Below are 121,896 nucleotides of genomic sequence, written 5' to 3' on the forward strand. Positions count from 1 at the left end.
TGTTGAGAGGTCAGCATGGAATTCTTTTAAAGATGTAGTTACGAAGTTTCTAGGTAATCATAATGATCCGGAATTGGAAAATATCGTAGAAAATATGTTGTTCAATTTTAAAAATCTGGGATGCTCAATGAGTTTAAAACTCCATTTTTTGAACTCCCATTTGGATTACTTCCCGGAAAATGTTGGTGCAGTTAGTGAAGAGCAAGGTGAGAGGTTTCACCAATATAGCAAGGAAATGGAGAGAAGGTATCGAGGTCGATGAGATACAAATATGATGGGGGACTACTGCTGGATGCTGCATAGGGAAAATATAACGTCCCACAAACGAAAAAGCACAAAACGAAGCTTCCAAACTAAAAAAAGCAGATTTTATAAAGATTTATAATTGTATATAATCTAAATAAAATATATTAAGACTTAAAATTAATTAAATTTGTATAATTTTACGATTTTTTTTCTTTTGAACATTCCCTACAGAAGTTGTGTAAGGCGGGTTTTCCCTATATTTTAGTTTCCACTTTGCGGAAAATCCTTACGTGATGGGTCGAAATGGATGGCATTCTCGAATTCAGCATACCGAAATACATATAATTCAACCATTACCATTTAGAAAAAAAATTAAAAAGGTCAATTTGCAGACCTGTGTAATTTACATTTTTCAAGTTGCTCCCTGGTAGAAGCCCTGGCAATTGAGTGATACCATTACAAAAAATACTGATTGAAATACTGAACATGGGGCCATGACGCTGTAATATTAAATGTTAGATAGCAGTTTCTTTGTTTTTACGTTGGCAACATTTGTCCCGCGCAAATTTTTTGTGGTTTATAATCCGTAGTCGTAGCATTTTTTGATTTACCATCATGTAATATGTCTGTTCTACATTGATGTCCATTATTAAATGACAAAACTGTTTAAAAATTCTATAATTATTTTAATTGTTTGACTTTAGAAACCATTTTGCATTTTCAATGCATTTTGAAAATAGGTATTTTGCATTTGAAATGCTTTTCTAAAAACCATTTTGCATTTTGCATTTTCAAATGGAAAAGTTTTGACCCATTTCCATTTTGCATTTCAAATGGTTTTGTGTACCCATTTTGCACATCTCTGCTGACGAAGTACTACGCTGCATTTGGACCAAAGAAAGTTACGACTCCGTCTCTCAGCCTTCCACATCAGCTGCTGTTCATGAAGAAGAAGAAGATGAAGATGAAGATATTCATATTTTATTTCACTGATTTTACTTCTAAATTAAATTTATGTTTGCTATTTTTTGGCATTTTTTAATAATAATAATAATAATACTTGGATGACTTGTATAGCGCCGTTTTTGTGCAAAAACACCTCAAGGGCGCTGTGATTTAATTAAGTAATTTAGCATTTTTCTTGCATATTTTTCCCATCACTCTATTTCTCAACAAATACTAAGTTAAATTTATGTTGGCTTTTTTTTGGCATTTTTTAAAGGAATTTAGCATATTTCTGGCATATTTTTCCCATCACTCCAGCATATTTTGAAGTAGTTGAGTTGGCAACACTGTCAAAAGAATCGAATGATCCATTCGAATAGTGCGGGAGCAATAGCTACGGACAGGGGCAAAAAAATTTCCGTCGGGGGGGGGGGGGGAGGTAGGATTCGAAAATAGAAACTCGAATATCAAGACTATTCCTATCGTAAAAAAAATTGTTTGCATATTCCGGTTGTAATTTATTTTCATTAGTATGGCAATATTTTTGGTAAGCAGGTACTAGCGAAATTTCAATCACTAATTTTCATTCCTGGCAATGATTCCCTTGTTGTCTGCTAGCAACATTAGTATTATTCCTGTTAGCCACGAATTGCAAATATTTATGCATATGCAATTAACATTTTTATAAATAATTAATAAGATTCGAATATCTACATACGTACAATTAAAATAAATTATTATACTAGTTTTTTAAGTACAAAGAAAAATATTTTTATGTACATTATTATTGTGCTGTAATTTTCATTTGCTGTACTTTGATATCTGTTTTATATAATATTGTAAGCTCCTGCTGAATAGCTACTTAGTGTAGCCAGTAGGTACAAATTCCCATTAATAATATTTATAATGTACCTCTTAATAATGAGATAATAATTATATGCCGTTTTGTTAAAAATAACCTCTAAATCTCATGTACGTTGTAGGCGCCTACTAGAACCCAAAACAAACCATTCATTCATTTGTAATTTGTATGCAATTCACAAATTATTATTAAGTAAATAAAGTTATTTTACTACAGAAAGCGTTTCATTTTAATTACTAACTAAGAGACACCGATGTTAATTTCATTCATGTTAATTTCAAATAAATTAAATATATTTGTTCGTAGCATAAGTAGCAGATATATTATGTTTATATAAACGAACACATGTCACTTGATGAGTTTAATAGGTATATACTGAATATTGTATACTGCCCGAAGAAGCTACGGTTGTAGTGAAACCCGATCAGCATTAAATATAAAAATGGTGTTTGCTAAGTTATTGGTTTATTTTATTTTAAATATACGCTACCCGAATGTCCCGAATAGATGATACATAACCTAAAAATAACATAGGTAGGTATTAAACCTTCAATTGTGAAAAACTATCACCATGAAAATCTTTTACACATAAAATATACCTACTGGAAACGTAAATCGTCACCTAAAAGTATTGGTAATTATTTACCTACGACTACCGTTTGAGAAAATATTCCGTACATGTTAAGTTAGGTTGGATTAGGTAGAATTAAATCACAAACCAGTCTATACAAACCTAGCGTAGCCCACAAACTACTTGAAAACTGGGATATAACTCTAAAGGGGACGCGAGCAGGCGTTATTAAAGGGGCAATTTTTTGTAGTAGTAAAAACGGTAGTCGTAGGTAAATATTTACCAAAGTATTAATTCATAATTTACAATTCACACACGAGGTTGATTATAACATCAACATGCTTCAGTAGGCAGCCAACAATGTACTTCGTTTGTCAAGCAATCTGAGATATTTTGACATCTCGAAATATAACCTCTCGAATGTGAGAATCGATTTGCGTTTTCGAACGAATTCTGACAGTTTGAAAACGATTATCTCGGACTGAACATTCGAATGATTTTTGACATTTCAGAGCGATTGTCTCAATTCCACTTTCGATGACATTTGAATACGATTATTTCGGACCGTGCATTCGAATTAATTCTGACCAATCACAACGCTTGGCTGGCATCGATTATTTCTGACCAATCACAGCGACGACTTTCGATGACGTTTCAAAACGATTGTCTCGGAGTTGCATTCGAATTAATTCTGACAATGAATCGAGATATTTCAAATGGTAAAAAAGATCGAGTAAACCATCGATGATTCATCGATTCCGCCCATCGCTAGCAGGATCTATATATTTTAATCGAAACATCAAAAGAATCGGATGATTAATCGACTAAATTATTCGGAGTTCAGCGATAGCAGTGGACATAGGCAGATTTTTGCTGGGGGGAAGTGTAAGTATTGCATTTGTAAAAAATGGACAAAACCTGTGTTTTTATAATGTAATATGTAATGATCGTACCATTATTATAATTATTTGAATGACTACGAATTTGAATGCGTCTAATATGACGTTAAATTTATAATATCTACATCAAACTGAAAACATAATACAAATAAGTTTCGTACCTACTTCCAATTATAAGGAAATACAATATAATTGAATATTCCTACTGGAGGTTTGAAATCTCCTCACATTTCTCATTATTCTGTGAAGCAATTCTTCAATAAAAATAATAATTAAAAAATTTCATCCCCACGGACATAAAAACCTGTATAACAAAACAATACCGAATGTAATATTTATATAACGGGCCGATTGAATCTTTCAGAACAAATATATACAGGGTGTATCGGCAAGTACCCGACAAACTTTAACCAGCTATTCCTCAGCACATTTTGAGTAAAAAATGTTATGGGCGCTTTGCTGTCCGGTAACATTTTTTTTCCATTAAAAACAAAAAATGAATAAAAAATCCACACTCCGTCACTGTCATTTAGATTGTTTCTCGTGTTCAACAGCTGTTATTAGCAAGTGTGTCGAAAAGTGTCCTCGCTCTTTCGTACACACTAAATAATAATAGTTAAAAATGAGACGAGTGGTGCCGTGCCATTTCGTTGTGATTGTAAAAGCGCGCCAACGTAGGTACGTACGTACATTATTCAACGAAACTCGAACGAAATATTGCCAGACGGGTTTTCAAACTTTGACAAAGGATAAAACATTGGTGACATGTGGTGAAAATATAAATAGTAATTTTTTTATTTAAAAAAATGTTACCGGACAGCAAAGTGCCCATAACGATTGGTTTATTTATGGCCCATAACATTTTTTACTCCAAATGTGCTAAGGAATAGCTGGTTAAAGTTTGTTGGGTACGTGCCGATACACCCTGTATATAGCCTTAAAATGCATTAAATCTTTAAAAAATATATGGAGCGCCCTCGAGGTGATTTTTTACAAAAACATCACTGTAAAAATGATAAATTTATGTTTATCAATAACCTTCCCAACTTATTATAAGTCAGAATTTTCACACACACTACATGCATGGGCGTCGTAATTATTATTCACATAATCATAGATTCTTTGGTTGATAGATAATATCCTAATTAAACAGCTAATTGCGTAATTCCAGTGGACATCAAATCATATTATTAGGTAGTACGTAAAACAATGTACCATGGGAATAAAATCTCGTTTGTCAAGCAATCAGAGATATTTTGGACGTTTCTCGGAGTTGGAAATCGATATTCGTTTTCGCGTGAATTCTGACCAATGACGCTACTGCTTTGATAACGATGAATTCTGACCAATGACGTGACTGCTTTGATATCAATTAATTCTCACCGTGACGTGACGGCTGTGGTTTAGAATGATTTTTGACAAAATCGATTCCTTTTTAGATGACCTTTGAAAATGATTGTCTCGGACTGTGTGATGATTTTTGATAGAATCGATTTGTCCATGGTAATGAAACGAAATATTTCGAATATAAATATCTCGAAAAGATCAAGTAAATCATCGATGATTCATCGATTTTGAACAGGCTTTCAACAGAGTTTATCAAGTTTTTAGTTGAATTGAATGAATGAAGCTGATTTTATTTATTTATTTAAACGCCATAAAATGGCTTTTACAATAGAGTGATTACAGAACAAGTAATGTGTACACAAAAATATAGTTGCAAGTGATACAGTTGTTAATAGAAGTGCAGTTAAACAATACATAATTAAAAGAAATATCTACTAGTGTAGAAATAGTTGAATGAATACTAGGTTTGTATAAGACCTGACATAAATCAAGGTATGAGGTGTTTATAATAGTAATTAATATAAAGTAAATTCTATCAAGGCCTAGAACGTTATAATAACAGAGAATATTTTATTTGAACAGAAAATTAATATGTATAAAAAAGTGACTTTTTCATATGTATAATCTAAAAATATTATAATAGAGTAGTTAGTAGTGAGTTTATTGTTGCCTTCAAAATTAATTCTACTTGGAATAGCTGGGCAAGTATCGCAATTTGGCTTTAGTAAAACAGGGCTGTCAACGATTTTATGATACTTTGGGATAGTAAATAATATATTGTCATGTTTCTTGACTATGCACCGGTGCCGAAGGGATTAATTATGCTAATTCCTTACCAGTAGAACAAGTATGGTATTTCCACATGACGCCTGTAATCTAAAATGTAGTATCCCATACAAAAAACAAATTTTGTACGAATGGCATTGAAGCCCAATCTAGGGTGAGGGGAAATTGCCTGGCAGCCATCTCGTATAACTACTGTTGAACTGATTTGTATGCAAAGTGGTGCATAATTAACTCATATTATTTTATTTTCGTGTTGTTTATGCATTTATATCGGCTTATAATTTTTTTGGAGTATTTGATAATACAATGAATGGAATACGTCAATAAAAAATTAAGTAGATTTTGATGTTTCCATACGTCTTCTCTCTCACCCTGCAGCTTCAAATTGTTGTTCAATTGCTCCCTCCAGGGCTTTTTAGGTCCATGGGGAAATTGCCTGTCAGTCATCTTGTATGACTAACTTTTGAACTGATTTGTATGCAAAATGGTGCACATCAAACTCATATTATTTGATTTTTTGGTTTATTTGATGATACAAGGAATGGGATGTCAATAAAAAATTAAATAGTTTTGACATTTTTCATACATCTTCCCTTCCACCACGAGACTTCAAATTGTTCTCGAATTGCTCCGTCCAGGGCTTTTTAGGTCCACGGCCCAATCCAAGGTTCGTAGAAAATATTTTTAACAATTTCTACTAACCTTGGGCCCAGTACCAGTGCTGATATGTCTAATTTTTTCACTGGATCATAGATTTCGGATCAAAATTTTCCTTGCAGTGTATTTATACGTATTGTGTGGTTATAATGCTTTTGCGTTTGGAATGTTAAGTGATAAGCCTTTAGTTATTCAGTTACTCCTTCCACTTTTTAGACGTTTTATTATAGTTTTGAAGCAGGGTCGGTCTTATTTTTATTTTTTGTTTTAGTTTATTAGGAAATTTACAGTTTAAAAAAATAAAAAAATAATTGAACATAAAATATAGAACATGATTTAAACCAGTTAAGTTCCATTTATAATATTTATTAAAGCTATAAATTAATTAAAAGTAATAAAAAACATAGTGTGTGTGAAAAAAGATTGAAAAGAGAATACTAAACAATACAGAAGTAATATTATTAACGTAGGTATATAGTGAGGTTAATTTGATTTTAAACGATTTAAGGATACAGTGGAAAATGTCAATATCGCTTAAGGCATTATATATGCACGCGTAATTGGAACAGTCCTCTCGGGGCGCCGAATTGCTAAGCCGGAAAAGAGGCAAGGCGTTGATAATAACATAACATCTAGCACAGCGTCCTTTAAGTTTTTACTAGTAGCTCTCAGGGACTTGCTTGCAGTTTTTATTACATTAGTCACCATCTTTCAGTGCGGTCGATGAGTTTTCTTTATTTCACTACTTTCAAAACCTTTAGATCAAGATTTAAGATTTCAGTAGCTTTATTCCTCATGATCAATTTGAATGCCAGAAATCCAGGCATTTATTGACAAATAATATATAACACATATTATTTTTTTTTTAAACTTCCGATTTAGTTGTCCGGGTTAAGTCTTCCCCAAAGGAAAAACTTAACCCTTCCACTCACTTTTCCACAAATGATCATCTAGTCAATCAACATTATGTAAGTGCATTATATAAGCAAAATAAATACAAAACAATACAAGAACAACACGTCAAATCACCAGAGATCAAATGGAAAATAATTCACCGTCTCCAGATATTTTCATATCAGAGGGTTCGGCTCGGTAGAACTTCTAACAGGGCCTATAAATCCTACTGATCCCTCAACATAAATATTTAAAAAATCTTTTGTTATCCTACATGTATTCAAAATGACCGACTTTTGCATCGTTATATATAATTTTTTTGATAGATCTAATACGCCTAAATTTTTAATTAGAGAGCTAGGTATAATGCCAGTAGCCGAAATAACGAATGGTAATATTTTTATAGTCTGAGAATGCCAAATTCTTTTTATTTCATTTCCTAAATCTGTGTATTTTCTTATTTTTTCACTAACAGATTTTTGAATATTACAGGAATTTGGAATAGCGACATCAATGATATAAGTTATTTTTTTAATTTTGTCATGTAAAACTATATCGGGTCTATTATGACTAATCGCTCGGTCTGTTAGTATAGTTTTATCATAATATATTTTATAAAATTCGTTTTCTAAAAATGAATTTGGTTCGTATTCATAATATGGTACTACATTACGGCAGTCAATCAAGTTATGTTTAATTACCAAATTTTGGTGAATTAATATAGAACATCCCGATATAATATGTTCTATAGTTTCCGGAAAAGCCAAACATTTTCTACACAAATCATCAATTTGATTTGTATCTTTGATTATATGCTTTCTATAATTTTTAGTATTAATGACTCTATCCTGAATGGCAAGCATAAATCCTTCTATTTCTGCGCTCAACTCTCCAATACTCAACCATTTGTTTGACGAAATTTTGTCAACATACGTTTGGTTGAGATAATTGAAGTGTTTTGCGTGTAAAATTTTATTTGACCAGGAATCTAATAATTCCTGGTTGGGATTTATAAAAATGTTGGCATTCTTATCGTATAAATTTAAAGGTGTAATATTTCTATCTGCCTTGCAAATTATTTTGTGCATTTCTGAGCTATGAGCTTTCCTATGGAAAAAAGTTCTTAGCATTTCTACCTGATTATGTTTCAAAGAAGTTATTTTGACTATACCTCTACCTCCTAAATTTCTAGGTAAATTAACTCGTTCTATAGCTGAATTTGGATGATGGCAATTAAACTTTGTTAGCGTAGTTCTAATTAATCTTTCTAAGTTATCTAAATCTGTATTAGACCATTTAATTATGCCAAATGAGTACGTTAATAGAGGTATTGCCCAAGTATTTATTGCTTTTACTAAATTTTTAGCAGATAGATTGCATTTTAAAATTTTCCTGATCCTAGTTTGAAATTTAATCCTAATATCATTTTTAATACTACTATGGTCTAATCTATTTGATTGTGGGTATCCTAAATACTTATAAACCTCATCCCTTTTCATACTAGTAATTTGGAAATTTCTAAATATACTCTCGTCCCCATCTACAATTTTGCCTTTCTCTATATGGATCGTTCTACATTTATCTAAACCAAAAGTCATTTTGATATCATCTGAAAAGTTTTTAACTACCTCGATCATTTTCTCTAAATTTTGTTCAGAATTCGAAAATAATTTTATGTCATCCATATATAATAAATGCGAAATTGTACTACTCTCCCTTGTATTACCCTTAACTTTTATTCCAAACTTGCTTTTAATTAACATTTTAGATAGAGGATTCAATGCTAAACAAAACCAAAGAGGACTCAATGAGTCTCCTTGAAAAATTCCTCTTTTAATTGAAATGCCCGGTATTACTATTTTCTTACCTTTTAAATTGATAAGTAAATTGGTATTCCAAAAGGACATAATATTTTCCAGAAAGCTAATAATAATGGGGTTAATTTTATATATATTTAATACTTTGATCAGCCACGAGTGCGGGACACTATCGAAAGCCTTTTGGTAGTCTATATAGCAAGTATGTAAATTACGTTTTCGAGTTTGAATCTGTTTTAGAATTACAGAATCAATAACTAATTGTTCTTTACATCCCATATGTTTTCTGCGACAACCTTTTTGTTGTTCAGATAAAATATTTTTTTCATCTAAATGTGTATATATTAAATCTGTCAAGCAAGAGGTTAATATTTTGTATATTGTCGGTAAACATGTAATGGGTCTGTACTGAGAGGGATTATTAATATTTTCGCTTTTGGGCAACATATAAGTAATGCCCTTAGTTAGAAAATTTGGAAAATTTTGTGGTTGACTGACAAATTTTGAAAGATTTTTTGCCAATTTTTTTTATTTTTTACATACAAATTTAAATGCAAATCATTTTCATCAGAAGGCAAGTTTTAATGTATTTGTGCACACCGAGAGCATGTTTCTTAAAAGGTAAGAACTAATGTTGATATTTTTATTTTTGTTTACTGGTAGCCCCACATGTCAAATATTGTGCATAGAAATATTTTAATTTCGTGTTTAATCTGTGGAAAAGTCTTCTAGAAAATAATGGCACCCAGGAATGTTATCGGTATATTCGGGAATTCTGCCCTTGGGTTTCTTAAATCAAAAAGTATCCCGAAACTACCGTCACAATTCCTGCACACTTGCCATGGGTGCGACAGCACAATAAAAGTGACGGGCCTTGCCGTCGTCGCGTGTAGTAATACCAATGTATTCAAACGTGAGTGAAGTTTACATGCTAATACATTATTACATCATATTAGTTTACTGCATTAACCGTGACCCCTAAAATCGCTAAACTACAATTTTCTAATGTATTTAAACACGCCCCTTTGATTGCGAACCAATTGAATTTGATGGATAACTGCCAATGTGTATTTTTTTGCGAATATTGTGTTCTTAACCTCAATAACTGCGTATTTAATTTTCAGAAGCAACCGGCTCTCGACGATGTTTTCACACTACAAGGATGCTCGATCAGGCAAAAAAAAACTATTATCAGATACTGGAGGTATCGAAAAATGCCTCAACCAAAGATATAAAAAAGGCCTATTATCAATTGGCGAAAAAGTATCACCCCGATACAAATACAAAAGATCCCAACTCTCAAAAGAAATTCCAGGAAGTCTCTGAGGCTTACGAGGTAAGCATTTTACATTTCATTGATATCACATACTTAATTTCAATGTTTACCAATTTTTTTTTCATTTCTGTATTTTTATTTGTCTGGTAAATATTTAAGTAACTGCCGCACTTTTAATAGTAACATTTTATTGGGTAAATATTCGGGATCGCTGGCCACGGATAATACGAAATATTTTTTAATAAAACCTTTTGATTCACCATAATTACGATAAAAGGAAACTGACTGCTTTTGTGAAATTTTTAAATTTAGCATTTTAATTTTTAATTACGCAATATTAAAATTAGCTTTCGCTGTATGTGAAGACAGCCATTTCGAATAATTTCTGTCAATTGGTATTTCTGATTCTATGTAAGTGGCCGACTTCTTGCGGATAAGAAAAACAATGACGCATAATTTTTTTTACAATATTAGCGACATGATTTTGAATGATTTTTTACTCTACCAGCCAGTATAAAGAACACAATTGAAACGAAAAATGTGAAATAATTAATAATATAATGTAAGCAAACAAAAATCAAAATTACTTGAGAGTCCTGATCTTACGATCCTGATTTTACGTCTGTGACCGGCACTCACCATTTCAGTTTTTCGACATTTATTTAAAAGGTGGGCAAAACTACAAACATTTCCACATTTTTTTCCCTCTGGATTCCGACAAAATAGTGCCTAACTTAAAAAGCGTAAATTATTTATTTAGGTATTATTATTTTATTTGACCTTACCCATTAAAAACCCAACCTAACCAAACCTATAATAACCTAACCTAACCTATCCTAATTTAACCTTTAATAACCTATAATAACCCAACCTGACCTATCCTAATATAACCTATAATAACCAGAGATGTGCTTTATTCCAAATAAATCCATTTCAAATGGAAATGCAAAATAGGTATTTTCCATTTTGCATTTTAAATGCTTTTCTCTATGCATTTTCCATTTTAAATGCTTTTTTGCAACATTCTTCCTACTATATCCACTCATCTTTTTTTCATAAGCCCCAAATATCAGTCGGTCCTCAACCTCGCTATGAGAGAAAATTTACATTTGTCAAGTTGCTCCCTGGTAGGAGCCCTGACAATTGAGTGATACCATTACAAAAAATACTGATTCAAATACTGAACATGGGGCCGTGACGCTGTAATATTAAATGTTAGATAGCAGTTTCTATGTTTTTACGTTTGCAACATTAGTCCCGCGCAAAATTTTTGTGGTTTCATAATCTGTAGTCGTGGTGTTTTTGGAATTACCATCATATGTTTGTTCTACATTGATGTCCATTATTATGACAAAATTGTTTAAAAATTCTATAATTATTTTAATTGTTTGATCTGAGAAACCATTTTGCATTTTCAATGCATTTTGAAAATAGGTATTTTGCATTTGAAATGCTTTTCTAAAAACCATTTTGCATTTTCAAATGGAAAAGTTTTGACCCATTTCCATTTTGCATTTCAAATGGTTTTGGGTACCCATTTTGCACATCTCTGATAATAACCCAACCCAACCTAACCTATCCTAACTTAACCTATCATAACCCAACCTAACCTAACCTAACCTAACTTAACCGATCCTATCCTAACCTAACATATAATAACCTAACCTAACCTATAATAACCCAACCTAACCTATAATAACCTCTCCTAACCTAACTTAAAATAACCTAACCTTTTTTTAAATATTTCTTTATTTACATATAAACATGTCTAAATACCTTTATTTTATTTTTCGATTTCGGCCAAAATAGTACCTACCTAGTATATGCATAGAGTAAATGGTAAAAATTTTGATCACTGGTATCAGGAATTACCAACAAAAGAAAATGTCATCAATAGAAATTATTCCGGCTGTCATCCCATACAACGAAAGCGAATTTTCATTTTAAGTAAAAATTTCCCAAATGCAGTCAATTTCATATTATAGTAATTAAGGTAAATTGGAAGGTTTTATTTAAAAATATTTCGTATTATCCGTGGCCAACGATTCCGAATAATTACCAGCCCACATAAGGTTTGTTTTTTCGGTCCCATGAAGATTTTATTTGAAAAAAAATGCCTAACTTATCCCACTGCACGGATAATTAAATAATTTAAATAACAATTACTATAAGAAACAACTATTTACGTCAGGGGAGTTGGAAAAATGTGCATTTAAATTAATATTTTTGCAAAAACTTATACGAGCGGATTTAAAAAATATTTGTTGTTAGAATGACTCCATGTTTAATCTTGTTAGTTTGTATTTGGCAGAAGTACCAACCATATTAGGGCCCATTTACACTTTTGTTTAAAAAATTGATGATAAAACACCAGATGTCAAATTCCCACTTCCGTTTTAAAATCTTGTCTCTAGTCGCAAGGAAGCGGTTGTGTCGGTCAGTGTGAACAGCACCATATAACCTCTACAGAGACTAGGCCTAGGGCAACCGATTATTAAGTGGCACGATATCCAATTTTTAAACAGAATTGAGAACAGGGCCTAAAAGGTAGTAAAAAGAATCCAACCAAAAACATTTTATATTTAATAGTTACAAAATAGGTTCTTAGGTTGAGTTATTTTTTAAATATTGTATTAAAAGTAAGAAAGTGATTAATACTGCCTCATTAATCACTTTGACTTAAACATTAATTTAAAATGGTTTCAACTGAAAATGGCAAATTAACTAAAGTTGTAAAACTACACACAACCTACCTTTTGTCACAGATCAATACTCACCACTGTTCAATTCCTCCATCATTGCATAAGCAACACTTTGTACTTATTATGATGGTAGTAGGAGTTTTTCAAATGTTGCCAGGTGATTTGTAATTTGTGAATGTTTATCTTTCTTTGTAAAAAAATCTGATTTTTATTTATTTTTTATTGTTTTATTTTAATTTCCAGGTTCTGTCCGACGAGACAAAGCGCAAAGAGTATGACACGTACGGCGCCACCTCGGAGCAGATGAACATGCGAGGTGGCCCGCGACGCGGCACAGCCGAGGACTTTGCGCATGCCTGGAACTTTAAGAGCACCGTGGACCCCGAGGAGCTGTTCCGCAAGATCTTCGGAGACGCCGGCTTCGGCAATCACCGCCACCAGTTCGACGATTTTGCAGAGAGCCAATTTGGATACGGTAGCGCTCAAGAGGTAAGAACTTTTTTTTTTACCTGATTTCTGCACTACTGCTAGACCACAGGTTCTCACACTGAAGACCAACATAGCCATACATTTCTCTTAAACGTGCATAATATACATGGTGTCCGGAAACTAGTGGTGAATCAAAAAAATAGTAAAACTTTTTTTTTTAAATTTTTATATTTTATTTATTTCGGCAACTAACAGGTTAAAAAAATATTTTGAGCTGGGTATACGTTTCGATGCATTTTAAAAGGTAGTAAATGGCTGACTGATTTTTCTATTTGAGTTACGAAATTCCAAATTCAGGTTCGATTTACTCGAAAATGAAAGCTGAAGTGGTATAGATTCACCAGGGTCCCCTTTATACCACTAGTTTCCGGTCACCATGTATAACTGAAATTTTAAATATTTCTTTTAATACACTCACTACTTTCAGAAATAACTTATACATGTTTTCCTCACTGAATTAATTAACTAACTAACCCTTACGCTGTTTCACACAGGGATAGGCAGATAGGACGGACCGCCCAACAACTCGGTCTTGGCACACACTCCTTGCCTCATTCACACATACTCTTCTATTATTCTGACTCTTGATATGGCCCGTCTCAAGTATCTGGTTCATTTGATCGTGCCATGTCTTCCTCGGGCGTCCCCAACTTATTCTGCCGTTCGCTCCCTTCTTGGTTCATTCGCTCCACATGCCCAAACCATCTGGGCTTACTCATTTACCCCAACCTTGCATTCTTTGCGGATCTCCACATTTCTCATACGATCATACATGGTATATAACCACACGTTACATTTATACGGCATTCAGTCTATGCTAAATTTCACGTTATAATTATGTCATGTATGAACCAATATACTCAAAATTTGTATTTTTAAACATTTAATTTTTTCCTTTCTATAGCGCTCGTGAGAAAATCACCCCAAGGGCTCTATACAACTTAATTTATATAACCTATCCCCTATCAGTTAGATTTATAACTAATAACTTCTTACAGTTAATATTTATTACTGGAGGCTTACAACTAAGATTAATAACTTGTGACTTGCAACTAAGACTAATAAATAGTGACTTTAAACTATACATTTTTCGTTCTTAGTTTTTCATTCTTAACATTTCCATGTTATTTTTATAAGCAATAATTATTAGCCTGAAACACTCATCCACATTGAAAAATCTCCTGATAAAAGATACATGACGCCAACGGGACTTGAACCCGTGTCCTTTCGATTTCCGGTCGACAGCTCTAACCACTGAGCTATGGCGGCTTATCTCTTATCCGCGAAATAATTCAATATATACTAGTGATTCATTCAACAATTACTGCTTATTACATTTTTTCACCTGAAAACAACCAACTTTATTTTTATATTGTATCATGTATCTTTTATCAGGAGATTTTTCAATGTGGATGAGTGTTTCAGGCTAATAATTATTGCTTATAAAAATAATTGTTACCCTTTGTGCTATGCATAAAAAATCTTGTCTTAAACATTAGTTTACCAAAAAAATAATAATTTCCATGTTGTTGGTTTCATAACTTAGTTTTAGATACTGTAATTAGAATTGCCACTATTATAACCACGTTTAAAGTTTATATTAAATAGAATTGCCACTATTATAACCACGATTAAAGTTTATATTAATTAGAATTGCCACTATTATAACCACATTTAAAGTTTATATTAATTAGAATTGCCACTATTATAACCACGTTTAAAGTTTATATTATTTAGAATTGCCACTATTTTAACCATGTTTACAGTTTATATTAATTGCTGCAATTGTGTGACATACTCTGTTAAAGAGCAAAATAAATAAAGAGAAGAAACTACAACGGAGCTCTAGGCGGCAGGACATTACATGGCAGTAATCTGGATAAGTAACATAGTGTAGTGTATGTTCAGTTTTCATAGTATATTGCTTTAATCATCATCAACTCTGTTTCCAGCTCATCATGAACCTGAAGTTCACGGAGGCGGCTCGCGGAGTGAACAAAGAAGTGAAGGCCAACGTAGTGGACACATGCTACCGATGCAGTGGGACCCGCTGCGAACCTGGCACTAAGGCCATTGTTTGCTCCCATTGCAACGGAACTGGCATGGAGACCATCTCCACAGGTAAACAATCCAGGCATCCCTTTCTTGTGCTATTTCTGTGGCCTCTCTGTCTCTCTAGTCTCTCTTCGCACAGCCTCTGCATCTGTTTTCTCCAACTTTTTCCGGGGAGAAGAAGTGGGGTGGTTTAGTATTGAACCACCTCGTCAGTTTCCCACCCAGATGTTGCGAATTCAATCATCTGCTAGATAAGTCCTCCATCATTACACAAAACAATTTTTGTGCTCATAATGATGAAATTGGGAGGAATTAAATACTGAAGCTAAAGCCATTTCAAGAGACGTTTCGATCCTGAACGGTGGGTGGTCTTTCACCAGGGCCATTCTAAAAGTATCTAACACTCTGATGAATAATAATATGTGGTTTTTTTTAACACTTTCAGGCCCATTTGTGATGCGCTCCACCTGTCGGTATTGCCATGGCAGTCGGATGCTGATCAAGTTCCCCTGCGAGGAGTGTGAGGGAAAGGGGTCAATGGTAAGTTTCTGGTGGCGTGCTTAAAACTGGTAACACCTCCATTTTCCGTCCATTGAGAGTGTATTAACATAATAATAAGAGAGTTACTGATTAGTTGAGATTTTCATTGCTAATAGTATTATGGCGATAAATTTTTGGTTTATTGTGGCCTCCTCTCCTTTAGCCATCGATTTAGACAGCGTCATAGTGTGCATTATCAGGGCAGATGTGTAGAGCGTAGTGAAGTCTTTAAGTATGTAGAAGTAATACACCAAAACTAAATGCACTAATTATTATACTGAAATACCGACCCCAAGAGGAAAAACGCTTGCAACACATTATCATTTCTACATAAACAAACACATACTTCACTACGATCTACACTTCTGCCCTGATGAACACTGTATGAAACCATGGCTAAAGAAGGAAAAACATGTTAGTAAATATTAAGTTAAATTAAGCATAAACATATTTGTAATATAAACTATCAACCAGTTTCGGGAGAACCCTGTTTAGGACATATTACTTTGGTCACAAAATTAAGAATGTATCGAATCTTCTTGTAATGAATAATAATACTACCAGGGTTATATATTTATATTTAGGGTCATTTTTGTGAATCAGCACCATCACCTCAACCATAAATAAACCATTCGCTAGAGGCTTTTTGTATGCAACAAATTTGACCTACAAAACCATGGATACACCAACAGTAAAATTCTCATTCGGAGCCTACTTATTGTACTATAAACCAATGAAAAACTCTGAAAGTTTATTCCATAGACATTCAGAGTTTTTCATTGGTGGATACAGTTAGGCAATCATATGACGTCACAATATTACGGTTCACATTTTTGATTGGAGTTATACCCCCTGGCTTCAACCTAGTGGGGGCAATTACGCTGTTTGAGTAGTCATTAAAATACAAGATGTTAACCGTGCGGTTGATAGTGATTTGATAATTAATAAATTTGCTACATACCCAATTATTGTTACAAAAAAAATGTTAAAAAAAATAAAACTGAAAAAAAAATTCTAATATTTTTAGAAAATAGGAAATTAAAAAATCCCTTTTCCCCTCCCACTTTCTCCAGCCTTCCAACTTTATACTCTATACCTTCAACCATAGCCCTATTGGACATAAAAAAGACAAATAAATTAGAAAAAACACTGAAGAATATTAATAATACTTCCCTTGTAAGTTTTGACCTCTGTTCAATTTTTTTTTATATAAATAAAAGAATCATTAGCATTAACCATGTTTTCTTCCCATATATAAGGTTTTCTTATTGTTTGTTAACCACCATATGCACTCAATTAATATAAAGTTATGTTGAAGAAAAAAATGGCACTTAGGTTGACCCACACTGCAAGTTTTTGTAGAACTCAAGAATGTATCCATTCTCATCTCAACCGTTTACAAATGTGTGTTTCCTGAATATGCACCGTTGCCAAAGGGATCAATAACGCAAGTTCCTCAGAGCATCTTCCATTGAAATACCGGTAGAACAAAGGACAATATTCCCACATGAGCCCATGCTCTAAAGATTGCAATCCGTTTGTAATTAATCTATCTTAGGTGAAATCTATAAAAAAGGGGGAATCTATCGAATTAATTGCCCGTTTCTGAACAGAGTAAAGGGTTGTTTTTTTAAAGTATTTCGGAGCTTCAGACCAGAGGTGGCTGCCAAATTCAACAGTGTAGCGCTCTTGCAATTTGTAGAGGGTCAACAATTGTGTACCATTAAAGAATGGATCATGTTAATCTAATACTTTGGTCAGAGTAACAAAAGAGTATGTATGAGACATCCATATGGATGTCAATAAAGTATGGAGTATGCGTGATAAGACAGAGTTGAATGGCTTTCTATCTTCTCTACCTACCTCCTGATTATTAAATAAGTAGTAACACTTGTATAGCGGCACATCCTCTTTGCCTACTCCAGTTAACTGTATGATGAGAAGAAATCAAAGTCTATAAAGAAAATTGAAACCACGTAAGCAAGTAAAGTGGAAATGGTAGAACATTGATGAAAGAAGTTAAGTATGAAGTTTGAAAAAGAATTGTAACTTTAGGAAAGTGACAAAAGGCAATTCTTCAATATAAACACCCTCTAAACTGCCAAAGCAGTTTGGCTAAGATACTTAACCTCTCAGAAAAAGACTTTTATTTACTTTGTGTTCCTTTGCGAACTGTCAAAACGTGAAAATTTTTGTGTTATTCACGAGTTTTGTTAAAAGCTTCATAACTCACGTTTTGGGAAACGTAGCCTCACTCTAAAAAATGTTTTGGAAAGATTATTAAATTCACTATCGTATTGTTTTGTTATACGTAAATATTTGCGTTTCTAAATATACATTTTCTGAAAACGTCAAAAATATGTAAAAATCGCTGACCATTATTTCAAAGCTGTGAAAAATGTACTTTTTTCTGAGTATCATAAAGAAATAACACTTTATATATTGAAGAAATATAATTAAAAACTATTAGTCACCTCAAAATATCAACCGTCCAAACTAAAATATTTTTAATAAATTATTTAGAAACGCAATAAATTATGAACGAACAAGATGACAGATCCAATCGACTTAGATAATGCACCTCTACATTCCATAGATATTCTTGAATACAGACGCGTAGCGTTATTCATTATCGATACTCTGTTTTTTAAATCATGGTAATCCGTATACTAGTGATGGAAATAAATCGATTTTTGTAAAATCTCGCGTGTTTACGTGAAAAGACGTACTAATGTCTTGACCGCTATTATCATATTTACGTCTTTTGATGTTCTAATGTTCCGAGTGGTTAAATTACTAGCAGATAATAAAATAAAAAGATAATGATCGTCACAACTAAACGAGATTTATATATATATTCACAACATTCAGAATAGATAAGATTTAGGGGAAATTTCACCACCTGTGAGTAAACTGCAGAGTATATCTACTACCTGTTAACTAACTTTAATCATAGGGATAACACGGAGGTAAAAACAGGCACTTACATGACAGGTTATGTCTGAAATAGAAAGATTGCCTTATAATGTGTAGTACACAGCCAAAAATTTTGCGAAAATTGTGAGCTATGTACCTATAAAACAATTCATCATATTTCAACGTTCCTTTTCGGTTTCGGTGAAAGTCCTATTCAAGTTCTGTTATTATATCATTATAGCCTAGTTGCTTGGCAGAACTGAAATAAAAACAGAACTTGAAAAAATCTTTCATAGAACTTGAAAATTAACATTTAAATTCGTAGTTTTTTAAATTTTTATAGTTGAATAGTCAAAGTAAAAAAAAAAGTAAGTTAAAAAAAAAAATTAAAGTTTTTATTCCAGATAAAAGAAAATTACATTGCATATAAATACATAACATGAGTGAGTATGTATGGTGTTTAAATGTATGTTATTGTGTTGCTGTGTAAAGTGTGTGTGAACTTGGGACGTTTTGATGAGTTCTGTATTTGTATGTGTGAGTTTATTATTTATTTTGTATACAATGAGACATGTATTATATTCATATAATTTTCTTAATGTTAACAGTTTTGTTTCCATATATATTTTTTTTGTGGATCTTCTAGGTTTGAAGTGAAATAGCTTTTTTATTACTTTGTTTTGTGTTACCTGTAGTTCATTTATATATGTTTCTTATGCTTTTCCCCAGATTTCAATCAAGCAGTTTAAATGTGAATGTACAAGTTTATAATATAATATAGCAATCATCAACTTTGTCCTCAGGTTCAAAAGAAGACTATCACTGTGCCAGTTCCAGCCGGAGTGGAGGATGGTCAGACCGTCCGGATGGCAGTCGGCACCAAGGAGATCTTCATCACCTTCAAGGTGGAGAAATCCAACTACTTCCGGAGGGACGGATCCGATGTTCATACCGATTGCTCGGTACGTATTATTTATACTTACATCTTCTTCTCCTTGACCTATTCGCATCGACGCAGAGCCTACAGGATTCCCTGTTCTGCGCTACTTCAGCGGCTTCCGTCCATATCAAGCTCAGCCTCTGGAGTTGTTTCTCCCAACTACATCTGGGTCAGCCCGCTGGACGTCGTCCAGTGAAGTCTCTTACTATCGTGTTTTTTAGGGTTATATTGAAATAAACAATGAATGTGGGAGTATAGAAAAATGCTACATTCATACTTAAATATTTAATATTCTAAAAAAAGATGCATATAACTGAATGCGTATAAAATTGCTGCAAAAATGAATGTGTATAAAATTCCTAAATGCTTGGTTACAACAACACATTTTTCAGTGGGATTTTTTTCCACAATTTTTAATCTTTTTTGAAGAGCACTTCTTTCACCGGACGGTTCATTTTTAAGGTTGAAACATGCAAAAACTAGAAAGTTTGAAAGTCTAACGACAACTAATGTTAGAAGCGGCTGCCGGCCTAAAATGATGCATAGAGGAACGATGGGAACAATCTATTTGTATGAAATTAATTCTGGACTGGAAGTAATAAACATGCTGGAAATTATTCGAAGAACGGATCGATCGAGATTTCACTGTATTTATATTCTAATAATTAAAAAGCCAGGTTAATGTTTTATAGTACACAACTCATCACCAAGCTTTGTTCTCGTTGAAATGGGTCAGACCGGGATTCAAACTTGACTTGTCTAACACTCAGTTGAATATTCCAAATATGAGAGAATTTAATCTAATCGCCAAACTCGGACTTGAACTTGTTGAAACACACGGTCACAGGCGAAGTGAAGGCAGTAAAAGTAAAGAAAGACCAATCACAGGCGTCTGGAACATCGGTGTCGAAGCAGAAGAGCCTTGTTCGCCACCAATATTAACATACCAATATAACACGAAACATTATACCAAGCTTGAAGGATAGTTAGGAAGATTGCTTCCATTGAACGAGACTTGATTGTCATTTCTATCCCTCTTAATCTTAATCAGGCACGATTGGTTCTCCGAAACGTTAAACTCATCGAGGTTAGGTTACGTTTAGATTCCTAAGAGCTGTATTGCAGATTATGATGCGATGTCATTACACAAATGGTGTGATACATTACTTTATGTACTTATTGTAATTTGTGTTTGTTCTTTAGGTTTCAGTTTCACAAGCAATGCTGGGCGGTGCTGTGAGAATACAGGGTCTCTATGAAGATCACACTGTTCAAGTAAGTAGTGACATTAAATAACATTCTTACAATTAATTATGTAATTATCAATAAATTTTATTTTAGGTTGAAATAAATAATTTTACCAAAGATTTCAAGAAACTCCAATATTGGCTGTGATTCTAAACTGTAACTTTGTGGCAGTAATGTGTGTGTGTGTATTTGTAATTTACGGTGGCTGCCGGAACCGTAAATCGTGTTCAGGAGATGGGAGATTTTTTTTTATTTTTTTATTTTATTTTTTTATAGTGAATACCTCACAAGAGTCCCAACTGCTCCCGTCTGGAGCCAGTGAGACTATGGCATCCCCAATTGGGGGATGTTGTGAGGCTGAAGGTAAGTGGAGAAGGGAAAGAGGAAGGTGGGGAAGTACCTGGCTATTCAGATCTAGTCACTAAACACGGCTAAAGCCATTTGGAGCAACGTTTCAATTCTGAATGGTGGTCTTACACCAGGGCGATACTGGTAGTATCTTCCACTCTGGAACGTGCCGCAAATATACTATATATTATTTTAATTAATTAATTGTGAAACACAAATTAATCAAATAAAATTTATTTGCGCACGCCGGGTTCGAACCCGCGACCTTCGGAATGGCAGTCCAATGCGTTACCACTGGACTATGCCGGCCGTCAAAAAATGAGTGCCTGCGATATTAATTAAATTTATTCGTGAGGATGAATTTACAATTTTACAGAACGCGGAGACTGTGGTAGACAAAGTAAAGATAGTGGCGGTAGAATCGAAGGTTGAAACCGGAATGAAGATTTCTCTTCTGGTGCCCGCTTGCGTCTAGCGGCGGATTAATTTAAGTTAGTGTTGCCACATGTGGGATGAAATAAAGTAGTCTCACAACTTTATTTGACAGCTCTATCCGTAGCAGTGCTGATTCAGTTATTTATAATACAGATAGGAAAGTATTTAATTTGTGGGTGGCATACAGCATGTCACACTTTCGTCACTAATCTCTCCTTTCCAAGGGATTGGAAAACTTCTTTTTTGTGAAAAATTAAATTTCAGTTTCAATCCAGTGACGAGAAAAATGAAACTTGAAACCTTTAAACTTATGTGAGTTTTACTGTGACATGAAAAATAGCCCCAAATCATTGTTGTTTATTTGTCATTGCAGATACAGCCAGGCACATCGTCCCACACCCTGATTCGTCTCTCGGGCAAAGGGATGAAGAAGGTATCGGCGCACGGAAACGGGGACCATTACGTACACATAAAAATTGTCATTCCCAAGTCCCTGTCCAAAAAACAGAAAGCTGTGTTGCAAGCGTACGCGGAGATAGAAGACGACACTCCTGGACAGATCTACGGCGTCGCGAATAACAAAGACGGTAAGCCAAACGAAAAGAAAACCCAAGAAATCTTTAAAAGCAACCGAGAATTCGATGAAAAAGACCCGACAGACGGTAAATACAATCTGTTTGACCGGTGGTTCGCCGATGTTACAAACGATCGATTCTGGTTTTCTTTAGGCTTTGCCTCATCAATTGTTCTAGCTTGTTTTTTCTTGACAAAGGGAAATAGTACGATTGATAAAGAACCTATGTGCGAAGGTCCGGGGGTAAATCCCGCCATGAGGAGTTATTTGGATAGGATAGAAAAAGAATATGAAAAGGAACAACAGGGAAAATTGCACGATGTTTGAATTGCTTATCAATGCTTATATTAGATCAATTATTAGTCTTCAGCATGTTTCAATACTTTAACTTGACTTAAAAAATCAACCCAGAAAAAACAATGTCTATCTGCCACGTTTCAGCTCAATCAGATGTCGGGAAGTGGGTTAATTTCCACTTCCAAGATTCATTCTTCATTATCATTCATTCATTATCGACGACAAAAGTGGAATACAAATAGATGTTTAATTATTGAAGACAATATTAGCGATTCTTAAACAAATATTCGAAACAGAAAAATCATAAAGATACAGTCACATCTAGGACTCGAACCAAGGACCCTCGTCTTGCCGGGACGCCGCTCTACCAACTGACCTAATGGGACCCTATCTTATTTGGTCATATTTAACTGTATCACACTTCGAATAAGAACTACCAACATTTTCTCCATTTCTCATCGCAGATTTTTATTGGCTGCTTGCTATTTTTATGTATGATTGCAAGATTCAACATGAACTAAATGCAATCTAGACAGTGTCTTGGATAAATATATCCAATTTTTTTTTTAATGTTAACATCTATTGACTTTTCTGCAAGTCTAGGATCAATATTCATAAGTCGTAGATGTGACCGTATCTTTTTCTGTTTCAAATATTCGTTTAAGAATCGCTAATATTGTCTTCAATAATTAAATATTACAATTTTATTTACTCATTAAGTTATTCCAAAAAATAAACAAATAGATGTATATATTTAAAAATTACAAAAAATAACATTTTTAATATAAAAAAATTTAATACATACTGTAAAACTTGCTGAATAAGGCCCCTTTTTCGATATGCAAGGATCCGATACTCGTGTTGCAAACAACTCGTCGCGTAAAGTCCGTACACTTTGCTACTAAATTAACCCGCGTCGTCAATCATTGATGGATTCTCAAAATGTCAAAACTAGAATGCTTTCTTACTCTCACTCACAACCATATGTTATTTTTATCCTGTCATTCTTTGTTGACTCTTCTGTGTCTAGCACAACAACAATCACATCCATTGTTGCAGACTGTCTGACACAAGTGATGCCATGACATAAGTCTCGACTTAAATACCTGCGGAAGAAAGGTCTGCATCTAAAAACTTTAAAAAAAATTCAATTTAAAAAAACGTGTTATGACTTGTTGTCCCTTTCTCTCTAAAAACGAGTAGGCAGCAAGACAAAAGGCTGTTTTTCAAAGACATCACTGCATAAATAAACCACTCACAGATTGATATCTTCAGGCTTTTTGTATGAAACAAATTGGTCTTAAAAAACCATAGATTTGTCAATATAAAGACAGTACAATTCTCATTCGGAGCCTACTTATTATACTTTACACCAATAAAACACTCTGAAAGTTTATTCCATAGATTTTCAGAGTTTTTCATTGGTGGATATAGTTAGGCAATCATATGACTACACAATATTTCGACACAATATTTCGGTTCCAATTTCCCCCTGAGGTAAAATGGGAGATAACACATTGGGCCTATGGCCTAAGTGCTCACGGGAACCTTACGTCAACCGTTTCCCCCCTGCATCACTGTTAAAAGTGTAGGACACAGGTGCATCAAATGTTGGTAGTTTAGGTCATTTCTAACTATGCGAAATAATAATGAAATTTGTATTGAATTGCTGTCCATAACAATATCAATATTTTATAGTATAACATTATCGCTAAATTTGTCAAATATTTTTGACTCCGAAAGTCATTTCTCTCATGAGCTATGGATCTTTGATAACATGTACATAGTGTATTCTGTTTTGTTATAAGACTAGACACCATGTTGTTGATATTTTGTAAATTATTTAATTAAAAAGTGTTTGGACGAAGGTGGGCAGTAACTTCTAGTTAATTAGTCTAGCTATCCAAAGCATCAGGTTCCTACCCAGGCGTTGCTTAATTAGTAGGTAATTGTCAATAATTTCTCTTTTGTAATTTTAATTTAACTATCGGAAAGTATTTATTAGTTACATGTAAGTGAATAGATTGAATTAATGTAAAATGAGTAGAATATTATTTAAGATTTTCATAGCCAATTTCGTAAAGTTGGTTGATTTTAAAAATATTGAACTTCCCATTTGCTGGCTAAAGGCGAAGAAGTGTAGCTATTTCTTTGAATTTGTGCCTAAATTATTGGGAAAGTTCCAAACCAACCAATATGCAATAGAAAATTACCTGTATTATAAAATATTTTTTATTTATTTTAATTGACAGTTGTTGTTGCAGTTTCACAAATTATTGTTAAAATATATTTGTAAAAAAATTGTTTGTAAATATTTTTTAATACACATTGATTTAAAAGAAATTTCGTTTTATTTAAATGCTTTCCAATCCAAACCAATTCTCAGAGACATAAAGTCTGTGTAGTTATTTTAACAATATTTGTGAAAACTGTAAACTATAAAAATGGATCGAAACATTTTCATCAACAGGCAAGGTACTAATTTCACATATAAAGTAGAGATTGAATTTCGTAAGTCATTATCGTAATATTCAACTATATTTCCTGTACGTATGCATACATATTTATTATAAATACTGCAATGTTCATAATAAAGTTTCAATATATTTATTGTTTCATAGGTAAGAAACGTGACGAATCTTAGCAGAAAGAAATAAGATTATAATTCCCCTGTGATCATAAGAACAATCGAAAATGTGATTCTATTAACTTTTATCGGTAGGTGTACCCGATTCTCTATTTATTTTCTTTGTACTATTTGCATGATCTTAAAACAAAGTTTTGTGATCAAAAATATCCATTCATTACCAATGCCTGAAATGTGATCTTTTGTATACTTACGCCAATATGTAGTGAATTTTACAGAAACACAATATTTTCTATAACATTATTGATGATGCCCATCATACCGATCCCCATCCACAAACTACATTGGGACCCATATGAAATACCTTCGCTTTACAGATAGTTGCCATTAGAAAAGAAATAATATTTTAGAACAGTACTTTAATCGTCGAAAAATGGCAACACCTTGAACATAACCATAGATCACATGAAAGCATCTGTCATTTGCCTTGACTGTTACAAATCATAAAAAATACACGCGAAATTCACAATACCGAACAGTAAAAATGGTTCGCAATCAGTAATTATCACACACAATACAATATTTTAAATATAACACTAAAAAAATATGCAAAATTTCCACATAATAGTTTTTAGTTTTCGGACACAAAAATATTCCATATATTTGAATTCTGTTGCATTGCGGAAATATTCCGACCTTCTGACAGAATATGCCAGAGGCCTGAGAGGTTAAGCTGCACGAAAATCGATATCCAAATAGAACACTTTTTTTTCATCCCAAATCCATATGAAAAGATGTCCCATATGGAAACTGAACTAAAAAGCATAGGATAAAGTGTATATAATTAAATCTGGTTAGGAGCTGAGTGGAAAAATGAATTGGGTCCCACCCGGTCGTCGGGGGTTCAATTCCTCTGTAAGTCCTCCATCGATGCACAAGTCACATTTTTAATTTATTATGATGGCAGTAGGAGGAATTCTAATATTCCCAGGTTATCGTAATCAGATAATGTTTAATTTCTTCTTTTAAAAAAAAATTCACAAAGGGGTTTTCAAAATAAAGGTTCCCTGCTCTAATTATTCTTTCAATTTATGTCGCTTTACAGGTAATCTACAATTGTTAGGAGTAAGTGTTTATTTATTTCACACTGTTACAAATATTTTATTATTTGTCTAGTGGGGTTATGTAGTATATGTATTTTTAAAGTTCGTAAATTTCGGTTTTTTTATAACATTATTAATAATTTTTTTTTTTTTTTTTTTGAATTTTATTAATTCGCTCTTATGTGTAATGTAGTACTATTTAAAATGCTCAGACTATGGCTAGATACACATATATTAGGTGAAAATATGTATTGATTTATTTTTATATTGTTATAACCACTTGAGTGATACTGTATTTAATTAAAATCCTTTAGCAATAGAGATTGATAGTTTTAGATACTGCCGCGCTCATTCCATAAATTATACATACATATCATACTGATGTGGAAACATAGATACGGCTTACCGTGGTTTTAAGCCAATTCGTCTTACTTTAAGCCTCGTTTAAGGCCGTTTTGACCCTTTTAGACCTGAATTAGAACTGGCAGTGGTAGAACATATTTGATACTTTAAGACAATTTGATTTTTTTTTTTTTCAAAAGTTATTGCTACTTTAATTTGAAAGAATTTTTGGTCTCAGAGGGCGTGTTTCACATGGCAATTTTTACTCTGTATACCAAAAATAACACATTTTATTCAATTCAAAAAAATTAAACATTGAAAAAAATACCTTCAAAACGTAAATCACAAAAAAAAGAGTAGAAAAAATTTGGTTTAAATTAAGGTGAAGCGCCAAATCACTATTTTGGTAATAAATAATAATAATCAAATTGGTGTACATTATGATTGCCAAAAAATATGCTTTAGATAAATTTAAGGTTTTCCTATCGTTTCGCTTAAGTAGAATACAAATAAAAAAATAAAGTACTCAATAAAAAATATAAATACTACTAAAAAAAAATTTTTCAATAGAAAAATGTATAAACGCATAAAGGAAACAAATTTAAAAAAATACAATATTTTAGCTAAGATTTTCTGTGACGGTTTCACTTGAATTACTTTTTAGCTTTCTTATCAAATTATTTACAAAATAAATAAAAATCAGTTTTGAGCCTTAAATCGAACGTTTCTAGACTCCGTTTGTCAAGCGATTTTAATACTTATTACCTACAATATAAGGTATACCAAGAATATACACATTTTTGGCTTGTAGCTTCTTCTTAAATATAAAAATCATCTTTTAAAATATAAAAATGGCTAACTCCTGAACTAGTGCAAAAATTTTATAAAAAAATAGCATGCAAAGCCAGGAATACCAGCAATCGGAAACCGGAAATAGCCAATTTTTATTCACTCTACAGAGTGAGGAAAAAATTCATAAATTTGTGTATTTTCAAATATACACAAGGGTTAACCGCAGTTGCCTTGGTAATAATCAAAAATTAGGTAGATATCTTTCGAGTGAATGAGAAGTGAATCTAGGTTAATTTTGAAGTTCCTCATTTCTTTCAATAATCTTTAATTTTCCATCTTCAGGTCCTAAACCTGGCACATCATCAGATGATGAAGATTCTAAGAAAGCCAAACTCCAAGCGGAGGAAGCACAGAAGAAAGAGGAACTTGAAAGAAATGAAGGACTTCTTGGCAAAATTAAACGAAAGATTTTCGGATAGACAAATTTAGTACATTTTAAGGTAATTAAAGTTGATAATATAAATTCTTCAGAATAAATCCTTGTGAATTATCTTTTGTACCCATTGAGCTGGGTACAAAAGCCAAATTGAAGTAATTATTTCCTGTTAATAAATGGTGTTCCTCATCAGAGAGATTATGCAGGTAAATGTTTTACTTAATTGTTCCAATAAAACTTACTTAATTATAGTATCAGTTGAAGGCTAAATAATGCATACTAGGCATGTCTATGATAATAATAACATATGGAATAAATCAAATAAACTAACAAATTAAATCCAAACATAGTTTTTACTACACACCACCAAATTGTATCATTTTACACCCCATGGATAAGTGAACAATTAACAACCCTGTTTGTAAAAGGAAGACGGCAATATGTCAAAATAAGCTTCAACAAAATGAGTACACCCAATCTTTTATCCTTGCTGTATTTTTAAAATACAAAGTTGCATATTTTTCTCGCCAAAACAAGGAGCTTCAAACCCCCTATTATTACCCTCGTAAACCACATTACCCTATCTGACATTTTTTTAATCCTCAAAGATAGATACCGCAATGCTTGGGCAGGGTATTGGCACATTGCTAGTCAATCTAAGGGAGCCTAAGCCTCAATACAAAGGACTATAATATAAAACTGTGGTTTCATCGATTCCCCATTTTTCCAAAAAAAGGAATTTCCTTACTTATTTTAATGAGAATTGGATATCGTTCCGTTCCTTCTCACCTTTTTAAAATTCATGTGCTTGACTCTCCACATTGTACTTTCAGAGATCTAGAAGTTGGAACTTTAGATCAATTTTTTTTTCTTTTGGTTGACCCTCTCTAAACAAATATCCTCTCTTCTGTCAAGCCTTATCTAAAATTGCCTTCCATCCTTTCAACATCTCAACTCTTATTAAGTAGAAAAGGTTGCATCTGAGACCTTTGCTACTTGACCTTCTACCATTTGAATGCATCCATTATTTTAGCAAGGTTTCGTTTCACAAGAGTAATCTATAAGCCATTATAATAATCTACATACATTCTTCATGTTTTTCTCCAATATTTAATTAAGTGTGATGTGATATTTTTTATAATAATGATTTATCTTTTTTCAGGTGGAAAGGTCTCGATAGGAGAACCGATTGATCTAGTAGATGCTATAAGGGATGCTTTAAAGGATAAAATTTGTCTGCCGAAAGAAACAAAGGTAAAAGATGAAAAAATAGATAAAAAAGAAGAAATCAACATCAAAGAAGATGCTACCATCAAAGAACCCACCCAAAAAGAAAAAAACGTCAAAACAGAAGGGAGCAAAGACAAAGTAAAAGAAGAAGATACTAAGAAAGAAAGCCATCAGAATGTTGAGGAAGTGGAAGTTCGTAAAAAATCTAAGCGCGGTAAAGTTTAAATTAATTTTCTAATTTAAAATAATGAAAATTTCTTTAATGATACTGCGTAAATGAGTTGTCAATGAATTACGACTTGATTATTGTGAATGATGTTTTGATAATTTCTTAGAAATTTTAAAATGTAATTTTTCGACATTTTAATGAAAATTCTCGAACATCGTGATTAATTTTTGGGTTACTATGCCGTGTTACACTTCCTCTTTCTTTAACCAACGCTTCGGATAGCGTTACAGTGTCCGATGGCTAAAGAGAGGAAGCGCAACACGTCATAATAACCCAAAAATTAACCACGATAATATTTTTGAGCATGGAAATATCAAATTATATCTGAAAATTTCAAAGCAATTTATTTGGTATCACCTGATTAAATCTTAATTGCAATTATTATCAAAACGTCATCATAATTAACCTATTGACATAATCATTATATAAATTGAAAATGTAGCTAATTCTTTCAACATTCTCCTATAAAAACATACAATGAAGTACGTATGTAGTTATCTTTGTTTTGTATCGCTAGAGTTAACCATAATTTTTATATTCTATAGTTAATCTTCTGATATTATCATAAATATTTACAGATAAATCATTTTAAAGAGAACCCTGCGGGCGGGTGTTCCAAACTATGTATGTAGTTCGAAAAACTTTTTTGAAACTTTCAATACAATCGATGTGCACAAATGAATTCAAACATGTCATCTTTAAAATGATCTGTCTGTATATTTAAACAACAGAAAAAAGTTATGACTAATAAAATTTACCAATAAAATTTGGTTATTCCAATAGATAATGTATACCAATATTGTTGTATAATATTTAGTAAAAGTTAACACTGCAATGTATTGCTGCCTGTAAAAGCTATCAATCAAAATTTTACAAACAACTGCCATGATTGATTGTTGTTTTTTCTTCAATAAAGAGTATTGAATCACTAATCTTTGAAATTTATTATATCAAGTTATACCTCCTTCAGTTTTATTAGCATATGAGGGATTCACACATAAATAATAGAAACAAGGGAGATGGGCGATGATCCGTTATTTGTATGAAACCGTGCATGTCGCCAACATCGTTCCCTCATAATACTGCAAATCACATCTGCGCACAACGGCACCCCGCCTCTGTTTCTACTTGCACACCAAACGCATTACATTTCATTGGCTCCGCCGCTTTGACAGTCCTTGCAGTTTGGTTGTAGCTTGATGACAGTTGACACATCTCCTATTGTTCCTATTATCTACGATTGAGACAGTCTCGTTTAATTGGTCGAAGGTTCATGAACCAATTTTTGGAGTTAAAACAGGGCGTTCTAGTCCTGTAATAATTCTCTCTGTTCCTCCTGGTTTGGTTCCAATTTTTTAGTGATTTGGGAAAGTAAGATAAATCCTCCACTGAAGCTATGGGCCTATAAGCTATAAGCTCTATCAAACACATACTCCCGTGTAGAAAAAAAAAATAAAGAACATGTTGCCTCTAAGATACAGGGTTTTCCAATAAGAGGTGTTATTTTGATATTCAAAGAAACTTTTCCCGTAAAAGATCAATGGTTTCGTTGCTTGTGTGGCACGTAGCGCCGTCTTGTTGAAAGTAAACATTGTCCAGATCAATTCCAGCCATAAAAAATTCATCTCTCGTTAGCGCAATCCATTCACCGTAACTGTTGCTCCAGCCTCATTTTCGAAAAAGTAAGGTTAAAAGACACCGCCGGACCATAAACCGCACCAAACAGTCACATGTTGAAGATTGAGAGGCTTTTCAACAATAACTCTTGGGTTTTCCGAGCCCCAGATGTGACGATTTTGCTTGTTGATGAAGCCACCGAGGTGGAAATGGGCCTCATCACTCAAGATGATTTTTCGATGGAATTCTAATAATTAATAATAATTTCTTTAATTGTTGAAGCGTGTATCGTTCCATTTTTATTAATGGCGTAGTTTCTACTTGTCAAATGTCAAAAAAATAACAGCTTCAAAAGTAACATCTACCGAAATAGCGGGCTCTTCAAAATAACACCTCTTATTGGAAAACCCTATATTTTCACATCAAAAAATCTAACTTGAATAAAGTTTTGTAGAAACTAATACTAATTATACTCAAGAAAGGATAAAATACAGGTTGACAACCCTAGTTAAAATTTTACGTGTGATATGTTTGCATTGTGAGTCTTTTTTATTTACCTTGATTTTAATTTTGTCAACGAACAAACCAAAGTTAACCAGTTTTGCATCGCTTGCGATAATAAACAAATTATTAATGTGTAAAATATCATACCTATATAGTAATATAAACAAGGCTATAATATTATCATGTATTAAATAAAATGTTTTAAACAGCACAACTTGATGATAGTGAATGGAATTCTTCTGTTCCTGCAAAACTAAGTAAAAGAAAAATACCTTTTTATACGGTGACCAGAAACTAGTGGTACCACCGGGAAACTGGTGAATCTACATTACATAGAGAATCCAAAAAAACTTACATATTTTTATTTAATTTAAAAAAAAAAAAAAAATTGGAGCCAGGTCTAAGCTTTGACGCATTTTAAAAGGTAGTAAACAGCTGATAGTAATGCCGTAGCGACCGATTTTGTTCAAAATTCCAATTTCGAATTTGATTTACTCGAAAATGGAAGCTCAAATCAAAAAAAGCTATACCACAAAATAGACTCCAAATGTGATGTAGATTCGCCAGTTTTTCGCTTGTACCATTAGTTTCCGGACACCATGTATATATTATACTATGCAGTGACACGTTTGGCCACTTTCACCAATCAAAACTGAGTGAACATTAAATTAAATAAAAATTTACCTTTGGCGAAAAGATTAATCGATTCAATCTTACCTTTAACATTTGACAAGTCAATATTGTTTACCTGATTTGTGAAATCTATCTATATAAATAAAAATGTAAATGTTCATTTGTTCAAAATCTTAAATCTCCAAAAGTTCTTCAATGTTCTTCAACTCTTCAGCTTTGAAATTTTGACTATGCGTGTTTTTATATACAGGGTGTATCGGCACGTACCCGACAAACTTTAACCAGCTATTCCTTAGCATATTTGGAGTAAAAAATCTTATGTGCACTTTGCTGTCCGGTAACGTTTTTTTTTAATAAAAATTTTACTATTCATATTTTCACCACATGTCACCACTGTTTTACCCTTTGACAAAGTTTGAAAACCCATCTGGCAATTATTTTATTCGAATTCCGTTGAATAATGCACGTGTGTACCTATATTGGCGCACGTTTACAGTCACAACGAAATAGCACGGCACCATTCGTCTCATTTTTAACTATTATTATTTAGTGTGTGCGAAAGAGCGAAGACGCTTTTTGACATACTTGCTTATAACAGCTGTTTAACACGAAACGCAATGCCAATGACAGTGATGTAGTGTGGAAATTTTAAATTTTTTTGTTTTTAATTGAAAAAAAAATGCTACCGGACAGCAAAGTGCCCATAACATTTTTTTCTCCAAATGTGCTAAGGAATAGCTGGTTAAAGTTTGTCGGGTTAGTGCCGATACACCCTGTATATGTCACCTGTGACGGGTAAAAACATGTTTTTTTTAAAACAGCTTGGACAAACCTACTTATTTTGAAAAAACTGCGTCATCTGTTGGACGTAAAAGCAACACGCGCTATTGTTTTTCTATCTGCACAGACAGACTGAGCCATAACTACGCGTAGCGGGATACAGCTAGTAAATAATAACATTATGATTGTGATACGCAAAAGAATGTAATGAGACAATAGTGGTGCATAGTTAATCCATACAATAGTTGTAATAATCTATTGAGATTGTGCTTTGAGCTACATTCTTAGCTTGATTGACAAAAACAGTAGTTGTTTGTGGTGACGTTATATTCCAGTCACTATTACCAAGTTTATAGTACGATGTTAGATACGCACATCAATTCTCAATGCGTTGCAATCAAACTTTGAATGTTGCCCACATTATTGTAGATAGGTTTATTTTAACAGTTTTAGTTTTTCTGTAGTGAACCTAAATTGGTTTGTTAATTAATATAAATGAAATATACAAATGTTTTGTTTTTACATAAAGGTGCTCTGATTGCTAATTATTATTCCCCATTTTATTAATTGTTCTTCCTAATCCCAATTTACATAATTTTTTTAAGTAATCTTCTCATTAAAAATATGTATTATTTGATTCAAACAAAAACGTGATTTTGTTTGGGTTGATTTTTATTTATTATTATTAATAATACCCCAAACTAGGCAAATGCCCGTATTATGGTGGTAGCATAAATAAGAACATATTAAAACAAAAATTATAAATATATATACGATAATAGGGATAAAGTCGATATGATTTCACTTAAGAGTATTTCTTCAATCATACAATAATTTCATCCAGGAAGCATTCCGATTTCGTTTTGCCCTTTTCTAAAACTTTTTAACTCAAATAAACTATGTATTAAGAAAATCTCCTTGTGCGCACAAAAACTGCAAAAACTCTTCAATGGTGAGCTTTTCTGTTTGGAATTTCTAGCACAATGCATTCTACTTTCAATATAATCTCTATCATGGAGTTTTAAAATATCCATTCAAATGCACAAAAAGATTAATATTGTTTGTTCTATATTTTTAATTAATGAAAATAGTGTTAAAACTCAGGCAACGCCACGTTATAGTAGTCCCAAAGAAAGGTCGCGTGTAAGACATTGTAACTAGATAGAAGATCAAATTATTATAAGCATTAATTACTCGTATGAAATATCCATACGAATTGAAAATATCTCTATACATGGTGTCCGGAAACTCGTAGTACAAGCGGGAAACTGGAGAATCTACACCACACGGGGAACCCAAATAAACATAAAGTTTTTTGATTTGAGCATTTTCATCAAAAAACAAAAAAAAAATATTTTCGGCTATTTCAGGGTTAAAATGCTAATAATAATTTCAATCCATAGCATCGCGTCGGCGTCTCAGATCGAATGACGAAAAAATTTTAACCCTGAAATAGCCGAAAATATATTTTTTTTGTTTTTTGATGAAAATGCTCAAATCAAAAAACTTTATGTTTATTTGGGTTCCCCATGTGGTGTAGATTCTCCAGTTTCCCGCTTGTACTACGAGTTTCCGGACACCATGTATAATAGAAAAGAGTAAAAATAAATGCCACCGACGGGAATTGAACCTTCTACATTCTGATTGCCGGTCAGGTGCTCCAAACCACTAAGCTAAATCGGCTTATTCCCAAACCGCTAAATAATTCCTATGTGCTAGTATTTCAATTATCGCTTATTATATGTTTTCACCTGTAAACAACCAACTTGCATAAAAAACCTTGTCTTATAGACATTAGTTTATCATTAAAAAATAATAGAAGATTCTAGAATGATGATGTAACATACTACCTCTCTATGCGACTACTTTAGTACATACCTAAAGCTAGTAGTATCATTTATTTATTGGACAATTTGTAGAGCCGCTTTTGTGAGATATCACCTCAGGGGCGCTTTACAGTTGATGCAGATATTACAATAATAAAGTGAAATAAAATGAAGTACAGGAACAGGTGACACGAAGATAGAAGATGGGGACTCTGCAGCAAGAATCCTAGGTGGTGAAGAAACTGGACCAGCTGCTGCAGCGAGAGAGTTCACCGCGTCCACCAACAGTGCCAGCACGAGGTTCTTCATCAGTCCAAGTATGTGTCTGCTGCTAATAGAGCGCTGACACAATGTCCTCTCATGGATTCCAGACCTTGGCAGCACCGCTGTGACGTCCGGCAATTCCATCATTCATCTCCATGTAATCTTGTTCCTGGTGATTGTGTTAGTGTTTTCTAAATTCGATTCGTAATCACATTCTTCGAGAATGTTGTTTTCCACAGAATGTTGAATATTTATTAAAATTTTTGTTTTTCTCTCTCCTGTTATTAGAAAAACACTTCAGTATAACAAAATAAAACAATTTTTTATCAAAAATAATATATTTGAAATAATAAATAAACAGATTAAACTGTAGTGCTGTTTCCGGCTGCCACGTGACAGAGCTTGGCCAGAAGTCCGGACATTTGCAAGATGGTGCCGAGGCCCTCTATGATCCGCATGTGGGTGAAGCCAATCTCCTTGATGAAGGACAGCTTCAGGGTCTCGTCGATGTTGAGGGTCTTGCAGACCTTGAAGATGTTGCCGATGATGTCCTCGGCCGCGTAGCCTAGCTTCCATAGCTTGGCCATTATCTGAAAAGATAGATATGTAATATTTATGGTAATGTACCAAATACCTGGAAAAATAAATATTGATTATTAAACTTTACAATATGACTAAAATTAATAATAACCAATGAAAACAGTATGAAGGCTAGTAAAATAACCAAATTGAACCAAAATAAAATTAACACTTAATTTTTATTAACGCACACATGTGCGTGACAATTTTTATGACCATTCTCAAATATGTGCACTCTAATACCATCCACGCTGGATTTTTTCTGGTGCAATTTTATCCTTTATCCTTTGAAACCTGTATAGAGAACAAAATGAAAATCGCTCGCGCTATTGTCACTGTAGACTTTTTATTTCATGAATGTAGGCTCTATGACGTAGGCATGAATGTAGGCTCTATGACGGCTTACGAAATAAATTGTCTATGAATTTTAAAATTAATTTTTGTTCAACGGCGTCAAAAAAATGAAAATATTTTGGTAATTATTTAAAACACTTTCGTTTTTCGTGTAGGGGGTGTATTCAGGTTTATGTAAAAACAATAAAACCAGTTTATATATTTTTTTTAACAGTTTTTGGAGATTTTTTGATAATTATTCGGGATTGCAGGCCACTCTTAGTAAGATTTATTTTTAAAATAAAAATACCTTTTGATTCAACATAATTACTGTAAAAGGAAATTATCTGCATTTGAGAAATTTTTAATTTTAGCATTCTAATTTTTAATTACATAAAATGAACATTCGCTTTCTTCATATGGGACAACAGACATTTAAAATAATTTCTGTTGATGACATTTTCTTACGTTGGTATTCCTGATACTATAAAAGTGGCTAAAACAATGCAAATTAGGTAGGTACTATTTTGGTCGAACTCTGGAAATAAAATAAAATTAAATATAGGTATTTAGGCATGTTTTTTTAACTAATATATATATTTCTAAAGGTTATATATTATAGGTTAGGTTGGGTTAGGTTTTTTTACCTACAAAATTATTTTAAAATTTGTTAAAAAAAAACTTACCTAAATACCCTAATAAAAAATATAAGAATATGAAATTACGTCCTCCGGGGGTGACGTACTGACCCGTCCTTCTAAAAGAGTTCGCGCCCATTATATGCTGCGTAATTTATAACGGAATTCCCCGGTCAACAGGTTAAGGGGCCTGCGATCCTGAATATTTACTGATTTTTTTTTACATTAAGTTAAAGCTATTCTGGGGAAACGTCTTACGATATAATTTAACATGAAATAAATATGAATAATAAGATACATTATCTGATAAACCGAAAACAATTGCAAAAAAAACATAAATCAAAGTTTTTATTCATTATATGCTGCGTAATTTTAAACGGAATTCCCCGGTTAACAGGTTAAGGGGTGCCTGCGATCCTGAATATTTACTGATTTTTTTTAACATTAAGTTAAAGCTATTCTGGGGAAACGTCTTACGATATAATTTGACATGAAATAAATATGAATAATAAGATTCATTATCTGATAAACCGAAAACAATTGCAAAAAAACATAATTTTATTCCAATATTTGAGCTAAACTCATCAAGGTAATTTTCACGCAATTATGGAAATACTCGTCCGATCATTGGGTGTATTTTAACAATTTTGCTACTCTGACATTCAAGAGGTTAGAAGAATTCAGGTTTTGTTTACTAATTAAAATCTTGCTTGTAATCGGCCTATAATCTAGTTGCATTCACATGAATATGAACTTTCCCCCCAACGTGTGTACATCTGGGGTATACCCAAAGAAACATAATGTGGTCAGGTGAATCAAATACATGAGTCTGGAATAATAAATATGAATAAAGAAAGAAGAGTGTCCAAGATGGAGTTTTTTATGGCAGTTCATCCTCGTTGCTTAATACAATAATAAGGAAACAACAGTTAATTACTTAGTTGTTTTTTTTTTAATTATTATAAACTAGCTGATGTGTACCTTTTGATGTATTTCATAAGGTTTAGCCAGGATTAGCAATGAAAGTGCCTGAAAGTATTTTTTTTACGACTTAATTACAAAACATCGACTTTTATCTACTTTCTATAAACATAATATGCATGTATTATATACATATTCATATATAAACCTTCTAGAAGAAATTCTCTAAATGATAGTGAAAACTCTATCAAATTCCTTTGCGAAGTTTAAAAGAACTAAGAGCACTAACAGAGAGATGCGGAAAGAGACTTTATTTTATACTATTTAGAGATGACTGTGCACAATAAATTATACTAACATTGGTCACCGCGACTGAAACGTCCAAGTATGCACTAATAATTCCAAAATATATTCCTAATTAAATGATAAAAACAGAAATGTCTTTTAGAACCTAGTTAGGTATTTGGAAACTTTTTGATTTCACGGGTTAGTGAAATTCCAAAAATAACCGTTTCCTTAGAAAATACAAAAATATGGACCATTTATAATTTGATCAGCTAATGGCTGAGATATGCGCATTTGCAAATGCATACAATCCAATATATAGTTATGGTAACCGGGCATCTCAATACAGTGACAAATCAACACACTTTTGAAAAGTGATTTAAAGTCATGAAAAGTGATTAAAAAGACTAGGTTAAACAGTTTACATTAGATTAGGTATATAGGTTAGTTTTTTTCATCACTTTTAATGCTTTAATTAACTTTTCAAAAGTATGTAGATTTGCCACTATATTTAGTTGTCACGAAATCTCTAGTTATATATTCATATATTTTTTAATTACCTTATAAGCGCTGTGTATATCTCCCTTGGCGCAGTAGTCCAGCATATCCTTGACCAGCAACGGATGAGGCTCATCGCAAACCTTGAACACATTCTCCCCGTTGACGTGACCGAAGCCGTTGGCTGTAGACTGCAGGTTGTTCAGGGCCTGCCGCATGTCTCCTTGCGAAGTGAACACCACGGCTTCCAGACCGTCCTCAGAGTATGATAGGCTCTCTTTTCCGCAGACTTCCAGTACCTGATTGATAGAAGATACAGATTAAAGAAACAACAGAAATGCCATTGAGGGTGAGGGGAACAAACTAACATGGCATAATATGAATAAATTGTAATGTCTGTATAAAAACACAATCCTTTCAAAAAAAGTATTAGCGTAAACGTAAAGTTAGCCATTTTTAAAATGTTTAAGTTTGATTCAAAAATTTTAACATTTAACAAATTATTATGTTTATTTCTAATATGAAAATTAGAAGGCGTATTTTATCACCTTTCAAAAATACTTGTTAGTTTTCGGATACATTCAGTATCCCTTGTACATATTTGGATTTGGAAGCAGAAATACACACAAATTCATCGTTAACCCTTCTGTACTCTCAACACTTTTGTTCAGTTTGCAATGTTTTTTGTGTATTTCAAATGCGCTATATACATCTTATTTTTTTAATTTTCCTTGAAAACAAATACGGTTTTAAAAACTAGATAAAATTATCTTTCAGGTGTATGCATTTAAAATAAACATTAATATTTCTAAATAATAAAATTTTAATATCAAACGTGAAAAATGTTGTAAAAAACGCCAACCACGTTTTTACTTAATTTTTTTGTCGAATCCTAGAAAAATTAAGAGAACTCGATATTTCGAAAACACATTCGTTTTGTTTGGGAAATTTGTAGAGATGTTCCGACTAGTCGGCGACTAGTCGGTAAAGCCGACTATCCGGCCACTATTGTAGTCGGCGATTAGTCGGCGACTAATCGGCAAAGAGCGCCGACTATCCGGCTTCTTACGTTGTATGTATTTCTCAATAATATGAATGCGGGGGAACTACATGAAATAAAAACCTTGATTATATATATTTTCTTTTTATAATCAGTCTTATACATTAAAAAATGTAAAGCAATCTTTCCTTTGGTAATCACTTTTTAAAATTACTTGCTTGTAAAGAAAACATAATTTATGACATTTATTTAACAAAATTAGTATCTATCCTAATTAACATAAAAAACAACATAATATCTTCTTATTATTAAAATAAAAAGTAGATTTTTTCAATTAACAAACTCAGTTATATGTATTAAATCAAGATTGTATGTACAAGATGCACAGTAATATATGTATATATTATATATATATATATATATATATATATCCAAAAATTCTGAACATGAACTGTTTGATAAAAACAAAAAAAAATGAAAAAAACATATTTCTTATAACCATACCTACATAATCTAATCAAATCAAAGTCACAATTGTGACAGCCAAAAATATCATAATCTCCTTATATTTTTTATAACTTATATTTTTTAATTAAGGGTAAATTATGATGTAAGGAGACTAAAGCTTCTGCCTTTCTGGTAGCAATCGATTTCTTTTTGTTTCATATATGTTTCCGGCCTCTGAGAACAGCTTCTCACTGTAAACAGAACTTGCGGGACAGCAGAGGTACACTTTGGCCATGCGCGACATTTCAGGGTACCTAGAACTATCCCCGAAACCGTAATCGGCTTAGCCGACTAGTCGGTCTTATTACAAACGACTAATCGGCTAGTCGGCTAGTCGGCGAAAGTCATAATCGGCACATCTCTAGAAATTTGTAAGAAAACTGTAACTTCCATTTTTTTTCACGTTCATATAATAAAAAATAAGTCAAACCGATTGTTACGATCGTGGCGCAAAATATGAATTATTCATTTTGGATTGTCAAAAAAAGACACATTTCCACATGATATTTACATGATAAAATATAGACGCCCGGTCTTATGACCCTAAAACGCTGGAGGGGTTAAGAAATGTAATGGACAATATGCCAGAGGCCTGAAGGGATAATGATGGTCGATAAGCAAACACTTTGTGAAACATTTAAAAAAAATTACAAATGTTTCATTTAGTTTGTGTATTTAGGAAGCATGTTTACGAGAGATAGGAAGGCTGACAGAGATATTGAAAGAAGAGTAAATGCAGGTAACTCCATTAATGGAGGACTGAACGCAGTTGGCGCTAACAAAAAATTGTCCAAAGAAGCGAAGTTAGCAGTCCACAATGGAGTGCTGGTACCTACCCTGATGTATGGAAGTGAGGCATGGAACTGGCAAAGAAAGGATGAAAGTAGATTGAATGCTGTTTAAATGAGATCCCTGAGGCGTATGTGTGGTAAAACCATGTATGATCGTGTGAGGAATGTGGAGATCCGCAAAGAGTGCAAGGCTGATGTAAGCGTAATGAGTAAGATCAAGAAAGGGACGCTTAGATGGTTTGGGCATGTAGAGCGAATGAGCGAAGAAAGGAGTGTAAGGAGAATATACGATGCAAATGTGAATGGTAGCAGAAGTCGGAGACGCCCGAGGAAGACATGGCACGACCAAGTGAATCAGATACTTGAGTCGGGCCATGTCAAGAGTCAGAACAATAGAAGAGTATGTATGAGACGATGTATGAATGTGAATGAGGCAAGGAGTGTGTGGCAAGACCGAGTGGTTTGGCGGTCTGTCCTCTCTGCCTACCCCTGCGGGAAAACGGCGTGGTGGTTAGTTAGTTAGTTCATTTAGTTGTCATGATTTAGATGCCATCCTGAAAATCTAAAACTAAAAACTGAAATTTTGGAAAAAAAATGTTTTCAGCTACTATAATCAAAAATGGCGCATTTTTCAATCTTACCACTCTAGATCACTGAAAAGTCACGGACCGCCACTGGAGTCTATATATATGCGTAATGTCAATGTTTACCTTAGCTAATATCTGTGCATCAGTCAGTTTGGAATATCTGAGCATGGCACACCGAGACTGGATGGGTTCAATGATCTTCTCGCTGGTGTTGCAAGCGAGCGCGAACCTTGTGGTGTTGCTATATATCTCCATGGTCCGCCTCAAAGCCTGCTGCGCTCCCTCCGTCATGCTGTCCGCCTCGTCCAGGATCACTATCTTGTGACGGCCGCGTGGCAATGTTACCTGGAAATTAAAAATAATTCTAGTCAATTACTTTGCGGACCCAGCAATGTTTTGATAGTGATCAAAGAAATTTATACCATCAATTCATTAGGTCAACCCGTCATCCAATTTGTTAGCTATTGGGAACAGCTCATGTAGGTCTCATAAAAATCATTGTCTCCCTTGTTGTCATGGTGAGAAATATGATATAAACGGTGTTAGAAAGAGAAAACACCATGCTTCTTATACAACTCTAGTATTTAACCACAGAAGAATTAAAATGAGCACCTCTATGAATCCAAAGTTTACGATAGCAATTTTGAAAAAAATTTATGAAATTTTTTTATATGAAAGACAAAAAGTGAGCGTTATGTTTATAATACATTTGTCTAAGAAAAGTTATGTTTTTTTGTTGTCAGTAATTTTTGTTACAAAAAACGTAAGATGAACCATTTTTAAAACTCTTTTATGATTGCATTCAAAATTTTAATATTTCTAAAATTATATGTTTATCTCTAAATAGTATGAAATAAAGTCACTATCCGCATCTGTCTGTTTGTGCGCTTAGTTCTTCTAAACTACGTAACGGATTTTGATAGATTTTTATCATTTGGAGAATTTCTTCCCGAAGGTTTACATATATGATACATGGAGAGACGGCTCTGAGAGTCCAAAAGTAGAAGGTCAATGGTAAAAAAAGAATATGAAATATGATCATTAGAAAAAAAATTATAAAAAAGTCCGCAGTATATGTCTATCTCCCACGGACGTATATATAGCTTTGATAAGGGGGGGGTCCGCAAATTAAAAAAAAATATATAAGGTCATGTTTTCGTGAAAAAAATAGTCAGTCTTAATCAATCAGCCTTTATTTTTAAATATTATATATATAAATCATTCAGTCTCTGATATTTGAACTAAAAATAAATATAACATAATTATCGCTCCTTATTTAAATAAAATCGCTTCGTTTATAACATAAAAAAAGAAATAACATAAAATAAAAGGTGGAAAACAAAATAACTTTTTTTTATACCTAATTTGTTAAGGTACACTAAACAAAAATACTCTTTCATCTTAAGAACAAATAATTTGTTTTAAAATTGAAACACCTTTTATTTAATCACATAACCAAATAATTTATTCTAAACTTTGGTCATATTGTAAGGCACTCTTTTTAATGAACTACAATTATAAAATTAAAATCAAAAAGTATCATCCTACCTACAATAACAAAATATTTTTAATGCAAATAATACTTAATGTATGAAAAAAATAAGCGTTTTCTCTCAAGCTAAATGAAGAGCTTTCATCTTAAGAACAAAATAATTTCTTTTAAACTTTGGTCGTATTATTATGACACTCTTTTTAATGAACTACAATATAATTAAAATTAAAAATTACCTACCTACCTACAGTAACACTAACAAAATATTGTAAATTCAAGTTATACATGAAAATAAATGTAGTTTTCTCTCAAACAAAAAAAACTGACACGAGATTCATTGTTTTACAACTACTATTAATTAAAAATTATCATTCCTTATTTCAAATAAATGGTTGTGCTTTTTTAAATAAGTTATAACTTCTTCGTAAATAATATAAAAAAAATAAACAGTATCTAGGTATTACCTGTGTGAACATTATTAACGAATAACATAAAATAAAAGGTAGAAAACAAAATTACTTTTTTAGGTGCACTAATTTCTTTAGGTACCTACCTACACTAAACAAAAAATACTCTTTCATTTTAAGAACAAAATAATTTCCTCTAAACTCTGGTCATTTTGTATGGCACTCTTTTTTATGAACTACAATATAATTAAAATTAAAAAGTACCATCCTACCTACAATGACAAAATATTTTTAATGCAATAATACTTATTTGAATATAATGAAAATAAAAAGTGTTTTCGTGGCTCGCAGTTCAGTGCACCGAACATGTCCGACCGCAGGACGAAATCTCCCGAATTCAGTTTCGGTTTCGGCTGGATGGCGGCCGAAACCGAAACTAAGCCGAAACTCGTTTTTTGGCCGAAACTAGGCCGAAACCGAAACCGAAAGTTCGGTCGGACACTACTTTAAAGTAATACATTTAGTCTTTTACGTTTAATTGCTAACTGATTAATAATTTCTTCGGAATCAAGTTGCACCGCCAGATCTCGGTGTACGCTCATTAAAGCCAGACCAGTAAGTCTTTCGTCGCCCATTTTATTTCTTAGGTAAGTTTTTAACCTCTTTAATGTAGAGAAAGATCTTTCAGGGGTTGCAGTGGACACTGGGAGTGTGGCTAAAATAATTAGAAGCTTTTTTATTAAAGGGAAAAACTGATCATCGCAGTTATCGATGGTGTCGATCACAGTTGCAGGTTTTTGTGCTACAGATTTCCAGTGATTGTGCCATATCTCATATTCACTCAGAAATATTGTGCCTTTATTTTCCCCACCCAGAAATGTTTGTGTAATCTTGTTAAGATTTTCTTTTATCCTGGAGTCATTACTGGTTTTTTCAGGTAGAAGCATTTGAATTCCTTCGATCGTCGATTCATGTGGTTTAAAACGAGCGTCGAGTTCTGTAATAACATGATCAATGAAAGGGTAAAACACATTTCGTCGGTAGTATATTTCGGCAGATTCTGCTGCAATATTATTGCGCAGGGTTTGCCTTCCAGTTATTCTTGGCATTACTATATCGCTTGAATTCATCTGCTGTGCTTGCTCAAAAAGAATTGCGAACTGACTTTCGTTCCGAACATTTAGTAAAGTCGTTTTTACATTTTTTGTATATTCGGAAATGTTGGTCAAATCGACATTGACTTTCTGCATTGCTTTGTTAAGGTTTGCTGTATATGAAAAAACTTTTCTCAGTATAACTAAAGAAACAATAAACTGGCTGTTATCCATAGCGATTTGAAGATGGTATGCTTGAGTAGCGACGTCGCTACTAGCAGCATCTTGAAGTGCCCCAAGTGTTTCGCATATAACGGGAACCATTTCTGCAAATCTTTCGACAGCCACGTGTTTCTCGGTCCATCGTGTCTCACAAAGAGAGATAAGCGTTGAATGAGATGAATTAATTTGATCCGCAATTTTCTTCAAAAGTCCGTCGCGAAGCGGTGATAGGCGAAAAAAGTTTATTACGCTCTTAATGGTTCCGATACAGTTACGTATTATTGGTATCTCACATGAATGCGCTAAAACTAAGTTGAGAACATGAGCAACACAGTGTACGAATTGCGCTCTCGGGTATTGCTCTGCGATTATTGTTCTTACGCCCCGTAACCGGCCGCTCATCACTGCAGCGCCATCATAGCCTTGACCAATCCATTTATCCATATCCAAATTATATGATAAGAGATGTGATATAATAGTCGTTGCCAAAGCTTGAGCTGAAACATCTTCTACGTGGATGAATTCTAAAAAATCTTCCCGTATAACCGATTTCCCAGATGAGCAGTGTACGTATCGTAAACATAACGCTAATTGTTCTCGCCGTGATATGTCTTGTGTTTCATCAGCAAGTACAGTAAAAAAACCAGCCTCTTTGACCCTATTAAGTACTTGCGCTTGAATAGCACTACCACATAGTTCAATCACTTGATTTTGAATTCCTGGTGACGTATACATGGCTCTACTGTGAATGTTTTGTGTTAGTAAATGATTTTTAAGTGCTTCATCGCCAGATCGCGCACGAAAACGAAGAAGTGCTCTAAAACTACCATCATTATGTTCGGGTTCATTTATCCCAATTTCTCCAAAATCACGACTTCCTCTTAGTGCTATTTCTTGCCTTCCACAAAGAATAATTGTTTCAACAATGGCTTTCAATCTTTTTCTGTTCTCTTCGGCAATTTTACTGTTTTCTGCATTCATGCACTCTATAACATCAAACGTTTTTCCTTCCATGATCCTTGCAAAATTTGCTGCCTGCTCAACAGCAAATTTATGATACTTAGTATCTGCATGGTGATCAAAGCTCTCTAAAGCTTTCTTCCAGTAAGTAAATGGCTTACTAACCAAGGCTCCAAGTTCTTGCTGACCACGACCGCCATGCTTTTTTCCAAATAAAACACATACTTTGCAAAGTGCTCCCTGCATGACGTTTGAATATACAAGCCATGAGTACCTGGTAGTCCAATGGCGTTGAAAAGAAAGTTTCTTTTTACCAGTGATAGTGACTGGAAATTTAAATGTATCCGGAGGGGTCCAAAGCTCTTTTAATGCTCTCAGCTTTTCCTCGTCATTGCTTGGAGGATGACATACGTAGAGCGCAATATCATAACCCGTCCTGGCTGCGGCTGCGGACGTAGCCGAACACAAATCCATCCTGGCTGTAACAAAGACATATTTGACTAAAACAAAACAACAGCACATACCCATCTTCAAACAGCTTTTTGGTCATATTTAATTGTAAGAATAATAATAATAATTTGTGACTCTAATACTCTAATCCATACTATAATTAAATCGTAAGCGTTCCGTTTCTGTAAGTACATAAATATTTACAAAAAAAAACAATTCATACGCACTATAATTATGTTACTGAGGTCAATAAAATAGTTATTAAAATTTTTGTCTGTTTGTCTGTGCGTTTGACCACGCTAATCTCAGAAACGGCTTAATCGATTTGTATGCGGTTTTGTTTAACATTTTAGTCTATGTTTCATTCCAATCGGTTCATAAACTAAAAAGTTATGTTAAGAATAAGAATTTTCAACTAAAAATTAAGTCTACGCGAACAATGTCGCGGGCACCAGTTAGTTGTTAGTTAAATATAATTGTATTTCTTTCTGTTAAAAGGCGAAATGATTTTATAACACTTAGGTACACGTCGCATATACACTGAAATTACCATTTGTCAAATATTTTATGCTCACGGCAAAACATTTGTTTACAGAAATTCTCTGGGAATAAAAATAAGAGCAGGATAAAAGTTTTTAAAATTCTAGTAACTGGGTTCCTTCCTAATAAAATAAACAAGAGACTTACCTTTCTTCACTTCATCGTCATCAGTATCTGTGGATGGCCCCGCTCTATTTATTCCTACTTCTTCAATATGACAGGATTCCACATTGTCTTTTGATAAAAGTTCATTGGGATTTGGTCTCTCTTTCTTAGAAAAAAAACTCAAAAGAGATACCTGATTTGATCGTTTCATACTTTTTAAATGCGACACTTCTTTCTGTATTAAAACAACTGACAACTGCGCAACGCGAAGAGACAAAATAGACTAAACTAGATTCTAGCTTGGTATGGTGCGCGCGGCCGAAACGCGGGCGGCGGCGGCGCGCCGCGGCGGGGGCACTGCCCATTCCCCCGCTCCCCGCACTGTGGCGGACTTAAGAAACTATCGTATTCTACAATCGGCGCGGTGCAAAGGGGGGGGTCCGGACCCCCAAGACCCCCCCCTTATATACGTCCGTGCTATCTCCTAAGGATAACCCCAAGCAACGCCGGGTAAACGTCAGCTAGTTTCTAATAATAAATTGTGAAAGTGTGTTAAACCTTACAAAAATAGATTTTAATTTTCAGGTATGTTAAAAAATTATGGATTTTAGCGGAGCAGAAATTATTCTAACTGTCAGCCAGAGTATGCCAGAGCCCTGGGGGGTTAAAAGAAATCCCCCTTTATTACAATTACAGATATCAATATATTTCAGGATACATTAGTGCTTTTGAAAGGCAGTACAAAGTTTTTTTTTATATATTCAACAGTGTAATTCTGTTTACGGAAATGTTAAAAAACACATTAAATAAAAAGTTGTTGTAAATTTTTGATATTACTTATAATTATCCAGCACGCTTTCTATAAAAGTCTTCGCTTGGAGCTTACGTAAAAGGTCCAAGAATCACAAAGTAATATAGCATGTTTATTGGTTTTGTTAAATGAAATGTAATGTATTTGTTTACCTTTTGTTGAGCAAACATCTTGATTTTGTTTCTGACAACATCAATACCACGGTCATTAGATGCGTTTAATTCCAGCACAGCTTCTTTGAAAGAAGTCCCAAGTAAAATTCTAGCCAGACAAAGGATGGTGGTAGTTTTTCCTACACCAGGAGGTCCAGCTATGATAATATTTGGCGCATTACCGTTTTGTGCGAATACAGATAGCCTACTAATGGTGTCTTCGTTTCCAACAATGTCCTCGAACTTGTGCGGACGATATTTCTCTATCCAGGGAAGATGATTGAGGGTTCTAGCTGCCGGTTTAGGGTCAGGCTTTGCATTTTTTGCAACAGTAGTTTCTTCTGGTTGCGGCTCGTCCACATCCATGATACAAACATCATCGTCTGCCATATCGATAAATTATATAATTTGATATTGTATTAGAAATATATTATTATTTGAAAGACAAATTATTTAAGACGATAAAACCTAAAAATGTGCACAACTGTCAAAACTCAAAACTGCTCATAAATAAACACAAACACACACCATAGACCATAGAGTTTTTTTGGATTTGGCGCGAAAAACAGAATGTCGGAAACCACCGACAAAAAAACACGGAAAGATGTAGCTACCTAGAAAATGTTTTTAAAAAACGGAAAAACTTATTCCATACATTTTTAGAAAAGGCTACCGATAGTAACAAAATTCAAAGCGCCCTCGAGGTGAGTCACTAAACGGTGCTACAAAAAGTTTTCCAATTATGCATGTAAGATTCAATCGAACGTAATGTTTTGCGATAGCAAGCTTTGGAGAATGTTAGTTTAGAGCTTATTATCGCATAACATCAAGGATTTGGTGGAACTTGTTAATGCAGTGATCACACGAGGACAATACTATACTGTCTTGTCCCAGCTCTAAACACATTGTCCTGCATGTGAACCTAGACATTGTCCGAAGATAGACGGGCAAGCTATCTCCGCAGGATAGTGTCTTACCCCCACCATCGCGCCCGGCCGCGTTGTCCGCGTGTAAACGCGATCGGACAAGACAGTAGGACAATCAGAATGGTATGAAATGGTACTATGAGCCAGTCGCTCGACTCGTACGTATCTCGGCTCTCATATTTCGGCATAAAAATGTCACGCAAATAAGACTTCAGTACATCTTGGTAAAAAAGATTTAATATTTTTCGCAAATTCGCTGGTCGTCGTTACGCGTTTGAACTACGGTAGAATTGTTGTATTGTCCCGTTGTCCCATTCACGTAGCAGGGACAGGACAATATTGTATTGTCTTCTGTAAATCCTCGTGTGATCCCGGCATTACTAACGGGGTAACGGGTCAATATTTTGAATTAAATTATTTTCATTGTATTTTACGTCGTCAATTAAGTTAACCACAAAAAATTGAATCCACTTAATATCATTTTTACATTGTATTATTAAATCAAATCTTATTGGAATCTTGCTGTATACTTGGTTGTTTTGTAATACCTAGTTACAAAATAAGGAAAGTACTAAATTATTAAGTTTTATTGATATTTCATTTTGTGAACTGCTAACCAATTAGTAATCCAAATTAGAAATCCACTATATAAAAAAATAAAGTACAACAATATTATATTACCTACATACTGTACAATTTTTGTTCATAAAAATAATCTTGCGAATACTAATAAGTATATAATTAATCTGTGATACTCATTTGCTGTTTTTTTAATAATCTTTGTTCTCCCAATAGGTTAGGCACGCTTGCCTCTAACGACTAGGGTTGTTGACATTGCCACTATTCCACTGGAGTTGACCTTTTATTAATATTAGGTATAGCGTATTTACTTTAACTGTCAGTTATTGTTTTTGTACAGAACGGCCTCTATTAATAAAGATGGCGGTAGATACAGGCCCAAATTCTCGTGGCTTCGCCTATTTCAGCATATCGCTCGCCATACACTACCAACAGGAATGCATAGCGAGCGATATGCTGAAATAGGCCAAGCCACGAAAATGTAGCCAGCTTATATTTCATTTATGGCATGATCTGTCACAGGCTTAAAGCGTGATCTGTCAGGCATAATGTTACAACTTAAACTTGTATAAACATATTTAATTTAATATTATTTATGTAGAATGTGGGTAGGTATCTACTGTACAAACTTTGACCTAAATGATTTGTTTTCATATCAAACAGTTCTCATAAACTTTATTCCAGTATCGAAATATTAGAGTGGAAAAATCATGAAATGATTTATCAAGGCTTCAAAATAACTCTGTATTTGTCCATGTTTACATACTTATCTGTGAAAACAAACTTGGGTACAATTTACACACACCTTAACTCTTTTAGCTGCCCATTCAGAAGGTATAAAACTCTCATTACTTTCATTGCGACAGTGAATAGAGCCCACAAAATGATGGTCGATGTCTGTAATGTATAAATAACTATTGATATTAAACAAACATTGGAGATTTTTATGTTAATAATTTATTTTTACCAGTACGTAGATAAGGATCACTTTATAAAACAGGAATTAAGTGGAAATAAATGTATTTGTAACCAACAGTAATTATCCTTTTATTCCAACACATATTCAAATGTGAAAAAATAAATTATACATTTAATAATAGAGAAAATGTTAATATTTTATACGTTATTCAAAATCTTTTTCACAGCAAAATTATAAAGGTCTGAATTAATTTGTTTTAACTTGTGTATTTCTGTGTTGAGTTTTCCCACTTTGGCTTCTTCCACTTCGTTTGTGCCCATTTCAGACACTGCAAAATTATCATTTTTATCTTCAGCATCGTCCCAGAATTCACTGCGTTCTTTAGAGACTATTTCCAAATCAATATCAGTGTCCACGGTTCGTTGAAAACTATGCAGTACGAACGAAGGAGCGAAGTCTTTAGCAAACATGTTTCTTGGGACTATCGTGAAATAAGCATTGGTTATCGCACCTTTATGAGGTATTCCATGAGTTTTCTGTCTGCTGGGAATGTGCCAAACAATCAACTGCTCGTCATTTGAACCTGATATCATCGTTTCCCCGTCCATCGAAATAGACAGGCAAGTCACCGCATTTGTATGACCAGCAAATACAAGAGCTTTGTCTGTTTCTGTTAAATAGTATTCCCTCATTCTGGGAGGGTTAACGATTGAGAATTGATGAATGATACCGTCTATCGTGCCGACGAATACATTCATTTCGATCAAGTCCATTGTGACGGCTGTTAAGCTCTTATCGAAGACCAGATTAAGGACAAGCTCTCCACATGAAAGATCGTAGACTTTACATGTTCGGTCTACTGATACTGTGGCAAGGCGTGCACGGATGCCCCCTTTTCCTATGTAGATATCAGAGACAGGCAAGGAGTGGTCTGAAAAAATGTATAAAGGATCATGTTGTCCAGCAACAGATTGTGAGGTTAAGTCTCCAACTGCATTTGAAATCAATGGGGCGAGGCTCCAAACCATCACAATACCGTCATCCGCTGCCGAAACAAAGTGTGAACCGTCATCGCAGAACTTTACAGATGTAATCGTCTGGTAGTGACGACTCGCAATTGCTAGTAAATTTCCCGATGAAGTCTGCCACACATAGATCTTTTCTTCTATTCCGGCAACGCAGTAGCAGCCATCTGGTGAGAAGGCTAGAGCAGTTGCCCTTCCGGGAAGCACAAAACGTATTCCATGAGTTTGTTCGTGAGAGTTTAACGGCCAGAAATGAAGGATTGGCTTAGTTCTTTCCGATGATACGAGGTAATCTTCTCCCAGGAGACACAAGGTCCTGGGTGCCGCTACTCCGCCTCCTCGGTAGCTGAACAGCGAGGTTCCCGAGTGGACATCCCAAACTGAAGAATTCCATAGTTGACCAGTCGTGTCACTGGTTATTGCCACTTCCAAGGGTTCCATTTAATTTAACCTAAAAACAAAAAGGTGTGAAAAGGCAGCAGAACAAAACGTTTACTTACCATAATACATTGATAACAAATAATCTTAAAAGCAGAATCTTTGCGATTTATTATCCCACTATTTGGAAACTATTTTGCACAAAAACGTAGAGCAAATAATTTGAAAACAAGCATTGTTATTATTCATTTTCTAATAAACAAATTTGTACACGGGAGAAATTGGATAGACATAATGATTGACTTATAAATTTACCTCAGTATAACAGAATATTCGCCGTGTATTTACAACACACGAAATTATTTCTATTAGTTTCAATTTTCGGTGAAAGAAACAGAACTTTGGCTTCAACAAGCACGGCTCTCATCTCACGCATAAAAAACCTTCGCACGGCTGTTCGAGATTTTGAAGCTTCAAGTTTACCCACACACGTGTTTATTTTCTCAGGGGGGGATTTGTCCAATCGAAACGGCATGAATCTAGACGACGGCGAATTTCATTGGACGGAGAAATAAAGATGAACAACTGGTTCATGGTGGCCAACCTATTTTCTCCCGTTCGTGTTGACAGGTCCGCAGCTCTGCGGGATTTTTCCAGATTGTTGGCGAGGAGGATCCTCGTCTAATTCAACAACATGTTCAAAAAGTGAGTAGATTTATAATTAATTGTGCTGATTTTATTACAAAATTCGAAATACGGTTAATTTGTTCGCGATGTAAAATGTTTATTCCTGAAATATTTTAGGTTATGACTTTGAACGTACTTCATGTCAATCTATTTCGTGTGCGGACTGTCATTGGTCAGTTTGTGTTGAGTACTGAAATACTTTAGATGACAGTACAGGCAATATCTCGATTAAAATACACTAGTGATCCTTGGGGCACGGACTAGAACTTAAATAAAAATCAATACAAATTTTTAAAGGAATAACGAATATTCAGGTTTATTTCATAGTTCTAGTGAACTCCGGTAGGTGGTAATTCTAAAATACAGTTTCATTCATAGTCTATAGTATTTAGTTGTGAACATTCGTGGCTCGTGGCCAATATCAGTTTCGATTGAGAACACTGCGAACGTGAAAAACAGTTTTCCATTTGGTGGGGAAAGGTGTTTTCCTCTCGGTATTCCTTTCTGTCCGTTGCGAAATTCCACTCGGTGATCGTGAGAAACGAAACTCGCATTTTCCGTTCGGACAGAAAACGGGATCGCGGTAAATTTTTTGTGTTTTGTCATAATTTCATTCAGTAATGGATGTACCGAGATGCAGCAGTGTTTTGTGACGTAATTGAAGTGCGACGCAAATAATAAAAGCGTGTTGCGACATTTATTCACGTTCGGAACATTACGGTTACTTGTCGTATTGTGATACTAGAGCGTTCGGCGGTGTAATTGAGATATAAATCGCGATTAGGAACGGTAACGGCGTTCGATCGAAGCAGGCCGAGGCCGCCATTGTTACATTGCGATCGCCAGCTGACGGAAAGAGATGTGGGTCGACGCGACGGACGAGCCGACTCTCGAGGTGGAGGGACTGAGAAGAAGACAAACCTGGGAGCCGGACACCGCTAGTCTAACCTCTCGCCTGGATGATCTGCTGGATGAAGAACTCGCCGATGAGGAGGGCGCGGGTTGTCCGCTGCCCTCCACTCCGGAAGATCAGCATCTCCTGGACCAGGAAATGAGAGAAGTTCTGAAGGCTGGCGTTCTATCCGACGAGATCGATCTCGGGGCACTGGCCCACAATGCCGCGGAGCAGGCCGAGGAATTCGTCAGGAAAGTATGGGAGGCTTCGTGGAAAGTCTGCCACTTCAGGAATCTGCCCCAGTGGCTGCAAGACAACGATTTCCTTCACAAGGGACACCGCCCTCCGCTTCCTTCCTTCGGAGCTTGCTTCAGAAGCGTCTTCAGAATCCACACAGAAACCGGAAATATCTGGACACATCTACTGGGATGTGTCGCTTTCATAGGAGTCGCAATTTACTTCATGTCTAGGCCATCCATCGAGGTACAGATTCAAGAGAAAATGATCTTCGGGGCTTTCTTCATTGGGGCCATCATCTGTCTGGGATTCTCGTTCGCTTACCACACGCTGTGCTGCCACTCTGAGATGATGGGGAAATTGTTTTCTAAACTAGATTACTGCGGTATCGCCTTGCTCATCATGGGATCTTTTGTTCCTTGGCTATACTACAGTTTTTACTGCCACTACCAGCCCAAGTTGATTTACCTCTCCGTGGTGGTGATCCTCGGACTGTCATCTATCGTAGTGTCTCTGTGGGACAAGTTCTCGGAGCCCCGGTTGCGACCACTGCGGGCGGGAGTATTTATGGGCTTTGGTCTGTCAGGGGTGATTCCCGCAGTGCACTATGGAGTCATGGAAGGCTGGTTCAGTCAAGTGAGCAAGAGCTCCCTGGGCTGGCTGGTATTGATGGGGGTGCTCTACATCCTGGGAGCCCTGGTGTACGCGCTGAGAATCCCTGAGAGATACTTCCCGGGAAAGTGCGACATCTGGTTCCAGTCTCATCAGATCTTCCATGTGCTGGTGCTGGCAGCGGCCTTTGTGCACTACCACGGCATCAGCGAGATGGCCTCGTACCGCGTGACCGTCGGAGAGTGCGCTCGACCATCATCTGTGATAGTTTTCTAGCCGTTTTTCTCCGCGTTCTTCAACAGTCAAAATGACGCGACACTCGGAAATGACATACCCGCAAACTAGATGCATTCCTAATTTAAAGTCAGTGAAGCTATGCAGTTCTGAATTGATTTCGAAATAGGCTGTTAACATTAAACTACTGCAAGTTGACATTTGGGTATTTCAATAATATCGTACTAAATTATTAGTAGCGCAACCCTCGGTAATTACACCACATCTGTAGCAAGCATCATCCAACAGTTCATATAAATATTAGACAGAATGCCCTCCAAGAATGTCTAGATTTCAATCAGAGGATGGTAACAGATCAGGGAAGTGAACAGTTTGCTTAAAGCTGTACGGTTGAGGTAAAGTGTGGGATCCGCTCCTTGTGTCATCGAGTTTGTGATTGGAAATTCAGGTGCAAATAAAAAGTAATAAGATAATATTCAAAGAGAGTGTTCTTAGATTTAAATAATAAAAGATGTGTATTTTTATATAAATGTTATCCAAGGGTCTTTGAAAGGTTTGAATAATAATAATTGTTTCGAACCGATTGAGATCGCGGGTACAGAGGCTTTACGAAATGATTTTTCTATTTTTATTCTAAAATCGTGAGCCTTTTGATTTGGCCTCAAGTGAAACCTAATTCTTGTATTTAATGATGCTTCCAGGGCACTTTTCCATACAACTTTCTGGCTTTGTTTCTATGTATCCCGGATTTTTAATGAACAAGGATATCTCAGTAAATAGGTTAATTTGTCCAATTACCCACCATTCTTGTATTTTATGATGCTTCCAGGGCACTTTTCCATACAACTTTCAACTTTCTGGCTTTGTTTCTATGTATTCCGGATTCTGAATGAACATAGATATCTCAGTAAATAGATTAATTTGTGCAATTACCCACCATTCTTGTATTTTATAATTCTTCGGTTGTTCCATCGAATGTATGTATTTGTGGCGTTTGGGATTGAATTGACCCTCGGTCTGACAGGTGGTCATTTCTATTGTTTTTTGGTTTCAATTGGATTACAAAATTCATAAGTAGGTACATGGTTTAAATCGTGTCTTTCTCCCCCGGTATAAATGAGCCACAATACTTCTTTTCTTAGCCTCTATATTATAACTGGAAGATGGCGTACAAATTGGCCAGTCCATAATTGAGTATTGAACAATTTGGAAAAAGTAAACAAATAAAACAAAGTACGATGTTATGTTTCAACTAACCTTTTAATTCTATGTACATAATAATTGAATGATTTGTATAATGCTGTTTTTGTGACAAAATCATCTCGAGAGAACTTTTTTAATATTTTCCCCCTTCCGACCCCCTCTGTGTCCCTGGTTGTTGTATTATAAATTATTCTTTTTTACTGAGATATAATTAGTGTCAGTCAATTCAATACTATGATTTTGAACTTAATAATAAAATTGTTAAATTTTGAAAAGATTTCCTTCAAATGTTTAACGTACACATCTGCTTTGTAAGCTTAGACCTATTCAAAATCTTACTAATAAAATAGACGTATCGGCAACTTATTTATAACGCCATAGGTATAAATAGTTGTGCAAAAAGGAATTTCTAGCATTCAAATAATGTCCTTTTGTCTAACACAATGATGTGGCGGTATTACAAGATTATGATGTTTTTGCCGATACTAGATAAATAGATTTGTAATTTTTTGAATAGGAACCTAGATAACTTGGCTGATAATCGAATTAAATTTCTAAAAGTAAGAAAATTTGCCAAAGTAAGTCGGTCAACTTTTCATCCTGTAAGATTCTTGCTTCTTCACAAAATCGAATCGTAGACTCCATCCAAAATGTAAATCGTCTAATAGAAAGTCATTGCATTCTTCTGTTCTTGTTAATACTTTGTTGAACTTCATCGTTATTTTAAAACGTGATGCTTCGTACATGATTTTAGTTTTAAACAAGGTCAATTAACGATTGAGTGTATCGCAGAGCATCTATTTGCTCCATAAAGATGCTGTAACACAAATACACGCTGTTGTAACATTCATAAAATAGTGGCCCATCCTAAATTGTACATTCTCACCTTAGCTTTTAAGAAATAAACACTAAAAATATCCCAATTGAGAAAATACAAGGAGTTCTTAAATTAAAAATATCTTTTAAACTTATTGAAATTGATTTTCGCAGGATTTTGTTTGGACAATAAAATAGTTCTAAAATTTAAGCATTCTTCATGACATTTTCATCCAGCAATTATATATTCTAAGAAATGATCACTAATATTCAAATTTGTCCTTGATTTGTTATTCAAAATACCTGAATATTGTAGACGTAAGATGGATATTTCAGCTAAAGTATTATATTGCAACCAAATAATGTAAGTGCAGTTCATTGTAAGCAATTTCTCTCTCTGCAATGTTATTCCGTTGCATTATACATCCAAATTCTTTTAAAATGAAGTGTCTTAAATAAAAATGCCTCTCAAAAAAATCTGACAAATTATTTGGAATGCATTTATTAAGCAGAGCAATCTCAATATTACATTTTAAAGTTATTTATTTTTTATTGATTAGTTCCTGATTATTAATTTTATCTAATATTCACCAAAATCCTACGGTATTTTGAATCTTCACTATTTTTCTCAAATTGAACATAAAAAAACGGTAAAAACAAAATAAATAAATTTCAAATTCTCTAGTGCGAAGCTGTGCATAAAATAAATTATTATCCTGTTATAACCAAAGTTTTGTTAAATGGAATTATGTATCAATAAAGTGGCGAGTTACAAAATAATGTTTTCATTGAGTATTTATATTACAACCATCGTATTATGTAACAATACTTTCTAAAGGGCTTTACCTAAAGAGAGAGTTAGATATTTATGATGCTCTATGTATTTAGATCTTCAAAATTGTACATAATCTATATTTTACTTAGTATTTATATTGTTTAATAAGTTATTTCACTTTATTAAAAGTATTTGCACTTTAAAAACATTACCTTCTATGAGAAATAATTTTTAATATTTTCTAATATCCTTTTTTTAATTTATTCTCACATTCTCTACAATCCTTTGCTTTATTATTGAAAACACTTGAACACATACCTGATTAAGTTAAGTAGAAAATTATTAGGATCTTTTCAATTATTGTACTTACAGGAATTTTTATTGCAAAATGCACACTTGTGAAAACAGATTGATTTCTTCTTTCATTGAATTAAAACCTTATTTTACTTACTTTTAATATAATTACTTAGCCTAAATTTATTTGTTATTAGTTATTATCTATATTTATTGTTTTTTTTTTTTATATTTGGCGAAGCACAGAATCTGGCAAAATATCCAAAAGTATTTTTGGAAAAGAAAGATTCTGTATTTCGGGGTCTTCAACTCCGTTGGCATAAAATTGGTTAAATATTTTAGAAGCTGTTTTTTTTTATAAAAAAGAAAAGTTATAGATTTATTGATGTTTAATTAAAATATTTCAAAAATGTAACAAAAAAAATATAAATTGTGATATTGCAAAATAAAGAGGTGATTAAAATGAAGTCAAATTCTTTTTATTTTCTTTACTTTTACACGTGTGAGAATAGGTAATAATTTTGTTACTACATCTAATCAATTTTGGAGGCGGGTTTGGGTACCGCCGCCCCGGGAACCATTGTTGGATAACAAATACCTCTGCCATAGGTCACCCCAAGTTGTTCGCTGCGTTTGGTGATTTAGTAGGGGTGCACGGGTTCATCGGGGGAGGTGTGTTCAGGATTCGCCTGCCCACCACCTGCGTGGCGTGCCAGATTCGGAGGGGCTGGTTTGGGGAGATCCTTTGACCTCTCTCAACTGGTCTCTCGACCCATCGCCTTTCCTCTCCTTAAAAATACCCTTCCACTCAGCATCCCCAAAGATGACATAGGCCCTGAAGCAGTGGCGGATCCAGGGGGGGGGGTCACGGTGGTCATGACCCCCCCCCCTGGGCCCCAGCCCAGGGGGGGGCATGACTACCTAGGTCCTGGGCCCATCCAGGACCTAGGTGGACCACTAATTAAAATTGTTAAACATAATGTTTTTATATATATTTTGTCACAATATAAATTTTATTTAAGTACTTTCAATATTTAATTAATTTAATATAATACTTTGTTTGACGGCAGACGCATTATTCGGGAACGAACGCATCGAAAATTCGAATGTTACCGCGTCACCGCGCACCGCCACCGGCGCGCGCTTCGGCCGCCACCTTTCATATTATTATGACACATTTCGTGTAACCACGTGTGACGCTTGCGCGCGCTTTGTTTCGACTAACGTCTAGCGTCTAGCAAAACCTAACCTCAATCGGAACGACTAAACTTTATTAATAAAGTGTTTACTTTTATTTTGTTTACTAAGTTTAAAAAAATAAGTTCCAATATAAGTAATAGTGTTCTTAAAAATTGTTGCTGCAAATTCAATTCATTACAAGAAATGGTAAGTAATCTAATCAGTTTCTTCATTATGCCAGTGTATGTGTGTTTAAACTCAAATGTTATTTGTTAATGTTCTAAGGCTGGGGTTAGACTCGTAAGTTTTTTTCCTGTAAATCGCTCTTGAAGGCGAGTTTGGCCAAATTCCCAATGTAAATGACACCAAAAGTCACTTAACGTAATTTTAGTAAGTTACAGAACTTATTCTTTCGGAAGTTTTTTGACAGGTCTGGACAGGTCTAACGCGCCCGCGCGAATTACCAGCCTTCCTATACTTCCTAAAGCAATTCTTAAGGCGAGACACAACCTCGTTCATCGAGGTTTTGCCCAAGGCTAACATTTTAATTTATTTCGGCGAAATTATAATTGAATTTAAAAAAAATAAAATTATGCCGCACGAGGGATGCAAGTTATTTATATTTTAGATTAATGAAACAATACCTTACAATTAATATATTTTACGTTCAACGATTTTAAAACTTTATAACCCGTGTATAACTATAAAGTTAGCGGACTTAGCGGTAAGTACCAGATTTTATTTTTCTAGATGATGAATTAATAACTTCGGAAGTGGACACATTTTTAATATTTGTAACAAATTCTTCAGAATCAATTAAAATGAAGGCTAAAAGTGTGGATAGATTTTTTTACTAAGATTACGAAAACGTTAGTAATTTTTTTTAGAAATGCATAGTATTATTTTTAATGATGGATTTTGAATGATTTACATAAAAATGTTCCGTCTCCGATTATGTTCCCTTAATTTTGTAAAATTCCACACTGATTATTTTTTTTATACGGCAACACTTTGATATCCGGCGAATTTTTGAATTTGACGTTTAACGTTCACTAGATTTATTGTTTACTTTTTGGAATAAATTCAGCATAGGTAGATGCAAGTTATTTATTTTCACCGTTTTTTTTTAAGTCTATGTATCCATAAATTGATGTATCTAATGTAGAATATTTTCATTTGAGAAATTTTAGGTTGACGAATATAATGCTTAAATTCAGTATTGGTAGATCAGAGTTAATATTTTATAAGAATAATTTTTAAATATATGTAGCTGTGAGCTGTTCCTTGAAAATGTCTAATACTGAGATTTGTTTGCCGGGGTTCGAACCCGCGATATCTATTGTATTTGTTTTAATTATGCTCTTTTAGGATAAATTCAGAATAGCTAGATGCAAGTTATTTATTTTAACCTTTTTTTTAAGTGTATGTATCCATAAATTGATGCATCTATTGTAGAATATATTTAAACCTAGCTGTGAGTTGTTCCATCATCATTTCTAATATTGAGATTGGTTTGTTGATTTGTTTCCAAAAAATTTATTTGTAAATAAATTTTACAAAAATTTTAGATGTGGAAATTTGATAAAGTGTATGTAAATTTGATAAAAGTACATATACCTAGTTTTGTAAAAGAACGTATTAGTTACATTTTGTTAATATATATACATATTATATTTAACTTAATCAAGTTTCTTTTTATTAATATTTATATGTACCTATTAATAATTCACTTTCAGAATATTTTTGTTTGGATTGTAAATAAATAAAATCAATTCAAATTTTATAAATATTTACTTTTATTAGCGTTCCTCATAGTTTGAGGATTGTCGATAATATTGACTACGCTGCCGGCTCGGCCGCTGCTGGCAAAATAGAATGGACGGTGTTCATCCACCAGGTAACAAGGTATTAACAAGCGTATGGAAGCATCGGCGAACGGAGATCTCGCTGGGCGCTTCTTACGTATTGCAAGCACCGCGTCATGGCAACAATATTTATTTCAAATTACTTGCCTCGTGCAAATCAGGCCAAAATATGACGGTGCAAGGCGCTCGGTTTTAAAATTTATAAAGCACAAGAATCGAAATATTTCCAGCGTTTATATTCCTCTTAAATATGGAAGTACAGTACTTACATTTATTAATAACATTTGCTGCACACGATTGGTCCTAAAGGAGTTCAAATTTTTAATTCATTCGGCCTCACTATTGAGAAGAGCACGCTGGAAGGCATTATTCTACTCTTCGATAGACTGGATAGACACTTCATACCTACAGTGAATATTACAGTGGAACGATTCAAATTCTTTACCAGGAAGCAAAGAAATAACGGTCAACAAGCTGTTATTATTTGTCTATTTTGTCGTGACAAGCAAAGTGTTACAATAATAATGTCGAGTCAAATTCTGCAAATGCAGAATGCTACGGATATGGTTGGCGAGTGGAAACGTTTTAAGCAATCATTTCTTTTATATATGATGGCGAATAACTACAACGAGGAAAAGGAAATTCAAAAAGTTGCAAGATTCCTACACACAATACTATGTTGAAGACACACCTGACACCATGTTATATTGTGGTGAAATAAGAACACGATTAATAATTGTAATCTGTACTGAATTGGTTGACAATTGACATTACACGAGCCTACGCCGCCCGGGCTTGCGGAGCAAAAGACAATCTTAATGATATACCTAGTGTTACCATATCCAACAATACCTACTTTTTACTTGTATATATTATTATCAAAATTAAATTATAACTTCTTGTAACTGTAACTGACCGGACCTAAGTCCTCCATCACAACACAAGCAAGCATTTTCGGCTTTCTGTGGTGGTGGTAGGAGTTATTGTTGGGTTATTCGTAACCCGGGAATGTTTGTCTTTCTTTAAAAAAAAAAAAAAAAAACTTGACCACGACTACGTGACCCCCCCCTGGCGCCAAAGCTGGATCCGCCCTTGCCCTGAAGGAAATTATTTTCCTCAGGGCCTCCTGTGGGTTAATATAAAATAAAATTTTAGGAAATAAATTAGACCCTATTTTTAGGGTAGTTTGCTCAAATAAAAAATAACCAGTGATATTGGGTTATTATAAATTCATAAAAAAAAATTGTAGATTATTAGAAAACCACTTAAAAGTCAATGATTTATATTTTACATAGGTACCCAGATAACAAAACTAATTTCATAGATAACCTAATTTAAAAATAAAACTAATTTTGTTTTTTAATCTCATCCCTATATCAAAATTATATATTTTTATCTCAATTAAAGGCAATAATTTTAGAACTGCCATAAAAAATTTAATAGAAAAAAAACAAAATGGTTTCGTACCTACTTCGGTAAACGAAAGCACAGGAATTGAGTTGATTATTTACTATCCGCTAAAACATTAGGGCAGACCCGTAAAAATCATGGGATATTATAATTATATTTATTTATTTATCGACTAGCTTTCAATATTCATAATATCCATGTATTATATTACGAATTTACTAAAAGTTAATAATATAAGAAAAGAGAAAAAATAATTAAACCAGTTTTCAAAGTGCAGATGGCATAAAAATAATGTTGACCGGATAAATCATCAAAATGATAATTCATCACATTTAAAAAAAGTTATATTAAGTCATGGAAAGTGATGAAACAAAAACTTTATTAACTGGGTTAGGTTAGGTTTAAAATTTTTTTTTCATTGTTTCTAATGACTTTATATCACTTTAAAGGCGTGTTGAATTGTCACTGTGTTGAGTTATCATGGAAGCAAAAATAATATAAATCAATAGAACAGGTTGATAATACCTATGTAATTTACAACAAGAATAAATGAAAAAAAATGTAATCGCTCCTACGCAATACTCCTAAATAATAATTTTGTAGGATTAATGATGCATCACGTTAGCTAAAAAGCGCACACCCTTGAAAAATCATGACATCAAATCCTTTATTGTCAAGAAGATAGCCTACTAAATTTAAACAAAATAAATACACATTTCAAATACAGACTTACAAAACATGATTTTCTGATAATATTATACTGTAAATAGGTTTATGTGTGAATTCTTGACATAATCAGTTCCAATTTTGAAAATGACGCTTAAATCACCAAATCCAAGTTCATTGAACCAAAGTTACAATCATTCACATTCATACCCACAACGGAATTGAGTATATTTGACAATTTGTTAAATTGATAACCCAACATTCTCGAAAGAGAAATTTATTGGCTTCCATGGCACCTGCCATAGACTAGACATCAATGGCACCTGCCCTAGGTATCTACTGGGCTTCTAGAAATTTCGTTTGCTTGATTTATCGTCATTTTGCGGACATATTTAATTTGAATTTAGAAACACTTATTTTTATCCATTACGTTGGAAGGCGGCAAGGTAGGTACCGACCTTATTTGCTTAGTTAAATGCTTTATTATGTACCTACCTACCCATTATTCACATTTAATCTATAGAATATCCTTATTTACTGAAGTAAGTACCCACGTTAATAGTTCTATGTGAAACTAATCTTTTATAACGTAGAACACAGTACCTGTGCATACAAATAAGTCGATTTCGTAATCATATCATGGTCCAGATACACAGTTCATATATCTGGCTTGCTTCTAAAAGCGCCAGTGTTATTTTTTCATATATAAGTTGCTCTTTTCAGCAAATTTTCTGGTGACCGGATAACTCTTCAAAATGACAATTCAACACACCTTTAAAAAGTGATAAAAAAGTCGTGAAAAGTGATTACAAAAGCTAGGTCAAATAGGTTACGTAGGTAACTATTATATCTAGTTTTTCTTTTGTTACTTTTAATGACTTTATATCACTTTTTAAATGTGTGTGGAATTGTCATTTTGACGAGTTATTAAAAGTTTAATAAAGTCCGTACTTTTAAAAATGTTTTTCATGATTTCAAAATATCATTTTTAATCGCTAAGGTACATAAAGAACTTGATCCACACACTTAAAAACCACACCGTAAATGCACGTACATCTCTGTTCTGCAATCTATTACAGAGTAATTAGATACCGGGAGTAATTTTTAGAGTCAGCCATAGACATATGATATTCATATGTCTATGGAATCAGCGGTTAATTGAGAAATCAGCAACAGCACTCAAACTTCAGCCGATGTGCTCCGGTCCGAAAAACTCTTTTTTCTTCTACTTACATGGCAACCCTTTGGGAGGAAAACAGTGTTCTGCTTTCAACCATTTTATTACGAACGATTGTTACTCGTTGGTACCCAAGTGGGACAATTTTGACAAATTCTTTGTCTAGTTGTTAATATACTAGGAAACTTAGAAACTCGTGGTGAAAAATTCAACATAAGATGAAGCACGAGGAACAATCGTCTCTTCTAAAATACTTCATTCCATTCGCAACATACCAAAATTATCGTCGTTTCCTCGATTTTTGCGGTCGTTTGAGCGTTTTGTCATTATTTAATTTACCCAAATTGTTTGCTCTGGTAATTGACGTTAACGATGTTTTTCCCGGTTCAAGTGTGCTCACTTGACTAACGGCCTTTTTTGATATCATTTTTTTGTGTTGTTTCTACAAGGGCGATTTTAATCAATCAATCAAACACAGTTATGGAAATAAACCACAGTGGGCAGTGCATATAAGACGGATGTTTATCAGTAGGCGATTTTTGGGAAGAATTATATATCTACCACTGAAGAGAAACATCGATAGAAGTAGGCAAAATTTTGTTGTTAATGGTTTCTTGATAAACAATATCGCCTTCTTCACAACAAAACTTTTTGTCTTTATGTAGAATTTAGTCCATTAACTTTTCTAATTGAGATCGATTGTGTAGGACGGCCCACAGTGGGCTGAAAATCGCCTTTCATAGACATAGAGACTTGAACTTTCAAGGGTCTTTTTTTTGGCTAGAAATGGATTCTGCTGATCATTACTATGCTATAAAATTTCGTATGAAGCAATTTCGTGTACAAATGAAGGAGGTATCATTTTTTTAAGAAAAATTTGTATGGCACTGACATTAAAAATCATCTCTGGAATCAAAAGGTTGGCCATTCTATCCTTACACACAGATATACTACTATTTATTTGTATTTTTTGACATACTTCGTATTGTGGCGCAACTTGCGTTATTTTTTTAAATCCTCTAAGTTGAAAAACAACTTTTTTATATTGATGATTCTTTTAATGCTTAAATGCTTTACAAAACATTTGGGAAAATTGAAAAACAAAAAAATTAATGATATTTAAAAAGTAATTAAATATATCTATTAATATATAATAATATCTTTATTTAGGAAAGTTTACGGGAGGAATGCAGATCACGCCAAACTCTGGGAATTGAATAAAAATGCACTTTCTAGATGAGAAAAGTGTGTAGAAATTCATTAAAAAAAGAATTAAGGCGCGGAAGAATAAATTGAGGGAGATACAGCCGATCAAAGTTTAATAAATTGCACTTCGCGATCTGATATTATTACCACATTATGACAGTCCGCCGCCATATTTTGTCACGAAAATCAAATTAGAAACTTTTAATACTTTTGAAATTTCAGCAGTGCCATCCAAAAAATAAAAAGTGTTGCCATATAATAATATCAATGCATGGAAAATTCTGAAAATTAAATATCATTTGCCAGATTGGTAGTTTATTATTTAAAATCTTGTAAATACTTAATTTATGTATATATATAACCTAACCTAACTGTGATTTTCTATAACAAAAAAATGACCCTTTAATAACGCCCACTCGCGTCCCCTTTAGAGTTTTATCCCAGTTTTCAAGTAGTTTGTGGGCTACGCTAGGTTTGTATAGACGGTTTGTGATTTAATACTAATACCTTTTTTCCATGTTATTTCCTGTTACACAAAATTGCCCCTTTAATAACGCCCACTCGCGTCCCCTTTAGAGTTATATCCCAGTTTTCAAGTAGTTTGTGGGCTACGCTAGGTTTGTATAGACTGGTTTGTGATTTAATTCTAATACCTTTTTCCCATGTTCTTCTGCCTACTCTAACCCAAACTAAAAACCTAACCTATTTTGTAAAAAAATATTATTATTATATGGCAACACTTTTCTTTTTTTGGTTGGCACTACTGAAATTTCAAAAGTAAATACATAGTTGTTAATTTGATTTTCAAGTCATAATTGATAAATAAAACATGGTTTCTATGTATCGCGTACGAAGTTTCAAAACCCTATAACTCAGTTAATAGTGCCGACCCCCACCTAATTCTTTCAGATTCGGATTCCCCAGCCCTAAATTAGTCTAAATCAAGTTCAATTTCGGTTATACTCCCATAAACCGAATTTTACCCTCAGATCGCGAAGTGCAATTTTATTAAACTTTGATCGGCTGTATCTCCCTCAATTTATTCTTCCGCGCCTTAATTCTTTTTTTAATGAATTTCTACACACTTTTCTCATCTAGAAAGTGCATTTTTATTCAATTCCCAGAGTTTGGCGTGATCTGCATTTCACCCAAGTTTACACATTACAACTATACATACATATTATGGTGTACATTGATTTGTAACTTTTATATTTAAGGTTATAAAATGAACAAAAATGAAGAACTATTAATACAAACATAATATTGTGAAGGTAAAAAGAAAATAAAAGTACATTTGAGGTTTCTCAAATACCTTGTTTTAGAAATTTGATTCATTAGCACCCTCTTGTCATTCTGTGCCAGAACATTTGTTCTCCCGCGCGGTATCTTGAAAAAATAGTTGCGCCGACTACGGCTGAAGTTTTCAGGCATATATAAGCCCTAGCATTCCAAAAAATTGGGCTATCAATATAGTTATGCACTATACGAAAAGTAAGTATCTATTGCAAGATTTGCATAACGTCTGTTATGGTTGAAACCATTACTTGTGACGCGATTTGTTCAATTATAAGGATATAGTGACATGCGTACGCCGGTCGCTGTGGATAACATGTAGATGAATTAATGAAGAGCTGTGGTGCTAAGCGCTTCGTACGAAGACCATCGGTCCAGCTCGTCAATGCTACGTCGTCGGTCAACCGACCATGCGCGTGGCTCTATTTCCAGCCTAAGGCCACATTCACACGTTTATAAAATTAAAATATATTAAGGAGTACCTACCGCACCGTGTAGTGACTGCAGTAGTATGTAGTCTTAGTATTATATATAGTTCATGGGCGTAAGAAGCTTGTTGCTTCCATGGTATTATAGTTGATGTCGGCTTGAGTAATGATCGGTCGTTTAAATGTAAATACTTGAAACACGAGACCTAACATACCACACGTATTTGTTTTAGTTGAAGCGATACTGTAGTACGTACTCTATATATATATAATAATTTCAATGCATTGTTGAAGCGTGTATCGTTCCATTTTTATTAATGGCGTAGTTTCTACTTGTCAAATGTCAAAAAATATGACAGCTTAAAAAGTAACATCTACCGAAATAGCGGTCTATTAAAAATAACACCTCTTATTGGAAAACCCTGTAGAAATGTTGCTTAAATTTTAAATTACAAGCCGTACTACCTGATCTGAATGCTGAATATCCAGGTGCTTTTCTACCCTTTTCTTCCATATCTCCTACCCCTCATACTTCAACGTACCCTAAGTGGGGAAGCCAGGATCCCACTAGCTCCCAGCAATTTGGACTCTTTTGTAAAAACTGTCCATTTCTTTCTTCAACTAAGGAAAACACAATTTTATGATTTTTATTATTTTTTACAGACACATTTTTATTTCAAAGCTCCGTAGCTCATTATCGAAATAATATTACGATTTAAAAATGATTGCGTTCATCTAGATTACTAGAATACAGATTGAGAAAACTGCTTATATTTCTTGACACCGGATCTCACAGTTTTTTTGTCATGATTATTGTCGAGGCTTCTGACAAGATAATGTCATTCTGTGGGTTTAAATTATAGTATTAATATAACCATTGTCATCATAATCACTTGGCCAGTCTAACCCCACGCATCCGCAAGCTTTCTTATGCTTTTCGAAATCTAAGAAATATCTTTACCAACTCAATTCTTAAAACTGTATACTACGCTCTCTGCCAATCCCTACTAGCTTACGGCATTATAATCTGGTGTGGCTGTGCACAATCTACTATCGAACCTCTTCTAAAAGCCCAAAAAATGGCAATATGTGTCATTAACAAGCGACCGACAAGATACCCCTCCACTCGACTCCTCGTAGAGTAGGTCTTAAATATACGACAACTCCACCTCTAAAATTATCTCTAATACATTTCCTGTTCAAATATAAAAACAAAACTCTCTTACAACACAACTACACTACCAGAACAATAACCAACGGTCACTACAAAGTACCTTCACTACAAACCACGTCAGCTCAAAGACAATTTTTCTTCCTAGCTCCTAAAATCTTTAACCTTATCCCTGAAAACCTAAAAACCGTGAGTCAACCCCATTCCTTTAAAAAACAAATTACGAAATGGATCCTTACACACGGAATACATTACAACTACAATACCCATTCATTCTACACTCTATCAATTTAATCACCTTTCAGACAAAACATAACAAATCCTTATTCCCTAACTTAGCGGTATAGTATGTACATAATTAATTAGTGTGATCTATTTACTAATAATTTCTCAAATTTTTCATCTTCTTATATTTCTCTAACTTCTCCATTCTCTTCTTGCAACCTAAACGAGCCATACATATTTTTTCTTTTTTATATTATAGTAATGTATAGATTCTATGTCCGCAAACTGTAAAATTAACCCGCCATAACACAGGGTTATCCCTAGCATGGAGGGTGAAATATCACAAAAAACCACACGTACTCTCTAAATCACGTATCAATAAAATAAATAAATAATGTCTTCTTTAAATAAATTTAAAAGGTAGTTACCTAGTCCTTTATGTAAGAATTCATTTTGAAATATTTTCCAATCTAACAAATTTTGTGGTTTTACACGTGGCACAGAACTCATTTGGAGCTATTTAATTCTGAATTTCCGATGGGTTTGAGCACAGTTCACGTTGACTAAGTCGTCCCATATCCATATCCCAGATGATACTCTCCAAAGGCACTAGAAGAAGAAATATCGCATCACCTACCGGTCACCCAGTATATTCAACTCCAATTGTAATAGACAACTAATAACTATGCTGTTCGTCTATCAGCTCGCATTATTTGAATTACTTAGGTACCTACTCTATCTTGCCACTCGGCAAAATATTGTTTTCTAACACGGCCTACAGCTAATAAAAGCAGTACGCACCAATGCTAGCAGTTTGATAAAAGCTTATCCCATTTCTTACTAAGTAAGTACTCTTGATATAATATTTCCTTTGCATGACTTTGCTATAAAACAAAGATGAAATTCGAATAATGTATAAATAACAAAAGTATCATCATATTTATACCATTCCTATGTAAAACCCAGTAAAAATGGCGTAAATAATTAAATATAATATAAATTCGCCTTGACTCTCTCCATAATTTGGAATAATGGTCTAGAGCAGAGGTTCCCAAACTTTTTTGCCCCGTAGACCACTTGCCATTTTTTTTTCCGTAGACCCCCTGCCTGCCGAATATTGAATTTTCCTAAAACTATTAACGTCCCATGTGATAATCATGTATTTTTTTTTGTAAAAAGATTCCCTTCCCTTGCCTGCCTTACAACCGGGTGGCGATATAGTTTCTCTTTTTTTGCATTGCACAGGGGCGCCCTTGTGAGGTATTACACCAAATGAAAATGTAGCAGGATAAGCAACGGGAATTTCTTTCTGTATGCTGGCCCTACAGAACTGCTCCTTAAGTTCTTTGTTAGCGCTTATTCCGGTCAGTTCTTCTTGTCATATGATATCCGATTCTTCAACATTCCATTTCCACAGTCAAAATGTCCTCAAACTTAGTTTTGAAGTCTGTGTGAAGTACATCTAAATGTTGAACGTCATTATTACCCTGGACGTTTTTCAAAAACAAGTTGGGGAACTAGGAAAATTCGCGCCTTCCAATATGCAATGTTTTGGTTCAATATATCAATTCTGACGAGAAAAGGAACGTAGACTCTATTTATATACCTCAATAAACAACTTTACGATGTATAAACATACAAATAAGTCATTTCTCAGTCTATTATTAGTATTACGTAAACTGTGTTATTTGTGTTAGTTGTAGTGTGTCATTTACGGAACTCATAAATATTGAGTTGAGGTAAATGGGGGCCCGCTCGTATATACCCCCATTTGAATCTTGCAGACCACCAAATTTTTTTCTCGCTTACATAGATCCCCAGCAAGCCGATATCGACCCCTGGGGGTCCATATACGCCACTTTCAGAACCTCTGGTCTAGAGTCTAGAACACCCTTGATGAGTGAAAGTCAGAAATATTGAAACCACTTTTACATTACGTTAGATACTTAGATAACTTCATGTTTTCTGTTTTGGTCAGTAACCAATTATAACTCCATACAGCCTAAAGGTCACTGTATACATTTGAAAGTAGGTCTTATCGACGCCGAGAAAAACAGATAATAAAGTGAATTTCTTTCAGTAACCTTTCGTGTTTGCCCTCCGTGCCGGGAATGTTTCAGTGAGCTGGAGAGGAAATGTCAAGAGGGTTCGTCCGCCTTCAAGACTTAACCGAAAACTTTCTTATTCGTGTTTCGTTCCTCGACAGCTTATTTTTAAAGTAACTCGAATATTACATTATTCTTTATTAGAAAGAAAACATTCTTCGTAATTAATTTATTGTTGTATCTCCCAAACTCTCTTAAGGCGATGCCATACGTAGTAATGCAAAATCATGTGTTTTTGGTTTGAAAATTTGGTCGCCTAGAAATGTTTCAGATGCTTTAATTAAATACTGCTAGTAGAATACATCTTGGCCTTTGAAATAATCGAGTATTTTTTAGATAAGTCTTTTTATAAGCCCAGAAAAAAATAATGTATAAAGCCTATGAAATAGGCTTAAAAGATCAAAAGTTCCTACTTACGAACCCATGTTCGGTTTTGATTTTATTGTGTAATGTGGCAAATTAAGTTATTTATAAAATGATCGAAAAAAAATTAAATATTTATGCCTGAACATCCACAAAATAAAATAAAAGCTACTTTTTGGCCATGTTTTTTTCTTGCATAAATCAAAACAGGTGGATGGTGTTAAACGGGAATTTAAACCTTATCGCCATCTACGTAAGGGTTGTTATTGATAGCGGCTCAATTTAAAATATTACACGACGTAGAACTCCGGCTTCAACAAAATACTTTTATTGAGATAGATTGACAATGGCTCTGATATCTTATTATCAGGCGGTTGGAATAATCTGGACCCCGACCTCGAAGTTCTCCCACCTTATTTATTATCCTATTATTCTCAACAGTTAACGCCATCTATGGGTAACCTAATAGAGTAATCTAGTGCCATCTATGGGTGAGTTCACAGACTAATAACAATTAACAATGATATCACATTTATGAATAATACCCTGATAATATTTTGATTCTTCTTACTAAAAGGTTACGTGTGCAATGATGGAGGATTTCGATAACAGAAGATTGAACCCGCGACGCCTGGGTGGGGACCCTATTAGCTTGGAACTACTCGACCACTAAGGTTCGAGATAAAAAATATTATCATGATTAATTTTTAGGTTATTATTCCAAGTTGCACTTCCTCCTTTGCTTCCATGGTCGAGGAGTAAGGCTCTCGACTAGCAAGCTGGAGGTCGCGTGTTCGAAGTCCCAGCGTGCGCAAGTAAATTTTATTTGATTAATTGGGGAATTCACAATTCTTCAAACATTCCAAGTGAAAAGTGTGAGCATCGGGTCACAGAGGCAGGAAAATTTGACCAGTACGTCTTTGCGCTGGAGAGCTCTTCGTAAGTTAGAGCGGTTGACCACATTTCAGAATTGAAAATTTAGCTTGAAATGGCTTTAGCCGTGTTTGGTGACCAGATGTGAATAGCCAGGTACTTCCCTATCTTCTTCTTTCCCATTTTCTTCTCCCCACCACTACCTTCAGCCTCACAACATAAGGTAAAGGATTTTTTCCATTTGGAACAGTTAGAACTATTGTGCCTTGTGCGATAGGTGCACATAATTCAAAAATAAAGTGTACTTTTTTAGAGCTCACCGTTCGAGAGTTTTACACAGACAAACGTTTTTTAGTTTACTTTCATCACGTAATACTTCAATTGAACCGTGCCAATATAAAATCAATACCAAAAATCTCGTTGTTTTTACGCTGAACACGTTTGACGTAGAATATGTCGAATCCGAAAAGCCAATTTTCGCAATGCCGATGCGGTCTAGTGGAGATGTCTTAAAGTAGTTACTTTATGTGACATAGATAATAAGACACTGTCTAATTTTTTCGTTTATTACAACTTCAAATTTTAAACGTGATGGAGAGAAATTCGGTTAACAAGCTAACAAAAAATACTTACAGTTGATTTAGTTATTTATTTAGTCATATTCTCCATTAAATGGTTATGCACCAATATATTACAGAAAATATTACAAATTTGAGGTACACGTAAGTATAAAATGGTATATATGTATATATACAGGGTTTTCCAATAAGAGGTGTTATTTTGATATTCAATCGTAAAAGATCAATGGTTTCGTTGCTTGTGTGGCACAACAACGTTTGCCCAGATCAATACCATCCAATTCCGGCCATAAAAAATCATTAAACATCTCTCGATTGGGCAATCCATTCACCGTAACTGTTGCTTCAGCCTCATTTTCGAAAAAGTAAGGTCCAATGACTCCGCCGGACCATAAACCGCACCAAACAGTCACACGTTGAGGATAGAGAGGCTATTCAACAATAACTCTTGGGTTTTCCGAGCCCCAGATGCGACAATTTTGCTTGTTGACGAAGCCACCGATGTGGAAATGGGGCTCATCACTCAAGATGATTTGCATTTGATTCACTCAAGTGAATTTTAATAATTTCAATGCGTTGTTGAAGCGTGTATCGTTCCATTTTTATTAATGGCGTAGTTTCTACTTGTCAAATGTCAAAAAATGACAGCTTCAAAAGTAACATCTACCGAAATAGCGGGCTATTCAAAATAACTCCTCTTATTGGAAAACCCTGTATTTTGTGACAGATACGTGCTGAACTGTATGTAAATGACCTTGAAAATGTCGATGGTCAGTCTGGTTGACTCGCTCTGTATATCAAAATGTTTCGTATCGACGATTGGTTCTTGGAATGGCCTGTATTTTTAACAAAGAAAGAATCAAGCGATCGTGTTTATTTATCACAAGGAAAACAATTAGAATTGGGGGAAAAGGTGGCCTTTACCTTGTGAATGATGTTTTTTTCATTAGATTTATTAATTCATGCGTTCTGATAGGTAGAAGCCTCGCTTTAGGAGCATAAAAAAGTGCATGGGATCTCCCACGAGTAGGGTACAATTTGTCGAAAATCAAAGGGTCCTTTGATAATCATAAACCCCTTGGCTGATTGATTTTGGCCAAAACAAACAGAGAAAAATACAGAAAATTTCCCAGGGTGAACACAATGAAACACTTAGTAAACATTAAAACTTATATTTATTATTGCTATTGGTAAGCATAAAATCACTTTTTAAAATATTTGCCACTAGATGATATTGCTTATAATCATTTATTGCCTGAAATTGTATCTTTAAATTCAGTGCAACTGTCATTTAAATTGAATTAAACACCTAATTCGCCTTTTACGGTATTCACACCTAGTAGATTTCTTTCGTCTATCCATACATTACTTATTACACTAAAAACTCTTTCTACGAAGGCATTGGAGACGGGAACACTGCACACATTTTGTACCATTTTCAACAGATTTGATCAAGTCTTGCTACCACCCGCCAGAATCGCTCACGGCTTTTGATCTGTAAATTATCTCGTGAGTGGGGTTTATATGCCGCGTATTAAAAAAAAACAGACGTTCTGTTGTCCGGTTTTCCAAAATTTTCTATACCGGACAGCCGTTCAAAAAACCGTACTGTCCGGTCCAAAACCGGACATCAGCTGGCAACCCTACCCACGAGTATACTAATTGTTCGGCACATGTATGTTAACCTCTTTCAACATAGGTGGAATAAGTATACTTTCAGAGATTAACTTTAAAAAATGATTACCTAAAAAATATTTCTCGGCGGGCTTTTATGTCTAAGGTGTTGAAATCGAGCATTCCTATTAAGAACAAGGATGGATACAGGCACGGTAGTGTGTATGTTCTCTCATATCCAGACGATAAACCTCTTTTGTGCTTTTTTATGTCGACTGCATTAGAACAGGTCGTTTTTACACTAGTTACATTTTCTTCTTTTAATTAAAAACACCCTTCACACAGCATACACAAAGAGGTTTTAGACTAAAGTTTCTCTCAGGTCCTAATACATGTTAAATTATTTTGTTATCTGCATGTGGTTAACCCTTAAAGCCTCGGAAAGACATTACTAGCCACAGACATCATATTACAACATTAGAGGCACTGAAGGCGAAGCTTAATGCTAATCACTATTGTGATTAATCTTTATAACGAATTGGTGTATATTATGAATAACAAAAAATATGCTTCAGATAAATTGATGGTTTTCCTATCGTTTCGCTTGAGTAGAATACAAATAAAAAATAAATTATTCACTAAAAAATATATTTTTTCAATACAAGTGTATAAACGCGTAAAGGAAACAACTTTTAAAAAATACAGTATTATAGCTAAGATTATCTGTGACAGTTTCACTTGATTGAGTTTTTTGCCTTCTTATAAAATTATTTACAAAATAAATAAAAACCAGTTTTGTGCTTGAATGGAACGTTTCTAGACTCCGTTTGTCAAGTGATTTTGATGCCTATTACGTACAGTATAAGGTATACCAAGAATATACATATTTTTGGCTTGTAGCTTCCTCTGAAGGACAGATCTGACCGGGGCTTACCCTTCGTCCATACATTATAAAAGTATTTTTAAATTTCTTTCTATAATTCGTTGATATGTGATTTGTCCGTCGTCGGAAAAAAATATTTTATTCATTTTTATTTATTTAGTACAGGTGATGATACAATGACACATGTACATATACATAAAAAATACTTTAACTGCCCAACTAGGAGGAATTCCCGTTTTAGGACAGTCAAAATTGAGTTAGTATTCATGCACGTATACATATTTTGTAAGAACAAAAACAAAAAAGAAAAAAAAAAAGAAAAGTAATATAATATATATTCTTCTCAGATTATCTCAAATATTTATACATGATTACATGGATAAAATAAAAATAAAATGTCAAGATGTATGATAATGAACGTTTCGAGTTAAAATGTCCCGGTAAGTTTTTGTGTTAATCAACGTTTATTTCAAATACAACAATTTTAGAGATCTTAAATCAATTTTAGATCAATTTTCTAAAATAGGCAAAAATTAATCACATGTTAGATACCTCGGAATTCCGACTTTCAATGTTATTTCACCGTGTCGTTAGAACTTATAGGTTAAAATATTTACAACCTTAAAAGTCAAAAGAGAAACCAGCGAACTGTTAAAAACCTGTGCACTGTCGACGCCACCGACTCAAGAAATATCACTGTTGTTCACACGTACTTACGTGACCCTGACAAATAATTACTGTTGAATTCATTCATTCGATTCATTTGCAATTCATTTATTCCGATTAAAAACTGTATTGTTATCGGTCTCTTGCGTTTGGCAATGTTGCGTTAGACGGCTTAATACAGGCAGTTTATCCAATTATAAATGGATTATGTGTTACATCGTTGCTTTTTCATACCTTGCAAATTATTTATTATTATAAAAGGAGGCATATACATATTATACATGGACTACTACTTGCCTGAATACCTGAATCAGATACATTGATTGAAAAACAATATAAGTTGACATATACAAGTACAACATATAGTACAAGGTAACAATAACTATATTGTTAGTACCTACCTAATTATAAATAAATGATTGGTAAAGTTACTAGAACATAAATCAATGTAAAGCAGAACCTTAATTTGTATATATATATATGAAGTAAGTGTGCGTGCCGCTAAGACTAGGTACGAGTCCCGGTAAGATCGAGGGAGTTATATGGTGTGGTAGCCCTCTATCCCCCATCCATGAAGAAGGTTCCCGTTTTTACCCGAAGCGCGCTTTTGAAGATATAAGGGCTGGAAGTTTCGGCAGTAGCTCTAGAAATTTCTAACAGTCCAGAACATTTGAGAGTATTCGAGAGCATTCCATATCAATAGACAGCTTACTCTAAGGTCAGCAGATCTAGATGTTAGTAATCGTCTAATCGAACTTTCTATGTCAAATCGAGCCGTTTACTATGATCGTTCTTTTAGTGTAACAGGCCCGCTCATCTGGAATAGACTTCCCTCAGCTCTTACTAATCTCCAGAATTTAGCTGAATTTAAACGGGCTTTAAAAACAAAATTATTTAAAAAATTTTACCAATCATAAATCTTAACTTCTTTTCAATATTTTATAATAAACCATATTCTAAAACTTCCGGTAATTGTTTGGTTTCGGTTGTCTCCTTATTGTACCCTTTTAAAATGTCTGCTCAGAAAATTCTCATTAGAGCATAAACTGCCTCCTGTTTTATATTATGTTTTAGTTTTAATATTCGTATTTTGTCCTATCCTGCTGTTATTGTTATTCTAAGTTTTGTCATCACTTATTATAATATTAGATCTGTATTGGGTAAGGCACACTGTAGGAATAATTTTAAGAACCACTAATACTGAATTACCTTTTTTTAAAGTTTGTTATACGAGTAGTTAAGCGCACTTGAAGTGAAATGACACTAAACTGCGCTATATAAATGCCATGATATTATTATTATTATCATTCCAGAACATCCCGGAACATTCTGGAATGTTGTGGATTGTTCGGGAATAGTTTGGAACGTTAGGTAACATCCCGGAACATTCTGGAATGTTGTGGATTGTTCGGGAATAGTTTGGAACGTTAGGTAACATCCCGGAACATCCCAGATCATAATGAACTAAAGACGGGATTACAGGCCTTTTCCTGATAAACTTTTAGTAAATTCGTAATCGTGACAATACATTGCTATCTCTAAATAGTATAAAACAAAGTCACTATCCGCGTCTGTCTGTTTGTGCGCTTAGTTCTTCTAAATATGCAATGGAGTTTGATAGGGTTTTTACTATCATTTAGAAAATTTCTTCGGAATGTTCATGTATAATAATACATTTTTATTATATTTATTGAAAGTAGAGAAAAGAAAAAAAATGCATTTTTATGCCAATGATTTTGGTTTGATTTGATCTTATTATTTGTAATAATTTAATGACGAATCCAATTTATTACTTTGTAACTAATTAATTTATTGCTTTTAATTATTAAAAATTTAAATATTTCTTTATTGCTTGGTAAGAGTTACCTCCCAGAATCTCAATTACAAAGTAGAAAATCTGTATGTGTGACGACTGAAGCAGGAAAAACGTACGAACGGTGAGTTATGGCGTCATGAAATCTTTTTCTGAAACTTCTTGGTCAACACCGTAATTCATCCTATAATACCAATTATATCATGAGCCACGGAGCATTGAAATATACATTATTCTGTAAATAAGATAATACGCCTTATTATCGATCAATACTTATTCTTTATTTTATGGACAATAATAAATTACGTTAAACGAAGAGTAAATCTAGTGCTATAAAATTTTCGATCGGTTAGTGGTAGCCGAGTCAAGAAATGCGTCGGCTTCCCAACCAGGCGTCGCGGGTTATATCCTCTGCTAACTTAGTTACCCATCATTGATCAGGAATTCAAATGTTGTCAGATTATTTAGTAATGGTTGTCTCTCTTAAAATAAGTTTAAAAAAACATATTTGAAAATATTTTATTGGTTAGTATTTTATTTAGTAACTAGATCTGTATCGCCAGGAGGAGTCGCAATCTTTTATATCCCCCATTTCTTTCCCAGGGAATGATAGAATTGTGGGGTGTTATGTTAGGTAGGTTTATCCAGGCTAAGGACATAGAAAATACGTGGTACAAATACGTGGCACTATTTCTGAAGTCAATCTGTTGCTCGATAGAGCGATTGTATATTCATTTTACCCAAATGAATAAGTAATTGAAACGACAATCATTTGAAATCAATAAATGCATTCACGGTCATGTGACATCCATTTTTAATGCGGCGACCTTCATATCGGTCGCAAAAGTACCTACCTATACTTCTTTGTTAAGAGTTGAAACAAAGGAAAATATATAGTTTTTAAGAAATGGCGTAGTTGTTATTTCTGCTTTTAATTAATCCTAGGAAAGTTACGGCAGCTCTACTATTATTTTTTATATTATTTTTTAATTATTATTTTTTAATTATTATTTTTTTTAATTAAATTATTTTTTTCCGACTTTATGTCCGGGTTTAATCTTCCCTACAGGAATAATTTTATTTTTTAATATTTTTTATATTATTTTTTAATTATTATTATTTTTTAATTAAATTATTTTTCCGACTTTATGTTCGGGTTAAAACTTCCCCACAGGAAAAACTAAACCCTTGCATCACTATAATGGGATGCAAGTGCATTATATAAGCATAATAAATACAAAACAACAAGTCAACTCACCAGAGATCAAATGGGAAAATAATTCACCGACTCCAGATATTTTCATATCAGAGAGTTCGGCTCGGTAGAACTCCTAACTAAACTTATAAATCCTACTGATCCCCAATATAAATATTTAAAAAATCTTTCGTAATCCTACATGTATTTAAAATGACTGATTTTTGCATTTTTATATACAAATTCTTTGACAGATCTAATACGCCTAAATTTTGAATGAGAGAGCTAGGTATAATGCCAGTAGCCGAAATAACAAATGGTAATATTTTTATAGTCTGAGAATGCCAAATTCTTTTAATCTCATTTCCTAAATCTGTGTATTTTCTTATTTTTTTAAATTTTGACATGTATAACCATATCGGGTCTATTATAACTAATCGTTCCGTCTGTTAGTATAGTTTTATCGTAATATATTTTATAAAATTAATTAAAAATATATATATTTATATTGATTTATTAAAAATACATTACAATCCTTGGATACGAATCCGGTGGTCGGGTGTTTAAATGCCGGCATGCGCAAGTAATTTTATTAGATTATTTTGTGATTATTTTTTCAATATTAATTAATTAAAAATAACATATGTAAATATATATGAGTGGTTTTGGCCGTGTTTGGTGACCAGATCTGAATAGTCATGTACTTTCCCCATCTTCCACTTCCCCATCTCCTTCCCCTACTCACTAGCTTCGGCCCCAAAACATACCCCAATTGGGGATGCTATAGTTTCACTGGCTCCAAACGGTTGAGAGCAGTTGGGACTCTTGTGCGTTACTCACATAAAAAAATTGTACATACCTTACATTATTTCTTCATAATAAGTGATCATTAATTGATTTGAATATAGTTGGTACAGGAAATTATTAAATATTAATTAGGTATATTTCTATTTTTACAATACCTACCGTGAAACACGTATAAATTTTTTAAATTGCCATATAATTTGCTTGTGTAATAACGTGACATTGTAAAAATTGTAACTGTGTTCAGAGAATTATAAAAATGGTATATCCAAGTTCACTACCTAACACATTTACAGTAATATTATTTTAATTCTATGTTTAAAATTATTTTTTTATAATTTATTGACTTTGTAGAAATATTTCTTCTCAGTTTTCACCTTGGCAAACTAAGTTACATTATTAAATGAAATTATTAATTAACATGTGGCTAAGTAATCATGAATATGAGGAAATCAAAAAAAATATGGGGTAACACCAATACCCTACAGTCAACAAAGATGAAGAAAATCAACAAACATAAAGATGAGGAAATCAATAAACATAATAATGAAATCATTAAACATGAAAATGTTGAAATCAACAAACATAAAGACGAGGTAATCAATAAATATAGTAAACAAATATTAAGATGATGAAATCATTAAATATGAAGATAATGAAATCGACAAACATAAAGATGAGGAAATCAACAAAACTACATACAGTCCGCATCGGAACAGGAATCCCTAGTGCAGAGACTGAATATACTACCACACTTTGTATTTAAATAGACATAAAAAGAAAACAAGTGTTCATCTAGTATCTAGTAGGTACCTACGTATTGATAATGGTGTTGATTCGTTATGAGCTAGGTCTTTATCTTTACAAAATTGTAATAATATTTCCATTTTTGTCTGTTAGCATTCATCGGATCAAAGTAATATTTTTCGTTTTTTGTTATATTACGATGTATTTTTGTTATCGGAGGTCGCCGACAGATAAAGGTGGCCTAACAGAAGGGTGCACGAACTATCAATCACACTACAGTATTATTAGTAAATCAAATGAAGACAGTAATTTTCCCCTTATTTTGAACGTCACGTGTGCAAAATTTCACCATTAACATCAAAATTAAGGTGTGGGAAAAGGGGGATGGATTGGTTTTTCAAAATCTCATGTCAAAGTCCTTACTCTTGTATTTAAGATCAAGTGTGCAGAATTTCATCAATCTCGGAATAAAACTGTAGATTTGTATGAAAATCAAAGCCGCGCTGCCCGCCTGGACACACACTTTTATTTATATAAAAGATAGATAGATAGATATATTACAAAACGGTTTTATTTTCTTATACCTACACAGTTCTCTACTAAAAATTGGCAAGTAAGGGTGTAAGGATACAACCTATCAAGGCTGCTAATATAAAAGGCCAGCATACTAAAAACACCTCTAGCGGTAGATACAGGCACATCTTGTTTGATTTTTTAAATAATTATCACAATATTATGCGTACAAATTTGAGTCTTTCTTGCTTTGAGCTACTTTTCCAATATTTTGTCTACATGCGACACTGGTACAATTATTGTTATGTAACCTTTTTGTTCCGATGCCGACGGCGCGACGTCTTTAGGCGGGTAAACTCTAACAGCCTTATTAAAGAAAAGCCACTTCACATTCGTTAAACGGTGGTTTTTTTTACACATTGTATAAAGAATGTGAAAATTAAGATTTGATTTTGTACCAATAAAAATATCATTAACTCTGTTTTCTTAAATTTCCAACAATGCTTTTGCAACTTAAAATATTCTTAAGGGCGGAAACCGCGGTTGACATCTTGTTTTATGTCTTCTCTTGATCGTGTTTTGTTCATAACATGACCAATTTACAATTATATTCGTTTAATTACAACTTATTTGTATTATTTTTCGTCAGTTTTAGACAAATAATTGTATAATACTAGCATTTGTAAAATTTACTTTCTTTTTATGCCATAAAGTTAGGTTAAAACGGTTATGCCAGTATTCGAATTGAATTTTATGGTCACACATAACTGAATTATGTGGTATTTATATTTTACAAGAACCTGTTTAAATTGACGTTTTTTTATAACATAAATGCCTAATGCGCTTGTTGGTAACTATGTATCGAATAAATAAACGTGCAAGAAATGCGTTTAAAATTTCGTTATTTTTTTAATGTTGTTTCCAGGAAATTAAAAGCAAGTTTAATTTTTTTGTATGAACGAGATGAAAAGTGAGGTAAAAGTTTTCTTGCAAACTCCCTAAATAAACTGTGTTTTAAAAAAAAACTGTTATCTAAAATTTTGCGACGTTTTGATCAAAAATGTTTGTGGTAAGCTTTTTTTCAGTTTTCAAGTTTGAATAAAATATTGCACTTTTTAAGTATTAAAGTATACCTATTTCGAATAAAAATCTAATAGGTAATTTTATATAGTTTCTACAATGGTATTAATCTTTTCACTTACACGGTTGTTTATCAATTGAATAAAATTTTCATCACGTTTTTTAGTAAGACATTTACTGTATTAATGAATACTAGCAGTTAAAAACCCGCTCCGCGGGTTTTTTCTGCTAGGCCCTGCGGGCGGCACTTCGTTGGTCTACGCCCAGTTTAAGTGATACTAACAACAGTTAACCTATAATAACCTATCATTTTATTATGCATATAAGTACATGTCATTATTTATTATAATTTTAATTTCTTTAATTTTATTATGTATTTGTACATGTCAGATTAGAGATCTGTTGGCTAATTTTACAATCAACGAAGCGTTTCTAGCTTCCAATTATGTTTCATGTTTTTTTATTGGGTTGGCAGTGCCTACACTTCCTACAAACAAACGCGTATTATGCGCGAACTTCATATCGGTTTTCTGTCAAAATGGTTCAAAATTATTATTTACGTACCTAAATAATATTTAATATCAATATTTTTTTAAATAGTAAGTTCAAAGAGTTGTTTTATTGTCATTAAGATGAATCAAATGTTTGTTTTATATTTAAATGCGTATTATGACGGTAGTACGTAAAGAATAACCGTTGTTTGAATAAATGAAATTGTACGTATTTGTTATGCATTGTTTCAAATGAAACACTATTTCGCTATTATGCCGCCAGAGGTGCGCTCTGTCGGCCAATAGAGAAACTACTCCAGCGGCAGAAAGATTTGAATTTGACCAATCAGAGGGCTGAAACCGTCCAGACGTTAGCGTAATAATAATATCAGATTCTCAATAATTTGTGAAAAGAAGACTGCCCCCTGAAAATTAAATTAAATTTGCTACATATTTTTACAAAACCTCAATATTTCTTTCGGAATAGTTTTTTATCGCTGTTCACTTTATAGCGCTTAGAGATAAGAATTAGAATAATAGATGTTTTCTTGGTTCCTGTTTAAATTACAAGTGTTATTTATTATCTTGTCGTTTCAAAGTTTTTAAAAATACACAGATTATGTGCTTATCGACCCTCCATTAAAACACAAATTTTTAAGAGTATTTTTATTAATTCTGAAAACGTTTCTTATAACTACAAAAGTTACTATTACTTTGATTGTTTTAACGATCTTTTAGGGGTTTTTACGTGTGAATAGTAATAACACAACATACATAGTTAATAATTATACATAAATAAACTGCTTCACTAACATCATTTTGTATTTGTTTAGTGATAAACGGAAAATGTCCACTGACTCGGTATAATAATAATATTTCTTAATTCCAGAATGTGGGGAGGGTAGGTGCAATCCCACACATTCCATAGAGAGTAATTATTCCCCTACTTTGGTATTCTGGGCAAAGTGTAATATATATGGTAGATAGTCCCAGATTTTCCGTACTGGAATAAATCCCGACTTCTCGTATTATGTAGTGGAATCCGAAAGAATATCAATGCAAGCAATTCTGGGCTATAAAATGCATAATTTAGAATTTATATAGAAATACCAAGTCAGTGAAAATCCTTCTCTCTGACGATGTAAACATTTTACTACTATAATGAGTGTTGTAGTTCAACAAATTTGCAGAAATCCCAATTTTAAAACATAGAAAATTTTACTTAGCAAACTTAGAGAATTTATTTTTTATTCTTTCATTCTCTTGTACATGAATATTATAATGTGGGTTCCAGTGTTTCAGATTGGAGAATTGTTCTCAACTTAACTTCTAACAAAGGCAAAATATAACATTATGATGCACTAAATAAAGTTGAAATTTCTAGTTAAGGCGATGCCATACGTAGTAATGCAAAATCATGTGTTTTTGGTTTGAAAATTTGGTCGCCTAGAAATGTTTCAGATACTTTAATTAAATACTGCGAGTAGAATACATCTTGGCCTTTGAAATAATCGAGTACCTTTTAGATAAGTCTTTTTATAAGCCCAGAAAAAAAAATGTATAAGGCCTATGAAAACTGCTTTAAAGTTCAAAATCTCCTACTTACGAACCCATTTTCGGTTATGATTTTATTTTATAATGTGGAAATTAAGTTATTTATAAAATGATCGAAAAAAATTAAATATTTATGCCTGAACATCCACAAAATAAAATAAAAGGCACTTTTTGGCCATGTTTTTTTCTTGCATAAATCAAAACAGGCGGATGGTGTTAAGCGGGAATTTAAACCTTATCGCTATCTACGTAAGGGTTGTTATTGATGGCGGCTCAATTTAAAATATTACACGACGTAGTGCATCGCCTTAAACTATTATAGATCCCATTATTTGATAGCCCTTGTTAGAGATTTTCGTTATGTGGTTAACAAAATGAAAGATTGAATTGAAAAGTGATGCCTAAGTCGTTAATTTGTGTCTAAACCTCATTGTTGTCATTGTTGTCAATGTAGTAATAAAAGATCTTTGGAGATTTTATTCGAGAAAGTCTGACTAATTGACATTTTAAGATATTTATATTTTCACTGCAACAAATTATATGTTTTTTCTTACATAACTTTTTTTTAAAATTTATGCTTTCATACTGATTATTGTCCAAATACATAATTTACATGCTTTCCATTAAACATTTAAACGTGACAAAGATGTTAAACCATAAAACAATAGGTTGAACTTAGATTAGTTTTAAGCTTTCAATTTATCGCGTTCCATTGTCAGCCATTAGCTAATAATACAGCCAAATAATTGCGAAAGCCCTTTATCTACGTGCAGGTATACTCGTGTATTATGCAGGTAACCGCTTCGCTTGTCGGGTTTAGTTCTACTTTGTTCTCGTAAACTTGGGATTATCTGACTTTGTAAATGACATTAACCCGCTTTCTACCAATGCTGGTTGCGGGGAAAACTTCACTTCACGTGATCGAAAAAGTTTTCTCTAACTTATAACGGACTGCTGGAAGGCATTTTCCGTTGTCCTAATTTAACTCATTTGGAACGTTGGCGTCATATTCGTTAGGTAGATAATTTAAAATGGTTCTTGCGTTTATGCAGTTCTTCGTAAATTGGATAGCTGTTGCCCGGCGGGCTTCAAGTTGAGTTTTTTGTAAATGTAGACAGCGACCTTCCTCTTCAAGGTAAAGGGTGCCAAATTTCATCAATCTGGGAATAAAACTGTAGATTCGTATAAAAATTGTGATGTATGGTAATAAGTTGGGTATTCAAGCGATAGATGGCACTAGTCAGAAAGCTTACTCCAGAGTCTGACAGATGTCGCTAGAGTGTAGCAATTGCCTGTGGGGTATCCTTGTCACACTTCAAGCTTCTAAAAAGAGAGAATTACCAACCCTCGGGTAATGAACAGTGTAGATAAATCTAGACTTATATATTGTAACGTAAATAACGCAAGTATTGTAAAGAACCTGTTATTTATCAAGAGTTCCCAACACACTAAATCTGCAAGTAAAGGCAGAGATATATCCACGCCGCCTTGCACAGACATTCTTCTTTATGTAAATAGACTGGCTGAAGTTCCCGGCGTTACCCGGGCTTTACAAAGAGTTTTTAGAAATCTAATGTCGACAAATAACGAGATGTGTCCAAATTCTATTTTAAGGGGTGAAGTGGGAAAGGTGGATGGGTGGTTTTTTGAAATCTCATTTAGATAGTGACCTTCCTCTTGTTTCGAAGGTCAAGTGTGCAAAATTTCATCAATCTCGGAATAAAACTTTAGATTTGTATAAAAAGCAAATCCACACCGCCCGCCACAGACGCTCTTTTTTATATAAATAGATCGATATTAGATATATTATTTATAGAATATAAATAGATAAAATTCTGTTGAGGCCAAAGTGGGATGTTTTAATGGTTAATCAATAATCAGCCGACGGCTTCGAGTGTCGCTTGATTCAGTACAGATGTGACACAGGGAAACTGGTAAAGGTACAATGTGTTCTGTATTTTGAATTAAATTTGTTCACTTTTATACAATACGGAGTTAGGCTCCATTTGTTTTCTGTGAAATTTCTCTCATTTTCTGATACAATGATTTGAATCTCTCGCGAATCTCTGTTATTTGCGTACGAACTGTAATATTTTAAGAAACAGGATGGCTCTTTGTTATTTTTTCCATATTATTTATAAAAAAAAATTACGACTGATTAATCATCCATTTGGAGATTTCAAGATTTCTTGTTTTAAATTTACTAACGTTTGGGAAGATTTTACAGAAAAGTCTTGAGTTTATTAAAGGGTTATTCAATATGTCTACTGTTCCTCCTTGTCGTGACATCCTGTGCTAGCACATCTGTTCTGCCGTGTACCTTGAATTGTTGTCAATTATTCTGTGTGACGTGGAAGTACACTATGCAACCAAATAGCAGAAGCTTTTCGATAATTATGGAGAAATTCACAAAACACATATCGTGACTAATGTATAAACCCTTCATTAAGCCATAAATATCTGAATGATATTTACTTACAATACAATGGTACACGGTGAAAAATAAGTATTTCGGATTTATTAAAATTCTGTTAAAAATGGGTTAGCATGCTGTTTCCTAATAAACTTTTAATACATTCATAATATATCGGAACACCTGTGCATGCACCTGCGTTTGTCCTGATTGTACACAGTCACGAAATGCGAAAATATTACAATTTTTATGAACACGTGTTTCGACGTCTCCATAACAAATTCGTATTTTATTGTTAGTTTATTAGGAAACCTGTCAATTTATTCGTTAAAGGCCCGCAGTCCCGTTTTTAACCGGAATACGAATAATTTGAAGAGATTCTCAATAAATTAGCAATATTTCATATCGGTAAGTTTTCTCCGTGTGTATATTTTCAATAATGCTATTTATTTATATAACAATTGCAAGTATTTACTAACGATAGTATTTTTTTAATATATTAATAACGAACTGCTCAAATGTATGAAATAAATCTAATTGGGCTTTTCTCGGAGATCGGTTGAAAGATATTTTTTTCATAAACACTACCTTAATGTTAATTAGGCATCTTCTGACTTGTTAACGTTTTTCATAACATTTTCTCTGGCATTTTGCTTGCCAAGTTTTCGTTAAATCACCTATTCGAATCGCCAAAACATTTTGGCAAATATCTCCGCAGTTGTGTAATAATGCAGTGGTTGGTGGTGGAACCGGTAGGTGCTGCATAGTGACGTAATTCCTCTGATGGGGAGGTTTATCTCCGCATTATGGAGAGAGTTTAGCTGTTTCGACAGCTGTGCGTCGAACCGTTTGTGATCAGGCTGATTATTAATCCATGTAAATTACCTTAATTTTCACACAAGGCCGACTAGAGCACATGCCTGGGCATGAGACCGCCAAATTACGTAGTCAATACTGTCGCAAAGTAAACAATATTGTTAAACATAGTCTAATCATTCTATTTATTTAATATACTTGCTGTAAAACAACACACAAATCAGCAGAAACACAGAATATTGACAACAATCGCCGCTATTTTAAAACTGTCGTTGCTCGATGGCACTGACTTGATCACGTGACACTTCAAAATCCGTCACGCCCGTCTCATAAACGACGTATGGAACAGAAAGAGGGGTTACAAATTTGCTCTCTGCTACAGGATCGGGTATCGCGATCGATCTATAGCAGAGGTTCCCAAAGTGGTCTATATGGACCCCCAGGGGTCGATATCGGCTTGCTGAGGGTTTATGTCAGCGAGAAAAAAATTTGGGGGTCCACGAGATTCAAATGGGGGTACATACGAGCGGACCCCCATTTACCTCAAGTCAACATTTAGGACTTCCGTAAATGACACAATAGAACTAACACAAATACATAGACTGAGAAATTACTTATTAGATATTTGTATTTTTATATTTCGTAAAGTTGTTAATTGAGGTATATAAATAGAGTATACATTCCTTTTCTCGTCAGAATTAATATATTCAAGCAAAACATTGTACATTGGAAGCCGCAAATTTTCCTTGTTCCTCAACTTGTTTTTGAAAAACGTCTAGGGTAATAATGACGTTCAACATTTAAATGTACTTCACACAGACTTCAAAACTAAGTTTGAGGACATTTTGACTATGGAAATGGAACGTTGAAGAAACGGATATCATGTGACAAGAAGAACTGATCGGAATAAGCACTGACAAAGAACTTAAGGGGCAGTTTTGTAGGGCCAGCTACAGAAACAAATTCCCGTCTGCTTCATTTTCATTTGGTGTAATACCTCACAAGGGTGCCCCTGTCTGCACAGTGTAAAGACAGAGGAACTATACCGCCACCCGGTTGTTGGTTGTTATTGGACAGGCAAGGGAAGTGAATCTTTTTACGAAAAAAATAAATGATTATCACATGGGACGTTAATAGTTTTAGGAAAATTCAATATTCAGCAGGCAGGGGGTCTACGGAAAAAATTTTTTTTGGCAAGTGGTCTACGGGGCAAAAAAGTTTGGGAACCTCTGATCTATAGGATCGCAGAGCTGGAATAAAAAAAAAATACACAAAATCATTAACGTTTTGCGATTATTAATTATTGTGATTTGACATAATGGTCTTTAAGAACATGTTCCAAAGGTTCAAATAGATAACATATTTTCCGTGTTCCAGATACGCCTCGTTTAGACTAGGTATTTGTTGTTGATGGATATAGACAAAAAATATACCTACCACTATTGATGTATTATCGAAGTTTATGCTCTATGTTGGTAGATTATGGTACATTATTTTTCGCAGTTCTTTAATATGACTATAATTCACTAAGAAATTTCTTTTTACGGCCCATTTTCTGGATTAATTACTTATTATTTATTTAATTCATGGATATTGATTATAGAATATAAGGCAGCTTAGAGCGCTTTACAGACCTGTTTTTTTATAAGTTTATGGTGGCGCCAAGTGAGTTTTTGATTTAAGGCGAAGCTTAATGCTAAATCACTATTTTGATTAATCTTTATAACGAATTGGTCCTACATTATGAATTCTAAAAAATATGATTTAGATAAATTGAAGGTTTTCCTATCGTTTCGATTGAGTAGAATACAAATGAAAAAATAAATTACTCGATAAAAAATATAAATGTAAACTACTAAAAATATATATTTTTTCAATAGAAATGTATGAAAGCGTAAAGGAAACAACTTTTTAAAAATACAGTATAATTGCTAAGATTATGTGTGACAGTTTCACTTGATTAACTTTTTTTTACTTTCTTATAAAATTATTTTCAAAATAAATAAAAACCAGTTTTGTGCTTGAAATCGAACGTTTCTAGACTCCGTTTGTCAAGCGATTCTAATGCCTATTACCTACAATATAAGGCATACCAAGAATATACACATTTTTGGCTTGTAGCTTCCTCTTAATGCTAAGCCTGAGTTTTGAAATTTTGATAACCTTGCCTGTCGACGGAGTAAGAATAAAATATGGGCGTGTGGACGCGAACAGTTCACGCATGAAAAAGAGTCCGCAAATTGTCAGCGCTTCCAACAGCCTTCGAATCGTGATGGATTACAGTCCATAGCGATTTATATCTCAGCTGTTTTTATCAGTTTACAATTGTATATGATGGCGCCAAATGAGTTTTTGATTTTAATGCTAAACCCGAGTTTTAAAATTGTGATAACTACTATCTGTCGAAGGGCGTAAGAATAAAATATGGGCATGTGAACGTGAACAGTTCACGCATGAAAAAGAGTCCGCAAACTGTCTGCGCTTCCAACAGTCTGGAATCGTGATGCATTACAGTCCATAGCGATTTATATCTCAGCTCATTGCGTCACAAAATCAACAAATTTGTTTATTGCCGTGATATCGGTTCTGTCAACATGTTACCGCGGTTTTATCGATATCTGACGCGCGCGGTATCGGACAAAATAATGTGACATCACTATTCATACCTTCTAGTGTTGATTGAATGATAATGAAGCAGATAAATAGTACTTACATAATTGTAATTATTTTATTACGCTACATATTGAGAAACAGATAGAACATAATCAAATTTGGTGATAATATTAATTTAGAGTCGGAGTAGTTTGTGGGTCAATTCGTTCGAATAACTGTTTCTGGTTTATCGGTATTTTAATGGACCGAGAAAAAACATGTCAACACTTACCCCTTTACTAATAAACGTGTTTTAAATTTTACACAAATGTTAAATAACCATTTAAATATTGTAAACGATTGTTTATCATTTGTGTGAAAATTAAAGTAAGTTTATTAGTAAGTCTGTAATGTTCGAGGATTGTTTTATTCGCCCTCGACGATATCCACTGTCGAGCGCCATCACTTTCATGGAAGTTTCAATAAATTAACGCGGTAAAAATCAAATCAAAAATAATAAATCCTAATTAACCTTATTATTTTAAACTACATACGCAACGGATTTTGATAGGATTTTCGCTATCATTTAGAGAATTTCTTCCGAATATTTATAGAAAATACAGAAAAAGCGATGTTTTGTAATCAAATCGTAAAAATAATATTTTCGGGAACCATATTAAAATATGACATTATTAATGAATATTGCGAAAAATTTTTATTAGTAATAATTCTAAATAAAAAGTGTACAGTCTTTGTACAATGTGTAACAAAAACACTGTTTAACGGTTGTGAAGTGGTTTTTTATTAGTAAGTGTAATGGGTCGCCTACAAAGGCCACCCAGGCGGTTGCCGTGTCACCCATAAGACTGTATATATTACTGTCTACTATAATATTAGTCATAATAATAATGTTCGCTATTTTTAACCGACGTAATTTTAATGTTCTTTTAATTACACACAGCTCTATGATACTATGCCATTATAAACATGGACGTAATGGGTAACCAACATAAATATAACCTAATTCCTTTTAAATTGATATATTTTTAGGTTACGCTGGTATTCCACATTATATGTGATATTAATATAATGTAGATATTGTAGGCTTTTATCAATCAAGTCAACGCTAGAAAGAGTTTATCTACAGGGTTTTCCAATAAGAGGTGTTATTTTGAAATTCAATCGTAAAAGATCAATGGTTTCGTTGCTTGTGTGGCACGTAGCGCCGTCTTGTTGAAAGTAAACGTTGTCCAGATCAATACCATCCAATTCCGGCCATAAAAAATCATTAATCATGTCTCGATAGCGCAACTGTTGCTCCAGCCTAATTTTCGAAAAAGTAAGGTCCAATGACTCCGCCGGACCATAAACCGCACCAAACAGTCACACGTTGAGGATAGAGAGGCTTTTCAACAATAACTCTTGGGTTTACCGAGCCCCAGATGCGACAATTTTGCTTGTTGACGAAGCCACCGAGGTGGAAATGGGCCTCATCACTCAAGATGATTTGCATTTGATTCACTCAAGTGAATTTTAATAATGTCAATGCGTTGTTGAAGCGTGTATCGTTCCATTTTTATTAATGGCGTAGTTTCTACTTGTCAAATGTCAAAAAATGACAGCTTCGAAAGTAACATCTACCGAAATAGCGGGCTATTCAAAATAACACCTCTTATTGGAAAACCCTGTTTATAAATATAATAGTCATTTGTATAGAAGAGTGTCGTGGTTTAGTTTTTTTTTATACAAATCTACAGTTTTATTTCAAGATTGTTGAAATTTTGCACACTCGACCTTCAAAAAGGAGAAAGGTGACTGTCTACATGATATATCTAAAAAACCTCCAAACTACCATTGAAATTTTATACGTTTGACGTTTAAAATAACAAAAAAACTACTTTCTACGTCTGATTTCGAAAAACTTTGCATAAAGGCCGGACAACGCCGAAGACTACATCTAGTAATAAATAAAAACGAACTGACAAATTTATCCTTAGCGGAAGACTTTTACTAATTTCTATTTCGTCATCTGTTTTAGATTGAGCAAGAGCGACTTAATAATATATTGTTAACACAATACAAAGTTCCTATTTTATTGTACACGCTGTAATTGTTCAGTTTCATTTAATTGCTTTATCGTAAACTAGCTGACGAGTAACCATTTTTTCTCAGTACCTACGTTACGGTTTTTTTAAACAAAAATTTAATCTTTTGCAGCCTCCGGTGAAAGTATACCGTATTGTTACTGTTAAAAAACTATATAATATTGACTATAATTCAATATCCCATACCTCACTCTACTGCTGAGTTAATGCGTTATTATGAAATGTGCCTATATATAAATATTATCCAAATTTATTATATTAGATTTGTATAAATCCTTTTGACCAGAAATCGAACTACGAGAACGTCAATTTGACAGTTCAATATTTTTATTTAATAATGTGTCTGAATAAAAAGTGTACCTCTAAGCGAAATTATTGGCATTCAGTCTTACTGGTAATACATTTTAACTTACCGACCGTCCATTTGCATAAACATTGTACTCTGTTTTGAATAATAATGTTTTTTTGCGGTTTTGTGTATTCGATGCGGTATAACTTTATGGCACTATTTTTCACGCAGGTCGTACAATAAACGCAAATGTAACTAAATGGATGATCGATTAGTTTGTCGAGCCATTGGATTCCTATTCTCACCCCCTGTTCTATCCCCTGCCAGCTAAGTCCTCCATCATTGCATAATGAACACTTTTAGCTTATTATGATGATAGTTGAAGGAATAATATATTGTCGGATTCTTCTCATACTTCCACTCCACCCACCCAACTTCCTGCGGCCTCACAACTCACAACGGCCGCCCAAATTCCAAAGACCGTCTCGTAAAATAAAACAACATAAAAATTCCGTAAAAAATAAATTGTGTATGAAGCCGGGAAGTAGTCTTTAAAAAAACAGGTAGACCCAGGGTCCAAAAAGTGTGTTCTAATTTTCTATAAATGAAAACCAAAATATCTTCTGAAATCGTAGTACTTAAATATATTTTTTTAGTACCTATATATTTTATGTAACGTTTTTAAAAAATATATATTTCAAATTAGGACTACAATTTATCCCAAGAAACGTCACTATCTCAATGACAATTCTTTTGTCAAACTTTCTTCAGGCAAGTAAAAAGTGAAAAATGCGAATAAGAAAGTCCAAATAACCCCGACGATTACACATTGGAAAAATAATTTATATTGAATGCTTAAAGCGGCCACCATCTTGAAACGGAAATGGAACGTACAAACAAATTTACAGACAGACGAAATGCAGAATGGTCGCGTTATTCGAGTTATTTACATCGCTATTAAATTTATACCTACTATCTTGAATGTCTTTTTAGGTAAGAAGATACCGGAAGAGGTATGGCTGTAACTCAATTAAATTTGTAGTTCCAAACCGGTTTAGTAGTAGTCAAACGGAGGCCCGAACAATTGCACAATATCAGCAGGCACTACTGTGTTCCATAACGGTAGGCACATCTGTGTAACTGCAATCGCACCTGTCCTGGAGGTGATAACCGCCGACACAAGAGTAACACTGTACACATCAAATTATCACGTGGCTAAGGTATAAATAACAATGATAAACACGGTGCAGTGAACTGCATATCGAGAAGCTTGGCTTTGAAGGCTTTAAATTGTCTGAAGTTCAGTAGACTTGTTGGGGCGACAAAAAAATCTTGTGTAATATTTAGTTTTTATGGATTCGATTAGGTACATAATATTATGTAATAATTCATTTATATAAATATGATAATAGATGAAAATCAAATCGACAATCTGCACCATTATGAATTTTAGAAATTTAAAAATGTTGTTTTTTTTAAGTCCCCGGCGTTGCCCGGGATACAGAGTTATTAAAAACATGTAGACAGTAGGTAATTGTCAATAAGTTAGTTTGAAAATTCTGCTATAAGAGGAAGCTACAAGCCAAAAATGTGTATATTCTTGGTATACCTTATATTGTAGGTAATAGGCATTAAAATTGCTTGACAAACGGAGTCTAGAAACGTTCAATTTCAAGCACAAAACTGGTTTTTATTTATTTTGTAAATAATTTACTGTATTTTTTAAAAGTTGTTTCCTTTACGCATTCATACATTTCTATTGAAAAAAAATATTTTTTAGAATTTTACATTTATATTTTTTATTGAGTAATTTATATTTTTATTTTTATTCTACTCAAGCGAAACGATAGGAAAACCTTTAATTTATCTAAAGCATATTTTTGGTATTCATAATGTACATCAATTCGTTATAAAGATTAATCAAAATAGTGATTTAGCATTAAGCTTCACCTTAAGGAATAGGAAATGAGATACGAGTGATTTTTGAAATATCTTGTAAACAGCCAAATTCCTCTTGTTTTGAAGGTCAAGTGTGCAAAATTTCATCAATCTCGGAATAAAACTGTACATTTGCATTAAAACAAAACCAGCCACAACAGGCACTCTCATTTATAATATAAATAGATAGAACTAGAGGTACAAGAAAAATCTAAAAAAGAAGTTTTCTTGGGTTCTTTATACGATGTAGATGCGCCAGTTTCCCGCTTGTACCACTAATTTCTGGACACCATGTATAGTGTCTACTGCTAATCTACTTCACCCGGGTTTTCCGCTTTTTGTATGTAGAATTTTTTGACTTATTATCACACAAGATTCTAATATTTATCTATATATTGTAATTTGGGGTATTATATTATGAGGCTGAATGAAGATAACCGTGGAAAGAGATGGAGAAGAGGAAGTTTAGTAAGTAGGTGACTATTCACATCTGATCACCAATCACGGCTAAAACCAATTAAAACAACACTTGGATGCCGAAAGACCTGCCGCCTAAACTCCACCAATTAAATAATTTTATATTTTGTCATTCGATAATGTGTTTATTGCTTATTGCCAATATAACTTCCGCATCTCTATCTATATCCAGATATATACCACAGTTATCGTACTTACTGGAGTTACATCAGTTGGTATTATGTCGTAACTTCATGTATGGTGTCGTAATAGATAATCTGTTATTGATTCAATCATTGATTGGTAATAATTCTTACAATCCTTAATATTTGTCTTTTGAATGCAATTAATAGTAATTCGATTTATAATTCTGGGAAACGTTTCGGCTAATATTTATTTATAATATACCGTGTCCGGAAACTTGTATTATATGCGGGAAATCGGTGTATCTTAATCACATAGATAGAGAACCCGTTTAAAAAAAATTCAATCTGAACATTTAGATTTAGATTTTTTTAAAACGTTTTTCTATTTTTTTCGGCAACTAAAGGGTTAAAAAAATTTCGAGCTGGGTTTGCGCTTCGCACCCCTCGTCCCACGGGTCAGTAAGCAATCGACATAAACCAAATGCTGTAAAACCCTGCGCAGAAAAGTTCCACACACTGAACTCCGCTGCAGACCGTTCGTTACCTTACTATAGCGAACTTAATTTTCTGCGCAGGGTCTTGCGGGCTTAAAATACATACAAAACAGCTGATATTATCCCCTTTCACCGATTTTTTTTTAAATTTGACCTAAAAATACGACTCGATATAATCTAAAACGAAAGTTCAAATAAAAAAGTTATATCACATAATCGAATCCAAATGGGATGTATAATCACCAGTTTCCCGCTTTTACTACGAGTTTCCGGATACCGTGTACAAAAGCCGGCATTATCACCGCATGTAAAATTTTCAGATATTCAAATGCTCAGAAAATAGTTTATTTTAAAGAATTCAAGGGCAAATAAATCTGACGGATTTTAAAAGTCCTCTTCGGTAGTGCGAAAGATCCAGAAAGGATCTTTCGTACTACCGCGACCGGTGCGAAAGATCCTGAAAGAAAGGTGTCAAACCTAAGGGTTTGTTTTGCTGGTTCGAAAGCTTGTGTTTGAACATAAATTTGAAATGTATTTGCATGAATTAAATGACATAGTTTACTCGAAATATCACAATTCGGAATCGAAATTTGGCTTAAAATAGGTTTTAGTCGTGTTTGGTGACCAGATCTGAATAGCCAGGTACTTCTGAACCTCCCGCTTCCCAGCTTCTTCCCTTCAGCCTCAAAATATTCCGCAATACTCTGGACAGGCGGGAGCGGATGAAATTCTTGTGCTGTACCTACTCATGTATATCATCAATAATAGACACAATACCAGATTTTATTTTTATTTTATTACAAGATAATACATTACAAAATGATAACAAATTAATAATGTATTATTCCCAATGAGTTTATAAAACTCATTTCGGGAAAGACAACATTAGAAAGGACAAGGCAAATAAATAAAATACATTAAAATAAATAAACGCAGGTGTTATTATGGAGTACCAGAGAAAGATTGTATTAGTCATTAATGAAACTGCTAAGGAAATATCTTTTAAGAGCTTTTGTCAATGTTTTTTTGTTAGTTGCCGGAAGTTTTAAATTACTAGGTAATGCGTTATATTGTTTGTGTGCAATGTATTGTAAGGAGTTAATTCCAAATTTGGTCGTGTAAGTAGATGATGATAAATGTATTTGATTTTGTGATCGTGTTTTGTGCTGGTGTATGTCAGAATTAAAGACTGGTTTAGTGTTGGTGTGTGAGAAGTGTTGAATTATTTGTAGAATGGCAGTTGTGATGTTATACTTTGGCAGGACTGTAAAAGGAAGTATTTGTGTCTGTGAGTATATAACTTTGACATGTGTATCCCATGGCAGATTATATATATTACGTATGGCTCTATTTTGAATTACTTGTATTTCGGAACTTTTTTTTTTGGTAATGGTTCCCCAGATACTAACTAGATAACTCAGGTGGGAGTGGATCATAGCATAATATGTTGCACGCAGTAAAGATGTGGGGAGCACACCTTGGAGTCGATAAAGTACACCGGTTATCGGGGAAATTTTGGATTTTACATTCTCAACATGGGAGTTCCACGAGAGGTTAGAGTCTATGAGTAACCCCAAATATTTCGTTACTTGAACATGTTGTAGCTTTTCATTTCCAAGAATGATATTCATACCCTTGTTATCTTTTTTTCCGAAAGTAAGGTAATGGGTTTTTTTAACATTGAGGCTTAATTTAAAATAAATAGATAAATAGGAAGTCAAATAAAATCGACCAATAAATGTAACCCGGAATTGACCTATAGTCATGAGATATATTTGGGAGAGTTCAAAGTCAGTATGCAATGGGTGCATAGACATTGTTTAACCCGAGATGACCTATAGGAAAATAACTGAGTGAAATCTGTAGGAGTAGAAGATAACCCCGGAGCAAAGATCACATTACAAGACGATATCCTCGGTAAACATAACTGTTGCGGAGTTCACTTACACAATGTAACTTTCGTAATAATAATATAATGTAGGAAATTGAAGGTGACTTTCGTGTGACTAGTGACAGTTCTGCTAATATTATAGGCCACATGTGCAGATAGAAAATTCTTAGAAGCGAATAAAACACAACAAACGATTCCGCAAACTAAGCTGCAAAAAGATTCAGACTCTAAGAGCTGTCTATTTTGCTCTCTTCCAATCCGTAACGACCAATGACTAAATATTATACCATGGTAGGTAGGTAGTGGGATGGGGGTTGTGCAGCGACAGTTACACATCCCGTTATCACAGCTCAAAAACTCATATTAAGAATTACATTTAAATGCCTCCCTACTCACCCCTTAGATCCACTCTTTCCAAGTTTTCGGGTGTTAGATATTCGACAACTGTTTACAAGGATAAGCCTGTGATATGAATGGGCGAACAACATCCTTATAGCTCCACAAAACCAAATGCACACGTCCTACTCAACTGTAGTATCCTGTAGATTCACCTTAAAAGGGACTAGGGTTCAGGATTGATTATAATACGTAAGGCTGGTTGAATATTTACAGAGATCGTTTATTGCTTGTTAACTGTGAGACTACAGAATACCGAATGACAATACAGACTACCGCCGAAGTGCTCCCCGCACCTCGCGGCCCGTAGGTAGGTACCGAGTACCACATTCTCCCCCACTTAAGAGGAGAACTCCTACCAGGTTTACATCTTACCTGAGCCTGTTTACAACATATTTCTATAGTTATCATATATGGTAGAGTAATAATAATAGTAATAGATTATCTATAGGTTGTACACATTAGTTTTTTCTATGCCGCAGCCTTCCAGTCCAAGGAGACTGCCACGGTGGTTCCTGAAACAGAGGAGAAGACCCATTAGCCCCTTTCCGAAAATAATGGGAAAGGTCTAGGTCTGATACTCTCATATCAGAGCCTAGATCGTCACTATACACTTTTTCCCGCTCTTTGGGATTCCACCTTACACTCATTGGTGTCAGTTGATCCTCATGTCTTTTCCAGATTTGCCCTGTGTCTTTTATGAAAATTAAGTAGGTATTAAATCCAATTCTTTTTTTAATGATACCTACCACCCAACCTTTTTTTCCTCTAAAATCCTTAGTCATCACCTTTTTCCCCACCACAAATATATTCATATTTCTTTTCTTAGATTTATAACTCTTTTTCTGATTTTCTCTACTAACTAATATTTTACTCTTTACTTTATCCGACATACACCTCTCCCCCCTCCTTTCCGCAATCACTGGAGAAATGAAATCAAACACGGACCTTAATCGTCGTCCTAACATAGCCACCGCTGGTTCTACACCAGTCGTGATATTTGGGGTATTCCTATAATCAATTAGGAATTTTGTTAACCTATCATCGACGTCTCTCGGTAACCCCCAATTATGTAAAATCTTTTTTAAAAAATTTTTACACGTTTTAACTCCGTTTTCAGCTAACCCATTACTCTGCGGATGATTCACAGGAGAAGTGATGTGCTGGATTTTTCTATCTTTACAAAAACGCTTAAATTCTTCTGAACAGAAAACAGACCCGTTATCCGATACAATAGTTTCTACAGTACCAAATTGAGCAAACATCCTCTTTAATTCCCTTAAAGTATTATCCGTATTAGCTTGTTTTAAATTAATGCATTCTATCCACTTGGTACTTGCATCTACTATAATTAAAAAATTTGTATTAGCCATCGGACCAAAAAAATCAATATGTATCCTTGTCCACGGCTTTTCCTCAATTGGCCAATGTTGTAAAGGCGTTTTTGGTGGATTCGCCTGATTTTCCAAACACTCTTTACAGGATCTAACTAAATTTTCTATATCTTTGCCCATTTTTGGCCACCAAAAATATCCTCTTGCTAACCCTTTAGTTTTAGCTATACCTAAATGTGAACGATGTAACATATTTAACAATTCCCCTCTCATAGAATTTGGAATGATGGCTTTATGTCCCCAAAAAATACAATCTTCTACTAAAGACAACTCATCTCTAATTTTCCAAAAAGCCCATAACTCACTATCTTTTGGAATTTTCCTTGGCCAACCCTGCCTTAAATATTGTTTTACCAATGATAATACGTCATCTTTAATAGTGGTTTCTTTTAAATTATCAACATTTAATGGAACCTGAGAGTTATCACTAACATAAAATAACAACTCTTTTTCAATATCCTGAAAATTAATGGAACTCAGCTTCTCAATATATAAATCCTCCGATTTATTTGTCTCTTCTATTGGTAATCTTGATAAAAAATCTGAACAATTTTTTTCTGATGCTACATATTCAATTTCATAGTTAAACCCCGCCAAAATTAAACTGTAACGTTGCAATCTATTAGCACTCAATACAGGAATGCCCTTCTTTTCTGACAAAATTCGTACTAACGCTTGATTGTCGCATTCTAATTTGAATTTCCTACCGTATAAATATACAAAGATTTTTTTTAATGCAAACACTATCGCTGTTGCTTCTAAATCTAAAATACTATATTTACTCTCTGTGTCTGTCAATTTCCTTGATGCAAACGCTATAGGTCTACTACTACCATTTGAATAAGTATGTAAAATTGTCGCACCCAATCCCTCTAAGGATGCATCCGTTACTAATTTTACTGGTAAACGTGGATCAAAATGTACTAACACGCAATCAGAAGAAATTTCTCTTTTAAGTTCTAAAACTGCATTTTCACAGTCCTTTGACCAAATCCACTCCGAATCTTTTTTTAATAATTTATATAGAGGTCCTAACAAACTAGATATATTCGGAATAAAATTTCTATAATAGTTAACTAAACCTAAGAAACTTCTTAACTGGTTAATATTACATGGGCTACTAGACTCCATTATTGCTTTAACTTTACTTTCTAATGGTCTAAAACCTTCCTTCGAAATAAAGTACCCTAAGTATTCAATACTTGTTTTGAAAAATTCACACTTTTCTTCATTTACCGTGAGACCACAAAGTTTCAATCTATTCAAAACTGCTAATAAATTTTTATTATGTTCCGCAACTGATTTGCCCGTAATCAAAATATCATCATAAAATATAATTGTTCCGTTTAAACCTTGCAATGAATTAAACATAACCCGCATAAATATACCTGGTGCTGCATTCAAACCATACACCAGTCGAGTATATCTATATAAACCTATATGCGTAGCTATGGTAGTTATATCTCTACTACCTTCACTTAACTGTAATTGTGAATATGCCATTTTTAAATCTAATTTAGAAAACATTACCGCTCCACTGATTTGTGTCAATAAATCCGTAATTACGGGTACTGGAAATTTATTTACAACCAAACCTGGATTAACTGTTAATTTATAATCTCCACAGATCCTAACTGATCCATCTTTCTTAATTATTGGAACAATGGGAGATGCATATCTACTCGTTTCTACTGATTGTAATATTCCCTCTGAAACAAGTCTATTAATTTCATGTTCGACTTTATCTTTAATAGCTAAAGGTATTTGCCTTGCATTGCACATTTTTGACTGAAATCCCTCTATTAATTCCAGCTCAACGCTATATTTATTAAATTTCCCTAATTTATTCGTTAATACGTCTCCAAATTGTGTTTTCAACTTATCGACATCTAAATTGCTTTCTTCATTAGCACCAAAATTATTTACTACCGTGCAATTATTCAAAAAACTAATGCTAATCCCAAATAATTCCATAAAATCCCTACCTAAAATTAAATCCGACCCATTTTCAATAACCACAAATTCAAAATTTTGTTGATTATTATTACATGTGACAAATAAATTTATTTTACCGCTCGCTTTTAGCGGCTTGTTATCGTAACTCGCTAAGTGTAAATTAAATTGCATTAAATTAACATGTTTAAAATATAATTTATAGATACGTTCGGGTATGGCACTAATTCCCGCTCCTGAATCTATCATTGCCTCGAATGAAATATCATTTATTTTCAATTTAATTACATACGGTTCAATCCTCTTATTAATACTTGATACAAAAATCTTTTTTTTAATGCAAGAAATATTTCTACAAAATTTAGCAATGTGACCTTTTTGACCGCATTTAAAACACTTCGAAAATTTATTATTCACAACCTTGCACTCTGATTTAAAGTGCCCGAATTTATTACAATTAAAACACTTTTTCTGTTCCGAATCTAGATGCTTCAATTTCGGTTTAAAATTATTACTATCGCGTGATGAACTTCTACTATGCCTCGAATTTAAATAAACACTTCGATGTTTCGATACTGATGGATTATTTTTCGGACTTTTTGATTGTGAACGTGAACTAGCTACTTGATAACACACTTTTTCATCTTTAAAATTTGCTTCTGAAGCCTCTAAACACGCTGCGATTGAAATTAATTTCTCAAACGAATTTTTTTCGCCCTCACTGAATAACCGTTCTCTAATTCTAGGGTTTCTTACTTTACAAATGAATAAATCTTTTAAATTATCTTCAAATCTAGTACCGAATTTACAATTTATGGATAAACTTTTTAACCGTGCCGCAAATTCTTTTATACTTTCTCCTGATTCATTAACTACATTATAAAATTTTGATCTTTCTTCAAACAACGAAGTAACATTTTCACAATAATTACCCAAAAATTCACACAAAATTTCTACTGTGACATCATTTATTTTTTTAGGAGTAACCAACTCAATCAATAATTTAAAAGTTTTCTCCTCCAAAGCGTTCAAGAATATAGCTCGTTTCTTTTCGGCAGAAATTTTCTCATCATATAATATGAAGTAATTCTCCAATCTTGCTTTGAAAACCCCGAAACAATCTGACTTGTGACTGAATGTCTCTAATGGTTTGATTTGAGCCATGATTTTACAACAAAATTACGACAATATTAAAAAAAAATTATCAATACAAAACTTAAACTATGGACTTAACTTAAGGCTAATGATGTTGAAGCTCTGGTTCTGGTCATCTACTCCCTCCTGTTGCAGATCTTCCTTCTTAACCTCTGGTTCTGGTCATCTACTCCCTCCTGTTGCAGATCTTCCTTCTTAACCTCGGCTGTACTCCAAGAATAGCTCTCGACCGATAGTTCCCAAGGATCCGCTCTCAGCTGCTCCTTGCTCCAATACAGCTCCCAGCTGTGTTGCTGTTGTTCAGCCCCCGGCTTCTTATGCTTTGAAATATATATATATACAGCTCCCCGCTGAATATTTATCCTCTTCACGATAACTCCGCTCCCGCGTGATTATCTGGAACTATTTTTTTTTTTTTGATTCCGGTTTCGCAATTCAGCTCCCCGCTGAATTCTTTTCAATCTTATCTTACAAAGATTCTACGATCCTGTTCTATTAATGTTGCGAGAATCCCCGTCCGTAACATTAAAAAGAGCACCGCCAATACGTGAATACTCTCCGAATTTCTTGAATTTTAACAACACGTTTGCCGCGTAAATTCTTTTAAACTTCGCCACTGTTTGATTATAATTAGTGACCAAGTTTCCTCGTCGCCACTGTAGTATCCTGTAGATTCACCTTAAAAGGGACTAGGGTTCAGGATTGATTATAATACGTAAGGCTGGTTGAATATTTACAGAGATCGTTTATTGCTTGTTAACTGTGAGACTACAGAATACCGAATGACAATACAGACTACCGCCGAAGTGCTCCCCGCACCTCGCGGCCCGTAGGTAGGTACCGAGTACCACATCAACGAACATTGGATGTATTATCCCCAAGACAAGAACCACATTCGCTCAACTTCATTTCTGGTTCGTCGCCTCCAAAATATTAAATGCTCTGAACACCGACGTCAGGTCATCCAGTAGTTTGACCCAATTTGCTGTTAGTGTTCAGAGTTAGATATTTGAAAGGGAACGAACCTTTTTAAAAGAGTACATGACAGTGACTTAAGAAAATAATGGTACACGGCTCTTTCTTTCTTTCATATTATTTTATTTTATTTTTTTAGGGTTTTTGATATGTACCAAAATTGTATTTATTTGTTTAACTATTTATTTATGTGATGATTACTTTAACTTATGATATGAGTTGACTACAATTTTTGTTTACCTATGTATTTTACCATTTGTTAAAAAAAATGTTTAAATCCTAGGACAGTCTGCCTAGTTTGGTGTCCGCGAAATTATAAAAGTATTATAAAGGTTAAATTATCAATTAAAATGGAATAAAGTCTCCGTTTATTGTTGCTTCGCTCCTCTCCTAGTCCAACAAAACAATAATTATACAATACGTTGTAAGCATCTTTTAGATATCTAGCTCTCCCAGAATGGATAGATGGCGTGCTCAATTGAATTAATTACTTGAGTAATGTCATTTCAAGAGACGGAATAACAGAAGAATATCTATATGACGATCTATGAATGTAAGAAACAAGGATTGTTTGCCAATATTTAGTCGAACGGCGTTCCACCTTCCTTTCGAAAAAATGTCTTTATCGTCGGTAGTTACTCAGTTTTTTCCTTACCAATCTCAGATCTCCACATAAAAAACTGTGAATTGGTAGTTGGCCTAGATCGCCCTCTACATAATAGATGCGTAATGAATGGATGTCTTGACATTTTTATTTTCGCTGGAGACAAGAAAATCACAAGGTAAAAAAGGGTTGATTGATTACTCGGAGTGTTCGTTTTCTCACACCAAACCATCGAATTATTCATGAATTATTTATTATTGATGCCAGCGTAAAAGAATATTCTATTCATAAAGTTTCGTGTGCCTAATTGTTATGTGAGCGAACTTGAAATTTGTTTTCCGTTTATGAATGGATGGTATATTTTCATTACCAAAGCAAATATTTGTTGGATTTAGGTTTTCTTTGCTTGTAGCCACCCCGATTTCCACTGTGGCGCTAATCTGTTAATCGTTATTTCTTTTCATAGTGTATAAATCATAACTATCAAATAGAAATCTGTTTACACTAAAAAAACTATAACTTCGAGCTCTTGACTACACGAAATTTACATAATTGTTTCTGTTTGAAATTTTTAGGTCAAAACTGTAAAGTAAACAGACGTCGCGTTGTTTGTCTCATCTTTTTCAATTATTGTTTAATCAAACACCTTCCGAAAATTATGCAGTGTTCCATTGAATAAGATATCATTCTTGATCATTCCTCGCAAAACTGTGATAGAAATTTGTGGCCTTTTCTCCGAGATGTATTACTCATTGGAGCGATAAATAAAAGAACCAGTACTGTCTGAATCACCTGACACGTTATATAAAGTTTTTACTCTAGTAAAATTATAGATTTATGAATGAATTGTTTCAGATTTGACGAGAAAGAAAGCGTCTCGGGAGTGCAGCAGCTCAAGTCTTCAGTCCAGAAGGGTATCAGGTCCAAGCTCCTGGAGACATATCCTCACCTCGATGGACACGTCGAGGCCATCCTGCCCAAAAAGGAGGCGTGCAAGATCGTCAAATGGTAAGCTTATTTTAAATGTGAATAGGACCCAAGTGGCGACCCTGTGGAACACCGCAGTTGTATTTCTCTTTATATCAAGTTCTGATGATCTTTTATGATGAAGATGCTCAGTCTTTTAATTATGGCCATATTTTACTAGTGTACTACTTCAAATAATGTTTCCCTCCTGCATGAATCTAGGAAACGTTACTTCTATCTTTGTCATCAATATACTTATTATCATGTAAATATGGTCTTATACCCCGGTGGTCTTTTCGGGGATGTGAAGGCTTTGACAAAGGTATTGATGAGATAAATGTTATAGGTGGAAGGAAGCAAGCATAAAATTAGATTGTTCCATCGTAAATACATCTGCAGGAATGTACGACAAAGCTAACCCCCCTCTTCTAGCCACTCTGTCCGTTCCTATTGTCAGTATTTTATATTTTCAATTGTAACATTTTAGTTCCAAAAACATAGTACTGTTATTTCTAGTGGAATACGTTTCGATTGCACGTCAGCTATTATGTACCTCATATTAAAACCGTGTCTGCCTTTTATTTCTAGCAAGGTTGCTGATACTATTGCAGAGTTATTTTGGTACTAAAGTACGGCGATAAATCGAACGATTGAAGAAACAATCATATAATCAGGGACTTAAATTTCGATGGCTGTATTGGATATTTAATCTAAAATCTAAAGTAATCTCTCTTTATCAAATCTTTAACTCGAATAATCTAATAATAATTTAAATCGAATTTCCATGCGGTTATCGAAACTTTAACTGCCACATAGCAATCCCAAGGTTACAAAACTCATTTTAGGACAACAGAAATTTACAGGAAAGCACACGCTAACCAAACGGCACATTCGCGAAATACACAGAAGAAAATAGCCGAATTAACAGTTTTTTCTCCAACATGCTGGCTGCAGGAGTGTAGCCTTACAATTTACGACGATGTCTTGTAATCTTCTCCGTAATATATAACCGTTTTATGGATAACATGAATAAATAAATATTCTTAGGGCCGGTATTTCAGTAAGATTACCCAGGAATGTCACAAGTCAGATTGGGTTGTCAGGAAACCGACCTGACGAACGTAAATATTTCTCATGTCGATCTTAAAAAGCAACTGAAATACCGTCCCTTACTGATACTAGAGAAAAATTATTTTTGCTTAAAAATCTAAATCTAGTTTGATTGCTTTCTGAAAACGGGACTTTTTGTCATCCCAAAGCTTCCAACGGGACAAGGGACAGAGTATCGTTCATATACGGCTTGCAATTTGTGAGGCGGGTTTGGGTATCTCCGCCCCGGGAACCATTTATTGGATAACCAACACCTCTGCCATAGGTCGCTCTAAGTGGTTTGCTACGTTTGGTGACTAAGCAGGGGTGCGCTTGCCCACCGTCGGGAGAGGCTGATTTGGTCACTCCTGGACACACTGATCCCTAGATTCCTACCCACCTCCCATACCCTTTTTCCTTCATTTTCCTTTCCTTTTCCCTTCTCCTTCATTTCTTTTTAAATACCCTCCACACAGCATATCCAAAGATGAAATAGGATTCGTATGGGTTTAAGGTAAAAAAAGGTTGAAGCATTGTTACTCAATGTTTGAACCTAACCTGGATAATGGGATGGTGATAATGTAATCGCCAAAGGTTTCTGATTTTCTTATGTTTTTCTCAATCGACATTAAGTTTAGATTATTAACCACAATTCATTTACCCATAAACTTAAACCCATTTCTCTTGATTTAGGGCAGTTGAAGGTTTCCCATTAAGTTATTAATCATTGATTTCAGTTTGGCTTTCACGCGTAGGCGCATAGGCGTTTTACGATCCAACCGTTCTAGCCAACCAAAATGAATCCAGCGTTTTAGAGTTATATATGACCCGGCGTCCAAATTTTATAAAAAAAGGAACTTGGTGATTAATTGTTTTTACGTTAGAAAGAGAAATGATAATTATTTCCAGTTTGCCTCAAATACATATACTGGTTGCCATTCATAAAATCCTAAAAAAAAACAAAAGTAATCATTCATATTTCGCACCGCTGTCGTATCAATCGGTTTGACTTTAAAAATTATGTATTATTTTTTATTATATGAACGAGATAAAAGTGAAGTTACAGATTTCTTACAAATTCCCTAAACAAAACTAATGTGTTTTCGAAATATCAAGTTCTCTCAATTTTTCTACGAAATTAAGCAAACATTTGGTTAGCGTTTTTGCCAAAATTTTTCACGTTTGATATTAAAATTTAATTATTTTGAAATAGTAATGTTTATTTTGAATGCATACGTCGGATTTCCATCTAGTTTATAAAACAGTATTTATTTTTATGTAAAATTATAGCGCATTTGAAATACACCGAATAAACTGCAAACTGAACAAAAGTGATGAAAGGTTAATAAATATAATAAAAGTGAAGGGTTAACCAACTAATTCCAGCCAAAAAATTTATGATTTGTTTATGGTCATATTATTTTCCGTATTATTACTATGGACCTGTTTTAGGTCCATGATTATTACGCTGTATTTTAATTCGTACAATAGACAAACCTACATACAAGTAATACGAAATAATAGTATCGTGTTAACTAACACATTACATAGGTCAATAGATCATTTATTATCGAACGTAACGCGAAGGAATGTGCCGAGATACAATCAGTATTGAATTACACTTGTACTTACTATCCGGTTTCCCCCGAGTTATTGTAACATATACAGGGTGTATACAGCACGTCCCGAAAGATTTTAACCGGCGATCCCTGAACTTATTTGGAGTAAAAAATATAGATGTCATTTTATTGATCGATGATATTTTTTAAATTAAAAAAACAAATAAATATATCTATCACACTTCGCCACTGGTCGCACTGCTCCACGTCGCGGCGGATCACATGATACGCGCTTTGTTTCTCTGTTACCGTGCTGTTGGATGAGACGGAGTGCGTATCACGTGACCCGCTAGACTGTACACAAATACCCAGTGGCGAGGTGTTATTGAAAAAAATACTTTTTTTTTTAATTAGAAAAAAAATTATCGGATATCAAAATTACATCTACGTTTTTAACTACAAATCCTCGGGAAACGCTGGTTACAATCTTTTGGGTACGTGCTGTTGCATCCTATACAGGGTGTCCGGAAACTCGTAGTACAAGCGGGAAACTGGTGAATCTACATCACATTTGGAGTCGATTTTGTAGTATATTTTTTTTTTATTTGAGCTTTCGTTATCGAGTAAATCGAGTTAGAAGTTGATTTTTTTTTTTTTTTTTAATCAAATTCTTATAAATTATTTCTGAAGATCAAAGTACCCAACTAATTAAAACTATTTGAAAGCAAAACAAATGAAGAAACTCGGATTTGAAGCATTATTTTGAAATCACCCTTCATTTAATCCGGTGTAATCATAAAATATTTCTGCTCTGCAGGGTTAAAACATCTGTTGTTCAACCCTAAGCACCAGAAAAAACTTTAACCCTAAAATAGCCGAAAAATATTTTTTTTTGGTTTTTTTTTTTTTTGTGAAAATGCTAAAATCAAAAAACTTTATGTTTATTTGGGTTCCCCATGTGGTGTAGATTCTCCAGTTTCCCGCTTGTACTACGAGTTTCCGGACACCGTGTATATATGACATATGTATGTTTGACTTTGAATAATCCACGAACCTTGAATAAAACAAACCGATAAGTATTTCTTTGAAAACAGTTATTGCATTGAATCTTCGAAGGTCTTTTTTGCAATTATTATTTATTTTATTAAATACTTCTATTTGCATTTCGATTTTGTTTCGTGAATTAATTAATGCAAATATTGGAAGTGGATTTAACCCACTTCACGACAATGTATTCACACGCATATATGAATTTCTCTGAAATACGGATGACAGCAGTATACAAAATAAATGTTGGTCCTGCCCCATTTTTAAGACATTTTAAAAGTTTACGGGAGTTTAGAGCCTGTCCCTGGGGAATCGTCAGTCAAACCAAAAAAGAAATAAATAAGAGTCTCAACTGCTCCCGTCTCGTCGTCTTGAGCCAGTGGTGGCTTCCCCAATTGGGGTATGTTGTGAGGCTGAAGTTAAGGGGGGGGGGGATGGGGAAGAGGAAGGGAGGGGGGAAATACCTTGCTATTCAGATTATAAACACGGCTTAAGCTATTTCAAGCAACGTTTCAATCCACTCTGAAATTTATTGATTATTTCATCAGCCCGTTGTCCCGCGGGACGGTAAGTAATAGATATAAACCATAAACTTTTATTATTACCTTACTGTAGCGAACTTATTTTTCTGCGCAGGGTCTTGCAACATTCGGTTCATGTCGATTGCTTACCGACACGTGGGACGACGGGCTTATACATACTCTTATATACGCCAATCTGAGCAGTTCCATCACAACTCAGAACCGTGATATATTTATGACGATAACCGGACAAATTAATCAGAACAGTGACAAGTCAGAACACTTTTGAAAAGTGATATAAAGTCATGAAAAGTTAAGAAAAAAATGGTTAATTAGTTTTATACTTTATATCACTTCAATAAAGCGTTCTGATGTGTCGCTGATCTGATTTGTCATGGAAGCATGACGGTTAGACGTTTGACCACATTAGTTACCAACTGCCTTAGTTTTGTATATTTTGCATAATTTGTATTTCATCAGCTATCAGATAAGTTTGTTTTTGTTAGATTAAGGTAATAATAATAATGATGATAACATTAATTAATTTTGATTTAATTATGTCAATTCACAGGTTGTTTTTTTTAAAATATTTATTTTAAATAGGTACAAGCAGTTTCGTAGATATTTTCAGTATCGCCCTGGTGAATTGTGACCTTTATTAAGAATCGAAACATTGCTTGAAACGGCTTTAGCCGTGCCTGGGGACCAAGGTAACCAAGAATTTCCCAACTTTCTTCTTTCTCATCTCCTTCGTTTCCCCACTCCCTTCAGTCTCATCACATACCCCAATTGGGTATGACATAATCCCACTTGCTCCGTAAAGTAGGGACTCTTGTGCAATCGATTTTTATAATTGGGAAGAAATTGCATCAAGGCAATAATTCTTGTTTAGTTGTTTGAAACCCTGTCACATTTGACATTAGAAATCGGCAGTGGGCGCCATATTGAATTGATAATGGTTCAAATTTGATTCAAAGTCGCTCTAAATGCTTTATCAAAAGTGACGGAAGTTAAAACACCTGGACCTAAACCATTCTTTTTACAAACATCAGCCATCAATGTTAGTTTTAATGAAAGAAATTGTTTTGTTTACAGTCATGACCACATAGAGATAATGGTGAATAGTACTGGAGAGTTGCTGTTCTTCCGACAGAGAGAGTCCCCCTGGATGCCCACCCTAAGGCTTCTGCACAAATGTAAGTAACCATCTTTCCATTGTTTTAATGTAGTATATAAAGCAGGGTACTCACCTAACTGTGTAACATGTAACGTATCTGATACTGTATCAAGTGAGTACGTAGGCGCGAGCCTACTGCGAGCCGCTCGCGGGGGAGCGCAGTGTGCCCGCAGCGACCCGCTGACAGCGGTTTCACTGCGAGCACTAAAGGCGGATCCGGGAACTCGTAGCTGGATACGCGGTTACCGTGGACGAGCCGTACCCACTTGCAGATTGATACAGTATCAGTTACGTTACATGCTACACTCTTGGTGAGTACCCTGCTTAAGGTGTCCGGGGGTAAAGCATGTGATTCGATATGATTACAAATAAAGATAAATGACTTTTTTTCTAAATTCCAACGTTTTAAAGGTAGTTTTCAGGTAAAAAAGTTTAATTGTTTATTTGGTAAAAATTCTTCCATGGAAACATATTTTTTATGTGAAAACAATGAAATTTTTAGAAAAAAGTTATTTATCTTAAATACTTCTACCATAGTCTTATTAGAACCTAATTTTTTCCCTCCCTATGCATACACTACACAATATTTGATTTTTCATACAATAGAACCTGTCTCCCACCATGGAGTGATTTACATACAATAGAATAGATTTTCATACAGTAGAAACTGTCTCTATCCTGGAGTGATTTTCATACGATAGAACCTGTCTCCCAATCTGGAGTGTTTTTCATACAATAGAACCTGTCTCCCGTCCTGGAGTGATTTTTATGCAGTAGAAACTGTCTCCATCCTGGAGTGATTTTCATACAATAGAACCTGTCTCCCAGCCTGGAGTGATTTTCATACAATAGAACCTGTTTCCCATCCTGTAGTGTTTTTTATACAATAGAACCTTTCTTCCATCCTGGAATGGTTTTCGTACAATAGAACCTCTCTCCCGTGTGTCTATACGTTATGTAGGTGCTGTATTTTTTACAAATACATTATGTGGGTACTGTATTTTTTACAAAACGCTGCCTTAGTTCTTGTATGTTCAATAAACCATTTTGCAAATTTTACAGGAGACGTTTTTTTTGTTTTTACAGGCAAATTCTAAATAATTCTCGGCTTTGGTCATTTCATTTTATACATATGTATTAAATGTTATTTTATATTACAGGAAATGTTGAAACGTCTAATTTCGAAGTTTGAAGCTATAATATGCCCATATTATGACTTTAAAGGTGGATATTGAACATTGGTTGAAAATAATGTTTAATTCTTTTGGATATTGAACACATTGTTAGAATATTGAACAATTCGGCGTGCAAAACTTTGAGATATTTTATGTTCAATAAGCCAAATAGTGGTAAATTGTACGTACAGGGTGATTTTCAGATTTCAAACAATTTAATTTTATCTTGTAAGTAGTAGTTGTCCTAAATTATTACTTTGAAATATGTACACAAACAGCGTTCTTCAGGTAATTGTCAACAAAGGCGACACTTTTTAAATCATTCAAATATTATGATTAAGGTTATATAAGTTTGAAAGCGTAACTATGTACAAAGATACGTCTTAATGATGTTTCGTAGGAGTAAGCTGCGCATTATTAAACATACTAATTTCGGTTGTCGGTGCATGCGTGATGTGAAATATTCATATGTGTAAGAACATAGGTAAAATTATTCAATTTTTTGTATTTCTTGGGCATTAACTATGTAACAATTTCTAGACATTTTGTTTTGAAGAGTTTTATTTTAAATGTACATTTACATTTAAAATAAAACTCTTCAAAACAAAAAATTATTCAAGTTCAAATTTCATTTTAAAATTGGAACTGATAAGTATTAAATCATATCAGACAAACGAAAATGTGGGTACCAAAATTATTTAAAAAATTATATACATAGATATATTTGGAGGGCTTTCGCTTTGTTTTTTTTAAAATTATGTTTGTTATTTTTCAAGTTTACTTATTTTCGAATAGTATTTTTTTCCTTTTATATGACATTATATTATAACGTGAAGACATTTTAATTTTTTTATAAATAATAAATGGATGGATTTTTATAAATAATAAATGGATAAACGTGATTTGGGTCATGGGTCCGCGCCAGAATAGTAATAACTTGTTAGTTGTGTACCTAGTTCTTTTATAAGATTGTATTTTTTAGTAAGCGCCCCACGGTTGAATTTGGCAGCCACCTCTGGTCAGGAGCTCCAATGTACCTAAAAAAACCCCTCGACTCTGTGCAGAAACGGGCGGTCCGCTTGATAGATTCTCCCGCCTTTACAAGTGGATTGCAATCTTTAGAGCACAGGCGTCGGGTGGGAATGCTATCCTTGTTCTATCGGTATTTCAATGGAAGATGCTCCGAGTAAATAGCGTCATTGATCCTCTCGGCACCAGCGCATAGTCGGGAAACCCGCCAAACGCGCGCCAACATATGTACACAGTTGACATTTGTCACATGAGAACGGGTCGCTTCTACGACTCTTCACGTGTTCAACAGCTCGGCTGTGGAACGAATTGCCGGCTTCTGTGTTTCCTCCTTCCTACAACATGGGTCTCTTCAAGACCCACGTTCACTCCTTCCTCTCCTCAAAAAGACCCTCCACAGAGCATCTTCAAAGATGACATAGGCCCTGAGAGAAATTATTTTCCTCAGGGCCTCCTGTGTGGAGTTAATGTAAAAACAAAAAATATTTATATTTTATTGGTTTTTTTTATCTGACTCCTCACAGGAAGGAATAAAAGAATAAACATAAAAGTGTACAGATATTTTAATTATATTTTTATTAAAAGAAACGTTGAAAGTAAAAAAGGTATAAAATTAAAAGTGAACAGATATTTTAATTATATTTTTATTAAAAGAAACGTTTAAAGTAAAAAAAGGAACAAACATTAAAGTGAACAGATATTTTAATTATATCATAAATCATTAAAAGAAACGTTGAAAGTAAAAAAGGAATAAACATAAAAGTAAACAGATATTTTAATTATATCATTATTCATTAAAAGAAACGTTGAAAGTAAAAAAGGAACAAAGATAAAAATGAACAGATATTTTAATTATATCATTATTCATTAAAAGAAACGTTGAAAGTAAAAAAGGAATAAACATAAAAGTGAACAGATATTTTAATTAAATCATTATTCATTAAAAGAAACGTTGAAAGTAAAAAAGGAATAAACATAAAAGTGAACAAACACTAACTTTTTTATTAGAAGTAACATAATTTAAGTGTACCTGGAAAAGTTGACTTTTAAAAATTGTTTACTTTTTATTCCGGGGTATTCTTTTTTTTCTTGGTTTTTTATTTTCTTTTGACTCATTTTTTTTTTGTTTTGGCACTTTTATTTGTTTCTTTACGTACTTTTGTCTGGGTCTTTATAAAGATGGTCCCTGGAAGTTTCGTGTTGAGATCTTCAATATTATGTTTCACTTTTGCTATTTTTTTATGAGAATTTATAGATATTCCCGAAATATTTTCAATTTCTGGTTCGGGGTCTTTAATTTCAAACTTTCTTAATATTGCTTGAAAATATATTTTGTCAACTTCTGGCATATATTTGTACATGCTTTTTATATCATCTATTTTCTTTTTCGAAATAGAACTGGTAGAAGGCTTTAGTTGAATACTGGACAAAATTTTGATAGAATTTTTTAGGTCCAGTATATCCCTGGATGTAGTGTCTCCAGAAAACCGTGTTTTATAAGAGATAATATTCCAAGCACTTTTATTGTAAGCAATGAATTTAGTTTTAAAGTAAGGGATTTGAGAAAATGAAAATTTCATTGCTTCTTCGTGAAAAGACAAAAAATCAGAACCTTTTAGTTGAATGAATTCAAATTTGAATGATTTGGACTTAATTTTTATCAGCGATCTTAGCAATGATAACGGACTGAATATTTCAATGTGTCGTAGATGCCTTTCAATAAGACTATGCGCAGTGTCAACTTCTTGGACATTTCCATGTCCGGGCTCTGAAAATTTTTGTTGGATTTCTGTGATGTTGCCAGAGTGAGCAGACTTCAAAAAAGACAGCAATGCCATGCTCATTAGGGTGTCCCAGGACATAAGGAAGAATTTTTTTTTCATGAATTTAAATATGCATACCCTCTTATTTTATTTCATTTGATCCCAATAACTCTTATAATAAATATTATTTTGATTAACCCCCGGAAACCTGTGCCGACTTGATGCCAAACATATGGTACAGAGTTAATATGGAAGGATTTTCAACTTTCATTTTTGTCGGATAAATAAAATTTAAAAATGCACAAATTTTCAATTATGTATTATTTTATATTTAAAAATGGTTTATTGATTAAATTTTTTCTTCATAGTTTGTTTTTTACAGTCAGGATAAATCTTCCGGTGTTCCTGAACGCATCGTAACAAAAATTGTTTTCGTTCCTCTTCGGCCGTGAGATCAAGCCATGAAAATCTTGCATTAACTTAACAGTTATTTCAGCTGTATCATTCACTACCCTCAGCGGCGACACCTTCATTCTGACTTCTTAATACGAAGCATTATTTGACCACATCGTAGAAAATTCGTTAAGAAAACTGGCATCTGTTTTCAGACGATCAAACAAATACTTGCTCTTGACTGAAATGAAGTCGTAAATATTTTTCTCTGAAACAAAAGTCACAAAATTATGATATGAACAAAACCCTCAATACAAAACATAATTAAAACTACTTAATAAACTTACCATACAATTTACCATCAAGATCTTCCTTCGATGGGATGTAACGTTTGTCATGAGTTGATAAATTATTATTTTTTTATATTTCGAGCATTTTTATTCTAGTTGTTTGATCCACAGCGTCGTCAAACAGCGATAAAATAGATCCTTCATCGGTCAAATACCATAACTGCTTACTGAACAGAAATAAAGCTGCCATTAAGATGTTTTCATCAATTTTTTCGAAAGCCTTCATCGATTTCAAAAAGCACAAGTCCTGGTAAGGTGCCTTAACTACTATAATACATTGTAACCATGGCTTGACATAGGATGTTACTATGAACAGGCAAACGTCTAAAAGTGCCGCCTTATCCTTACCGGTAATTTTAAATTGCGCACAAATTAATGATATTTTCAAGGAATAAAGCGCCTTTGCCATCCATCGAGCACCTAGAGGCCGAATCTTAAATTTTCTCGCTGTATCTCCTCCTAAAACTATCACAGAGAGCTCTAACAACTCTCAATAGTCATCTCCAAGTATTTTTGTTGTCAGTGCAGTACGGTAAAAGTCAAGCAAATCATCGATTTCGGAAGCGGTTAGGTGCAATGTGAGATTTTCTCTGTAGCACTGAATTTTATCGGGATCAACATTTTTACAGTTATCTCGAAACTTTTTGAAGAGTGGGATGTCAGGGCTTGTAGTCATTTGACTGATTTTTACTTCAAACACAGCTTTTAATACCAACTATGGCTATATTTGGTATATATTGACAGTTAAATTCACTTTCCGGGATATTGTAGAACAAAACTTCAAGAACTTGTCCATTAGATGGCAGTTTAGAACCCGATATTTGGTGTTTTACGACTCCTATTAAAAATATACTCTTTTTAGAAGTGCGTAAATCTAACAACATCTTGCCTGAACTAGTGATTTTCGTTTACTAACAAAATAGCAAGTTCATCAACACGTAGGCTCGCTGGCGTCTTAATCTACAAGTACTAACATCTTTCGATGCAAGTCGGCACGGGTTGCAGTTGTCAAAAGTAAACAAAATTTTATTTATAGGTGTTTTGTAATTATTAAAACAAAATTAGAGGGTATGCGTTGAAAAATAACAACTTTAATTTTTTTGGGACGCCCTAATGCTCATATGTGAGTTTCTATTTTGCGGCACACAACTGTCTGACCATAAAACCAATTTGGTTACTTGAGACGGCAAACTTTTCACTACCTCTTTAAGTATTTTCGTCAATGCGCTGGCTATGTCATCTCCACTCCTGCCATTTGAGGTCTCATCCCAGATACTGTTATAAATAACATTATTTGAACTGCAATGGGCAGTCAAATTATAAACAGTTAATTTGCTCTTATAAAACATACATGATAAGTTAGCCATTGGAAGACTAAAAATATTTTCCAAGTCATACGTAATGACTGCCGATGATGGATTGCTGATAAGATCTCTGTCTTGTTTATAAACGCTCATTGTAGCCTTCATCCTTTTTTAATAAATGCTCTTCATAAAATTGCTTACGTAGTTCATCCGGAACTATTGCAGCACGGAACTCAGCACACAAATCACAAGCATCTTTCTTTGGTTTAAAAAACGAAAGATAAAATTTTTCATTAAAGATCTTTCGGTACATATGTTCCTTCACAGGCTCACAATTTCCTTGCGCATACAGCGCATACATTTTACAAATACTCAACGACCTATCTAAATATTTCCTTTGAGATGACGCTCTACAAAAATGGGAATCCTCGGTTGGAAAGGACGAAATATGGTCGATAACTTCATCAACTTTTTTGTTGTCAATGCACTTCTTGACGTATTTTCCCTTCGCTGGTGTTGGTGCCACCGCTCCTCCTTTCTGCGTCCAGTTTTCGTAGAAATGATAAACCCTCCTTTGAGAAATATTTAAAGTCGCACAAAAAAATCGTTTGCACACTTGCAGCTTCTCCGAATTCCTCAAGAAAAAGTACGAAAAAAAATTTCGGCTTTCTTTTTCATCAGTTCTGATTCTGTTCGGTTTTTCTCTGCTGGTATATGCGACGTAGAACTGCTTCTTCTTTGCATCAGAAAGAGTGTAAAATTCTGCCCTAATTTGCTCCCGATCATTTTCATTTAAGTTTTGGTGACACAAATTTACGCATTTTAACTCACACCCAGGTTTGACAATTTTAGCTTGATGGATTTTTCCTTTCACATCGATGTACTCTTTACCGCTTTCTCTTTGTTTTTTTCTGACGTTTTTCGGCCATGTTTCGGGATTTCTGAGTCGCTTTCTTGTTATGTTTTTTTTTTGTTCTTGCGTGATTTCTTGGATTGCGACTTGTGAGTGTAAATCTTGGAACATTGCATCGATGGAAGTATCACTAGTTGGTATACGGATTATATCATCATCTATAATAATGAATTCATTTGGATATTGAAGCTCTTCCGGATTCATTATGACGACGTCATCATCGAAAGTAAGTTTTTTATTTATTTCTTCAATTCTGAAAAAAAAGTATAATATTAAGATAAACTAGATATGTAGATATTAAGATAAACTAGGGGGAGCTCAAATTTCTAACATCCCGCGGGATTTTAGAAATTTGAGCTCCCGCGGACATGCGTGTATATTATGAGTAGATATAATACGACAAACAAGTTTATGGAAAGGCGGAACAGACACTGAAATAAAAAAAAATAAAAAAATGTGCCGAAATTATAAGCTACAAAAATTACTAGTTTCGGTGGAGGGGCCTGGGGTCGTCAGTCGTTTGAAACATTTCACGGAAAACACATAACTGAACATTGTTTGTTCAACACAATTTATTAATTGACCACATATTTAACATAATACGTTTTTAATGATAAAGTCCACAAATTGGTTAATTTTATCTTTAGAATATTTAAAACGTATTAAAATAAACAAATTACGAATAAAAATAACTAATTTATTATGACTTGTTTTACGTAAAGAACGAAAGGTGTAATAAATAGTTTAATTAATAAATAATAAATGGAGCATCCTGTGTATATGCCTAGCAAGTTCAAAAAGTACATGTAAAATATATTGGAAATGCGTATAAATAACATAATTTTAAGACTTACCTTTCTATTTGAGCCACTGGTCTAAGGTTTGTTGATTCTGGAGTCGGTGAAGTCATTTTTCACTTCAATAACAGCAGTTTATTCACAATTAAACGTATTTTTAATAGAACAATGCGCAGCTCTGATGGCAGTTCGAAAACAATAAAAAACGAAGATGGCCGCTAACAATCCTAAAGCCGTAACAAGCCGACTCCTGATTGGTTGAAAGTGAATATTGAACATGCAAGAACTCAAATTGCTGCACGATTAGGCAGAACGTTGAACAAATATGTATGAACTTTTTAAAAACTATTCTATGCATAACTTTGAGTGTTTGAACGTTCAATATACAGAATATTGAACATACAAGAACTAACACATTGTTCCGTGAGTGGATATTGGCACTCGAGAAATGCTGAAAATAGCAGTTAAAAACCGAAAAATTTGTTTTTTTTTAGCTACATTAATGGGTAATAGGCTAATGAACACAATGGCATTCATAACTCAGTTTTGCTAAAAAAGGCTTATTGAACATACAAGAACTAGGACAGCGAAATATGTTATGTAGGTACTGTATTTTTTTTACACAATATTCTGCGATCATAACCCATTTGTAAAAACAGAATTAAGTATACCAGTACAAAAATAGATCAGAATTCCTCATAATTTTTATCTATCTGCCTTTTCAGACCCCTTCTTCCTGCCGATGCAGCAGGTGGACAAGGGGGCCATCAGGTTCGTGCTGTCGGGAGCCAACATCATGTGTCCAGGGCTCACTTCTCCGGGGGCCAAGATGACCCCTGTGGACAAGGGCATTGTGGTGGCAATCATGGCGGAGGGAAAACAGCATGCACTCGCAGTGGGAGTCACCACGCTGTCCACTGGAGATATGTGAGTTCTTTATTTTTGTTATCTTGGGCCAGTAAAATCGCAATACTGCTCACCTTATACTAATTAAATTACACTTACCCAACGTACTCTGTCGCCACAGCAGCTGAGTTGGGAGCAGCTATGCCACATACGCAGATGCCACAACAGTAATCTTGCGAACAATCAAAATCAATGATAAAGTGCCGCGTACAGCATCGTACCTAGCATCGAAAAGTCACACTTTTAAAGAGTTAAAAGGTGTGGAAAGAAAGGAGTTCGCTGTGATCGTTTAAATGGTTTTAAATAGCAACACCAAGATTTATTTATTTATTTGGTTTAAAGTAAAAAGATGTAGATATCTTTAAAAAAAGCTCTATGGTCTAAGTGAATATTTATCATACCAACATCAAAAGATGTTCAGAAATTAGTGGTATTTCCTGTAAGGAAATGTTTCTACATCATATTCAAAGGAAGTTTAATATTCGAACTTATTGATATTTGCATGGAAATAATAGCAGGTTTTATTTTGTACGCTCATGTACATACGAAGTCATTAATTTAATAGATCATTCACCAAAATTTAAAAAAACTATACAATAAAAAAAAAAATTGATTTGTGTCATTTTTCCTGTCCAATGTCAATTTGTTGGATTCGGAAGTCAAAACATAACCACACATTTGGATTGGCTATAATTTGTTCTATCGCTTAGTGGCCCGCAAACAATTGGATGTAATCCCAAGGAAATCCTTTCCTTCATTAGATTGTATCCTTTGTTTAATTTTATTGATGTGTTGTCCTTTTGGATATTAACTTATCCAATGAACTTCATGACTCATAAAGGGCCGAGATAACAGATTGGCAGGACAGGTGTAACCCGTATCGAGTTTACGCTGGTATACGTATATTACTGCCCACAAAACTAAACAGATTTTTTTGCAATTGCTAAACAGCATTCATAAACACGGTCGTTTTCTTTCACTTATATAATGAGAAATACATATACAGGGTGTATCGGCACGTACCCGACAAACTTTAACCAGCTTTTCCTTAGCACATTTGGAGTAAAAAATGTTATGGGCACTTTGCTGTCCGGTAAAATTTTTTTTTAATAAAAAATTTACTATTCATATTTTCACCACATGTCACCACTCTTTTATCCTTTGTCAAAGTTTGAAAACCCACCTTCACAAACAAACCTTCCTCTCCACAAAAAGACCCTCCACACAGCATCCCCAAAGATGACATAGGCCCTGAGGGAAATTATTTTCTTCAGGGCCTCCTGTGTGGAGTTAATATTTTATTTATTTATTTATAGAATACATGATAATACAATAATACATTTTCTTACATGTGATACATTAAATCACCACACTAGGCGACTGCCTGTCTCGTGGCGACCAATGGTATATAGTTAGTATGTGAGGTCTAGTGTTAACATATGAATTATGAAATATAAAAAAAATTAGAGCTTTGGAGGTCAAATTGAACTAATTGGAGGTTAAAAAGTGGAAGTAAATTTTTTCACTTTGTGTCTCGTCTAAATATAATAACACCAATGCGGATAGTCGAAATTCCCCACAAATCAGTTTCAATTTTGAAAATGGCAATTAAGATAATTTTCTCTTAAAAATATTATTTTATAGGTAGGTACTTTATCACTTAGGACGGGTTGTTTCGGAGAATTAGAACAATTCATCAAATTTCAACGTTCTATTTCGGGTTCTGTGAAAGTACTATTCAAGTTCTGTTACTGTATCATTATAGGCTAGTTACTTCACAGAACTGAAATAAAAACAGAACTTGAAAAAATCTTTCACAGAACTTGAAAATGAACATTTAAAATTTGATGAATTGTTCAAATTCTCTGAAACAACCTTCTTTGTCTGGATTCTCAAAAAAAAACACTTCTAATTTTGAAAATGAACCTTAAAATTCAAAGCAATAGTCCTGTAGTTTATTGAACTGGAGTTACGACAGAAGCAGAACTGAAATGAGTACTTTTAATAATAATTTATACTTGAATTAGGTAGGTTCATACATAATATGCTTACAATTGTATTGTCACTCCATTCTAAAGACGCGTTGTTTCACAGAATATTAAAGCTCTGTGAAAGTGGCTATTCAAGTTCTGTTAGTATTCAAGTACTGTGAAACAACCGTCCCATGATGTAATAATAACAGAACTTGAATAGAACTCTCACAGAACTTGAATTTTAACTTTGAAATTTGATTAATTGTTTAAATTCTGTGACCAACCCGTCCTTGGAAATGTATGAATATTGTTGATAATTTGCTATGTTTTGTCTGATAATGTTGTGTTTTGTATTTTCAGTGCTAAAGTCAACAAGGGTGTTGGAGTGGAGACATGTCACTACCTGAACGATGGCCTCTGGCAGATGAAACCTGTCAAATAATCACACGGAGAGACCACATAGTTAATGTATTTTATTTATAATTTTTGTATTCTTATTTCTATGATAAAATATTTTTGTGTTTATCGACGAATTATTATTGTTCCAGTGTTTATCGATAAATAAAAAGCTGCAAAATATACTATTCAAATATTTGTTTACATATTATCTCTTCTGCATAAATATTTTTCTTAACTGCAACAATCCCAGTGGCGCAAACTTTTAATAGAATTAAATACAATATTAAAGTTTTGTATTTTTTTTTCATGATTGTGTTATGTGGTATTATCTTATGTATTTGAAGTCTACTTGATTTATACTATAGGATAAAAATATTGAAACCACAAATGTTCTACTTTTCAAAATTATGTTGTGTTCCTTATCATTGTTATTATAATTTCGAATCAATTTAAATACAAAATTCCTTTAGTATTTACTTCAAACAATGAACAATCTAGGTCTAAATTCTTTTTAATCTGTGGAATTTCCACGGAAGATAAGATTGTATGGAGTTTTTATGTACTACATATTTCCTTTCTTTCTTATACAAAAATGCATTACCTTGTAGAAATTGTAAAATAGGTTTAATTCTATAAAAATTCATTATTCACATGAGCAACATTTAAAATATATTTCTTAAAGATTTGTCATAAAATTTCTCAAAACATTGATTGACTGATAAAATAGTATTGGATGCTTAAATTTGAAAACCTAAGTTTTCAAGACCCTTTGAAAGTAAAAGACTTGCAGATAACTAACTATGCCTGCTGTATGTAAGTTGTACAGCTATTGTATCAGAAACAATGTAGAATTCGACATTGTTATGAAGTGTTTGCCAATTTTATTAGCTGCCTATTATTTTTATGACAGTGAAATATATTACCATCTGCATGAATGCATCATAAAATCGCTTTGTAACACGAAGTGAAACTATTGTCCAATATACAATTATTATAATTATTGATGGGGGATATGATATATAAATAAAAACACAAATAATTTTACTGTTGTTTTATTACATTACATTTTTAAGTTGTGCCCGGGGGGGAGAAGGGAAGAAATAATTAATAAAGAAATTTATTTGTTTACTAAAACTGCGTTCTTCAAAATCTTTCGAAATCGGATGTACCTACTGTGTTCATTCACGTTGAATTGTGTAATAGGGACAGTGTTTGACATCTAACGAAAAATTTGTGAAGATAGCTTGCTTTTATGATCTCTGTTTGACAAAAACAAAAATCGAGATTTAAATAAAAAAAATAAAAAATTCTAACAACAGGTGATACTGTCATGCGGGAAGAGGTTAAAATAATAAATACCTTCCCAGTCTCGTTATGCTCCTGGTATTTGTATTTGAAAAGTGTAAAAATTAGCTCTATTTTATGATATTAACTTTACAGGTGGCCGAAAGAGGAAAACGAAAGAATGTACTATTTTTTAAATCATTGAATTTTTCAAGCTCATAAGAGAATATCGTCGCATTAATTCGTAGAATGCGTAACTCCCAAATGTAAAATTTTACAGGAGGCACAAAAAACCTCGTAGTGAAAAAAAATGAAAGACGGCTTATTCTTTTTATTTATGTTTCGAACATATAATATATTTGGAAATTTATTTTCAATCATTAAACTTTTGTAAGTTAAGGCTTTCTATTTCAAATCGGAGTTAGGAAGTTTACGTAAAAACCGAGAATGGAGATACGCATTTTACAAAAGATACATACTTTTCTGCGAACAGTTTTATGAACAACCTAGCGGAAAATTTGGGAGATAGGAATTTTACATTTACAAAATAAAACACAACAATGTATGTGTATGTCGAGGCAGTCTATTTAGATGCA

At 33.7% G+C, this 121,896-nt stretch overlaps 5 protein-coding genes across 7 annotated transcripts; 3 read left to right on the top strand and 2 right to left on the bottom strand.

Moving 5' to 3' along the window:
- Positions 1-9,753: 9,753 nt before the first annotated feature.
- On the top strand, positions 9,754-30,545 carry LOC149413681 (dnaJ homolog l(2)tid, mitochondrial). Of its 2 annotated transcripts, XM_089644818.1 has the most exons (10): positions 9,754-9,937; positions 10,149-10,360; positions 13,246-13,491; positions 15,444-15,612; positions 15,992-16,086; positions 19,806-19,964; positions 21,146-21,217; positions 22,347-22,560; positions 28,011-28,168; positions 29,267-29,398. In XM_089644818.1, the coding sequence occupies exons 1-9, from the start codon at positions 9,763-9,765 to the stop codon at positions 28,145-28,147; spliced, it is 1,479 nt and encodes a 492-aa protein (XP_089500944.1). In that variant the 5' UTR covers positions 9,754-9,762; the 3' UTR covers positions 28,148-28,168; positions 29,267-29,398. The 2 variants fall into 2 exon arrangements, with proteins under 2 accessions (XP_089500944.1, XP_089500943.1); XM_089644817.1 differs by lacking the exon at positions 28,011-28,168 and having other exon boundaries at positions 29,267-30,545.
- A 5,004-nt stretch (positions 30,546-35,549) lies between these two features.
- RfC4 (replication factor C subunit RfC4) lies at positions 35,550-48,072 on the bottom strand. Its single transcript, XM_089644791.1, has 4 exons — positions 47,560-48,072; positions 41,450-41,671; positions 38,504-38,740; positions 35,550-35,777 (listed from the first exon to the last, which is right to left on the bottom strand). Exons 1-4 carry the CDS (start codon positions 47,947-47,949, stop codon positions 35,550-35,552), a joined length of 1,077 nt encoding a protein of 358 aa, XP_089500917.1. The 5' UTR covers positions 47,950-48,072.
- Positions 48,073-49,983: 1,911 nt separating this feature from the next.
- Positions 49,984-51,859, bottom strand: LOC149413683 (WD repeat-containing protein 18). The gene is made up of 2 exons (XM_089644681.1): positions 51,702-51,859; positions 49,984-51,459 (listed from the first exon to the last, which is right to left on the bottom strand). Exon 2 carries the CDS (start codon positions 51,447-51,449, stop codon positions 50,181-50,183), a length of 1,269 nt encoding a protein of 422 aa, XP_089500807.1. The 5' UTR covers positions 51,450-51,459; positions 51,702-51,859; the 3' UTR covers positions 49,984-50,180.
- A 75-nt stretch (positions 51,860-51,934) lies between these two features.
- Positions 51,935-121,047, top strand: MCTS1 (malignant T-cell-amplified sequence 1 homolog). 2 transcript variants are annotated; one of them, XM_089644684.1, is made up of 5 exons: positions 51,935-52,091; positions 103,511-103,663; positions 108,933-109,033; positions 117,464-117,665; positions 119,978-121,047. In XM_089644684.1, exons 1-5 carry the CDS (start codon positions 52,081-52,083, stop codon positions 120,057-120,059), a joined length of 549 nt encoding a protein of 182 aa, XP_089500810.1. In that variant the 5' UTR covers positions 51,935-52,080; the 3' UTR covers positions 120,060-121,047. The 2 variants fall into 2 exon arrangements, with proteins under 2 accessions (XP_089500810.1, XP_089500809.1); XM_089644683.1 differs by lacking the exon at positions 51,935-52,091 and having other exon boundaries at positions 103,497-103,663.
- On the top strand, positions 52,150-57,591 carry AdipoR (adiponectin receptor). The gene has a single exon (XM_089644682.1). The coding sequence runs from the start codon at positions 52,933-52,935 to the stop codon at positions 54,091-54,093; it is 1,161 nt and encodes a 386-aa protein (XP_089500808.1). The 5' UTR covers positions 52,150-52,932; the 3' UTR covers positions 54,094-57,591.
- Positions 121,048-121,896: the final 849 nt, after the last annotated feature.

Source organism: Hesperophylax consimilis, chromosome 21 (genome assembly GCF_061612785.1).
Source record: "Hesperophylax consimilis isolate HC1 chromosome 21, BYU_Hcon_1.0, whole genome shotgun sequence".
NCBI classification, from domain to species: Eukaryota; Metazoa; Arthropoda; class Insecta; order Trichoptera; family Limnephilidae; genus Hesperophylax; species Hesperophylax consimilis.

Excerpts from the sequence above, each read along its gene's own strand:
- AdipoR (XM_089644682.1), top strand. The coding sequence starts at position 52,933 with ATGTGGGTCGACGCGACGGACGAGCCGACTCTCGAGGTGGAGGGACTG.
- MCTS1 (XM_089644683.1), top strand. The coding sequence starts at position 103,497 with ATGAATTGTTTCAGATTTGACGAGAAAGAAAGCGTCTCGGGAGTGCAG. Across the intron at positions 103,664-108,932 it reads GCGTGCAAGATCGTCAAATG|TCATGACCACATAGAGATAA; the intron begins GTAAGCTTATTT and ends TTTTGTTTACAG. Across the intron at positions 109,034-117,463 it reads CCTAAGGCTTCTGCACAAAT|ACCCCTTCTTCCTGCCGATG; the intron begins GTAAGTAACCAT and ends CTGCCTTTTCAG.
- LOC149413683 (XM_089644681.1), bottom strand. The coding sequence starts at position 51,449 with ATGGAACCCTTGGAAGTGGCAATAACCAGTGACACGACTGGTCAACTA.
- RfC4 (XM_089644791.1), bottom strand. The coding sequence starts at position 47,949 with ATGGCAGACGATGATGTTTGTATCATGGATGTGGACGAGCCGCAACCA. Across the intron at positions 41,672-47,559 it reads AGATGTTTGCTCAACAAAAG|GTAACATTGCCACGCGGCCG; the intron begins GTAAACAAATAC and ends TTTAATTTCCAG. Across the intron at positions 38,741-41,449 it reads ATGCACAGATATTAGCTAAG|GTACTGGAAGTCTGCGGAAA; the intron begins GTAAACATTGAC and ends TCTATCAATCAG.
- LOC149413681 (XM_089644817.1), top strand. The coding sequence starts at position 9,763 with ATGGCACCCAGGAATGTTATCGGTATATTCGGGAATTCTGCCCTTGGG. Across the intron at positions 10,361-13,245 it reads AAGTCTCTGAGGCTTACGAG|GTTCTGTCCGACGAGACAAA; the intron begins GTAAGCATTTTA and ends TTTAATTTCCAG. Across the intron at positions 16,087-19,805 it reads GTGAGGGAAAGGGGTCAATG|GTTCAAAAGAAGACTATCAC; the intron begins GTAAGTTTCTGG and ends CTTTGTCCTCAG.